The following is a 137,221-nucleotide window of genomic DNA, read 5'->3' as shown; positions in this document are numbered from 1 at the left end:
TTATCCCGATAACTACGGGCCTCTCTGGTCGCCGTCAGTGCAGCCTGTTGGCGATGTGCAGGGGCTGCTGGGTTGACGACCTTGATCTGTGGTGGGGTCGCCATCTCTCTTCTGGAGATACTGAAATACACTTATAGATACAGCAAAGCAACAAAAACAACAACAAAGACAGACGTGTTATTATTGTTGTTGTTGTTGTTGTTGTTGTTATATTATTTAAACCTGAAGAGTATGGTCTAGATCTGCTCAATGTGCCTTGAGATGACTTTGTTGTGATTTGGTGCTATACAAAGATTGATTGATTGATTGATTGAGATTGATTATTATTATAATATTATTATTGTTATTATCAATTACTAATATAACAATGAACATTGGTTACAACAGGTCATTGATACATACATACATACATACATTCATACATACATACACATAATAAATATTTATTTACACTAGGCGCTAATGCTAACATTAACGCTACGTCCCGTCTACCGATAAAGACAATGCTCAATATAAATAGTGTTACAATAAATTAATTTATGTACGTATGAGGCGCAGTGAGTAGTGAGCGAGTGTAATAACACATTAGTTTATTAATTCAGTCTTACCAATACTGTATGCTCGCCGGAGGAAAATACTAATCTGCATAGAGTAACCGAGCGTAGACTCTGGGCCAATCAGAAGCCGTAACTGTCTACGGTCAGTCACATGACGCCGGGAGACGATATGATTGGTAGTCTACGGTGAGAATTGACCAACCAGAAGGCGGAACTGTCTACGGTGACCGTAGACTTTTGCACCACCGTAGACTTGACCTCATTGTCTCCAGAGGAAACAGTGAACGGTCATCAAAAGCAGAGAGCATATGAACTAAATCAAGTCTCTCCGCCCGCTTCGCGCTCAGGAAGAAGTATCACTGACTCTTCATCGTGGTTAGCGAGACCAAACTCTTTAGAAACACATTTCTCAAGTCAGAAACTATAGAAATGATCCCTGAAAGTATAGTCTTAACGAATATCTGCTCTGCTCCAACTACTCGTACGACCAACACGCCTTTCTCGGTCACGGTGCTGATACCCAAACACCGCACCAGATCTTTAGAAAGCGGGAATTATTACCAACAACATCTAAACAGCGAACTGGTGGACTGCACCGGATAAAACCCACAATACGTACATTATATCTGTGTTTGTTAACACGATATAACGACATTTAAAAACACATTTTAATTATAATATTTTTTTCCAAACATACACTTTAACACAGTTCTGATCACAAAACAAAGCGCTACCTGTATCCGACAGCTGTTCGCACCATAAAAACCTCAATAAACTGTAAAATAATGGATAAATTAGCTTTATTTTTAATACCCACAATGCCGTGCGGTGGGCATATGCCTCTCATTGGCTGCCGCGGTGCCGCGTGTCAGCGTGTTAGCTTCAAATGCTAACAACAACAACAACAACAACAGAGGTGTAACTGTTGTTTTTAGAGCCGAGGCGTTAATCAACAACCGGACGTGTACGGTGGTCGACGGCCGCTGTCAAATAGTGTAAAATAACCGGAGGTAGAAATAATGTGACGGTGGAAAAGACGATAAAAGTTACGTTTAATGTTTAGAAAAGCTAGATGGGTAACAGTTGCAGTGTGCACCGATTTGTGGATTCCGGCGACAAATGAGGTAACACACATGGTTCCGGTGCATCGCAAAATATAAATAATAATATAATAATAAATATAAAAGAAACAACAATTGTCAAACTAAAACAAAACATTTAAACCTATGTAGATTTTTTTTGTTATAACAAAACAATTAAGTGTTAGGTGGTAACTTTAAATACTTGCTGCAGAGACACCGATACAATTTGAATTCTTATAACTGTTCCCAGATGGAAAAAGGTTATTTTATTTTAATAAACTCTGACACCTTGGTTAAAACAGTAGCTTAAAAAGACTGATCTGAACAGCATTTCTCTTCATCGCCTTCAATAATGACTTTGTGGTGTGTTTAATAATCCAACGATTGTACAATTTATTATGCATAACAGTTAATCACTTTTCATACGTTTTCATCTTGTATTCACGCAAAATGTGTAAAAGAATAAAGAAAACGGATTTTAACTCACCACCAGCAGCGTCACTAAGGTATAAAGGCATCGCGCCCCATTGCGCATGCGTAATTAATGTCAGAAGAGAAAGTTTAATGAAGTTTATAAAGTTGTATTTTATTTATAACTGATTTGTTTAACAAGTTACAGCAATAGTATATGTCGTATTGTATTGTTAGTTGTATTTTGTGGTTGTGTTTTTATTGTATTCTTATTTTAGTTTTATATACCTCCTATTGTTTTATTTATTTTAACTTGTTATTTGTAGGCTGTCCTTGTACTGTTGAGTAAATAAAGCTTTATCATATATTATAGGAGCAATACACAAATACACAAGAAGAGGAGAGTTTGTCTCTTTTTATTCTTTGGTGGTATGAAGCCGTGAACAGAAACAAACCTCTGGGATTCAATAATTGATGAATATATAGTCTCATAAGGTGTATTAAACATTAAAGTTACCTGTAATTATGGAGTTATATTGGTATTATTACACTGCCCTCTCCTGGTGTGTTAGTGGAAATGTAAACTGTCTCACTGCCAGAGACACACACACCACAAAATACCAGATACATCCTAAACGTCTGTCTGAATGGAGCTGGCTTTATTAATGGAGTCCTGAACTTACATAAACAGTCAACAGTGGAGTCCTATTGTTTATTTTTCTCTATTTATTTCTTCTTGTCTCCGCCCACCTCCTCTTTTGTTTACTCTGACGTCGTTCACATGCGACTAGGAAGTGGCACCGTTTTAGCGTGCGTTTTCTCTCTTTCTTCATCAGATATTGTCTTTAAATGTGTTACTGAGTGAATTTAAGAAAAGGGCTGTGATTTATAAAACACCTTGTGTTACGTAGATAACACAAATATGACTTATTGGCTGTTAAAGTTTGATTTACTCTCACCCGGCGGTCTTTGTTTAGCCCTCAACGACCTCAAGTAATAACATCTATATATATATTTATATATATATATATAATAAGAGGAGAACAGCAGAGTGAAATGGAAGATATTGGCTCAGGTGTGTGTGAAATGCAGCTGAAGGGAGTTTCAGATGTGATGGATCTGCTTCAGATAGACGTGGACACTGATGTGGAGGACAGACCAGGGAGACAACATGCAGCATACTCAGTGAGTTTGTTTACTTTGGCTTCATTTGAAATACTAATTATTTAAAGATATACTAAACCGATGGAGCTTTTTACTTGCTGAATGAATAAAGCAATATTTTAAGGTAGTGTCTTGTATAAATCTGTGGACATCCTGAGTTGTCCTGTGCTGTTAATTGTTGTTGTTGTTTTCTGCTTACTGAACAGAAGAATGTGTTGAGGAAGCAGCGCAACTGGGAACGACAGCTGGCAGCAAAGAAAAGCAAAAGACGAGAAGAGAAGCAGAAGAAAAAGCTCAACCGTGAGCAGGACTCAGGTAAATAAGAGACTGGTGTTGTTTTTGTAGGTGAAAGTCATTTAAATCTAAAGCTCCTATAACCTGAACACACGTCTGTCCGGTGTTACTGTCACACAGGTGCGAGCACAGGTAATCCTCAGTTTACCAAACGGGTCATGAAAGCGATCACCAAAGAGCGTTTAGCCGAGGCTCAGTCCACAGGGCTCAAACTCTGCGTTGACCTGAGTATGACAGACAGCATGTCTGATAAGGTAGGAGCCTCAACACAGCTGTTTCTCTTTCAAACAGTGAGAGACATTTGCCTGTGTCTTCATTAACTGTGTGTGTGTGTGTGTGTGTGTGTGTGTGTGTGTGTGGTGTGTGTTTGGTTCAGGAGGTGAGTCGACTGGCTGGCCAGTTGAGAAGGCTGTACGGGTCGAACAAGAAGGCGACTCGACCGTTTCACCTTTTCCTGACGGACCTGAGAGAGGACAGTCGTCTCTACAGGGAGTGCATCCGAATGAACGACGGCTTCCTCAACTACACGGTGGTTTTTCACATCCTGAATTCACTATATCACGACATTTTAAAGGAAAGATAAAGTAGGAAATCTTATTTTTTTCATAGTTTAAAGCTTTATAAATGACCCGTATTTGGTAAGTTTTTTTAGCCTAAAACAAAATAGATAAAATAAGCTGTATCCTCCAGCTGAAACAACTGAACCTGACAACAAGGCCTCAAAAATTGTTCTTTAATCTATTTTTTGGACTCACACACTACAGGACACTCACACGTTTATAGTTTCGTCACTAGTTTCACTCTCTCCCTCTGTTATCTGGACCAGAAATAGTTTGAATATTTACCAACAGACTATTTTCCATTTTTTTAGATGGACATAACAGAAGAAAGCTGTCTGGACCTTTTCCCTCCAGAGGCCGTTGTCTACCTCACACCGGATGCTGAAGAAGGTTTGATTTGTCTCAACAGCATTTATGAATAAAATGTCTATCTTAGTGCAGAGGAGATTAACTTTTCAGAGTACAATTTCATAGATACAGTGTGTATAAAAAGTTTTTAGTTGAAATGTTTCTTTTGGCCAGCAGAGGGTGTATTCTAACTATCTGATCACACAGTACTGCCACTGCAACTTGCACTACTTTATTAGTTTACACCTAGTAAAACACAAAGATAATGTAAAGTTAATAAAAAATCTTAATGAAAATACAATTTTTTTAAATTTCTTTTATTTCAGCTTTGGAGACAGTAGATGCTGACAAGGTGTACATCCTCGGTGGCCTTGTGGATGAGAGCATCCAGAAGGTATTACACATTCAAACGGATTATAACTGCAGCAACTGATTCATTATCATTGTTACGCCCCTGTCTAGGGGGAAGGAGCGCCACATAAATGTGTGATGAAAATGAACCAATAATCCTACCCCGATTCCCAAACGAACAACTAACACAGTGTTAACAATCAAGTGATGTGATTTATTTACAAACAGGTGAAACAAAGTGCAACAAAAACTAAACAACAAACTTCAGGGTGAACCAAGGCCAAAACAACAAACAAAACAGGGCTAACTTCCTTAAACAAAAATCCTTACTAATCCCTATGCAATATAAATAAAATACAGTTACTAAACCTAACTCCCTATCCTAATGAAAAACAGGAGAAAAGTAGTACAAAGAAAATGGCAGCTCACCCTTACGATACTCACTAAACACAATCATACAAAAACACTATCTACTAAGGTCGTAACAATTGGTGTGGTGCGGCGTTTTGAATCCCCGGCGGATGTTGCGGCTCCCTGGGAGAACCAACCAGCAGGCGACACTCCACCAGCCGATCCCACGGCATGGACCAGTCAGCGCTGACCTACGGGTTGCCATCAAAGATCAACAATCGACAGGCTGCACACTCCTGCACAGGAACAGGGACAAAAAAACACCAACACACACCACAGACGGAACCAATACCATAACATAATACTAATAATACGGCCAGGGCCGTAACAATCATCGATTAGTTTTCCTTTTTTAATCAGTATTCTGTTCTGCTCAAATCTTGTAGCTCTTGTACTTCTCACAATGCTATCACTGCAGCAAGGGGAGATTGTATCAGTGCACATGTGAGATGTGATATATTGGATTTCTACCAACTTTTTGAGCCTCTCCCTTTCAGAAGTTGAGCTTCACGAGAGCCAGAGAACTGAGCGTCCTCACGGCGAGGCTGCCCATAGACGAGTACATGGTGAAGAAAAACAATACCAAGAACTTCCACTCAAAGATCCTAGCTATTAATCAAGGTGAGTAATTAATTTTAATTTGCAATACAACTGTAGCTGTAGGTGTTTTATATTTAACAAGTTCTTCTCTCTGTTCACAGTGTTTGATATCTTGTTGACATTCTGCAACACTGGCAGTTGGACAGAAGCCCTGCAGGAGTGGTTCCCCCAGGGGAAGGGTTTTATTGTTGAACCGGATGAGGCCCCACCACTTCTTGTCTCTCCAGCACAAACATAACGCGGTTCCCCTTTTCTAGTTTGTACATCCTTGCCTCCTTTCCTCGCAACTCTGGTGGGAGGGACTAAGATGCGAGGAGAGACACAGAGGAGATGAGGCAACATGTGGTTAACAAAATGAGATGTTCTTGCTTCAAAGTCAACAACTGCACAGCTGTATCATCTGTCTATTTGGTTTGTTTTTTATAGACAACAGCTGTATTGTCTCTGTCAGATGAGCATAACACTGTTCATAAAAACTAACCCTAACCGACAACGTGGCATAATGTGACAAGAATGTAGTCTACGGATGTCACACATTTTTATTTTGATCACGACCACTAAAGCTGCTCTTTCACTATTGTATGTAAAAAATATTTGTTGTTCATTGTGTTCTGTACTTTCAGGGAATGTATTGCGCCAAACTCCCTTTAAGAAATATGTGTCCATAATAACACGGAACGCTAGAAACACAAGCTAAAGTGCATCATACGTCCACAGTCTGACTGTCAATTCGGCAACAATATAATCCATAAAGATAAACTTTTTAATAATTTTGTCCCCTCTACTCGCTACAGTCTCCATTGTCAGTGGGAGAAGACTGCGGGAACAAGAGGTTGTCCATTTTAATTATTATTTATTATTTCTCACTAAAATAAACTGTGCTGTCCGGTGGATTAAATATGTGCCGAAATAAACACAGACTCATAACGCTGTTGATTCTGTTTATTATTATTTGTGTTACGTTGTGGTTGAGCCAATACTATAATAACTATCTGTATGATGAAATATTCTCAAGGAATGCAGTTTGAACAATGCCTTACAAGGTCATTTTAGTAACAGGATATATGTATGACATTCACTTGCCACTGGATGTCACACTAAAGCACCAGCATCTCAGATCAAATCAATGGACAAAACGAACAGATTACCTCAATAAAACAAATATTTTTACCTAGCAGATCATTTTAAAACAGACTGCTAACTGGACTGAAACAAAATTAAACTGTCTTTGTTAGTCTTTCCAACAATTACCAGGGCTGGTTTGGACTACTCTGTTACATCTCCATTATATCTTTACATAACAAATAGTTGTTTGCTGCTATATTAATGTTTTAAATGTCACATAAATGTGTAACCTTAAAGTAGATCAATTCCTGAGGTTTTGCAATGAGAAATTACCTCTTACATCCTTGAAAAGGATTTATTTAATCAGTTTTAAAAATGAAAATAAATACAATCTTGATAGAATATATTATTATATATATAATTAACTATTTGTTAATTAAATTATTGAAAAGAGGCCGTCTGTGTTGGTAAACAGCCTTTGTGGCAACAGTTGTCTGTTATGAGAGGTTAACTTAACTTGTAGTCCTGTGAAGTTTTTTTCCGATTGGTGATTTATGCTAGAAGAACACTTCTGGCTGATTTTAGATATCTCTGTTAGACATGGTTGGAGCCGGAGAACAACCTTTATCAAAGCAGTCGTGTTTTCCTTACTGGATTAGGAATGTTTGATGGTCTGACTTCCAGTTTGCATAGCTGTTTTTTTTCTCCAACAGCTACTTATATTTCCTGAGTTGCTTCCATCACATGGCCTAATGACCTCTTCATAAGAGGTGAAAGGACCCCAGATGTTGTGAAAGAGAGATTGATTAATAACATATCATTTTATTTAATATAGAAAAACCTGTCTGCTGATATGAGGTTTACACAAGAATAAACTCAGGACAAGTGGTTTAGCTCTCTTACCCTTGTTTCATCACTGAGAAAAGCACTTTAAATGATCTTACATAATCAAGCTGTTACAAATAAGGCCTTCAACAAAGTCATCAAATAAATCCTCCCTAAAACAGACTTTAGGAAATACTCTGGCATTCAATCTCATATTACACGATAACTTGCAGCACTTTCACAACAATAACAGTCCTCTCACTTTCTTGACTCTGGTTTTTGAGATAAACGTCACTTCACAACTATTTGGAACACCAACATCCACTCTCTTGGATCTAGGTCCAACTTCTCAGTTCCAACTGGTTTATAAGCCTCATTTTCCATTTCAAACTAACATAAACTTTAGTCTCCCACAGCAGAGTCAGTAAATTTTAACCTTTACTTTTTGTGGTATTTCCTATGTATCCTCTTCTCGGCTGCTTTACTGGAAATCACACTGAACCACCGTCAATGAATTAATCAGACTTAATCTGTATATTAAAACACCCTAAGCAAATACAAATCAGTTCAATGCCAGATAAAAAAAAGTCTGGAGTTTGCTTTTAAAAGTGTCAACACTCCCTCAGGGAGGCTGTTGCAGAGACAAAGACCAAAGTGATAAAAAGATGCCTCACCCCCGGATCTTTGTTCTGACTATGACTTCTGATAAGGGCTCTAGAGGGTTCATGGTGTAAAAGCGAAACTGATAAACAAGTGGGACTAACACCATTAAGAGCTTTATAAACCAATAAAATGATCTTAAAATCAATTCTGAAGCACACAGGTAGCCAATGCAGAGGCTTTAGGATTAAACCAAAGATTACTTGTTATACTTGTTGACAGGGGTTTAATGCCAGTGCTTGCAGTTTTACATGTGTCTCTCTGAGCTTCAGTACCGATACTCTCAGTACTACTACACAACAGTTTGATATGTGTCCACAATAGATTTTATCTTAGCTTTGTACGTGCTTCATGTTTGGTTTTTCTTGTTTTAATCACTAATGAAATCTGCCCTGTCCACCCATTCAGGTGCCAGTCTTAGAGAGTATGCACTCATGTGCTACCTCCTCCTCACCCACGCAAAGAACTACGCTATGATTAAGAGTTTCAAAGAAAAATTAAGGGTGAAGTGTGTATTTCGTCTGTAACCTATGATAAGAAATCTCAATGAACTAATCCTGTACCTGTCTGAACAAGTATGCTGATCGTCTTGTCACAGTCATAAAAAAAAGAAAGGAGCTTATTTATTTTCTGTGCAGTATAGTACTCTGTTCCACATTTCACTTTTGTAGATAATTTCCTCTCGAAAATGTTTCTGATCTGATCCCCAGACTGGTGAGTACTGGTGGGCAAAGTGAAGGAGCAGTGCTGTACCCATTAACCCCAACTGCAATCTGTACAAGGAAAAGCCTGTACTCTTATCTTATCTTACATCTGAATTCAACACGTCATCAGCTAAAAATACAACACCAGAGATTAACATATCTGATATACGACTTAATGTAATCCACAGACAAGTAAATACTAGTTTAAACAATACTATTCTTCTCTATGCCACTCAGATGCTCAAATAGATTTGTCTGAAAGTGATTAATTCCTTGATGCTCTAGATATTCCATAATACAGTCCTCCCTCAAAAAAACCTTAATTTTTTATTGCAAAATTAATGCAATAAAATCAACACAAAGTGGGAAAGCATCTGGCCCAGACAGGTTTCCTGTTGAGTTTAATAAAGATTTTGCACCCAAGCTAGCACCAATCCTGAAATCTGTATATGATTGACATGATATGAAGCTGTGACTTTAAGATATTAACCAAAGTCCCTGCGCAATGCTCAGAAGCAATTATACCTTCAGTCATTAAAGAGGCTCAAACAGGCTTTATCACTTATCAACAGTCATTTTACAACATGCAGAGGCTATTTAATGTGTCATTATCTATCCACTCAACCCTACAGCCTGAAATGATCGTACCCCTTGACATTTGATAGGATCGAGTGGGTCTTCTTATTTGCAGTCCTGTGTCAAAGTTATGTGCTCAGCATCTATGGCCTCTGTTATATGAATATTTTATGCTTCACAAGGTACAAGGCAGAATGCTTTTTTTCTCTGTTCTTATTTGACATTGCCATCAGATCAGAGAGGAGAATCAAGGGTATTACTAGGGGTGGGTGGTGAATGGTTCGAAAACACTGCAATCGCGGCACCAGATGGGGACTATCAGGAAGAGAATTGTGGATCAGGAGTGCCCATTTCCAACCATATTAGCTCTTGAACCATAGCTGAACAGGGTTAGCCTGCACTACTGTATTTTAACGTTGGTTGTTATGGTGGTACTTGGAGAGCCTGACGTTTGAGAAACACTTATCTATGTTTGTATACTGATATTTATATGCACGTATACATGCGCATGCACAAATATGTACAGTATGTATAAGGGCAGGTGTATACATGTGTATGGGTACTGCATATAGATATGAATATGCATGGTATGTGTATGTTGTTTATGTTTATACTGTGGTATCCGAAGGCCTATATATTATAAAGTTACAGTTTGTTATAAGTTCAAGTGATATTTTTGGCGACATATGGAGTGTTAGTAAGACATGAGGTTCAACGTCGTAATTCTTACTATGAAATGTTTAGGTTAGGGGCCTCTTCGAAGCCCCTTGGACCTTTACCTTCTGACGTAAATATTTCAGTACATCTGATAGCTAAACCCGATGTTTCTTTACTATTTTCTTGAATAAACAATAGACCTATATAAAGCCTATGTTCGACGCAAACAGATAGAGTTGTTCATTTGGCAGGATGCTCTCCAAGCTCCCGGGGCTTGAAATGATGCTGTACCTTTTTGTAATAAACCTTTATATACAATCAAGACGGTGTCTGCGGACTTCTCTTCAACACATCTTCACATCATCGCTACTTAATATACCACAATACATTCCTGAAAAATGTAAAGCTTTGTAAAACAACTGACCTTTTAGTGGCCCACATGTATTTATACTCCAAACAAATCAAACCTCCTGATTTCAGTGTCATGTCCATCGCCAAACACTGCAAACCTATAGGTCTTCCAAAAATATAAATCCCTGTTGCATAGATTGCCATGAAATGTTGTACAGACATACATGACTCCCTAAAGATGAATCCTGATCTTCTGGCTTTCCTCTAGCTCACTGGCTCCCATCCTTTTTTCCTTAAGCGTAAACTGACAACCCTCTGATCAAGTTACATATTTCATGGATATTTCACAACATATGTAATGCCTAAGTAGTGAACACAGTAGCAGCAGTAAGTTTGTGTGAAACATGATAGTTTGGAAAGATTTTGATTGGATAATTTGTGAATAGTGCATCCAACATGAGTTTTCATGATCTCTTTAGGAACTTTTTATACAACATCTGTGTCTGTATTATGTATTTTTTCTAATTTTTCATGACCCCACAAGAGGCTTTGGCAATCCCTGTGTTAAATGTCTCATCAGTTATTGGATGGATAACAAGAACATAATTGTAGTCTTGTTTTATGTCTTCTGTGTTTCACTTGGCTGGAAAACAAATCCCCCCTTGGGGCAATAGTGTGGAGCTGAGGTGTATGACAGCTTATCAATGCAAGAAACAACACATTTTACTTTTTAAGCATATATTTATTTTTCTTTAAAGTGCATTAGATTTTCCAGTATTCTCTCTTAATTGTTGTGACTTAACAAAGGAATCAATCATTTCGTGCTACTGTTGGAGAAGCTTAACTAAAAGGAGTATTACATAAAATTGATATGTTACATATTAGAATATTACACATTTCTCTCTTCATACAGTATCTACTTTCAAAACATCATGCGAACCAAACTTTCTACACAGGGAAATGATTTACATTTTCAAGTCACAAGCACACTTAAATACCTTATGCACACAAAGCTGTTTGCTTTCTCTCAATTCATCCATTGCTCCTTCTAACACTTAAACAATATCAACCCAGAATCAATGTGTATATGTGTAAAATATGTTGTAAAAAAGAGAAATACTATTCTGAAATAAAAAGACAAAGAGGCTAAACACTAGAAAACACTAAAATGATTATTATTATTAAGTTAAATATTTTGTCATATGTTTTTTAAAGTAAAGTAAGTAAAACAGCATGGCTCATAGTTGCAGAAAGGAGTTTTCAATAGCTTTCATTGCAGCATGTTTTTAATTTGCTCCAAGATATTATGCTCGTTTCTTAGGAAGTGCTCTTCCCTGCTGATGTAATTGTTTCTCAAGAACAAAGTGGATCAGCTTCTTTACCCAGGAGGACCGAGGGTTCAGGCACACCTTCTCCCCGTTTGCTAGTCCAGCTCTGGATAATAGAAACATAGAGATCATGAGTCTAAGAGAAAACACATCTGCTCCAGGATGCCCTCCAAATCAAAAAATTATATCAAGAACTTAACCCTGCAGGCCTTGACGATAGATACAAGATGTAGTTGTTTGTGAGAAAGCACTGCCTGTGTGAATATGCTGAGCTCTGATTCTGAAGAACCCATAATCAAAAACATGATTTATTTAAAAAAAGGAGACAATTCAACATCTGAGAAGCAAAACGATGATCCCCGATTTCATTTAAAGAAGAATGTTTACAATCCTGAATGCTTCCATCTTAGCAGACTCTGGAGCTATAAAGGGAAACAAGAAGAGCAGGAAGACTCCAAGCGACTTGACTAGACTTGTGATGAAAGTGATATGGAAAATAAATGGAAGTTTGCCACTAGTTCCACTCCATATGACGTGTGGGAATATTTCTCTATCTATGTGACTCATGCAGACATGCACAATTCCATTTTAATTCACCCATGAGAGACAGATGATAAAAGGACAATAGTGAGATCATTTGAAGTACTTGGAAATATCCCAATAAGCCGAAAGGTGTGATTTTTGGCATCATCACACGCAAAATAAGCACCTCCACTGGTGGGTGTTACTGAGGAAGACTGACTCAGCAGACAAAGGCATTTTACCTTTATTTGGTAGTAGTATTTGGCACGACGAAGGTTTCCAGCATAAAACAAACCGGGGAAGTTGTGGTGATATGGGAAGATCAGGTGATATTGGAAAGAGAGTTCTGAATTGTTCAGTACACTTGTGCCCAGTGATATCCAGTTACTGTTACTGTAACAAAAGCTACTGAACTGATGGGAATGGGGGTCAAAGAGATACTGTAGATATATAAAGCTTAGTTGATTCATTTATTACTTGACTGACAGAAAATTTTATTGGCAACAATTTTGTCCAGAACCAGGATTTTTAGAAATATTGTGCAGCGGTCACTGCCTAATATGCTGATGTGGTGGACGAGTTATTGTTTTCCCTGTGTGTCCTTGAAGGTATCATCAGCAGCCAGCCAGATGGGATAAAAACGGCAGCCAGCTTTGCTCTCTCTCTCTCTCTCTCTCTCTCTCTCTCTCTCTCTCAATTGGCCTCATCCCCACCAGCAGCAGCACATTTTCAGCTTTTGTTTGACTTCTATTTTGTTTCCACTTCACAACATTTACTGCTTACACATACATATATTTACTCTTCTGATGTTACTGATCAGCACACTCCACATTTGTAGTTATTGTCTTGGTCAAGCAAGTCCAAAACAATTTTACATAATTTCCTTTTTTTAATGCACAATTAAATGTTTAATAATATATCTTTTTGTAAGTATCTGATTATCTAAATACTGTTTCTTTAGTAATTTGTAAAGAGTAATTTGTGTGAAATTGCAGAATGTAAGCTCCTCCTCCTCCACAGCCCCCTCCACACTCTCATTAAAACTTCCCAACTACCAACGTCCCACAGTCCTGGTTTTATGTCACTATAAATTCAATCTCAGTTTGTGACAGAATAAGCAGTTTGAAGATATCAGCTTGAACTCAGGGAGCTCCCTATGATATAAAATTGTGATGATCTGGTTTGCCTTTGTGTGATGACTTTGAATACACTTACATGACTTCAGTCTCCGGGCAGTGCGGCCCTTCAGGGACGAGCTTGATGCTCCTCAGGCTGTCTGGAGGGATGATCCTTGACTCCACCTGCAGGCAACGACAGTGTGTGTTGTAGTCCCTGCTGATTGGCGGCATACCTGTAATCAACATTGACATTCAGTCAGAGTACAGATTTAATCTCTTTAACCACTCAGGCTTCTCTTTCTTGGCAGAGGTTTTCTAAATTTCTTAAGAAAATAAACTTGAATTCCAAAAGCTTTATTGACTGATTTATGTGAATGGTTAGAACGTGCAGATGTTTTCAATTTGGTGTTTATTTTGCAATGCAATCAATGAATCTAAATCTAAAAAAATTGACACTATCATCTTGGCAGCATGTTGTGGGAGATTAATGCTGCGTTTATGTCAGTCCAATGATTAACTTTGCAAAGTATACGAGGTATTCCACCAGAAGTAACAAAAGAAAGAAAGAAACTTGTTTGCTTTGCCCTGCCCATTATTCTTGTGAAACCCTCTGATTAATTATAAGGCTGTGCAACCTCACCTTCCCTATTTTATTTTACCGGGAACTGGACATTGCCTTATTGTGATAGTGCTAGCATGCGTGTCAAGATCACTTTCTAAGTGACCTTCTACAAGCATTGGTATTTCGACATTCTTATAATGGGTACTTCTCCCTTTTCTCTTCCAGTCATCTTCCTGTTCCCTTAAATTTAAGGTCATGTGTGTAGTCAAGTTTGGCTGAGTTTTGGTAATATACAGTGATTGTAGCTCCAAGGAGTAAAGTGTGTCAGTGTGCACACTATGGCATAACTGAACAACTTAAATACATATTAGATAGATTACATTAGTTAGCTATGTGGCGTAATTGACAGTTTCTTCTAAAACATCTCCATAAAGACACCATCAAATTTACAATTAAATGTAGCCTTTTTTACACATTTCATCCATTAATTTCATCCTACAATCACTTTTTTATACATATGTCACATCTGTGGGTTCAATATTCATTCCTGTTTCATGGCCAAACAAACCAAAGTCCAAGTAGGTGTGGCTGAATTACAGGGAAATCATAGACTGAATTATGCGCATTTAGATTCCTTTAAACAACTGCCTTTGGTTAAACCACAGCAGACTGCAAGTCTGATTCTTTTTTGCTCTCACACATTTATGAGATGTCACAATTCACCATGTGTTTTTCACATTAGAAATACAGTCTAAAAAACTTTTCAACACAGTCACAAATTATGTTTTGCCAAAGCCAAACTTAGAGCTCAGTAAAAGGCCATTCTCCTATCAGGCTTGCCTGGAACCTCAAGGGAAATGGCTGTGAATAGTAAAACTATCTTAAGTTAGTGTATGTGAGATAATAGACATTTAATGAGGATTATTGCAGGTTTTAAATGTCTACTTGTGCATACATATTATTGTTTCTGTTTGTATCTATTAAAGAGATGTATTTATGTACGAGGACTCTTGGGAGAATAGCCCAGTTAAATAAATCAAAGTTCAAGTGCTGGACCAAGCCAGAAGTATCAATTTGTACACATTGTCTTTACTCCTACAAGCAACTACACAGTATATCTATGTTTGTGCTTTTGCTCATTTACTATTACTACATTTACTACTGTGCAAACTGATTTCTAAATTTTTTGGGGGATCTCAGTGGAACAATTTTCTTTTCAGTATACTTAACTTAAGTAAAATTTTGAGGTATTTGACTGTGCTTTAGTATTTCTATTGTATAGGCATTTATATACATCTATGTCTCAGAGGGAAATATTGTACTTTTCATTACATTTATCTTATAGTCATAGTTAGATAGGAGATTAAGATTTTACACATAAAAACTACAGATCCTTTATAAAAGGATCCGAATACATCCACCTCTGCTTACTTTCATTTGGTAACCAGAGGTGGAAGTAGTAATGTGGTAATAATGCAGGATAGACTCTTTAGATCAGCACTTACAATACAACACAACAATAAAAACAAATGTGACGTAAAAGAAGAAAGTCTCTCCACGTTTTTCATATCGAGAGAAAGGAATAGAAACAGACGGCAATCATATCATGTTTTTTTGTAGTTAACAGGCTACAACCTACGTAAAGAACGGTATGAGTCAATATTTCAGTTGAAAACATTGCAATACATTTTGAATTTTTTTTAGGAAAAATGAATGTCACCCACTGGTTTCACTAGAAAATGTCCTAGTTAACAATTATATTTATATAACAGCTGAATTTGCCTACAACAACAGACACTAAACTGCAGAGATGAGAGTAAACCCTTCGCAGGAATGTTAGTCAAACAAGTATCCCTCTAAGTTACTATGCTCTTACCATTAATGACGACAAACAGGGTCCCAAACACGAGCAGGATGCAGAGCTTCATCTTGTTTGTGCAGTTGCTTGTTAAGTTCTTCAGCTCAGAGGGATATCATACAGCTACTGCTGACTGTTTAGATGCATTCTGCATTCCAGTATTTATACATAAAGTGATCATGTGCTCTTCATAAACTTAGGTTTGGGAAATTTCAGAAAAAACCTGTATGTTGGTTTCACTTTGGTGCATTCACATGTGCAGCAGAAGGTAGTCATGGGACAGGGGACTGGGACAGACGAGAGGCCCCTTTGAGGTTAAGAGACGGCATGCTCGTAGTCGACTGCCAAAGATGTGAGTCATACAGACAAAGTGTGTCTGTCTGGACGATCTGCCCACAGCTTAATTTTTCTTCTGCTTATCATAGCTCTGCAGCAGTATTCAACTCTGTTGGCCCCCATTTGATTCTGAAAGAGGAAAAAGATAAGATCATCATCAGCTACAGTTCTGTAAACAACACAGTTTGACCTGTGGCTACTGTGCATATGACACTGTGAGATAGTGTTGTTTTTCCTGGGGGCTTCTTCTGATCCTGTACTGTATATACAGTACAATACACTTATTATGTGAAATAGCTCATCAGTTTTCATTGTTTTTTTATTTCCGTTTAGTGTTAGTTTGTGGTGTGGATGTATTTTAGTTTGGCTGTTATTCTAGGCAACTATTTATTTATTTGGGAATGAAGGGGAATATTAAAGCAGCATTACTCAATATTTTTACCTAGAATTATTGAATAAGAATGAAAATGAATGATCAGTCTTTATTTAGTTTCTTTTTTTTCTTGTGTCGTGTCATTTCTATTTTAATTGTGTTTATGTTTATTTGAATGTTCAAACTATCATATTGTTTTAACATTCACAATATTTAACACCTAGTTTTTCCTTTTTTTTGTTTTAATTTACAGTAAAACCCATAATCTCGAGTGCGACAGCTAATGTTTAATTGAGTCAAGATGAAGGTGGTAAAAACAAGGAGAACGCTCTTTAACTACATGAATACCATTGTACAAGCTGTGCTGCCATAACTGGTAACTAATTGATATGCATTGATGATATGTGAACTGATGAGATTTCAAGAAGAAACAAAAAAGCACTTGGACAACATTAAAAACCATCTATGTTGTTTTATGTTTGTTTGGAGGTTAATTCATTTTGATTACTTCTGTCTCTAAAATGCTTATTTTACCCCAGATGTAACTCCATCTGTTAACCAAATACCATTACTGACATATAATCTAATTACTGACAATATAAACTGAAATAATCTTTCTGATGACCTAGCACTTCCAGACTTGACTTGAGAAATATTACTCCCTCATGATTTAAGGCATGTGTCTTTATCAGACGTTTGGAACATAATGTGGTATAAAAGTGGGTCATCACGCAAGGCCTCAAGGCCACATGACTGTAAGAAATGAAATCATGTATTACAGTATGACTTTGCAAATTCTTTATCTTTTGAAAAACAAAACGTGAGGGGACTTTTACAGGGATTTTATATGCCACAGCACAGAATGAGAAAAGTTATATATGACAATGTGATTTCTGGTTATGAAAGGTTCTTTTTCATTTTTTTTTGCTTTGTTCAGTGGTAGAAAACTTAAATCCTTAAAATGCTGTTGTAAGCCAAAAAGAAAAAGATTAGAAGACATGAAATCATGTTTCTAGTATTTCTTTTCTAATGTACTTGGTTGTATTTGGATACTAGTACTAGTATTGACTTTGTTATTGATGTTTATTAAAGGCCAAAGTATGGAGGGATGATGTGTAGAAACCTGTTTAAGAGCAGACACATTTAATTTATTCAAATGCCATCATCGTCAAAATATAGCGACAAATCACAACAGAGGACACTTTCATCACTTTTATATACAGCCGGTCTAGACTGTATTCCTTATAAAATTATTTAGAGACCAAACAATTACCACCATGAGCAAGAATTGGGTGACAGCAAGGAAAAACTTCCTTTTAAGAGGCAGAAACCTTGAGCAGACCCTTTCCCTTGACTGTCTGATTCAAGTGGTTCTCCAGTATTTCTGTATTTACCAAACACCTACCAAACTAATGACACTCCAGTCAGCCTCAGCTGTACTTGGTGTTTAGTGCAAATCTCAAATGCTACCCTGCTAATACATAAAGACATTGAGAGAGAGCCTTGAACATGGCATTAGCATTAAGCTAAGCTTTGGGTGGCAGTAGCTTAGTCTGTAGGGACTTGGCTTGGGAACTGGAGGGTTGCCAGTTCAAGTCCAGCACAAAACCACAGTATGGACTGGCAGGTGGAGAGGTGCCAGTTCCACTTCCTGTGCACAGCTGAGGTGCCCTTGAGCGAGGCACCCAACCACCTACCTGCTCATGGAGCGCCCATGTGGCCACCCATCACTGCACCATCTCTCCACGTTTGCATGTCTATAAGCCCTGCATGCACATGATTGTATTTTGGGCCTGTTTGTAAAGTAACAGTGAAAAAAGAATTTCCCCTTGGGGATTAATAAAGTATATCTCCTTCTTCTCCTAATGCAGCCTCACAGCTGTTAGCATGGCTCTTATTCTTGTTCAGTTTCTGCCGGCGTCCTTCAGTTGAAATGTGGTTTTCTGATTATTGGACCATATTCACCTGTGCCTGTGTTAATGGGTTAGGGTGGAATATTAGGCATATATGAGGGGTGGCTGTGGCTCAGCTGTAACGCGGGACATCCCACCAATCGGAAGGTTCTTCGTTCGGCCCCCGGGGTCAAAGTGTCTTTAACCCTTAATCGGGCGAGGAACCATATATGGTAACTTCCTTTTATGTTTTTATTACACTTCTATGGCATATTTTGGTGGGTTTTTTTTATAGGTGATATACTAATAAATAAAGTAAAAAAAGAAAAATTGTCTTATTATATCCACCAATAAATCAAAGTATTTCAATGAGTGCCCTATAAAGGCAAATTACTGTGAATGTGCATAAATGAGTTTCTGTTCGACAGGCTTTGCCATCACTATGTGAAAGGGTGAATGTGGCACGTAGTGTAAAAGCAATTTGAGTGTTTGGAAGACTAGAAAAGTGCTATACAAGTAGAAGTCAATTTACCATGTTACAAAATGCACATAATTACACCTTGAAAAAGTTTAGTTATAATCAAATGCCAAGATTTATTTCAGCTCTTCATCAGGATCACACAATCAGCCTTACAACATGGTACACATACAGAATGATATATATAATATATATATATATGTATGTACATAAATATTTGTTTGCAATAGAAAAAAATCAAGACATCCTTTGAATTAGACAAACAAGCTATGTTTTAACATCAACAATAGAAAACAGTTCACATTTACCATCATTTCTTAAATGTTAATAGATTACATTACATTACTGACCTTCAAATTATCGGCTCGCCTGAATTACATCACAGAATGCTTTTACAGAAAGTTTTAAAGATGACAGTTTAATACCAGCTACAATGTGTAATAACAATGTAATGTGTAGCACAGCAATGTCGATACAGATACAATACAATTACAGTAAAAATACGCTCTTCATTCACCATGGATTCAGTCTTAGGACATTTAGGGTAAAAATACATCAGTGTCGTCAGCATACGTAAAATGCAAGACATTCCCATCCATACAAACTAAAATCTAAAAAGAAAAAGAGCACTATGTTTACCCAGATGAATATTCTGGGTAAAGGAAACTTCACAAACTTTCTCCTAAATGTGCCACTCAGTCATGGCAGTTGAAGTTAACATTTCACACTTTTACATCTTGCTGTTATTTTTGGCTGCCTAATTGCACAACTCAAAACAAGTGAAGTGAAACAAATTCACTTGTACCAGTATTGTACTGCCTGTTTCTTGTGATTAAACAAACAGGGACCACAACAAGCATGACCCCACAAGGTGTGCTGATCTTTCCTCTTACAAACTGATACCTCATTTTAATTGTGAGGATGATAAACTTAAGCAGTTTGCATTATGTTGATGATGGTACCACTGTGGCTGACGTTGAGGGTGACACTCTGGATGGCGCTGTGGTTGTCGTTGGGCTGTTCATCTTAGCAGCATTTGCCTTCTTCCTGCAAAGAAAACATATCATAATCAATCTTTTCATTTGAAATTTTACTCATCTAAACCAGTGGTGTAAAATCTTTCAAATCTGGATTGGAAGAAAGATTACCTTAAATCTGTTTCTGTTAAATTTATCCCTGATGTTGATGAGTATCCTGGCCCCTAGTTGCTCTTAACCAACAAACCCCAGTGTGCAAGAGACATGCCTTACAGTTTGGATCAAGCAATGTGCTGCTCCTTTAAACTGCTCTTTTAGTTCTGTATACGCTGCCTCTACTCAAGTAGTTGCAGGAATACATTAATTACAGCCTTCTTGCTGGCAGTGATGATGTGCAGAGCAACAGCGGGACTGCTGACCTCCACTGCTTACAGAAAAATGTTTTGCTCAATCTTCCACATCCTTTATTTGGCAAGCTTTCTCTCATCTAATTACATAAATATTAGTTCATGCTGTGTTAAACAGCAAATGAAAGCACACCATGTAAAGAAGCTTTTCTTTGGACTTACATTCGCATTCTTTGCAGAAGTGCTTGGGTGAATCTTTGTTTGGGGTCAAGACACCGTAATTTCTCATCCTTCAGGATGACACTGTAGGAGAAAGATGACATTTTAAGGTAAAACATTTTTTTAAACTACGAATTAAACAATATGAATTATTGGAAAATCAACATTTACTAATAATCGTACTTACATGACTTCTCTCCTGTCGCAATATGGACGTATTCCATACTCCTTGACATCAGCAATGAGAGAGAAGTTTACACCCTTGATTGTTTTTACACACTGGCAGTATGGATTTGCTGGAAAAATGATGACAGTGTTGTTAATAAACTATGGAATAGCTACAGTTTCACCTTTCAAAACTGATATGTCAGGCTCAACAAAAGAAACAGAGAAACACATTTTTTCCTTAAAGTTAGCTAATTTGAAGCCACATACATGCAGAAATACAGACAAAAAGCTTTTTAACAATCCAGTAAATTAACACACTTACTTTGTGAAGTGTACAATGCCGCACAGGCCAGGAAAATTATACACTGGATTACAGTCTTCATCCTTCTTTTAATCTAGTGAGTAATCTTCAAAGAGGATTTCAAGAATCTCCTCTGCTGTGTAAAGTGCTTAAGACTGTGAAGCTCATGTTCTCTGCACCTCCTATTTATACACTAGGTGGACACATTTTTCCAGAGAAAAAAAAAAGAAGCTCTTTCTCCACACTAGTTCTCAAGATTTTGTAATACATTCCCCCTTTTCCTCGGAATCAACTTGTCACCTTCCTTTCAAAGACTTCCTGTATGTCAAGCCATTGACCTAATGCTGAAATTGCCTTTGTGGGTAGTTTCTTGTTTGTTGATGCTGCAGATTTAATCTCACTTGAACTCGCTCTGCACACTCTCAAATACTACCTCTCTTTTACACATAAATCCTTATTACTGCAGAGTTGTTTTCCTTCTTGTATATGTGTAAAATCACCCAGTCTCTTGTGCATTTATTTTGCAGCAAAGCAGTGTTCACAGTGAGAAAATGAATGCATATATGAACATTCCTGACCATCTTTACTGCTATTTCTGCACCACGTCACATTTTCTTGAAGCAGCCTTTTTGAAGAGATCTATTAACTCGATAAATCACAATTCATCATCAGTAAAACAATACACATTTTAGATACTTTATAAACTAGAGACTTAAGAAAATAAACTGAATGTACCCTGACTTTATGAGACATATGAGACTTTATGATATGTGCATTTAAGAAAAGTTAACCCTGTAACGCCAAGTGTATCATATTTGATATTTGAGTTTTTGAGACTCTACATCATCAGTGGGATTTTTTGCCCCCTGAAAAACCTGATGTATACAATCAGACACATACAGTGCACGGATAATTCACCAGGGGTCAGTAATTCATGCACCAGAGGGCCTTCAATTGAGACATCCAAAATTGCTGCTGTTAATCAGTGACCCACAAGTGGTTTTTCAAGGATATTTTTGCCAATTTTGAAAAAGTTAAGGTATGAGAAACATGTAATGTAAGGTTCATCTTTACCTTAACAGGGACAGAAACTGTTTTCAGGTCAACCACAATGCAAAATAAAGAGGTTGTGAACCAAACAATTAACCAAACGAAGAAAAGTTTGTCTTCCACCAGGCCGGTTCCACTGAGGAAAAGTTTAAATGAAACTCAAAGTTTAATGAGTTAAAAGTTTTTTTTTTTTATGTTTTTGTTTGTTTAAGATAAACAAACTTTGAGCAATAGATTGCATAGAAATATCGGATGTAGCAAAAATTATAAAAATTAAAACTCATATATGCAAATTGTTATTAAATTGTTTTTTTAATTTGTCAGAAGGTGCAATAAACACTACAGTTTTTCTGGCAATTATTTCATGGTTCAGACATTACAGGGTTAAGGCTCTTGTTTTTTTACCTCTTCAGTAAAATGTACACATTTTAAATACTGAAATTATAAATGAGAAAAAATGTATATATGTGTGAGCATATCTGGCAGCTGGAGAGGTTCCAGTTCCACTTCCTGTACACTGCCGAGGTGCCCTTGAGCAAGGCACCTAACCCTTAATTGCTCCGCAGGCACTTACGGCTGCTCACTCCTCCTAATGTACAGTGGGTACGGAAAGTATTCAGACCCCTTTAAAATTTTCACTCTTTGTTTCATTGCAGCCATTTGCTAAAATCAAAAAAGTTCATTTTATTTCTCATTAATGTACACTCAGCACCCCATCTTGACAGGAAAAAAAACAGAAATGTAGAAATTCTTGCAAATTTATTAAAAAAGAAAAACTGAAATATCACATGGTCATAAGTATTCAGACCCTTTGCTGTGACACTCATATTTAACTCACATGCTGTCCATTTCTTCTGATCCTCCTTGAGATGGTTCTGCTCCTTCATTGGAGTCCAGCTGTGTTTAATTAAACTGATTGGACTTGATTAGGAAAGGCACACACCTGTCTATATAAGACCTTACAGCTCACAGTGCATGTCAGAGCAAATGAGAATCATGAGGTCGAAGGAACTGCCCAAGGAGCTCAGAGACAGAATTGTGGCAAGGCACAGATCTGGCCAAGGTTACAAAAGAATTTCTGCAGCACTCAAGGTTCCTAAGAGCACAGTGGCCTCCATAATCCTTAAATGGAAGAAGTTTGGGACGACCAGAACTCTTCCCAGACCTGGCCGTCCAGCCAAACTGAGCAATCGTGGGAGAAGAGCCTTGGTGAGAGAGGTAAAGAAGAACCCAAAGATCACTGTGGCTGAGCTCTAGAGATGCAGTAGGGAGATGGGAGAAAGTTCCACAAAGTCAACTATCACTACAGCCCTGCACCAGTCGGGGCTTTATGGCAGAGTGGCCCGACGGAAGCCTCTCCTCAGTGCAAGACATATGAAAGCCTGCATAGAGTTTGCCAAAAAACACATGAAGGACTCCCAGACTATGAGAAAGAAGATTCTCTGGTCTGATGAGACCAAGATTGAACTTTTTGGCGTTAATTCTAAGCGGTATGTGTGGAGAAAACCAGGCACTGCTCATCACCTGCCCAATACAATCCCAACAGTGAAACATGGTGGTGGCAGCATCATGCTATGGGGGTGTTTTTCAGCTGCAGGGACAGGACAACTGGTTGCAATTGAAGGAAAGATGAATGCGGCCAAGTACAGAGATATCCTGGAAGAAAACCTCTTCCAGAGTGCTCAGGACCTCAGACTGGGCTGAAGGTTCACCTTCCAACAAGACAATAACCCTAAGCACACAGCTAAAATAACAAAGGAGTGGCTTTGGAACAACTGTGACCATTCTTGACTGGCCCAGCCAGAGCCCTGACCTAAACCCAATTGAGCATCTCTGGAGAGATCTGAAAATGGCTGTCCACCAACGTTCACCATCCAACCTGACAGAACTGGAGAGGATCTGCCAGGAAGAATGGCAGAAGATCCCCAAATCCAGGTGTGAAAAACTTGTTGCATCATTCCCAAGAAGACTCATGGCTGTAGTAGCTCAAAAGGGTGCTTCTACTCAATACTGAGCAAAGGGTCTGAATACTTATGACCATGTGATATTTCAGTTTTCTTTTTTAATAAATTTGCAAAAATGTCTACATTTCTGTTTTTTTTCTGTCAAGATGGGGTGCTGAGTGTACATTAATGAGAAATAAAATGAACTTTTTTGATTTTAGCAAATGGCTGCAATGAAACAGAGTGAAAAATTTAAAGGGGTCTGAATACTTTCCGTACCCACTGTATGTAGTAAGGTATATCGGATGGGTCAAATGCAGAGGACAAATTTAGTTTCATGTATGTAAAATGCTGTAAACACTGTGTGTACTGTGAAATGACCATAAAGACTGATTTACATTTACATCTATCCGCCTGCTTTTACTCAAGCTCTGTGTCAGTGAGAGACAGCGGTAGAGATCCGACACAGCCATGATATAGAGAGGATGGAAATAAGACAGAATACAGACAGTTCATTCAGGTAAAGGCTGCACCAAATACTGGAGAGAGAATCTCCCTCCAGACAGACAAGACCAAAGAGACTACAGTGCTGCCATGGGGACACGTTTTTAAAAGTAAATACGACATGATTGCACTGCAGGCTACTTTAGCAGAGAATAAACACTATAGAGCTAATGGCCATGACTCCAGGATCCCATCCTTTTCCTTTTTTTAAATTTCACAGACCTTAAACTCTGCTCTGAAAGAACGTCTACATTATGAGTGTAAATGCAGCCTATAGCCATAAAAGTCTCCAAATATGAATTTGCCCTTTCAAAAATAAGGTTTCAGTGTTTCAACATTTTATACATAAGCTCAGTTTTCAAATCACCATTTGCAAGATTTCAATCCTGTAAAAATGTGTTGTGAAGGAAAACTCAAATACAAAATCATGTTGGCATAGATTTAATGTTTTTTTTCATCACATCAGAACATTTAGCAAACATTCTAAACTTAGTTTCACTCTTACAAAACTTTTTCTTCTCCACTTGAGAATATGACATGATATCCATCCCATGAGCCACTGGTTGACCCGCTACAGTGCTGTGACAATACAATGTAGCCCTCTAGCACTATACAGGAAGCTGCCATTACAACCAAACTATCAGCCTAAAACTAAGCTAACTAGTTATAGGCTGTAGTTGTTGTGTGAAAGGGGTGGATTATAATATAAAGAGGTAGCTACTGTACTGACAGCAGGTTGAATATATAATAAAACAGCATGTCATAGGCATGATGCTTAAAACAAAGCTACTAGATAGTAGCGTACAACAAAGTCTTGTAGGGATAGCACCACCCTGGTTCCTTCGATGAAGGCCGATGGGATTTCTCTACTGGCTTTTATTTAAGTCCAGAAAATAATGTGGCCATTGTGGTTGACATTGTCTGTGGTCTGGTGGTGTTCATCTTAGCAGTAGTTGCCTTCCTCCTGCAAAGAAAACATATAATCAACTATTTGAAATTTCACTCCTTTAAACCAGTGGTGTAAAATCTTTCAAATCAGGATCAGAGAAGCACAATTTATTTTGTATATTCATAATGCAATGCTAGTAATGCACTTAAGCTCTGACTCACAACCTTTTTGGCCTTGACCTCTTAAAAAGAAGCAATGTCTACTTGTGACCCTCCATCATCAAATGCAACCTCTTTTTCTTTATTTGATACCTAAAGTCCTAAAAAAGTAAAATGACCTGGTAGCACACCAGAAACATATATATTAGAGGAAACTATCTATCTATCCCTTAAAACAAACATTATTTCTTATTATAACCCCAGTGTGCAAGAGAAAATTCATTAAAGTTTGGATTTTTCTACTTCTGTATCAGCTGCCTTTACTCAAGTAGTTGCAGGACAACATAAACTACACGTTACATCCTTTTCCTTTTATGGACGCAGTGATGATGTGCAGAGCAACAGCGTGACTGCTGACCTCCACTGCTTACAGAGAAACTTGGAATTGCTCTTCCGGGCTTTCTCTCATCTAATTACATAAATATTAGTTCATGCTGTGTTAAACAGCAGCAAATGAAAGCGCACAATGTAAAGAGGCTTGTCTTGGACTTACGCTTGCATTCTTCTCAGGAGCACTTTGGTGGATTTTTGTTTGGGGTCAAGACACCGTGAGCTCTGATCTTTCAGGATGACACTGTAGGAGAAAGAGAAAGTTTTAATGTAAAACAATTAAACGACAAATTAAACAATACCAACTATTGGAAAATCAACATTGATCTACTAATAATCATACTTACACGACTTCTTTCTTGTTGCAATATGGACGTATGCCATACTCCTTGACATCAGCAATGAGAGAGAAGTTTACACCCTTGATTGTTTTAACACACTGGCAGTCCGCAATAACTGGAAAAGTGAAGACAAAAGAAACAGAGAGAGAAATGTCCCCTCAAAGTTAGCTCATGTCAAGACACATACATGCAGAAATACAGAAAAAACAAAAAGCTTTTTTTTTAAAAATCCATTAAATTAACACACTTACTTTGTGAAGTGTACAATGAAGCGCAGGCCAGGAGAACGAGACACTGGATTACAGTCTTCATCCTTGTCTAAATGTAGTGATTAATCTTCAAAGAGGATGAGTCTCAAGTTGAAGTAAAGCCTTGTATTGTTTTGCAGTGATTTCCTCTCCTCAGCTTTTGAAGAATCTTCTCTGCTGTGTAAAGAGCTCAAGACTGTGAAGCCCATGTTCTCTGCACCTCCTTTATATACACTCAAGTTTAGATGGAAACAATTGGCAGAAATTATGGAAAGCTGTTTACCCACGCTGATTCTCAAGATTTGGTAATCTGATCCCTTTTTCCTCAGAATCCATGTGTCACCTTTAACTGCCTTTTAAAGAATTCCTGCATGTCCTGCTGAGACAAGTTTACCTTTGTGGGCGTTTACATTCTCAAATACTATCTCTCTCTTGCACATATACCCATCAGCCATAACATTATGACCACCTGGGCACCCTGATGGTCCTAGTATTATGCAACCCCTATACGCAACAAACTGCGACTGTGTGTTCTGACCCCTTTCTATCAGAACCAGCATTAACTGTTTCAGCAGTTTGAGCTACAGTAGCTCGTCTGTTGGATCGGACCACACGGGAGAGCCTTCACTCCCCACCTACATCAGTGACCCTGCCGCTGGTTCAATGCTTTCCTTCCTTGGACCACTTTTGATAGGTACTGACCTCTGCAGACCAGGAACATCCCATAAGAGCTGCAGGTTTGGAGATGCTCTGACTCAGTCGTCTAACCACCACAATATGGCTCCTTCTCAGAGTCGCTCAAATCCTCACACTGCCCATTTTTCCTGCTTGTAACACATCAACTTAAGGACAAAATGTTCACTTGCTGCCTAATATATCCCACCCACTGACAGTTACCATGATAACCAGATAATAAGTGTTACTCATTGCACTTGTCAGTGCTCATAATGTTATGGCTGAAAGGTGTAAAGCTGTTCCTATTTGTGTGTTATTATGTGTGAAATCATCCAGTTTCGTGCGTGGTTAGTCTAATATCCAGGGCTGGTTATTACACTCTGCATCATTGTCATTGTAAATACAACATGATTGGACTGCAGGCTACTAAGAAGAATAATGAGAATAAACAATATATGCCCACAACTTTTTATTTTTTTTTGCCGACCAAAAACTCAGTTAGCATTATGAATGTTAAAGTAGCCTACCAGTTTCAGTGTTTCAGCTTTTGTTTCCCCAACATATGCTCAGATTTCAAATCACCATTTCAAACCTGGAGAATAAATCAGTGACAAATCTGAAACTGAAAATGTGTTGTGAAGGAAAACTCAAATACAAAATAATGTTTACATAGATTTAATGTTAATGTCAGAACATTACAGTGGTTCATGGGATGACATGATATTCATCCCATGAGCCACTGGTTGTCCCGCTACAATGCTGTGACATAATACAATATAACACTAGACAGCAAGTGACCCTTACAACCAAATTATTGGCCTAAAACTTAGCTAACTAGTTATTTAGGTGGCCTGGTGGTTGACTGTGTGAAAGGGGTAGGCTATAAGATAAAGAGGTAGCTACTGTACCGACAGTGGGTTGAATAAATGTTAAAACAGCATGCCATAGGCCCTCACATTGTAGGTGCTGAGGGGTTGGGGGGGTCCTAGTGGTTAATTCACGGCCCTCTGGTAGTCCGATGCCATGTGGCACTGGCCCAGCTGTACAAATATGTTGTCTTGCCTTGCTCAATGACACATACACTTCATGTCCCATTGCGCACAGATCTAAAATATTTGTATTGGCACTCGACATGGATGACCATCTGTACTCATTTCCTAAAATTGTGTTTGGAAATCTTTTTTTCTTCCTTGAAACTCAAAATATTTATAGATGGGAGGATGGGAAAGTCTGATTTTCTTGGTATATATATATATATATATATATATATATATATAGAGCTTCCTTCTTACATTTTCAAAGGCCCATCCAGGCACAAACTATTATAAAACTACATAAGGCATAATGTGGAATGAATCTATTCTACGCTTATGTATGTCCCCCTTTAAAATAAAAATAAACAAGTATTTCTATTCAAAAATATGTAAAATATGTTGTATTCTGATTGTTGGATGTGTCTTAGCCTTCTTGGCAGAGTTAAGCCATGTGGGCTATATCTAGCAATAGTTTCGTTTTATTTCAGTTTTTGGAGCTTTCAACCACATTTCATGGTCTTATTAATTCATTTTGGGTAATTACATTAAGTCAACCAATCATATTTCATTCACTACAAGTGTCACCACTTATTGATCAATACTACCAATACCATGCCTTGTTTTCACATAGATGTCAGTATTGATAGTATCTTTATGATTCTCTGTTGCTGTTGCCTGTGCATCTAATTTAGTTGAGATAATTCATACAATAAACATCTGTGATTTGATTTAATTAATCAAAATGTATTCACAAATAGGATATTAATGATGTCTTGACACATGCTTCTACATTATAGTACCTTTGACACTTTTAATAATGAAAGGTTGCAGTATTTATGTAATATTGGCAGCCTAATTCTCACCCTGGTATGACTGGAAATTTGATTGAAATCATATTCAGTGGTATCACCCTCCCCTACGCTGTGATACTCACCTGTGATCTTACGTCACAGCTTTTACAGATGTAAGAGTACAGCTGTAACACAATGATCTTGTGTTGCGCAACAAGACTTTCAGCAAGAATACCAGATTTCCAATTAATCGATGTTACAGTTGCAATTCAGCACAGATATTAATCTTATCACCTATGTTTGCTTCACAAGCCAAAAAGAATGAATGAATTATTTTCAGGCATTCAGTTGTTCACACCTTGATTGTAATCTTGATTGTAGGAGAAAAGCAGAACACACAGCAACCTTTCTACTAACAACTTAACATTAAACATTTGTCTTTTGTCATTTGTATTTTTGAAAACAGCAGCACGTCTCAACATGCAATTAGCTACAGAATCCAATCTGTGTTTACTTTTGATTTAACTCTGAGACAGAGCCTTACTTTGGGAAACTTTGCGAGGCTTGTAGGCTATGTATGTGTAACATGCTGAATCATGAATAAGTCATCCATTTCACAACCCAAATACCAAAACCCTCTCTGATGTGTGAGGAGGTTCAGTGTCTGGTGATAAACTCCTGACCCTTTGGGAAACACAGCTTGCGTTAGCCCTGGGATCGAGACAAAGACAGTTTCTGCTGCTGCCAGCTTTATCTTCCAACACTGAGTTTGCCTTTGATAGATACAACAAAAGCCTTGTTAACAAATTAATGGATTTTTTTTGCATAGAAACGCTAGAGATCTTTTAATCTGAAATGCAGGAAACCTGAGTCAGCCACTAGCGTTAGTACATAGGGGTTAACACTTTACCAGAAGAGCTACAAGGACGCATCTCATAGTGGGGAAGGGGTTATCTAACAATAACCTACTATTGTGTAGAGTTTTGCTTGCTGATCAGGACTTTAATGAATACATTTATCTAAAACAATAGAGACTGTTTTTTTTATTTATCTAAGAGCAACATGGCAATAGTAGATTCATTGTGTTTTTTGGTACGATCCCAAGACAAGATTCTACAAATAAGGACATAAATGGCAAAAGGCAATGGCTTGGGAAGATGTCATGTAGACTTGTGGGTGTATAACATTTACAGTAAAGACACACTGATATCAACTTGGAATTACTGGGAATACGAATTAAGGACAAGCATTTTCCCAAAGAAACCAACTTAGAACGTATAAATGCATGTTAAAACACAGTTCTCCACAAAAGTTCAAATTTAACAGTGCTCGGTGTGATCCTGTAGTGTCTTTTGATGTTTTTATGTCTTTTTCAGAGAAGTTATAAAGTAGCTTATCATATCAATACTCACAATACCGATCACCCATCATCTGGAACATTATCATGGAAATATGTAACATGTAAATTATGGATACTGCACCTACATTTTCAATTGAAAAATACAGTTTTATGCATAGGGAATAATAAAGGGTCTGTTCACCTTTTGTAATTTTAGTTTGTTTCATTTCATTTGTGATGCTCAAAACAAAAAATATATTGTAGGAACTTTAAAGCCATCCTCCCTCCTTTTTAGGGTCGCCACTATTCAACAGTTTTGATTTATATTAACTCACTTCAGTGTATCTCAAGATATTTCTAATCTAAAACAAGAAGAGAGGGGAGGAGAAAAAAAGCAGCTCCCAGACTCTGCTCCTGTGGGGGAGTACAGTGTGGGACTGGGAAAAAAAACCTCAGCAACATAAGCACACATGAGCACACTTTACAACATAAAAACTCAAAACAACCTGCAACGGGGGAGGTGGGAAAGAGGGGTGGAGGCGTACCAGCGCAGACGGGGAGACTGAGTGGCCCAAATGCATCAGCCCCAAATATCCCCCTCCTCTGGTTGGTCCAAGTGCTCCCCACTCGTCATCAACTTACCTCTCTAGTCTGAGTTCCCTCTGGTAAGCCACCCAAGTGCCTATTTGGGCTGCTCAATTACTCTCTGGTCAGTGTAAATATCCCCCAAGTGCCCCTCTGATCAATCCAAGAGCCCATTTGGTTAGCACAAGCGCTCCCAGAGTGCCCTTTTGATTTTCCCAAGTGACTAAGCTCAAGTAACCTCTAGCGTCCATCTGATTGACCAAAGCTCGGTCAGGTTCCCTTTGGTCAGTCCTCAAATGTAACTGATTAGGCAGTACCTCCCACCTGTTTCTAGCACGCCGCCGGTCAGTCCAGGTGTGCCTTTGGTGAGCCCCCAAGGGCCACTGTAGAGTCACAGTGAGTCTCATCGTGCTCTTTCTCCTGTGCCTCTAACACCATATAGCCTCTGCTGTCCATCGGAGTGCTGATGGACAACAGGCCTGAGTCAGCTGTAAAAACAAAGGCCTTGAATGCTTTTTTTCCCTCACTCATTCTGACGCAATGAACTCTTCTAAGAGGCTACTAAAGGAGGATAACAGGATAACCGTAACTGTTAACACTGGAAAATAAACACAATAAATACTTTCTGGCTAACCACATGAAGCAAGACACTAAACAACAACACGAAACATGATGAGCCACAGTTTCATGGGATTGTGATGGATTATCTTCTGTACAAATTTCACAGGGCTGTAAATGTCACTTTATGACGTTGTAACTGTTTATTATATTAAAGTCTCAGTAGGACATCTAGTGGTTTGCAGTGGTAATGCAGCAGGATGTCAGTTTAACATAACCTATTGTGTAGTGGTGCTTTCCTCTTTTGGTTTGTTTTTATGTGCACATGAAATTGAGGAACTACCAGAAACCTTGAAATTGAAGGGTCCAGGATGTTCAAGTCTGACCAGTGTGGTGTCAGACACTTTGGTTCTAGATAGACTTGGAGTTGTGCGGTGGTACTTCCAGGAAGAGAAGGTAAAGAAAGACAGGAGCTGGTAGAGAGTTCTTGTGAGGTCCTTATCAGGAAACAGCAAAGTGTGCACTCCCAAATTATGGCCACAGTCCCAGAATTCAACTCAAAATCAATCCCAGAAACAGCTGCATCCCCAGCTTCAGCACATCCATCATGTTTACCACCAGATGGCAATGCAACACAAGCAGCAACACAACAAATGTGACAACTCTCTCTGTCAACATAGCAACTCGGATGAGCAGGTGAGACAATCAAGCAATAGTGGAACCACTTCTTACCCCCCCAGTGATAAACAGAAAGCATTTTTCTACTGAAGTGGGAAAATGTCTAATGAGAAAAAACTGAGAAACTGTGACCTGATGAGAGGGAAGTGGGCCTTTCACCACTGGTGATGTTATGCCTCCATCTGCAGGGCTGCTCCAAGAGCTGCTTCACTGAGTGTCTGACACAGGATGAGGTCAGAGGGCGGAGCATGCTGGTAAAGTGAAATGCATGGTGGATTCATACTGATGTGTTAGGGAAAGAATCAGGCAGGGAAAAAGACATGATATAATTCAAGTCTGAGATGAAGCCTCAAACAAGGACTTTGGATTTTGTCCCCCATCTTTTACATTAGAGTCACGCTGGAAAAGGTATTTTTTCATATCCAGTATGAAGAAAAGGAATCATTAAAGCAACCATGTGGTTCAATGTGCGTATGGGCATGTGAATTAGATTAGATTAGATATTTATTAAATATGTCAACATATCCTCTCAGGTTTAACTCAACAGATGTGACCATTTTCTGCAGCCACAGCACTATTGTAAAATAAATGTACTGACTTTTAAAATTATTCTGGTGAATGTCTGATGGGTTTTGCAGGTGCTTGGCAATGGGGCTGAGACTGTGTTTGGACCTCTGTGTACAGCGGGGCTGGAGTTCAGCCAATCACCTGCCCAAAATAACCCCTGAGAGAAGCCATTCAAGTGCAGACTGACAAGATTGTTGTTGAATCAAGGATTCTGTCACCAGGCATTTGTGTCCTGTGCTGTTCAGGTTCAAAAGACAAGATGACAACCAATTATCACATCAGATTAACACGCTGTATTGCCAAATAATTATGTAGTTTTCAGTTCTATAGTTGGTTGAAATTTGTATTCACTGACTAAACAGAATGTGAACATGGTGGCTTATAACAATGACAATAACATAGAGAAATATCACCCAACTCTGCAGCTTTATGGAGCTTTTTAGCCTCTTTCTGCTCATTGTGTTTGGTTTTACAGTTTCAGTCTCAGCATTACCACATTTTTAGCAGCAGAAGGCAGCTGTTCTCTTCAAATAAGCTCTGATAGTTATATATATTAAAATTAGTAACTGATTTGTGATATATAGTTTTCTTTCCCCACTGGATTTATTTTCAAATGGTTAAAATAGACACAAAAATTCCTCACATCTACTTCATGTTGCAGGTTTGTAGGAGTGGGACGAGTAGAAAAAGCAGAAAAGATAAATTCACTCACACTGTCTAACTTGCAGTACAATTTATTTGCAACTTTTCTTTTCGGCCTTAAACCTTCATCAAGGCAAATGGTTAATGATAATTAGAAGCCATCTTAAAAAGGGAGTGGCTACACAACTGTGAACAATCATTCCCCACCTGCAGCAAGGAGGCTTTAATGATGTGGAGCTAGGAGACCACAGTGCCAACCATTGACAGTATATGGTCCGTGTATGTTTTGGTCATTGGATTTTCCTTTCAGAAACGGGTATTAAAAAACAGAAAACGAGTGGTTATTTGATTTTCGTTTTAAAATACAAAAATTAAAATTGAAATACAAGGCGTTTTTCTTTTTCATGGTCAAAAAGGGATGAGCGAAATTTAAAAAATGATTCGATTTTCATTTTCTATTTCATATAACAAAAAATAAAATCACTAGAAAACAGAAACGGAAAAAATACCTGTTTTTTCATATTCTGAGACCGGATGTTGTCATTTACAGGACGGTGCTGTGTAGAAGAAACAGTAGGCTAGTAGACTGCGGTCAATCCAGCCGTGAGTCCGATCTCCGTGGTCAAATCAGCCGCACTTAAATTTAGAGTGTACAAGTATTCTCAGCATTATGGTAAATGCGGAGAAACAGCGTATTTACTTCCGGTTTTCAAAATAAAGGTATTTAGAGCCGTAAGCTATAATTAAAATATGTTACATTAAAGTGTTGTGCCCCTGATGAATAAAAAAAAACTTTATATCAAGTATCTTTACTGCACCAGTGTGGAGAAATGCCAAAATAAAAGTCTCATATTTATGCCTCCAGAGATTGCATATTTGACCATATTTGAGGTACTGTAAAAACATATTGCTCAGTGTTTCCTGGCTACTGATGGTTTATTTGACTTTTACACATATGAGACTACAAGCATACTTAATATCAAGCATTTTTATTGTACCAATTTGGAGAAATTCAACAATAAAAGTCCCATATTTGTACCTCCATGTGGCATATTTTCATATATTTGAGCTACTGTAAAAACACTTTGCTCAATAATTCCTGGCTATGGATGGTATATTTGACTTCTACACATCTAAGACTACAAGTATACTTAATATCAAGCATTTTTACTGTACCAATTTGGAGAAATTGAAGAATAAAAGCCCCATATTTATACTGCCAGATTCCATATTTTCTTATATTTTTGAGCTACTGTAAAAACATATTGCTCAATATTTCCAGGCTATGGGTGAAGCATTTTCATTTTACTTCAATAATGCTGCAGTAATCATGACAAAATTTCACACAAATGTTTGATAACATCTTGATAATATAAACACTAAACACAAAATCCTACACAATTCTAATTTGTTTACTTTTCACACAAAATGCAATGCCAGTCCACATTCTTCTTATTTTGCTGCTCTGCTGTGTCCATTTGTAGGTAAAAGGGAAAAATAATTAGTTTTAACTTCAAAACACCATTGTACCTACTGTCTCTTCCTCACATATTATTTTTTATATCATTCAGTGTGACAGCTGTTGCAGGTGGTTCCACATACAGTTTACATTTTTACAGTAGCTCAAATATAAGAAAATATGGAATCCGGAAGTATAAATATGGGACTTTTATTCTTAAATTTCTCCACATTGGTACAGTAAAAATGCTTGATATTAAGTATGTTTGTAGTCTCATATGTGTAAAAGTCAAATATACCATCAGTAGCCAGGAAACACTGAGCAATATGTTTTTACAGTACCTCAAATATGGTCAAATATGCAATCTCTGGAAGCATAAATATGAGGCTTTTATTTTGGCATTTCTCCACACTGGTGCAGTAAAGATACTTGATATAAAGTTTTTTTTTATTCATCAGGGCCGCATGAAACACTTTAATGTAACATATTTTAATTATAGCTTACGGCTCTAAATACCTTTATTTTGAAAACCGGAAGTAAATACGCCGTTTCTCAGCATTTACCATAATGCTGAGAATACTTGTACACTCTAAATTTAAGTGCGGCTGATTTGACCACGGAGATCGGACTCACGGCTGGATTGACCGCAGTCTACTAGCCTACTGTTTCTTCTACACAGCACCGTCCTGTAAATGACAACATCCGGTCTCAGAATATGAAAAAACAGGCCTTTTTTCTGTTTCTGTTTTCTAGTGATTTTATTTTTTGTTATATGAAATAGAAAATGAAAATCGAATAATTTTTTAAATTTCGCTCATCCCTTTTGACCATGAAAAAGAAAAACGCCTTGTATTTCAATTTTAATTTTTGTATTTTAAAACGAAAATCAAATAACCACTCGTTTTCTATTTTTTAATACCTGTTTCTGAAAGGAAAATCCAATGACCAAAAGATACACGGACCGTATATGGTACCAACACAATAGTGGGCACAACCACCATAAATAAACAAAAAACCTTTATAAATAACAATGTATCACACAATTTCACTACATATTTTCAAATCAACATTATAACTGCTGGGTAGAAACACCATAAAAACATTCATCGATCTTATCTCCATCATTACATTCCTCGGATCAAAGTACTTTCGACAAAACAGGTAAGAAAAGTACCTGGGTGTGTCTATGTGCATGAGGAAGAAAGCAGAGACAACTGCGTTTACCACAAAGTGAAAGTGAAACAAAACAAGAGCTCAGCAGAGCACAGTTTTACGGACAGCTGCAGCACGTATTTAAAGTTTTCCTGTAAGTTCAGACTCGTTTGTAAAATGGACGATTACCAGCACGAGTTGTTCTTTGAAGCGAGAGATCTGTCGGACAGAGAGAAGGAGAAAGTCAGGAGACACTTTCAGAAAAGACGCGACTCTGGAGGCGGTGATTGTGGATCGATTCAAAAGTGTGGAGGCCAAACATACAGCATCTGTTTCAAGGAAAAAGAAGGTACAAATGAGTTATAGTCAGAATATATTTTGCAGTTTCAGTTTGAATTGTTGTTGGGATGTTAAACTGTAACTAAGTACATTTACTCCAGTACTGTAACTTGCCGGAAGTACGAATCTGAGGTACTTGTGGTTTAGTACTCAAGTTTTATGCATCTTCATATTTAAACGCCACTACATCTCAGAGACAAATATTTTACTCTTTAAATACTCCGTTACATTTATCTGACAGGTTTAGTTACTAGTTACTTTTTAGATTACAATTTTTCCTTCCTGTCTAGTGAAAATCATGTATGTCCAAATTTGATCATTTTGAATTTAATTTAATTTAATTTCTTCTAAACTGAAGCATTAAATGTTCCTTTATGGGTTGAAGAAATTCTCCTACTTCTCAAGCTTCTTTAAAACCCATTCTGATGATTTTATAGAACAGGGGTCTCAGATTGACTGACAGATTGACTCAGATTGACAGATTGAGTACTACAAGAAAGCACAATATTCGAGAAATATTTCCATTACTAACATCATACTTATAAAATACAAACAGCTGCTTATATTTATTTTTTATATCATTTTATGTTATCTGATCTCTTATCAAGCGTTGGCACACATTTGGGAGAACCTTTGTCCTTTGCCATTATATTGCACCACACCAAATATATGCTTTAAAATAGCAATGTGTTTATATTTATCTGTGAAGGGGTAGTTTAAAGTGAAATGAAACAGCTAGGAAGAGAATCTTGGAAATCTGAGATCCCAATATGATCATATTACATTACATATAGGAGATCAGGGCCAAAAAATATATAAAATATAAGTAGCTGTTTATGTCGTTAAATTAAGGAAACTTCACACTCTTAACAATATAATACAAGGTGTTTGCTTTTGGCTGGTGGACCACCATTTTGTTTCAGTTTTGGAGTCTTAAATAAACCCCTGCTTTAGATTAAACTACCCACCAAGATAACACGTAGTTCAAATAAACTCAACCTTAAACATCTACTTTTATTTTTGATACTTGTAAATTCTTTTTACAGATCAGGAAAGGGTTTTGCAGAGGAAGTTTCACACCATTTCGCTTCCAAGTGGGGAATTACAGTTGGTCGTGAGTCGAACCACTACGCCACAGAACGCCAATCAGCCCTCAACAAGCAGCCTATCATCACAGGTAAAATATTACTCCTATAAACCTTTACTGGCACTGTCATGGTTATGGTAAACCCCGTCGTCAGAGCTTAATGATCTGGTCCGACCAGTTTTCCAGGGCTTTCTGAGCAGTGTCAATATCTAATAATAAAGATGTTATGTGTGTGTCATAGAGCTGTTGACAGTTTTTACAATATTGTTTTAGAATTTATAGATGAACAAATGCAGTATATTATTATTAGACTTGCTATTTATTAATTAATTTGTTTGATATTGCTTTTCTTCTTTAGACATTCACAAAAACAAACACAAAAGGCCTTGAGAAGATTTTCAGGCTAGATATTTTCCTGCTGTATTACCTGAGAGACAACCCTAGGGCACTTAAAGTCTTACAGAAACAACTCTCTTCTATCAACTGCACAGTGGAGTTCGATCTAGATGAAGAGGAGGCAGTGGTTAGGGGGGATGTTGAGAAGGGGTCTGGAAGCGCCTTCAGTGCTGCAGAGAACTGGGAGATAGAAGTGGATCGCGTCCTCATCGGTCTTACTGAGCGCTACCTCTGCTATCACGTGCTTGAGCCAAAAAATTTAAAAATCCTATTGCAGGACCGCTCTTTTGTGACTGATGATATCAAAGTGTACACAGAGAGCAGTTATGCTGTGGTTGTTGGAGAGGTTGAGGTTGTAAATCAGAAGATTGCAATCCTGGAAAAGAGCCTGCCAACCAGGAAAGAGTTACCAGTTGTTGAGAAGCAACTCCAACTGATAGAAGAAGAGTTTAATCGAGAAATCCACGCACATTGCCCAGAGGTTAAAGTCCACAGAGGTAACGCCATGATCATCCTGGAGGGACCGGACAATGAGGTGCAGTCAGGAGCTACAAAACTTGATGAACTGATCAAAAAGGTACAGGAAAAGAGAGTTAAACTGCCTACAGCTCTACTTACCTTCATAACATCCAGCGGTGCCATCTCCAAGTACCAGGCTCGCTTCAAGCAGAGACTCAGAAATCCTGTTCTCCTAGAGGTGGGGTCAGATCTGGTCCTGTCCAGTTTGTCCTCTGATGCCCTTGATGAGGCTATGGCAGCACTGTCGAGAGACTTGAGCGTGGACAATGTGCAAATACAGGGAGCTGCGGCTGTACCTCCAGATCTCGACAAAGTGAAAGAAATTCTGATCAAAGCCAAGAACGAGGCAAACTGTCGAGAGCTCAGAGTGGATGTCAGCTTCATCCCAGACCCCAGCAGTACCGCAGCCATCAAGGTACGACTGGTGGGCTACAGTGAAAATGTGAACAAGCTCAAAGAGGTTCTCAATGACTACCAGATTAACCAGGTTTGGACAGAAGAAGTACTGACCCTGCCATATCCTGAACTGGTTGACTGTTTTGATAAAATCTTAAAAATGATTGGTGTGAAGGACACCAAGGTGACCATTAAAGCCTCAAATATTCCAAACCCCTGTGTGCTTGTGTCTGGCCCCCGCTGTCAGGTCCGGGAGGTCCAGGCAGACTTAAACGCAACTCTAGCCAGTCTGTTATCAGATACTTTGGTTCTAGATGGACCAGGGGCTCAGTTGTACTTCCAAGCAGAGGGTAAAATGAACAAAGATCTGATAGAGAGCTCCTGTCAGGTCCTTATCAAGGAACAGCGAGGTGTGTCCTCAAATGTGAAAACTAAAACACAAAGCATTAGGTGCCAGAGCAACCCCGTGTCTCAAAGGCCCCACCTCACTCCTTGGAGCACTACAGTCAACAAGACAAGCTTGGAGATCAAGCTCTGCAATTTGGTGGATGAGCAGGTTCGACAATTTCTGTATTTAAGTACGATAGCAGCAATGAAATACTCACGCTGATACTGATATTTTAAATTATTTCCGCAGGCGAATGTGTTGGTGGTCCCAATGCTCAACAAGCAGCTAAAGTCTACTAATATTGGTAAATGCCTGTTGAAAAAAGCAGGAAATGCAATCAAGTCAAACTTTGAGTCGGTGGCAGCGAATTGTACCATTGCTCCTGGTGATGTTCTGCAGGTGGCTGGGCCTCCATCTCTGGGCTGCACCAAGCTCTTCTTCATTGAATGCTTGCCATGGGATGGATTCAGAGGGCAGAGTGTGCAGGTAAAGTGAAACACAACTCTACAAAATTAAAATCTGCTCTCTATGCTGGTTTATTTTGCAAATTCTTTAAAACAATGTGCCGTGCAGGGGTAACTTTGAAAACACTGTGGAGATGTCTGATTTTTGTCATTTTGTAGGCACTTAGCAATGGGCTGAAGAAGTGTTTGGACCTCTGTGTACAGCAGCAAGTGTCCTCAGTGGCATTTCCAGTTATCGGACCTGGAATTGTTTTAAAATTCCCGCTGAGGGAAGCCATTCAAGTGCTGACTGAGAGAATTCATCAGTTTGGATTGTCTGCATCCTCTGGGCCTCTCTCCACCATCCACATCGTCATTAAACCAGATAATCCTGATTCCGAGGAGGTGACTGTCAACATTTGGAGAGCTGTTGCAATTGGTTTGGACGATGCATGCTTGCAAGATTTATTGATGAGTGTTTAATGCTGGTGTTTTTTTTTACAGAGCTACCATGAAATCTACAAGCACCTCAGCTCAAATATGAACCAGGGAGGCCAAGGTAAATTAGACATTTCTGTCAGCAATTCAATATTTCACTGTTTAAATTAACATTCTGAATTATCAGATTAAATATCAGATTAAATATGAAACATGCTGTGGCGTTCTTCCTCTCAGCAATCTTCAGGTCCCTCACCAGTGACCTTGATGATATCACAATGACAGTAGGAGGCGGGGTTAAACTACACCTGGTGTTTGGTGACATCACTAATGAGACTACAGATGCTGTGGTGAACACGACCGACTTCGTAAATTTCCAGAACGGTGGGTGAGAGCTGCTGTAACCGAGGATTTCCTATTGAGCAGAAGACCATGTTGTAATTGTTATTTTTAGCCATGTTAGTAGTTTTGGGACGGCAGTGTAAGTCAGTAGGTTTATGACTTTGTTTCATGCTGAAATATCTCAACAACTATCGGATGGATTGCCATGAAATTAGGCACAAATATCCAGGGTGCTCAGAGGATGAATCCTAATTACTTTGGTCAAAATAATATTGGTCCAATACTTTGGTTTATGACTAAATACTTGGAGAACTACTGCCATTCCCTGCAGTCTCAGTTGTACTAGTGCTAACGTATGCTAACATGCATGTTTATATTTGAGCATGTGATGCAGCTGATGTTAGAATTTAGGTCAAATAACCACTGTGCCTAAGTATAGCCTCTCAGAGCTGCTACCATGGCTGTAGACTCTAAGCCTGGTCCTGTTATAAATACAATCTTTACTCCGCAGATGGTGTGTGCAAAGACATCTTAACTGTAGCTGGACCAGAGGTGGAGGCCGAACTTAAAGCAGGTGAGGACAGAGGACACAATAGACATTTTCACAACACATGCTTTACAGCTTCTTACTTAAGTTGTATTTGTTGTCTTGTGTGCAGCAAAAGTAAACCAAGGGGAAGTTTTTGTATCCCAGTCTGGATCGTTCCCCTGTGAAGCCATTTTACATGTGTGTGGACAAAGGGATGCAGCTATCGTCGAAGAACTGGTGTGTAGCATCATCGAACATTGTGAATTATATGGATTCACATCCGTGGCCATTCCTGCCATCTGTGCTGGTAGGTATTCTGTAATGTCAGTTTTTCAGCTCAAATCAGTGTCAGTTTTAGTTCTGTCAGTAAAAACTCAAACAATTTGGCAGGAATGGGAGGGTTGGACCCTGGAGTCGTGGCAGCTGCCATCATCCGAGGGGTCAAGGCTGCCATATCGTCCACTCCTCTCACCAGTCTCACCGACATCCACCTTGTCCTGATCAAGATCAATGTCTTCTTGGCGTTTAAAGAGGAAGCAATGCAAATGTTTTCCACTGCTGTAATCAACAGAGGTAACAGGACATTTTCACAAACAGCCTTTTTCTTTTGTGTTTGCTTAGAAATGTGTCGCTTTTTTTTAATGGGAAAGTCATTATTTTATTGGGGATTTAACTAATTGCTATCTTTCTACCTACTTTGCAGTGACAGCGCCTCAGTTGTATCAGGTGCCACAGCAACAACCCCCTTCGTTTTTAAGCTTAGACCTAAGCAGCCATTGTATCGTCTCCACAAGTCAGAAGTCCGTCTTCCAGTTCCTGGGTCTCTCCAGAAAGGATGTTGACGATGCCAAGTCAAAGCTGAAGGATCTGTATCAGGCTCAGTGCTCCACTCAAACCTTCAAAAAGGAGGAGCTGGAAAACCTCACACAGGATGACATAAAGATTCTGGAGCAGCTGGTGGAGACTCACGGTCTGTACATGCAGAAGGACCAGACTGGCCAGGGCTGCTTAACAGTGAGTGGGTTAAAAGATGGGGTGAACCAGGTGATGCAGATGATTAATACCTGTCTGCAGGGCAACCTCAGAAGAGAGGTAAGATTAAGGGAGGAGGAGGATTTGTACAGCCGCGTGGCTTGGTGCATCCTGGGACATAACGGCAACTGGGAGAGACTCCCCAAAACAGCCAATCACAACCTGGAAAATAAAGATATAGCAAGAGGGATAGTGGACGCACAGAGTATCCAGTGGAGTGTGGATCTACAGAGGTTGGACGCCACAAGACAACTAACTGGACAGAGGGCGAAGCTGAAACGACTTGTGAATCTGCCAGGTGAGGAGATGAACATTGATGTTACAAAGTCTGACTGATACTGCAGTTTGAGACCAATACAAACCAATAAAACTATATTACTTTAGAATAATAAAAATCTAAATAACATAATGGTTCTGTGGTCTCCATTTTAGAATCATTACACAAATAAATATTAAATAAACATAAAATAAAAAACAAATAATAAAAAAGCGAATCCTTGCTCTGGAACTTTCAGTCATATCACATGATCTTCATCTTCAGATTTAGTTTGCCGGGTTTTCATGGAAATGTAGATCTTAAAATCTTTTTTGTCACAAAGTAAAAGAAAGTAAAGTAAAAATGTGCATGTATAATATTTGAATTACCATTTATTGTAAAGATAAATGCTGCCAATCCAACAGTTGTTTATGCAGCGTGCTGCTTTAGAATTTATCTTTTCAAACATACAATTTTAAACTGATGCAGTATTTCTTATCAATGTATTGATTGGGCTTCATTTAATTTGTATTTCATTTTAAGAGACTATCCCATTAAATACACACTTCAAGTAGCTCCATGAAAGATTTTCTTTATATCAAAAGTGAAAGTGCAATAGAGAAAATGGTCCCACTCTCTGTATTTTACCTTGTAGATTTACCTTACTTAATTAAACAAAATTCTGCTTCTCAAGGGAAAAATATATCAAAATACATAACAGAATTTATGCATTTTGATTTAGAAAAACAGAAAACACATTTACTTACAATATCTGTAATTTTCTATTAATTTTGACCTTCAACTCTCTCCAGACTTCACTCTCCCTCTGTATTGGGACAACATGGCTGACGGTGAAGATTTTCAGACGTTCGTGCTGCAGCATTCCTCTCCAGAGTACCGCACAGTGAAGGAGGCCTTCAAACGAACTGTCCAAAGGACTGTAATGAAGGTGAATGCAGTACTCAAAATTGTCATTTTGGCACCTTCCAGTTAAGCTCTATGATAGCTTAAAAGCTTTGATCTTCTTAACATAACGTTCTTAACGTGCAATCATCACAGTGCATTTTGTTTTGTTTTCTTGATAGATCGAGCGCTTGCAGAATGTTCATCTGCGACGTGCCTACGAAGTGCAGAAGAAACACATTTCTGATAAGAACAAACTGGAGGGCGGAGCAGGTGAAAAGCTTCTGTACCACGGGACAACCCAGGACAACTGTGACTCCATCATGAAAACTGGTTTCAACAGGCGCTTTGCTGGGCAGAACGGTAAAGATCTTTTGTGTGCAGGGTCGTAGTTAACATTGAGGACTCTGAGATCACGTTTTCTGCATTTTCTCTGGGATGTCGGGGTGACCTGGTGTTTAAATTCAACAATTGAAACGTACACATGGTTGGACTGATCATATACTTAAAGCAGCTACAAGGAACTTTCATTTTGTGTTGATTCTGGTGGCCTCTGTGGACAAAAGCGGTAGTGTTTCTACCACCTCAATTTGTCTGATATTGATGCTGATGGTCTTGTTTGTTTATGTCACGTAGAGGCTGAGACTGAGACAGAGACTGTCATAACCAGTCCTTTTAGTACGTTTAAATGTAACTAACTTCAAGCAAAAGAAGCAAAAAACGAATGGGAAATAAAAGGACAGACATTTTAATTGAATTTTCTGATGGTTACATTTTATCCTAATCCTAGTTCCTTTAACTGAGGAACTACAGATGAGAAAACACTCAAATGAACAGTCTTTTGTTTAGGTATGACGACTTTTATTGAGTTGTTAATTCTCTATTTCTCTCATTCTCAGCAACTGCGTACGGTCAAGGAACCTACTTTGCTGTAAATGCCAGCTACTCAGCCAACCCCACCTACTCCAAGCCAGCTGCTGATGGTTCTCAGTTAATGTTTGTGGCCCGAGTCCTGACTGGCATCTACACTTTGGGCCGAAGCAACATGAAGGTTCCTCCGCCACGCAATGACCAGCAGCCCCACGACCGCTGCGACAGTGTGGTGGACGCAATAGTTAACCCCAACATGTATGTTGTGTTCCACGACAACCAAGCGTACCCAGACTACCTCATCACCTTTAAGTGACTCTGAGGAGGGCACAGAAAAAAGGCATATGATGATGATGATATACGATGGACTTATTACATTAAAGAACACATTTAGGCCACAAACATGTCAACGTATACACATCACACAACAGGATCCTTAAGTCCATACCAATAGAAGTGGATACAATTGCACACAAAAATAAATAACACACACCAAGCATTCTCTAAAACCTCACACACCAAAGTCAAGTCAACACTGGAGAATCCACTGTGAGCTGGACCCAGCATGCACCTGTTGGTCATGCAACACTGTGGGTGTGTTTGATTTGAGTCACTTATTGTGCTCACTGTGTGGTTCATTAAATCGGTGCTTAATTAATGTAGAATCAGTAGGCGATTTGAAAGGGGGTGCTATCTCTATTGTAAACAAAATGCCAATAACCTGCCATCCCTTCTCTTCATCCCCTGGTACTGAGGTGTGTAATAGGTGGACCGTGGTTCCTGTTCAGACCCAGACCTGTAACCGGTACATTATTTAGAAAGTGAGTGAGATATCAGAGACATCATAAACTTGGTTGAGACCGTTAACGTGTGAAATGGAGTTAACAAAAAAATATTATTATTGTTGCACCATTCACAAACTGCCAGAACTGGGCCCAGCTACGACTGGACCTCGCACTCCACCTGCCGCTCGCCCAGTGACATTTACATTGAGAACATATATTTCTGTGTCACTTCTCTGCAGCTGCAGACTCACCAGCAGCCTTCTTCACTGCTGCAGCTGCAGATTTGCCTTCTTTGGTTTCTTTCTCATGAAATTTATCAGGAACTTTTCATGTGACTTGATTTTTTTGTAATGAAATTACAATACTTGAGGTAAAAACGACAAAAAAGTAACAATGTTACTTCTGAGAATGAAGTAAAGCTAAAATAAAAGATGAGCTTTCGATTGTTAGATAGTTAAGTTTGCTTAAAGTTGTAGTTGTATAGTTTGTGAAAGTATGTTTGAGGAAAATTTAACATAAATATAATATATAAATGGAGTGTTTGAGTGAACGAGGAAGGCGTAGTTTTGTTTTTGGCTTCTGAAGCCGTTAATGATTAAAGTCCCTCCAGTCAAAAATATGTTTTTCTTCTTGTTTCTACAGTTGGATGTTTGAGCTTCACTGTGCACAATGATTTGTGTGTGGAGTTTGACACTAGAAGGATGTTTTCACATTCATCTGCTGAAAGTGGAAAGTTTCTCTGTGCTCACTGATAGTCTGATTTTTAAGGGGCGGGGCCTATGAAGCATGATTTGTGACATCACAAATAGTTTGGAAGTCAAACTAGAAACTTGAAGCAACCATTGCACAAACACTGAAAATGGACTTTACAGTGAAGTGGGAGACATCTTGTGTCCATCAGGAAAACTGTAGAAATACATTTGTATATTAATAGATTCAGGAATATTTTGAGCATATTTAAAGATTTGAATATGGAAATTACATTTATTTATTTTTTTATGTGGAAAAAACAAATCAGACACACATTACTGTTCTAAGATACTATGTGTACATGTCTGGAGGGGATTTTGGCTTTATACCAGTCTGAGAATAAATAAAATTGGTCATATCATTGATGGTTTCACTGTGAATTATTTAGACTTTCACCACTGACTTACACAAACACACACTTACAGTATAGGGAATCTTTTATTTGGTTGATATTTATTGATATAAAGAGGTGGAAAAAGCTCTTTACAGTTCTAAAGCAGAAACATTTCAGTTTAATATATGTACTTCCATAGTGGGAGTATTTGTATAGGAAATGAAACAAAGCATCGAATGGGTCACTCCTATCTCATATTTAAAGCTCTCTTTGACTCGATGTTTACTTACTGCTTTGTTCAGTCTCGCTGCCCTTATCAAACCTGTTTCTAGCAGCTGCGGGAAGCTACTTTCAGCTCTGATAAGTCCACTAAACTACCTACCAAGCAGCAAACAGACAGAGTTAGAAACTAGCTGCTGAAGACCATTGAACATTTAGCAAATAATGACAGAGATATTTGTCTCAGGGGTTGGTGGTGACTTAAACTGAGTTAAAATGAGAGTGCACACATCAGGTCGGCAGCACACAGCTGGGTGGGTCGATAATGTTGTTCTGTCTGTTGGACTTGTGAAGGGGCCAATGTTTGCTCATACGTTAGCCCTATTGACTTCATAAACAGTACCTGACAATAATATGTCAGGACTGTGTGTCTGTCAGCTTGTTTTGGACGTAATTCTGCCTCCTGGTAGCCAAATAATTGATTTAGATTATTTTTATTGTCTCTATTTTTAATTGTTATCTACACTTGATTGTGATTCTTATGCACCGATGTCCCGAGGCAAATTCCTTGTATGTGAAAACTTACTTGGCAATAAACCTGATTCTGATATAAAATAAACAGGCTGTGTATAAAATCCCTCCATATTCACTCAATAGAGTCCTGTATTTACACTAATTTGATTTTATTTTGAAATGTATGCGTTGTGTAGTGCCCTCAAAAATGTCACAAAAAGAATATAATTGTTTTGTTTTTTAGCATAAAAAATTACTTAGTCAAATGTTTGATACGGTACAAAAATGTGTGGATTCACCTCTTCTTAAACTAGCACTTTTAGAAATGACTGTTTTCTTCGAGATCTAAGAGATCTTTGCTAATAACTAAAACTACCACCATCGTTAAATGCTGAAGCTACACTTGTTAAACTGTTGTAAACCTACAGATACATAACTATGTCATGCGCCTATATTTGAGCTGTAAGTAAGTTGAGTGACGGTGGGCGTCAGTGATCCTGCCGTGATCCTCAGGGCGCGATGGTGAGAGTCGCCTGGCCGTGGACCTGACTGAGAGCAGGACAGTCCAGAGTAGCGATCACCCTGGTGCTGCCAGCCCTCTGCGGGGTGAAAAACTCGGTCCAGGTCAGAGAGGAGCCTCTTGGGATCAGACTGAAACGAGCAGGGTTAGAGTTAGATACCAAAAGGACTGGGCTGATTAGTCAAAGACATCAAAAACAAAAAGCTGTGACATAATAAGGTAACTGGATTTCATGGAGAGGAAGATTCAGATGATAATTATTTAAAGGTTTAATCACTACGAGCGCCTCCTTTCACATTGTTTTCACTATATCTTTTGATACATTGTTATTATAAAATGTGAATTGTAGCTTCTTTAAGTAATGATAGAAAATAACATTTCTTTCTTTAATTAAGTTTAATTATAACAACACATCAAAATGTCATTCTGCAAAGGATCCATACCTTTATTACATCCATAAAAGCAACATGCATAGCATAGTAACATTTTAAACTACATTTTTCTCCCATTTTTCTCCCATAATCAAGATATTTTATATATATATATATATATATATATATATATATATATATACACATACACAAGAGCATTATACAAGATAGCTGCCATCCATATGTAAATATACATATTTGAGTGTAAATGCCACATGATGGAGTTTGAATTCTGCAGCCCTGTGAGAGTTTTATGCTACACTGACATGAATGAATAAAAGCTGTAACATAATTAAAAAATGTTGCTTTTTATGTGAAAACAAGTGATTTTCACTTCGGCTGAAGGTTTAAGTGGTTATGAGAAAGGTACCAGCTTAACTTTATAAAATAATTTCTAACATGTACAGATGGAATATCCTGGTGAACTGAAATATTTTCTTTGTTTTGTATGAAAATATTTTATTTTTCAACAGGTCTAACAGAAACATATAATATAATATAATATTAGATGAGTAAACTATGAAGATTACACTCACACAAAGACCTGTTTCTTCTGTGCTGACCTCACCTGTAATATTTGAACTTGGGCGGCATGAGCCCGGGTCCTTCCATGCGGATGTAGACGCCCTCCAGGCTGAAGTTGAAGGGGTTTGTAAACTCCACAGTAGCCATCATCTCTTCATTCACTCTGCCCCCATCGGACACCTGAAGTACACAAAAGTGTTTAGATTCAAGAAAAGGTCATTTGGTAAAAAGAAAGTAATAGAAATACATTTTAAAATCTTCTATAATGCAAAGTCTGTACCAAAACGTATAACCCGAATAAAATCAAGCAGAATTTCAGACCGTGACGATGAGTTTGGGATTGTGGAGGGTGACGACTTTCATGGCGGTGACGATCTGGCCGGTCTCCTTGACCTTCCCGGTAACAATAAAGTGGAGGTTGGCCTGTTCCACCAGACGCTTCATGTAGTTCTTTGATTCGATCACCACCACCTCCTTCACACCTGGAGAACACAAAAATTGACTCTGCATTGACATTCTCAGGCTTTATTGAGTGCCTTCTTGTGTTTAATACGAGTTGTAGTTATGTCTAATGATTTCTAACAGTTAGTCTTGGTAATGTAGTTGGTGTTGTCTGTGGTTGCTGAATCAATATGAGTGTATTTCTGTTGGCCATTGGGGTTTTATTTGATTACGATAAAGAGAAAAGGATTAACTTGCTCACTTTTTTTGGGGCCAATCGTCACTGTGGGATCCCTGAACAGGAACTCGGAGCTGGTGACTCCGGTGTAATAGACCACACTCCCGCTGATGTAAGCCTCCACAACGCGGCGCTGGTCGCTGCGGTTTATGAACTCCAGGCTCAGCTCGAAGTCGTCGCCCATGTTGATCTCCAGGGTAGGCAGGACCAGGTCCACATCAGCCTCAGGAGGGTTGGACTTCTCTCGTTTACAGCCATACTCCTCCGCTTTTTCCAGAACGGTCCGCTCCTCCTTACTGCCTGGATTGGGTGAATGAAATATATTAGTGTATTTAACCTTCCTGGTTATATTTTTACAAAGTCTGCATATTTGGACTTAAAGCAGTCTAAATCCTCGTTGGCAGATTCATGTCACATTTGTGGGACCAGAATTGGCCCAAGTATTTTGGTCCTTTTCCATGTTCCAGCTCTGGCCTAAACCAAGTCAGAATGATGCCAACTGGAGCTGTTTTCCAGACCAAAAGGATCCCAAGTCCACAACCCAAAAACCTTCGCCAAACCTGGCAACCACATAGGGACACATAGCTGGTCATCTGGTGCCAGAACACAACCGACTGTGCCAACACTCAGCCATCATCCAGAATGAACACTGTAGTAGGGTTGGGCAAGTGGACAAATATAGCTCCCGAGTCCATTTTTTGGGTGTTTTGTCATTTTATTTAACTAATTTAATGGTCTACCTGCTGTTACGTTCAGCGGCACATGTACACACACTCTGAGCCAAATTTTAACATAACACTGACTTAGAGGCTGCTTGTGTAAGATAATTCATCACAGGATAAATATATTCATGTTAGTGTGTATTTGAAGTCAGATACAGAGGCACACTTTCAGCATTTTTGTTGTGATGGTTGATCAGAAGGCTGCAGCAGAGAAACCGTTTCTGCCCACTTTTAAGACACTGTGATTTGTGTTGGATGAAGTCACTGACCTTCAGGAAACTTGTATTGATCTGTGATGTCGAGGCGGGTCATGTCTCCTGGAGCTTTGGTCAAAATCATGCGGCCTACATGAGTCTGGTTCACTTTGACTGGATCCATAGTCCCGTCTTTTCTCCGGGAATAAAACACCACATCACTGTTGACCTGAAGGGAGAGAGATTATCCAAAAATCACGAGCAAACCTAAACTGAACCGTTTTGAAGAAGAGCGCTGAGAGAGAAAATTAAACACTGTGTGAATAATACTGTCCTGTTTAAGAAATGAGGAACAAGTGAGCGACACAAGACTTGCATACAACCACTTTCTCAGCCTTTACAGACAAAATAAGACATAAAATGATACTGAAAAATGTTGTTTAAAGACTCACCTCAGCAAACACAAAGGCAGCATCAAATGGGTAGCAAGTCTGCCCATGTTTGATGGCCTGGACTGATGCAGGCCCACATCGGTACATGCCTTCATGGACAATGGAGAAGAGATTCAATGTTGACTCAAAAATTGACTCAAAAAACTGAAAACAGTGGCCCATTCATTTATTTATATACATACAGTACAACCCAACAAGAAATGTATTCACATTTGTGTGAAAATTGTGTGATAATATTATTATTTACCATCGCTGGTCTCCTGTGGTGTTGCATCCACAACCTGCCAGCCTCCAAAGCCAGTTGGGAGGTCTGGTCTGGACATGTAGCACTCATTCCAGCAGTGATAGTTCCTGACAATGACAAATATTATTTCAAATAATATTAGAGAAATTAGTCTAATAAAACTCCTGTCTGTTAAAATTGTCTCTTCTCTGCATAAACTGCTCGAGTCTGTACAGCGGATAATTTTTATTGGGGCATTTTCTACATAAAGATAAAGAAGTGTTGGTTAGACAAACTGAAGGATCAATGGTACAATACCTACAGGCCACACTACCAGCAGGTAAAAAAACAAACCAAACATTAAAATGCCAAGATCTCTGGTTTATAGCAAGCTGTCATGGAAGATGTGTTACCAGATGGAGTCTTTGGTGCGATTGCGGTCGATCCTGCCGTTGTCATCCAGGATAATGTCAGTTTTCAGGTTTCCATCATTGTCATGAGCGGAGTAGTAGTTGGTGACGACCCGCGCCGGGATGCCCAGACAGCGCAGGACTACACAGACAGGCAAAGACAGGATAGAACGTTTTCAGGTGAATGAACTGACCCAAAGTGTGTAAGTATCAGCCAGGATAAGAGATGAAAGCTTCCTTTCCTATCTCCTTGAGCCTAGGAATAAAAGGAAGTTGGGTATTTTTATCCCACAATTCCTTGTTTATCTGTCAGACACTTTCAGATTTACGTTGCACACGTTGCCTTTCCCTTTCCCATCTCCTTACAACCTCTCTTTCTCATCTTTTTCCATAACGTTATGACCTTTTCCACTAAGGTCAAGAAAAAATTTAGAAGGGGTCTGCAAAGTACTACTCACAGGTGTTGAAGACGGCGGCGTAGACCCAGCACTGAGCGTAGCAGACGGGCATCTTGCTGCTGGCATAGCTGAGCAGGATTTCTGTGCTGCCAGTCCAGGAAGTGGGTGCCACTCCGTAGGTGTAGTCACCGCTCCAGTTCCCCACCAGCACGCCGTCATCATCACGAGAGTTCAGCTGAACACAACAAAGAGCAGGTTTTTGACATTTATTGTTCTGATGCAATATAATCCTAAAATGTTCTGTTCAACAACTAGTATATTATTGAAATTCCTAGATATATAAGTAGGGGAAGATGTAAGTTACAATAATGTAAAGCCATCCTAACTTGTGGTATTAATACTGCTGGGCCAATTAGACTAAATTATACACACTGGTCCTCTAAGTGAAGTCTCATGGAAAGAAAACGGTGAGCAAATAGATTAATTTTATTCACTGTATCAACAATATTGTACATTTATGTTCTGTATGTATTGACGCATCATTTAACCGTATATGTTATGTTTCTGTTTCATATGTCTTTAGAGGATTTCTCACCATAGCAGAGGCCTTTCTGGTCACCTTGATGGGGTCTCCTCTGTTGGTGATGGGCATGTCAGACCGGTCCATGATGTACAAACAGGCATCCAGAACTCCATAGTTAAACTAGGAGAAAAAACCATTTAAGTCAAAAAAATGGTTTGAAAATCACTCTTGAAGTCCTCAATTTGTCTTTGTACTACCTGTCCATAGTTCCAGTTTCTCTCAGAGATGTCGTCGTATGCACCGTGGTAGATGATCCCCATCTCAGTCATCACACACTCCTGCCTCTGTTCCTCATCATCCAGAAACACAGCATCAGCTGAGGAAGGACAGCAGGTCATGTGGATGTTAACGGGCATGAAAGATAGACAAAGGCCAGTAACATGTTCAATAAAATGGTCATGAAGCTGAAACCGAACCTGCCGCCCAGGGATTGAAGAGAATGTAGAGGGCTCGGCTGTCGTCACGTCTGGTCCTACGGATGCCGAAGGGCGTCATTACAGCGACGTACAAGTGGTACTTCCCCACAATGCAGTTTGCCGCAGTAGTGATGCCCAAGGTGACCGTGTTTTCGGAGGTGTTTGTGATGCGGCCCTCCCAGGAGCTCTGACGCTCGCTGGTAGGGAAGACAGGAATATAGGTGCCTTTGCTGAACTGGGGGCTGGAGCCTGGGTGAACAGGGAGGCAAATTTAACACATAGTACAATCGAAGGTAACATAGTAATGAGACAGGAGGGAGCTCTCTTTAATTGAGTTAAAGCATGGATCAAGTTCTTAAGTTCTTGAGAGCAATACTGACCTCAATATTGAACTCTGCATTAGCAAAGCCAGTGGTTAAAGAGGGAAAACAAATCTGTGTCTTTTTTTCCCTCTGATCTTCTATTTCTTACTGTGTAGGATTACCTATGAAAGTGTTCAAATTATGCTGTCAAAGAAACTCACTCTCTTTGAAATCACTCTTTGATTGAATGGCTCGCAAGCAAAATGGGTTGCGATCCACTCCTCTAAGTGGCACTAAGCAAAGTTGTCATTGGCAAGAACATTTCACAATATGAAGTGGCAGTTCAAATCTTGGGAATAAAACCCACTTATATACACTCTAAAATTGGTGGTAAGAAAATACTAAAAGCCTTATACATAATGAGAGTTATTTTTCTTTTTCTCCACCATATGGGAGCCAACATCAACAAACTATGAAGACAATGTTACTCATAATTATGAGACAAAAAGCTATATTTGTATAAAAAAAAAGTACTTCAGTTTGCTGATGTGATATCTTATCTTACAAGCTTTTGATGCCTCTACAAAAATGTGACCGACTTCTAACAACCGCAGGAAGGAAAACATCACTTTTCAGATCATTAAAACTAAACACACCGATGGTAAACTCCACAGCGAACTTGTCTTCAGCAGGTTTGTAGGGACGATTGAACGTGATCTTGACCTGGAACTCTTGTCCTCGACGGACGACGAGATAGTCAGAGTTGTACGACACGGTGTGGTGTTGCATCTTGTTGATCTCATTGGGCCTCCTCATCATGTCCACATCCCAGATGTCAAGAAACTCTGAATGGAATGGAAGAAAGAGAGAGAGAGAGAGAGAGAGAGAGAGAGAGAGAGAGAGAGAGAAAGAGAGAGAGAGCAGGATGTTGCTTGTGTTCTGACTTTGTACTGTAAATGTGTATACAAAAGGCTGCAGTACTTATTTTTCATATTTAGAAATCATTAAGATTGTCTGTGCACACACTCCATACACCTAAGAGTGATGTTTCCTGCTGCAAGAGGAAGGTTTACGGTAAATAAGGTCTTTTGGTACAAGGTAAAAAAATGCTTCCAGTAAAAGTAGAGGAGATGCAAATGGTTTAGTGATTATGCAACTAACAGTATATAACATAAGTACATAAAAACAACACATGGTTTAAAACAGAGTGTATAATATAAATAAACACCCAGATAACTAATTGATTAGTCGGTCATTGTGAACACATGAGGGGGCAGCATAAATAAACACCCCTCTGCTTGATTTGGTCTGAATGCTAACTAAAGTGCCCTTTTTTAAAAGCTTATTTTAAAGAGACAGCCTTTGAAAGAAGAAATAACACAATCTCCCTTTTACAAATCAAAAGTTTAATTAATAAGAAATAAAACACACCATTGCTCCGTTCACTACACTCAAGGGTTTTGCTGCTACATCCTTACTTGGTTTGGTATGAGCAGTAGCTTATGGTGGCTAATGTTAGAAAACTTTGAATAAATAATAAATAAGATAAATATTGTTGCATATTCACTGATCTTTTGTTTTAGCATTCAGCATTATCACATAACTGTCAGTAAGGCCACAGGGGGTGCTGTTAAACATTTATATGCCACACAGGGGAACATAAGAGTCTGAAATACCCCTCTGGTTATCCAAGACGCTCATGTGGTTAGTAAATGCCACTCTCATTGGGAGTTGGGGGGAAACTGTTACCCTGTGCATATTTGCCCCTCTCACGCCACTGCCTCCTTAACAAATCACTGTTTTCTTGCCAAGCAGTAGGTTGAGAGTTGACATTAAATCCTATCAGGTGTTTGCAATCAAAAGTCAAATAAAGTGGGAAAACAAAGTTAAATTTGATTGGAGAACTGCTCAGTGGTGGAGACCATTTCTCTCAAAATGTGTCAACAGTTGTAAACTCATCTAAAACCTCAGTGAGGTGTATATAGGCTACAGTTATTTGTGACTGTTTCCTGACATCTTGTTGTTCTGCTCTAATGTACCACACACTAAATTCCAGTCACTGCATTCATAAATTCCTGTCACATCTAGATATCTCCCACTGTGCAGCTTTCTGAAAACAACACAGGGTGGAGTGTAGCGACAAGCTGCAGGAAGTGAGCAGAATTTATCTTGTTTGGACGCCATTCATGTACTGGACGTTCTGCAAAACCTACTGCAAACTGTGTGTCACTGTCGGGAAAAATACTTTATCTTCTCCAACAAAGACGCACTGTGACATCTGTCTTCTGCCCTTCAATTATTTAAAAAAATAAAATAAATAACATTCTATCTAAGTAAGATCTTTAATATGACCTTTTTCTACAGGTTGATGAGTTACAAACACAATACATTTTAAGTTGGTTCAAAGCTGCCTAAGTATATGAGTTAAAATAACTTAAGTTGAATAATAAGTAGTCTCATTAAAGTGGGTAAGAGTAAAAAATGAGTTAAACTTAATGTGTTATGTTGAATTGAGAACTGTTTAGTCATAACAAATGTGAAATCTGCTTCCTATTTCCATTTTCTCAGTTTCTAAGAGCCATTTCTTCTTTTGACATGAAGAACTGATTCTGCATTCAACATTCAAAGATGATTTCAGTTAAATTATTATTAGAAGACGGTTGGGACTGAATTCAATAACCTCCATCATGTTTTCATTTAGAAGAAACATGACTGATCTTAACTTGTGTTAAAGAGATATTGCAAGTTTCCATCAAATATTACTTCTTCTAACTACAAGAAGAAGGATCTCTGAAGGGTGCAACTGTCAAACAATGCATGGTGGGAAGTCAGGTTTCTTTAGAATGTAGTTTAATGCTCACTCAAGCAGCACTTTCAAGTCAAAAAGCTTGAAACAAACTAGAAATATTAAGTTGAATTAACTCCTCTAAACTGCTTTATGATGTTCAGTAAGTGAGTTCTCTCACCAGTCAGAGGTGGAAATCCTCTTGGGCCCGGTGCACCAAAGTACTCCAACTCAGGTATGTCGGTTGTTTCAGAGTTGGAGCTGGCGATGGGAACTGCGGAGCGTCCACGGTTCGTAATCTTGGGACGGGGTCCAGTGGGAACAGGTGGGACAGAAGAGGGAACCGGGGTGGCATCTTGATCAGACATGGTGGTGGTAGCTCAGGGTGGATGATCAGTCAACTGGAAGGGGAGAGTCAAGGGAAAACAAATATCTTGCATTAGTTTAAATATTTTGGAAATATTTAGAAGAAGTTGCAGCAACCTTCAAAACTCTGACATCAGATTCAAAATATGTCAGTTTAATTGTTCATCCATGCAGTTTCTAAAGGCTGAATTCCCATCATGCTCCATTCATTCCTGCATGGTAGGCAAGCTGTTTTCAAAACCATCTGCTTTACATCTGTGGAAAAACTGTGTCCTTGTCCCTTTTTATTCAAGAGGGGAGGATTTTCAAATTGGAATAGCTGTTAAAGCAAAATGCATGAAAAAATTCGAACTTGTGAATGATGAAACTTCCAACATGCCTGGACGAAGCACACACATGGAAGTGGTTTGCATGGTTTGTGGGTTGGGTGGAGGGGAGTACACACACAGCCTCTCCCCTTCCTGTAAGATGCTGGTTAAGAAAGACACTTTTAGTGTTTGTCGATTTATTTTCACTTCACAAATATTGTGTGTTTTTGTGGTCACGGAGAGAGAAAGTTTTAACACAGAGCATTAATCATGTTTATGAAAAGACAAGACAAATAATTGAGTCATTCGTGGTCATGGAAAGTCTTACTGTGGTCTTTGTTAGGGTGAAACCATGTAATTATGAATGTTATGAAGACATAGCAACCAGATTACACATAAAATGTACTGAAAATTTTGACATAAACACATAATAGGCTATAAATATCCACTGAGATTCTTTATGTATTACCTTATATTGCATGCAGTCAGACTGGGACCAACCACTCCTTGAAATAAAATAATTCATATAGGAGTACTGACGCTATTACTAGTGGTAGAGAAAGTAAAATTAAAATTATTACCAACAATAACAGAAGTATGAAAAGATGTAAATTACTCCTGCCCGACCTTTTTGCAGGATATGGACAAAATGTTGTGGTTTAATATGTGGTACTAAATTGAATATATTTGGGTTTTGGACCGTTTACTGAACAAAATACTTCAAAAAAATTCACCATTTTAAGCAACTAATTGATTAGTTAAATGTAAAAGTGCACATTAATGATCAGTAATGAAAATAATTGTTAGGTGCAGCCATAGAAGCATCATGGTAGTGGAGGCAGTGAGAAACTAATAGTGCTTCTACAATACAAGTAATAGTAGATGTATTAATGGGAGTTTTTCTAGTAGAAACATAAGTGCTCCAGATAAGTTATTTCTATTAATGGTTGACCAGAAATGATCTTAAAGAGTCAATAAAGGTGAAAACAATTAACCAAAACAAAACACAACTGACCACTAGCAGGCTCAAACTTAGCCCTGGGTGTAAACACATCAAATTGATGAAAACAAAGTCCCTCAGTGAATTCAGAATGACTCACAAAATCCACATGAAATAGGACTATAATTACATCAACCCTTCAGCCCACATGGGGTCTACCTAAAACCTGCTTCCAAGACCCCGAGCGGGCTGCCACTGCAGGTCAGAGAGGCATGAAGTTACAGCCACGATGATTATGTAAGTATGTGGTAAGGCGGATTCAACCATTAAATACACAACCACTGTATTTATAAGATGCTAGCAGGGTGTACAGTGTGTCAGGTTCGTGGTACAAACACCTGCCTGAGAGAGTGAGACTCACTGTTGCATAATGTGGGTGTGTGCTGGACGAGGGAGAGAGAGAGAGAGAGAGAGAGAGAGAGAGAGAGAGGCTTGGGACGACGTTTGGCTGCGTGAGTCATCGTTTAACACAGTGAACGCTCTGTTTTCACCTTAACCACCAGTGGCACCGATAGCAAGCTTACCCTCTGCAGACTGGCAGAGCGACAAGTGGGCAGACAGACAGACAGACAGACAGACAGACAGGCAGACAGGCAGACAGGCAGACAGATAGCACAGTGCTGAAGAGTAACTAAGAACAATTTACTCAAATACTGCACTCAAGTACATTTTTACATGATATATCTGTTATTCTACATTATACTTCATCTCCACTACATTTATTTGACAGCTATATTTGACATGAAAACATGATAAGCTTTTACTAATACATTTGTGGTTTCCAATCTCTTTGACTTGAGACTCCTTACAAGACTTCTCACATTAAGGTGTCTACGAGCTGTTATCGCTTCCACCAAGGAGCGATTTTCACTCTAAACTTACCAGAAAAGAGGGAAAACTCATGAATATTGAAGGCAAAGACTTGGAAAAAAACTCCAATATATCAATACAAATAGTTTAATCAGTTTAATACCACTCAGATTTATCTTAAGTATGGAGTCACATAAAATATAAAAACTCAAGTCAAAACTCAAGTCTGGGGTTTGAATAAACTCATTTAGTTTCTTCACACCACTGCGTATCGGTGACCTAAAACCTTTCCATGTCTGAGACACTTGTGACACATGTGCACACACACATGTTTAACACAACTTTGGCAAATGCTGACGCAGGAGAAAAAACAGTTTACCAGCAGAGCTGAGCCTGTTTGTGCATCAGGAGGTTTTGTGCTCACTATAAAACTCCTGTGACTACACTTTTCCTAGAAAAAACTCAAGTTAAATAGCCCAAGTTTTGCATGTATAATATACTTTTAAGAGACAGAAAATATGCATTGCAACAGCTGAGGAGGAAGATGATGACTTTTACATTTAAAATTGCTCTTTTGTTACTGTTACTACTACAGTGAATATAAGTTCAACAAGTTAATGATCCCTGATTATTAGGATGAATCAGATGATGGAGAAGCACATTTCAGATGATAGAAAAGTGCATCAGTTATTGAATAATTAAGAATTTCCAAAATCTTAGTATGTTTCACCAAAATATCCTAAAAGATTACACAACAACTGCAGCATGTTTTAAATGACTCTCAGCTGTATCATCTAATTCATTTGCATCTTCACATCTGGAAGGTATAAACAAAACACAGTTACCAACTGCTGAGGAATTACGGTGCAATAAAAGCAGAACTATTGAGTACAGATGCAACCTTCTTACCTGTAAAGTAAGTCTGAATGCAGAGTGGATGCACCGCAGATGAAGTTGGAGAGAAGCTGCTGTTGGTTGGAGTCGGTCTACTGCTGCTGCTCCGTCTTAGGAGACTTCTGCTCCTACTTATATACCCTACAGGGGGGAGGAAGCACTATCCGTGTTGTGTGTGTGTGTGTGTGTGTGTGTGTGTGTGTGTGTAAGATCTTTGCTTGTTGTGTAACTGGTCAGTCAGTAGGAACAGGATGTGGAATCTATCGTGTCTGTACAACCCACAGCTGGATGGAGCTCAGAGAGATAAAGTCACTAACTGATGTCTGAGCTCTGCAGCTGTCAGAGACATCTTTGTTTTGTTTTTCTTCCATTTTTTTTTTTTTTATATTTCTAATATAAGCCATGTCAGTGGTCCAGACTGAAATATCTCCACAGGTTTTGGATTGATTGCCCTGAAAGTTTGTACAGACATTCATGGTCCCAAAAGGATGAATCATAAAAAACTGAGATTGACTTTTAAGGTAGCGCTATCATCAGGTCAAGATTCTGACTTCTCCAGGTTATATGTTTATGAAAAACAACATATTTCCATCAACCTCAAGCTGTTTTGTGCTACATTGTGCAAATGATAGTACGCTAAACACACACACTGCACCTGCTAAACATCAGTATGTTAGCATGTTAACACTGCTGTGCCTATCTGTAAATACAGACAACATTTGATTTCTGTTGTTTGAGTTTAAGAAGTGGAAGAAAAATGATCTGTCACTTCATACAAATATGTTTTAATTTAGTGTTGCTAATAATTCATGTTTATATAATTGCATTGTTTGTTTACAGAAAAAGCTCTTTCTGATGTCTATTTTAATAGTGTTTGTTTTAGCTTATTTCAGGGTTGATTAGAATAAGAGTTTTAATTCTGTCTCTCTTGTTCCTGGTTGTGCAAGTCGTGGTTGGTCTGCTCGCTTTTGATGGTGCTATGGTTTGCGGTTGCATGTTTACTAGTGTAATGCTTTTATTTGAGGTGTTGGTTTTGGTTGGTGTTATCTTTACACAGGTCTTCCCACTGTTCCACCAGTGGCTTCCCAGCTGTGGTACGATCCTCTCCTCTTCCTCACTTTCTCAGGTTTTTAGTCTCGGCTCTAAATAAAGAGCCAGTTATGGGAGTTAAGCCACACCGACTGTTGTGGCCTCTTTACTTGAGCCGCTGTGTCTCAGTTCAATTGGTAATTCCTGGTAAACTATTTACAATTGGAGTTTCACTAATAAGTTGCCTGCTTACTGGATTTGTACATGACTGGAATAGACCAGAATAGTGCCTGACCCTAAGTTGGTCTGTGGTAAACTGAAGCTGATTCTGAACCGGAAGTGGCCCAAGTTTGAACCCCAGACTTAAAGGTGTGAAGTTTATTTTAAAATAAGCACAAGTTCATGTTCTCTGTTTCTTAGAAAGAAACGATCTGTGTGCATCATTAGTCAAGTTTCCATTCATATTAGTGCATAATTTAGACACATTTGTTTAACTCACTCTCCAGTTGAGCAGAAGCTTGATTGATGTTTAAGTCACGGGCTTCATTTACGTCATGATTTATACGTTTCCATTGCACTTTGTTGCATTGCTTAACTTTTTTGCATTAGACTTGATTATTATGTTATTCTTGTCATTATCTATAACTTCTGCAACCTCTTAAACTCATTACTGTTTAATTTCTTTAACTCTCATACTGTGGAATATGTTTACATTACATGTTGGTTTTTGTGTGCAATATTTTGAGACAAACAGTTGAAAGGAAATGCTCTTATTGAGGTCTAAATATATTCCCGTCCTCAAAGAAATTGACACCTTTTTTGTTTGCATCCATGTTCGCTTACTCACAGTCCTTTTCTTTGCTTCCTTGTTGGCACATTGCTACATTTCCATTGCCAGTTTTCTTGGCTGTCAACTGTCAAGCAGTTAAAAAAAAAAAATGTGTAAAAAAAACAGGGACCCACTTGTGAAAACATTACTCCATACTCTCCAACTCCACTGGGTACCTTTAAATACTCTAAATGGCTGGATTTTGGGGTTGTTGGCTTGCAGTTGGTCTTCTGGTGCCAGAACAGGCCTCATCAAATCAAGAGTCTTAGGATAGAAACTACGTTTGCTGGTGCTACTGTTGCTTTTTTAAAAATACTTTCATCACTTTTACTGTAAGTAACTTACAGTAAGTAACTTACAGTAAAACTACCTATTTTACTACTGTTACCAGTGACACCATTATATAATATGACCACCATTATTCCTGCTGCTGTTGCTATTACTCCTACAGTCCTTCCTCTGATACTGCTACTATACTACTAAGACCGCTTTCTGCCTTCACTCATTTTCCATACTGGCACTGATACTGTGTTGAGGGGTAATAAAGCGCAAGAAGTGAGTCCAAACAAAATAAAAGACACCACTGTTTCAGAGCGAGTCGATCCACTACATTGCTTATGCACAAGAAGTCCTTTTTTCATTCATTCGTTTAATCATCTGCTGCTACCATGAGCAAGAATTTCCATCAGTACTACCCAAAACATGATCATTAAAATACAGTTTAATTTTCTTTATAAAGCAGATAAAACCTTATAATGTTTCAAAAAAGAAACTTTATTGCAGCCTTTACTTTAAAACTGATGGCCAGGTCAGCGACAGATGTGAAAGCAAAGCTAAAAATACCAACAAGCTCCACTGCGGAATAAAATTACAGAGGAAACACTGCACTGTATGCCTCTGGGTTTCCCATTTCCACCACTAGCACTTATCTTCTTGATTGAACAGTTAATTTCAGGGGCACACTAATCAGCACATGCCAATGCAAATTTATATGTTACATTAAAAAGAACAACTGTGAGCTTCAACGTTGATGGGAGCATTTTCTGGGCTGTTTTTTATTCATGATATGGAGTCTTTTAGATGCCAGGCAGCCTCATATTTGGAGGGAAGTGCTGCTGCTGCTGTTGCTGCTGCTGTGGCTGCTGCTGCAGGGAGTCCAATAAAAAGTAATTCATTTGACATTTACAAAAAGCAGCACACATGTGAAAAGGCATCCATCATGGTAATATTCACTGAACACTTAACAGACCTCAAAACAACTCTGCTCGGGTTAATGGCACCAAATCAATACGGCTGATTCAGTCCTTTCCATAAACAGGGTTTGTTTGTATTAACCCTGACTGGTGCTGAAGGAAAGGGTGAATCATAAAGGACATGATCTAATGTGTGTGCGTGTGTTTTTCATGGGACAGACTGGACAAGACATGAAAACATGTTGTACCATATATGCAGCCAGGGACACACAGCCAAGGTGCAGTGACAGCAGGCAGGCGTGGTGAAAGGATACTGGCTCTTCACACAATACAACGACTGTTAGGGGGATTAAAAATATCTAACTTTTGCATAAAAACACAAACTCTGACATCAAACTCTGGTTAGCACTTTACTTTAAGCCCTCATTTATGTTGGTTTATAACACCGTATAAGGTAGTTATATACATAGCTATAAGGACAAACAAGTGTAACTTCTACAACTTCTCTTGGACAAATACATTAATACTTATATCCGCTACTATATATTGTATTATAACATGTTTATTAAATGTATTTATACTGCCTCTAAATGTTAATAGCAGAGGGTTAAGGTAAAGTGTTACCACCAACATAAAAAGCTGAATATTACATTGAATTATTGCACTAAATCCTTTCAAACACTTGATAATAAGAGCTATTTATGTATTTAATCATATCACATGATCTTCTCTACACATTCGCTGCCCAGTTTTTTACTTGCTACAGCCAGATACGGACATTCCCAGCCTCACCTGCAGCCACCCACCTGCAGCCACTTATCCCCTCATAATAAACAACATCCCATTTCCACCCAACTCCCTGCCAGATCGTCTATCAGGCCTTCCAAGCGGCAGCTTCCAGCCTTTTTCCTGTATGTCTGCCTTCCTTTGCTTACGACCCTTTGGAGTTGTCTGCCAGATCTGACTGCTTACCTGTAGCCTGATCTTTCCTCTAAACTCTGTTTTTACATTATCCGCTGTATCTGGGAGTCATACAAGTCTTATTGATTACAAGGAAGATCATGTTTGATTGAATGCTCTAGAACAATTGCTAAATGGATGTCGCGGTGAGATTGTGTGCAGATATATTGAAGGGATCATTGGAGGGGAATTATATGTGGTTACTGGCTTTATGTTAATGTTGAATTTAGGAACAAACTGTATATTTTGACACTTTGATAAACTTAATGAAAGATTCTCTTCCTTGCTTGTTGCTGTTACTTTCATTTTGTATCCTACGTGAGATTTTGATTACAAAATAAACCTTTATTATAAAAATGCAACGCAACCATAAATTGCTGCAGTTTTTCACATAATGTGCATTTTGTATATAGTCAACTTCTGTCTGCTGTTTTGCTCATGTTCTCCTTTAAAGTAATGCAACAACATGATTCGAGGCAGGAACTTGTTACCACAAGGCAAAGTTAGCACTGTTTTACTTGTGAGAAAAGGAAACAGACGTGCCACACATTTACCACAGGACAGCGCCTGACGGTAATGAGCTCTACAGCTCTCCTCATGACTTCCTGCACACACATGTTCTGTATGTACAAAATGTTCATACATTAATGAATCCTTGCCACTGTGTGCAGCATGCATGTATGCATTGCTGTGGGTTTTGCAAACATGTGCATGTTAACGTGTCATAAAAGCTCACTGTGCCATCTCTTGACTTCCTGTCGTCCTGGAGGAGAACACGTTAGAAAACCACAAGCAGGTCACATGACACGGCAAGTGTTCCACTGTCTGTACTCAGTTTGTGCAGCACATAGTCTCATTTTGGATCAATTACCTATCAGGGTATTTCTATCGTCTTTCACAATGATGGTGAAGAAATACTTCCTGTAAAAGACATACAGGAACTAAAAAGAGGAAGGCCAAGCGAAAGAAAGTGTACAGAGTAGTGATGGACACGTCAGATACGACCTGCAGTCCACTTATCGTCGCGAATGGTGGTGAGTTTATGGTTGAGCTCTTACATTCTTTGTTTGCTCAGGTGTTTTACATCTGAAATAAGCTTGTAAAATTAATTGACTAACACAAGTATATACTTTCTGTATATCAAATGCAGTATATTATGCATTATCATGAAATAACTAAACATTAAGTTTAATGTTTCATGATAATTAGATTAGATTAATTTGTAATTTGTAAACAATCCAATTATGTAAAAATAAGGTTTAAAATGCAGTTTTATGTATAAAAAGGAGACTAGATGACTGATTACTGTAACACTTCTGTGTTTTGTGTCATTCAGATTATCCGGTACGGTGCAGTGAGGAAGTACTTCTCCCTTTCTTCACAGATGAGAGTCTGCAGGTCGCCATGGACTCAGAACACCCTCCTGCTCTCTCAGAACTTAGACTGGTCCTTCTGGGCAGGAAAGGAGCGGGAAAGAGTGCAGCATGCAACACCATTTTGGGAGGAGGGTTTGAGAGTGGGAAGCCCACGGAGGAGTGTGTGAAAAGGCGAGCTGATGTGGCAGGGAGAAAAGTCACGGTGGTGGACACTCCAGGGTGGGAGTGGTACTACCCCCTCAACAGCACCCCGAACTGGGTGAGGAGAGAGACTTTGCGGAGTGTGTCACTTTGTCCTCCTGGACCCCACGCTGTGCTTCTGGTGGTGCGATCCTGCGCCTCAATAACAGAGGACTACATCAGCGAGATAGAGGAGCACCTGGAGCCACTGGGAAAAGAAGTTTGGGAGCACACCATGCTGCTGTTCACAAGGGGAGACGAACTAGGCCTGATGTCCATGGAGCAAAGAATCCAGTCGAGTGGGCCAGCGCTCCAGAGACTCCTCCAGAAGTGCAGGAACAGATACCATGTTGTGAATAACCGGAGCAAAGGAGATGGCACGCAGGTGAAAGAACTGATAAGAAAACTTGAGGTGATGGTGGTGAGGAAGAAGGATGGGAGCAGTCATATAGAGATGGATAATACGGTTCTGTTGGGCCTGGAAGCAGACGGGAAGAGGAGAGCGAGGGAGAGGAGGAAGAAGCAGAGGCAGATGGAGGAGCAGATGCAGAGAGGGGCCATCAAAGCTGCTCTAATGAGTAAGTTCTTCAGTCTGTTCAATTTGTAAATCTTCCTCAATACATCATATCACAATCAGGCACAGAAAAATATAAATGAATGCCTAAAGCTGCACTAATCACTAGCAACAGTAGATCATATGACTAGGTGTGGTGTGAGAGATGTGGCTCATAGTGTCAAACCCACAAAGAATTATCATCTGACTCTGCAGTTCCCTCAGCTATAAGGCGTTCGGGGTCTTTTCCGGCCCACTGCACACTAACTATTCAGCAACACACAACAGACAGGCGAGTTTAGCTGAAAACTAGCTGCTGAAGATACTGTAGTGGTGCATTTAGATACTAAAGAGCCAGATATTATTATTATTCTGTAGGATTTATATTCACCAGTTGGCCAGAAACACAATTCCAACGTTGCTCTTTGTCTGCTGGATGTGTAAAATAATCATATGCAAACACATTTGTCACATTTTTATAAGGTTGCTGATGGTGCTGTAATAATGATGTACCTAAAGCACAGTGGACTGTTTTTAAGCCCCGTCTAGTGCACTGTTTTGGTTTCTGGAGTTACTTGATGGTTGTCTGACCACTTTCAGCAACCGTAGGTATCCATTTCCAGCTTAAAGCTCTGATAAACCCACTGAATGCTACCTGCCCAACACCCATTAGCAGCTGGGAACATACTAGTGAAGGAAGTCAAATGTTTAGCAACTAATGAGCTGGATATTTCCCTGGAGAGTGGTTGGAGACCCAAATAAAGCTAAAAGGAGAGTGAATACTGGACTTACATTCACTGTTGGCAAACACAACTCCAAGTGAACTTCTTGTTTTGACTGTTTACTATTGAACTCTTTAATTAACACTATTAGCCCACTGAGTGCAATGTTTTTGGTCAAATGGCTCAAATGTTTACTGTTTCACTCATTTAGTTTACAACTTTGATAAACCCGCTGTATGCTACCTGCCGAGCACCAAATGTAAGACGGACAAAAGCGGGCAAAAAAATGAACATTTAGCAGCTAAAGACCGAGATCATTTGATCAAGACAACAGAGCTAAAAGCAATATTTGACTTGTATTAATCAATGTTTAGGTAACTTGTTCACCAATAACAACGTATGAAGCCAACAAGCTAGTAGTGGAACTTCCTTTATTTTATCAGGGATGAACTTTGTATTGTCATGCCCCGATTACAGAAAACCTTTCTCCCTTTCAGGCGATGGTGTTCAGGGTTCCGAGCTGGACGCCCACCATTCGTTCTCCAAGGTTCCCCGACGTTTACTAGAAGTCAGACTGGTTCTCCTGGGTGAGCGTGAAACAGGAAAGAGTTCTGCCGGGAACACCATTCTGGGAAAAACTGGTGCCTTCCATGCGGGGGCGGTAACAGAGGAGTGCTTCCGTCAGCAGGCTGAGGTGGCTATGCGGCTGGTGACTGTGGTGGACACTCCAGGCTGGGAGGGAGGCGTAGCGGGTGCCACGCCTGAGAGGGTGAAGAGGGAGATTGTCAATAGCGTGGCCTTGTGTCTGCCAGGGCCCCATGCGCTCCTGTTGACTCTTAGGGTGGATACACTGGTGATGGCGGGACATGTGAGGGAACATCTGGAGCTTCTGGGCGAGGGTGTATGGAGACACACGATATTGCTGTTCACCCATGGGGACCAGCTTCGACAGGGGGTGGATATTGAGCAGCACATCCAGAGTGGGGGCAGAGATCTCCAGTGGCTGCTGGAGAAGTGCAGGGGCAGGTACCATGTCATCAGCAGTGTAGATGGAGGAGGAAGAGGAAATGGAGGCTCCAGTATGGTGACAGAGCTCCTGCAGAAGGTGGAAAAGATGGCTGCAATGAACAGGTGTGAGGCTTTCTCTGGCATGGTTCACGAGGTCAGGGATCTGAGCCAGCAAAGGAACGAGAAGTTCAACCAGCGCCTGAAGGACATTGGAGATAAAATGCTTCGCCAGGAGGCAGAGTTGAAAAAAATGAGAGAGAGGGAGATGAAGAGCATCAGGTGGTTTTTTGACAGGAAGAAAAAGGTGAAATCACCTGGAAAGACTGATGTTCAAAGGGAAGAAGAGGAGGATGAGGACAGGAGGATTGGAGAAAGGAAGATTGATATTGGGGAGCTAGAGGAGAGGATGCGATGGCTGACAGAGGATAAAGAAAGAGAAATTCAGGATCTGAGCATAGAGAAAGAGAGAATACGCGTAGAACTAAACCAGAGTAAAAGAGAAAAGGAAGAGGCGATGCACAACCTGGAGCTAAAAGAGACAGAGATTGAGGAGCTGAAAGAAAGAATTGACGAGCAGCAACTGAAGCTGCTCAACCTTGAACGTGTCAGTGCAGAAAATGAACATGAAAGAAAACAGAGGGAGGATACCATTAAAGCGCGAAAACAAGAGTGGATAAGGGAGGTCAAGAAATTGGAAGAAAACACAGAGCTGCAAAAGAAAGAGAAAGAAGAGTGGATGGAAAAAGTTGACTCTTTAAAAACAGAAATGGACGAGATTAAAAGACACTATGATAATGTTCTCGAGAGAAGAGTAGAAGAAAAGAAACAGGAGATGGCAGAGCTGGAGGACAAACTAAAAACAGAGATGGAAAATAAACTCCTTGAAAAAGACAAAGAGCAGGAAGAACTGAGAAAGAAAGCAATGGAGGAAAAGCAGATAACTCTTGATAACGTAAAACAATATGAAAAACAAATGGAGGGGAAAGTGGAAGAAATGAAATCACAACATAAGAAGGAGATAGAGAGAAAAATGCTTGACAAAGAGACAGAGATACAGGGCATTAAACTGCAGCAACAGGACATGGAGAAAACTATGGAAACAATGAAAATTCAACACAAAGAAGAAATCGATCAGATGATGAAAAACTATGCAGAAGATAAAGAAAGGGTCAAACAACAGCATGACAATAAAATAAGGGACATTCAGCAAGAAAAGCAGAAAGAGATTGCAGAGCTGAAAGGGCAGTTTGCAAAAGAAGCAGAGGAACAAATGCTGGCTAAAAAGAGAGAGATAGCAGAGTTAGAACAAAGTTACCTCGTCCAAATGGAAGGGAAAATGCTAGAAAATAAAGAAGAGAGGGAAATTATTCATCTAAAGCTCAAGAAAGACATGATACAAAAGATGCAAGAGAAAGAAAAAGAGATAGAAGTGTTAAAACTGCAGCATCAGGAAGAAATGGCAAGAAAAATGAAAGAGATGGAAAAAGTAATGGAGGCGAGGAGAGCTGAACACAAGGAGGAAATAGATAGAAAAGTGAAAGAAAAAGAGGGAGATATGGAAAGGCTCCAACAAGAGTACAGTGATAAAATAAGGGACATAGAGCAAGAAAGGCAACGAGAGATTAAAGAGCTGAAACAGCAGTTTGCAGAAGACATTGAGAAACAAATGCAGGAAAGGCAAAGCGAGATAAGAGAGCTAGAGGAAACTTATGCCACCCAAATGAAAGAAAAGGTGCTGGAAAATGAAAAAGAGAAGCAATTGATAATTGAAAATCATGAAAAATACATTTTGCAAAAAGGGCAGGAGAGAGACCGACTAATAGAGGAGTTAAAACATCAGCACATCAATGAAATCAAAGAAACAATACAAGAATGTGACATGGAAAAAGAAACAATCATTATGAATCTCAAGAAAGAGAACGAGCAAAGACTGGTGGAAAAAGAAAGTGAAATAAAAGTGATTAAAGAACAGTTGCGTCAGGCAGAAGATGAAAGAGAAAGAGATAATTTAAATCATAAGAAACAGATGGAGCAAAAGCTGGAGGAGAAAGAGAAAGAGATAGAAGAGATAAAACTAAATGTCAAAGAAACAAAGGAAAAGCTGCAACAAAAGGAAGAGAAAGAAATAGACAATTTAAAGAACAAGTTAGAAATGGAGCAACAGCTCGAAGAAAAAGAGAAAGAAATAGAGGAGATGAAATTAAATGTGAAAGAGGTGAAAGAAAAGCTGCAACAAAAGGAAGAGAAAGAAATTGATCATTTAAATGATAAGAAAGACCTGGAGCAAAGACTGGATGAAAGAGAAAGAGAAATAAAAGTGATAGAAGAACACTTAAAAGAAGTTGAACAACAGTTGCAGCAGACAAAAGAGGAAGGAGAGAGAGATCATTTGTATCTCAAGAAACAGATTGAGCAAAAACTCGAAGAAAAAGAAAGACTGATAGAAAAACTGAATCAACATATAAAGGATATTGACGAAATCCTGCAAAGAAAAGAAGAAGAGAGAGGAGAAATTATTCTGAATCAAAAGAGAGAGGCTGAGCAGCGACTGCAAGACAGAGAACAGGAGATGGAGGAGATGAAACTACTGCTTTTAAATGACATGGAGGGAAAACTAAAAGAAAAGGAAACTGAGATCGAAAGTCTTAAACAACAGGCCGACTCCAGGGAGACGAGATGGAGGGAAGAGCAGAGGAAGAAGGACGAGAGAGGAGAAACTGAGATGAACCAACTGATAGAAATCATTGACAAGAAAACAAAAGAAATAAAACAAGCAGAATGTCTTCTTGCAGAGAGAGACAGCGAGATTACCGAGACAAAGAAGGCATGTGCGAGCTACTTGAAAGAAATTGAAGAGCTGAAAGAAAGCATTAAAAACCAAACCTCCAGTATCATCGAGATACAGCAGCAACACACAGAGCAGGGAAGGAAGAAAGATGCCGAAATTATGGAAAAACTTCAGGAGAAAGACGAAGAACTCGACACGCTGAGGCAGAGAGACAGAGAGAGTGAGAAAGAGCTCGTCCAACTGAGGCTAACAATCGAGCAAACAAAGTCTGAACTGAAGGGGCTCAACAGCAAGATGGAAAAGGAGATGACGAGTATGATTCAGGAGTACGAAAAGCAGATTGCGAGACAGAACAAGGACATAGAATCCATCGCAAAGGAGAAGGACTGCGCTATAAGTCGTTTGGGGGAAGAAAGTCAGCGAAGGATCTCAGACGTGACAGAGAAATATGAGGAAAGTCGGAGGAGAGTTGAAGAGCTGCAGGAGCAAAATGAGAAGATGAGAAAAGAGGCGGACAATCTTAAAATAAAGTGTGAGGAGGTGAAGAGGGAGAGTGAAGAAGAAGTTAGAAAACATCTGAAGGGATATGAAGAGCAGGTCAAGAGCATAGAAGGAGAAATCCAGAGTATTCTTAAAGAGAGAGATGTGGAGGTCAGGGGGTTAAAGGAGACGAATGACAAGCTGCAAGTCGAGATAGAAAGGATGAAAGAGAGAGAAGGTGAGGCAGAAAAGCAGATTAATGAAATGAGAGAGCACTTCCAGACACAGCTGAAGGAGAAACAAAGTGAGTTCAGAATTAAGGACGAGGAGATCGAAAAGGAATTCCTGAAAAGGGAAAAAGATGTTGTGGAAAGGAAGCAGGTTCTGAGTAGAAATGAAGAAGAGCTAAGCAAAAGAGGACATGAACTCGATGCAAAAGAGGAAGAGCTTGTTGAAAAAGAGGCAAAGTTGGAAAGTAAGGAAAAAGAACTCAGTGAATGGGAAGCGAGTCTAGAAAAACAGCAAAAAGAAAAAAATAAACACGAGCAAGAGGTAAAAACGAGAGCGCAAAATGTCGAGAAAAAGGAAAAGGAGCTAGAAAGCTTGCTTAGAGCTCTGGAAGGCAAACAGAAAGAGCTGAGCTGTCATGGCCAAGACCTTCAGAAGAAGGTTAGAGGGATAAAAGATCAGGGGAAAGAGCTGAAAGACAGGGAGTATTATCTAAGAAATGAAGAGCAGGAGTTGCTCAACTGGAAGTCAGAGTTGCAGATGCGAAAAGAGCACGTAAACTCTACAACGCAGGAGCTGGACGAGATGGGGAGAGACTTGGCTTTGCTGAAGGAGGAACTTTACAACAAAGAGAAAAAATTAAAGACGTCGCTTGAGAAATTGAAGAAATGGGAACAGAATCTTACAGAACGGGAGGAAGGGTTGCTCAAAAGAGAGACAAGAGGTTTAGAGAATGGACAGCATGAGGTTGATGACAATGGGAGAGTCCATGGGAGGGATGTTTTTGATCTGACAGTTGAGAGCTCAGAAGACGACTTGCATTTAGTGTACCAGGAAGTAAGTGAGAGAAGGGGAAAGGGCAGAGGAAGAGAGTCAGATAGAGGAGAGAACACAAAGGATGGGGAGGATCAGAGGATGAAAACAGCATTGTCAGCTGCAGAGAGCAATAACTGTCAACCTGAAACACTAAAAGGGATCAGGACGGCTGAGGAAAAGGAAGGGACGAGAAAGAAAAGAGACAGAGAGGACTTGAAAAAGGCAGAGGTCAATCAAGATTTCCAGTTTTTATCTACAAGTCAGGGTCACAGAAGCACAAACAACAAAGAGCCTCCAGGGTCAGATTTGAGGGTGATGGTGTTAGGGGAGTCCTGGTCGTCTCACTCCCCAGCCGGAGTCACCATCCTGAGTGGAGAGGCATCCAAACACGATGGGTCTAACTTCAGGCCCTGGAGAGGTCAGATAGCTGGACGACGCCTCGCCGTCGTAGAACCGCTGGGTCTGAGATGGCGGGACGGACCAGATCAGACCAACATGATGCAGAGGAAAAGCATCCATGACAGTATCTCCTGGTGTCACCCAGGACCTCACGTCGTCCTCCTGCTCATGCCGGCCTTCCTGACCTGCACACGGAAGTACAGGAGAGCCGTAGAGGAGCACATGAGTTTGTTGGGGGAAGACATTTGGCAGCGCACACTGGTGCTGTTCACATGGGGGGAAATATTAGGGGAGAGCGCAGAACAGCACATCCTGAGGAACGGGGAGCTAATGGGACTCGTAGAGAGATGCGGGGGCAGGTATCACGTACTGACCAGCAAGAAAAGCAACTCAATGATTGAGGGATTATTTGAGAAAATGGAGGATATGGTGGCTTTGAACTGCATGTAGAACCGTGATGAGAGACTGTGAATTTATCATGTAAAAAAGGTGTTTTTCATCATGTTATGTGAATATTTTTCAATAAATGTAACCAGAGGTGTGAAATCCTTTAGTTATTTTATTTAAGTCAGAGTACCAATATCACGAAATGAATATACTGCATTTTTATTAAAAGCACCTAAGATTTTTTGGGGGTCGGGCCTCTCCAAAGGGTCACATGATAAATCTGAGGGGTTGTGAGGTGATAAATGAGGCAGGAAAGAATACATTTTTTGTTTATGTTCTTAACTTTTTTACAATCTTTTCTTTTTTTTTGGTGAAATATTTGATCATTTTACCTCTTTGGGAACACTGGCTACATGAAACACTCACTCTTTTTTTATGCAAGAAGAAGGTGGTTTAATCTTGAACAGTTAGCCTACATTGTTTTTTTATAAGTGTATGTTTTTAATCTGAAAAGTTACTATGCATCTCAAAGTACAATGTCTCCTTAAAAAATGTGGCAGCAGCAAAAAATATTCCAGTAAAACTACAAAATGATACTTGAGAAAAATGCTGCTTTTCACCACTTAATTTGACATCCTGCTCAATGAAAGATTCATATGAATTTTTATTACTTATTCATTGCTTCAAAAAATCATATCCAATGTGATTTTTCAGACGAACTTTAGCTGACCTGCACATGAAATACAGAGTTTCATACTCTCTCCACAAGATGGGGACCTTGTGTCAGTGTAGAGATTACTCTCTGAGCACCGAGGTAATCAGTGTTGAAAGTCACTGATGACAAGGAGTTGATGGTGAAAGTATAGTGAAGCTAGTCAAATATTTTTCTTTTTTTCCTTTTTTTTTTAACCATGTTTTACAATTTTCTGTGTAAATGGCTACTTTTAAAAGGAAGAGCACACAAAGGCTGACTAGCAGGCCCGTGCTCCATCTTGACTGGAGGCATTTTCAGGAGAACCAAACTGTCTCGCAATTATAACCCCAGGAGGCCTCCCGCACGCTGAGAGGACTCCTGCTTTGACAAGTAAATTATGACTCTTGATGAGAGGAGTAGAGCTTTCTCAGAATGCAATTTTTGACAGCCAGGAAAAATGCGGGTGGATACGTACAACAACTTCCATCATCCGCGGAGCCAGATGCAACAGCCAAAAACACTCGTGTGCAATCATCAGGCTAAGTGTGAGTGCTGGTCTGTATCTAACGTGGCAGCAATGTTTTTTTAATCTGTCCATTCAATGTGAGCTGCCTTTAGAGGCTAGATGAGAGGGTGTTGTGTCAAGATGGATCCCTGCTTCTTTGATCATCTCTGCGGGGTGTGACTGTTTTCAAAGCGTCTGGGGAAAAATTAAGGAGAGAAAAAAAAAAGTTTGCGAAATTGCAGTTGATGCAGACATCATTTTCATACATTTGAGCATAATGTTTTAAATATATCAGGTATCCACCACAAACTCAGCCATAATATGTCATAAGCAACGTCCTTTCTGAGTTTTTAAATCCTTAGATTTATCACCACATATCTCATTTATAGTAGGCCTATCACAGCACTCGATTTATTGATTATAAGCTTGGATTGATTACAGAGTGCCTGGTGGTTTTCTGGAGAATTCAAAGACATGGTTATTAGTGGTTTAGTTAAATGGTTTTAGGCTGTTTAAAGTTTAGATCTCTGGAACACCACAAGACAAAAACTTTTTCATCATTATAAAATGCATTTTTACACAGCGATAGATAGATAGATAGATAGATAGATAGATAGATAGATAGATAGATAGATAGATATAAGAAAACCAATGCCACTCTCATATTTGTGCTAAATATGAAGCTCTGGCTGCTAGCGGTAGCGTCATATTTAGCGAACACACAGACATAAGCGTGGCATCAATCTACCCAGTAAATGTGTATCGCTTTAAATGATGTATTAGTCATTCATAATATAGTATAGGTCTCGCTTTTCATTTCATGTAAGCACCCTAAAAATACACAGTGTCTTAATGTTTGAGTTTTTTACTTGGTGTCGGCATTTTCTAGCTTCAATGAAGTAGAAGAAGAAGTTACAGGATATGTGGGTGCATAACATCGAGTTGTGTTGTCTATTTCATAAAAACACATTTCTTAACCTCGACAGAATTATGGTCTAAAGGTTGATTAACACCAACACCAGAGAGGTTTAGGCGTGAGGATTTTAAAAGTACAAACATGTAAAATCATTTTTTTTTAGTGACCTTTGATCCCAACAACCATCACACTCTTTCTTCTTTCCATTCAAGGCCATTCAGGAAACAAAAATCACCGCTATATCTGTGAGTTCAAAGGTGAATCCTTGCTCCATATCGGCATCGTCATGCTGAATGGTGCAAACAGTAAATGATGAAACCACTCGTGGGCACTCATTTCGGTTTTAGCTGGCATTAGTTCAGATTAAGGCAACACGGTAACCCTAATTTATCTTTATTTGGAGCCTTTTAAGGTCCTGAATGAGGCTTTTTGGGAAATATGGATGAGGCCACATTTACATGCTCTACAATAGGCAGGAACAGCACCGTCAATCATGTCTACAAATGTTGGAAACAAAATTACTGGGCTGTGTTAAAACAGAAGTTAATGGTTGGGATGATTTCTATTAAGGTCTGTGCACTCTCATTTGAATAATGGTCTTTCAAACAATGTTTTTTCTTTTCAGTACTTGACCCAGGAGGGAAATAAATGTGATTCCGCTTTAACACCTCCATTAATATTCAAGTGCCTTTAATACTCCAGGTTTATTTCTGACTCACCGTAATTAGCATGGCAGTCTGGTGCTAGTTTATGATAAATCATGTTCTGATTGTGCGTTTGGATTGTGCGAGTGGAAAAAAAACCCGATGGGTTTCATTATAAATAAAACACATAGCTTTTGTGAGGAAAGAATACCTAGAAGTCAGTATTTAAAAATGGATCTGTTATTAAAATACGCATTTACTTATCACTGTATTTAAGGATTCATTGTAAAAATCTTGTTTTCTCGTATGTGAGTAAAAACCAATCAAAGTGTATCTCGCTTTTAATTAAACTGTTTATTTCTTTGTAGTTCAATTTGAAAATTATTTTTCTTTTATGGTTATTTACATTAGACAACATACTCCATTGTTACTAAGCTATTTAAAATTAATTTGTTGTTACCACTTTCTGTTACAAGGGGTTTATAAGACAACAATAACAACAACCTTTGGGCTGCCAGGTTGTGGAAAATCCTTCTCCAGTATGACGCTTGCTTTGTCTTTTTAGCTATCTCTTTAACTAATCAGGAAGCCCCCCTCAAATGGACTTTATAAATTCATGTAAATAAGTTGTTAATAAATGGATTTTGGTTCAGATGTGATCCAACAGTCCATTTGAGGGGACTTCCTGATTAATTAAAGTGTTAGCTAATAAAGAAAGAACAAGTGTCGTGCTGGAGGAGGATTTCTTAGCTTCTTAACTGATCATATATCATTAGTAAATTATCCATTAACCAATAATAAAGCCATTAGTTAGCAGCTCTTTGTTTTCTCTGTGCATATTATTCAAAATTCCTAAAATATTTAGCGATGTTAACTTTATTCCGTTTCTGCAGATGTCACCACTCAGGGAGTAGCTGGCACAGGCCAAAGTGGAGACCAGCTTGGTGGACAGGTAGCATGATCGTGGCTGTAAAGGTCAACGCTGGTCCCTTGAGGGCAAGGATTTATATTGAACCTGATGGACCATGAGGAGTTCCAGATCTGACCCCCACCCTTCCCCATCTCAGCTACCTCCCAGGGCCTACATTTAGATAACGTTAGCCTTTCAGAATTAGATAGCCCCGCTCTGACCAGTTACATAAACCAGCCATGATCCCACACAGGCCCTCTGGAGTCCGTACCCAAAATAGTTGTAGCGCAGGAGGGCCACAAAAAGTACAAAATGTTCCTTCTGGGGTAAAGAGGTGGCCACATGGCTGCGAGAACAGACAGCTACCGCCAATCGTGAAACAAGCATTGACTATTGATTTGTGAATTGTGAATAGTGGTGGCAAAGCGTTAAGGGCCTCATTACAGAAATACATTATGAGGCAAAATTACCTGAAGTTTTTTGGAGGATAAAAAGATGAATTTATCCCCAAAAAGCATTTATTTAGTCTGTACCCAAAATAGCACAAGGGAGGGCAACAAAAGCACAAAATGTTCCAGCAGGGGTAAAGAGGCGTCCAGATGTCTGCGAGGACAGACACTTAAACTTCAGCCGATCTTGAAAGTAGCATCGCCTGCTCATGTGTGAAATGAGGAAATCTGCCATTTCAGATAACAGAGTGTTGAAGATTTTCAACAAATAACAAGAGAAATAAATACAGTTTTGTGTTTCTCTATGTGTTTTACTTTCTCGCCTGTCCCCTCCTTTCCTAAAAAGGGAGGGGAGGACGAGAGAGAGAGAGAGAGCGAGGAAGAGGAGACGATGCTGCAGATAAAGAAATCCCCCTCTGGACTGTATCCCTTCCAGCTGAGTGCGTCCAGTGGGCCACAGCCAGGTCCTGGAATCTAGCTAATGAGACACACCCCCCCCAGGGCCAAATGCCGTACTATTGGCTGAGAGGCTGGCGGTGCTTGAGATGATTGGCTGATGGAGTCCTGTGCAAGCAGCTGTCAGAACGTGTTGCAAATCAAACTCACGGTATTCATATCCAGCATGGCACACAGTAAAGAAGCTAAATGAGCGGAGTGAAATGTACACTCAAACTAACATTTGAAAGATCATAAAATCCACAGGTTGAATCTGAGGACGGAGTTGCAAAAAATTGTCTTTTTAATTTCATCTTTTTAACACATATTTGAAGTGACCACGTGTGTTGTGTGGACGATGAAAGATTTGGGTGATGTATTTCTCATTTATTTTTTAAAGTTTTAAAACCTCTACAGTAACATTTCTGCCCGTACTGTATCTAAAGCAATTTCACACACCACATTTAACTCTGTATATACGACAGGCTCACTGTATTTGATCTTTAATGTGTTTAGCTTTCCTCTTATGGCTGAATGAATTATGATGCCTCTACAGAGAATCATTTTTCAGGTCTGTAATCCACTTTTTTTTCAAGGTCCTATTGAAACTCATATATGAAAAAAATACTCATATAGATTTTATTTATTCAGTGCGATATCTGAGGAGGGCATTTGACAATGAAAGCGACATGCTGTGTATCTTGCAGCATAAATAAAATATTGTATTTTTTACTACGTGCAAAAGGCAGAACCTCTCATCTGGAATGTCCTACACATATTTTTAGTTGCACTTGGACTGGAATGAGCTGGCCTTAAACACCATCTTGACATTTGGTGCAAAGAGGAACATCTTCATGAGCCTTGACCGATGCTGAAAATGTATAAACATAATAGGGAAAATTAGATCTGAAATACTTTTGAAATATTTTTTGCCCTGAGGAGAAGAAGACCAAGAGGTGCAAGACAAGTTCAAGACATTAGAAAAGTACTTCAGTTCAGCAAAAGATGTGAAAAAGTTGAACCTGCTGCTTTTTCACCCAATCTTTGACATTTTGCTTCTCTGTCTCAGTGGCTTCCTTGGAGCTGTGAGGCTGAGTTCAGCTGAAGGTCAGGATACAAGACGAGGGGATGATGAACATTTCTGGTCAGAAGTGAGCGTCCTCTGATCAGCTCATGGTGGCAGACGCCAAAAGAGTGCAACAGGAGGAGGAAGAGGAAATTCAAGATGTGACTTTGGCCTGACTGAGAAGAATATGGGGTAGAAAGCATGGCTGGATCGTAAGACGACGGGTCTCCGGGCACAGACATGTAAAAGGCCCCCCAACCCCTCGCATAAAGGAGCAAGACACCCCGACTGAAAGAGATAAGAAACAGTAGGTGGCGCCAAAAACTAGAAGAAGAGGGCGCAACACAATGTCGTAATAAAAAGAGCGCAAGTCGAACCTCAAATGAAAAACAACGCAGAAAAAATGATGGAAACATGACATTTCTGGGGGGTTTTTTATGCCTGTGAGGAAGGTTACGTCAGATCTGTGTGAAGTGATCATGGATGTATTGTAGAGCCATGGGAACGATGAAGAGCGGAAACAGTCATGTGAGTTAAATGTGCACTACAATTAGAAATTATTAAGAGAAAGTGTTTCCATCTCCCTCTAAGAGTATTTGAAAATAGCAAAAACCACCTCAAGCGAGCGATGAAAACTATTTCTTTCGAATTTTGCCGCTTCCACCAAACTTTCCTATTGTGATACTTTAAAAAGAGAATCAAAATATGTTGATTTAAAGTCGTTTTCTGTCCCTTTGTTTCGCTTTGTATGTTTTTGTGGTCATCTCTTATGGGTGATTTGATTCTGATTTGGCTTCCGTGTAGTCGGTTTGCAGTCATGTGACTGACTTTCATTCACTTCAAACTGAGGCCCGTCAGTAATCCCTTCATGGTAGAGAGAGATAAAAGAGGCAAAGATCGATCCAGCACAGGACAGGATGGATGTACAGATCGACGGTCAGCTGTGAGTAACAGAAAGCTTCTGTGTATTTTAATCCAGTCAGAGCAACATGTCTTTGAATGTCAAACTGCATCGAGCAAAACGCACTTGCATCTATAACCACTGCTGTCAGCTCCTCTCTTCCTTCTCCTCCCACAATCCGATCTCTCTTTTCTCTCTTTCTCCTCTGTTTCATAGTTTGTCAATCTGCATCACTTCACCCACCCTGTTTGTTTTGCCCCTTTAATCGTCCTGCGTGGGTTTTAGCCTCATTTTGAGGGTCACAGAGTCAGTGTGTACCATCACATTCACCTAATTAATCAAAGCTAGATCACGTAATAGCTGATGTGATATTGTCTGAATGCCCAAAAGCAGGGGTCAAAAGTTCACAGAAGATGAGCACTCCCTAGTGGTGAACACAGAATCCCATCTGTACACTAGTACTCTGTGTTTTGCTCATTATTTAATATATGCAGATGTATACACTGTACAGATGCATGCATGCATGAACGTCCGCCCTTGGGTAATGTTTATTTCGGTGTATTTGCATCACACTCGGATATTTTGTCTATGTAATTTTCCTTTCTGCCCTTGTTCTGAACCAACACACACACACACACACACACACACACACATTCAAACACACACGTACACAGGGAGCCTAATCCAGCAGATCCTTGAATGACCCGTTCACCTTATCTAAGCTACATTATATAAGACTGAGAGAAAAAAAGATTCGTATAACAGACTAGCAGGGAATTACATGACTGCACAGACTTATTATGCACACTCACGCACACACACAACACACACACACACACACACACACACACACACACACACACACACACACACACACACACATACTTATGTCAACTGCCGCAACAGAACAAGAGATTTTTTTACCTCATCTAAACTACTTACTTTCTTAATCTCTTGATATAAAAAAAAAACCCAAAAATAATTTCCCACAATGTTTTAGTACAAAATGTTCAAGTTTGTGCAGGATACATTTAACCCCAAACATCAGGAAACACACACACACACACACACACACACACACACACACACACACTAGCCGCTCCCTCTGGCACCCGTAGAATATTCTATTGGAAAACACTTACGCTCGATACCATTCGACTGCCGTCCAGGTTGCACATTTGGGTGGAAGGGCTAATTCAGAGAGCCGTCTGGCACCTTGTAACAACTTAAAAACGTTTTCTCTCACCTTTCCTCTGGGATTATACAGAAGGAGCAGTTGTTCCATTTCAGGTTTATCTCGATTACCCTTATGAAAGTTTGATGTGCCGGCAGGGAGCGGGAGTCACAGCTCTGGATGGAGGTGAGGAGCAGATTAAAGATTGATTGTGTGTATGTATAATGAAGTCAATCTTCAAAGGACTATTTTTTTTATCTGTTTAGGTCAGCTGTGTGTATGTATGTGTATGCACACATTTGCGAGACAATGTTTGCAGCCTGCATGCTGTCTGGAGAAATAAATCAGGGGTAAAACAACAAACTTCTCTTGATTCTAGTGCAGCAACTTGCTTTATTCTGTCTTGCTTCGAGCTACTGACACACATTTCTAGAAAATGTTGAAATAATCTTATTGATCGGGCAGAAAAACAAGAGTTTTTGACGATTGAAAATTACTTTATAAGGCCAGGATTTTTTTGCAGAGCAAGACCAATGCCAAACTAACTTCATGATTCAACAATCAAAAGCTCACAGACTCAAATACAGTCAATGAACTGTCCTCACAAGATTAACTACAGCAGTGCCCTACCACCTCTGGGTCTCAGTATCAAAACCGTGTGTTATGAGCTATCTGGAAACAACTTCAAGGCCACAAGGATCCACAACCTCAAACACAACCTTCGCTACGTAGCAAAAACCTGAAGCATTGAGAATAATGAAGCATGATCTGATGAGTTGTTTGTCGTCATTTTATCCCACATCAAGACCTGGGTTACCTCTGCAGAGAGACAAAGGATGCCTTCAGGTCAGCTCTGCGTGGTCATAACACAGTATGGAGCCATTTTACAGCGGCCCTTATTTTCCTCGTGTTGTTACTATAGTCCAAGACTATCAGGCCATAATACATGCTGCTATACATAAACAGGATCGGATCATGAATAGAATAAACATCTTCCATGGCCTCAGCAGTCACAGTCATCACCCTTCTTGGAAAGCAACAGAATATGACACCAATTTTCTTTATCCTCATACACCAGGAGGCTTTTCTTGTAGAAGAAAGGTCCAATGTCCAACTACACACAGTTCATGACTTGAATTACAGCATTCCAAGTAGGCTTGCAGCTGTTCTGTGGGCAAAACAGTGACCTTAGTCCTTATTAAGAGGTTTATTATTCATTTATTGTTAGGATGTTTCTATTACTCTGTTGATCCTCTAATTACTTGGTAATACATACAATGCACGACTCACTTTGTATTCTACAGACAGTGTAAACCAGAGATCATCAGTTATCTTCCACTTTAAATGACATAAATGGCACCAACGGTTTTTGAGTCAATGCCACTTTTTTTCAAATAAACACAGTCTCATTTTGAATCATTCCCATTTGGACATTTACATGGCCGCTGTCAGAAAGGCAAAATAAAAGTCATATTTAACACTTCTAGTAAGGTGACCTCATGAAGAAAAAAGAAGCCTGTATTGCGTATATCACTGCTTCAGTATGCCTTTTGTTATTTATGTCCTTGCTCCTCTACGTGAGCTCAAAGAATTTAAAAACAAATCAATGAACCTCCAAGTTTAAATTGAAAAGTACATGGCCTGTCCTGTATTTAATGCTTTTCTCCGCCGGTGAGGTCGATGGGTGGGAGGAAATAATTGGCTCAGTGGCCAGGATGATGGGTCTCCCTCTGTCCGCACACCAATTCGACCTCCAACCACATAAATGCAGCATTATAAAAAATGTAGCAACTTGCTTTGGCTCAGTTTAAGCCATTTGAATTTTATACAGCTAATTAAATGGGCACAAAGACACGTCCATTAGTTGCATGGAGCAACGTTGGAAAGTGAAGAAAAACTCAGACTACATTTGGTAGTACAAAGTCCGTGATCTTTGCTGTTTGTTAATAAAAATAATAAATAAATAAAATAGTGACTCTTACAATGATGCTGCCAATTCCATCAGAGCAAAAATATATTTCAACATTAATAGACCATCCTGGTTTAAGTAAATAAAAATGTTTGTTTTCTTCAAATCAGTTGTTTATTACAGTGCAGCCTGAGGCCAGTTTTAACAATACCTCTCAACAAGTGCTCATGTCCTACATGACAGAATACAATGTTTGTTTGCTGCAAAGACATCAACATAAATGCTAAACAAAACAAGAATGTCTTGTAAGAACCGCCGGTCAAGTATGTCTTTGTGTATGTAAAGTGTCAAAGCCTGCAGCCTGCATGTTGTAGCCTGTGGAAGGCATGCAGGGGTAGGCCCTAGTGCTTATTGTGGCATTGCTGTGACTCACTTTTTGCCTGAAGCCATTAATGCATATATGCATCCTAGTCTGTCAAATTAGGTCTAGAGTTGGTTCAGCTGTGTGTTTGAGTCACATGTAGAAGGTTATTTCATTCATATGTTAGCCTGAGCTGCAGTATTTTCTTTTCAGTATAACAATTCTTGTCTAGATTCAGTTTTTTCTTGGTTGTAGAACCTGTTGCTTACAAAAGATACACCAGTGCCTATGTCATCACATATATACAGAGGTAAAGGTACAGTCTGTGATCTATAGTGTCAACATAAAGTATGTGTGTGTATTGCTGCAAAGCCCCAGAGCCCATGAGCGAAGTGAATCGTTCAACCCCTGCAAGTAAGTAGGCCTACATCATAAAAAATGCATACAGTGGCATATGGTGTGCCAAGCTGCGTTAGAGGCAATGTAGCTACAGCCCATACACTCATAAATCCATATCCATTACTGCCATTTCTCTTTTTTTTAAAGGCAGAGGTCAACAGTTCACATCTCATCACACAGGAGAAACCCCTCAACATCTGCTTGTGTTGCCATGGCAACTGGCTGCTGCTACCAATGTTGCCTGACAGATGAAGAGAGAGAGAGAGGGCTTTTTTTTTATTGCTGCAGGTGCATTTTAATGCGTTGTGATGCAAACTGGAGAGCAGTGATGCCCGCTTTTCAGGAGCACTACAGGTCTCGGACCTCAATCCTCTCACAGACCTGGAATATTAAGGGTGTTTTTCCAACACATCAGGCCACATCTTATTCACCTGTTCCTGAGGGGACGCGGTTTACAGAGGTGGCCTCTGTAAACTGATGTACAACACAGTACATTAAAGAACCACAGCAATTTAGACCAATTGATTTAGAGTACCTGTATATACCAAAGGTCAAGGAACGCATTGAATGAATTTGTTATATAGTAAGAATACTCTAGAATAGAATAGAATTTCAGTCAATTATGTTCTTGAATACTCTGGACACTTAAATAGTTGATTCTAGAATACTTTCTTTAACAGAATATCATATTGGACAACACTATTCTCAAATACCCTCTCCAATTGAGGAATTCCATTGTAGAATACTCTGGAGGTTAAACAATTCCATTCTAGAATACTCCTTGAACATTCTAGAATACAATAGAATAGTCCAGACAGTTCTATTTTGAAATACTCTATTCTATCATAGAATACTCTCCAGAATACTCTAGAATACAAGTATACACTCTAGAATTTTAAACAATTCTATTATAGAATATTCTCTAAAATTGAGTAATTCTACTCTAGAATTTAACATATTTGGGGAAATGTAAAACCCAATAACTGATATTAATACCTGTTACTTATTAATACTATTTTTTGCCGTTCATAGCTACAAAAATAGGTGGCCCTTTGAGTTTACATTAATTATTCACACATACAATACTCTTGTCAACTAGATAAGTTCTGTTTGAAATGTAATAACTATTAGATTTGCATTTAGATGATACTACAACAGCACAGCACAATTTATTTATTTATTGTAAAAAAAGAGCCAGCATGAATGAAACATAAGAAACTAGTTTGTAGTTTACCTGCGCAAGCATAAGGAAAAAGTAAACCAGTGGGCCTTTAGCATATCATAGTATCTGTTGTTACATCAATTTTATATGTACCTTCAGAGTGTATTTTGTATTTTAACAACCTTGACCTCGATTTAAACCCTGCGCACCAATGACATCAGAGAAATCTACAAGAAAGAGGAAAATACATTCAGGAAATAAATGTACTCAGTCATGAACTTAATGCGGCCTAATTATGTTTGTATTCCGCCTCAACACATGTTAACCTCCGTTTAACCGCTTCACTGTAGAACACACACTCACCTTCTGGCTGTTTTAAAGGGGAACACACACACTCACTCCACACACACACACACACACACACACACACACACACACACACACACACACACACACACACACACACACAAGGGATAATGTGTATGTGGCAACTACTGGAATGCCAATTTAATAAAAATAATGACTAATAGACATTAGATTTAGTACTATAGAGGGGATAAAAAAACAAGTTTGCTACATGCCTAATGCAACGTTTTTTCTTAAACAGAGCAGCACAAATCAGAATTTGTTTTCACTACTTTTTAATGTTTCATTTTACCCTCTGTTAAATCTCTTCTCCCCTCAGCTAGTTTGAAAAGAAATATTTGCATATCTCCACTGGCAAACAAATTGAGCTGTTACACAAATTAATACTTAAATTGGCTGGGGTTTTTTCTTCCCCTCACAAACTGTGCTCAAATTTAAAATTAATTTCCCTAAATCTGTTTTCAAATTAACAAGAGGGTTAATGCAGGGCTATTAGAAAAATATTTTTCTCACCATCACATTAATTTAATTTCATGTTTAATCGTACGCACCGGAGATGGGAATAATAACAATAATAATGATGATAATAAAAAAAAGGCACCAATTAGCGTGCGCATTTGTGGTTCTGATTGTGTGATGAATTATTCATGAAATCAGAGTTAACAAGAAGGAGAATGACGGGATCAGATTGCCCACTGAGGAGGGATTGGTATAAAGACAGGAGACACTGCTGCTTTTTCCTCGAAGACACACAGACAGTCTGCTGCTGGTTGGTGGATACAACTGCACAAATCAGGTACTTTTTACTCTTACAAATATATTCATTTGTACTGACACTATTACAATTTTTTGTATGTTTATTTAGTTGAAGAATGACATTTTTTTTAAGTCTATTTTTCATTAATATGATCATGTGTTAGGTTATAATTGCTTTTTTATGTATCTTTGATTTCAGAAAATGACATTTATAAATAAGCTGTATAACAAATAAATACTACATTTGCTTTGAAAGAATGACAAAAAATTCAAAGTCACAGTCATATATTTCATTGCATGTTACAGTTTGTTAATATTTTATTAATTGCTAAAAAATTTAACATTTTTAGAGGCTATTTAGTCGAGTGGAGTCGATTTAAAAAGATGATTTATTTAAATTTCCCTTCAAAGGCACACAATAAAGAGTAAGAAAATTAAAGGATTTTTTAAAAATTACCTTCATTATTTCTACTCTTCATTCAGAAACCTCATCATACAGGCAAAACTTAGAAATTATTTACAAGTCCCTCAGCATGGGGAGAACTTCCCTGAATGCGTCAGACTCTAGGACCCAGAAGCCTCAGCGTGGCCGGGTCCCTGCGCGCAGTGCATTCACAGTTCACAGGCATCTCGACCTAAATGCGATGTGACGGGAGAACCTTTACTGAAACAAACGGGAATATAGTATCAGGGAAGGCTGACCGAGCTGTGAACCGGGGCCCTAACACGGAGCAAATTAACATCAGCAAAAATAGCTCCACGTTTTCAGATCGCTTATGTGCCAGGCAGCAAATGCATCAAGGGCTGTCAGCTCATTTTAGCCCAGATGTCTCACCAATCAAGCCAATGTGAGAGGGCTCCTTTGGCCAGCTACCGTCCTCGAACTCTGACCACCACGCTGGACCGGCCCCCGAGGTGCTGCTGTTTTGTGTCTTGCGGGCAAACGTCCCTGAGCCTGAGCTTTCAGTCCCACTATCATCCATCATGAGCTCTCTTTCGTGATGTCTTTGGCTGAGCTGAGTGGTCTAATGATGCTATCTTTGCCACTCTGCCTAGCCAGCTGAAAACACAGAGGGGAGATGCTGCCTCCTATGAATGCAGTTCAATTCTTAAGGCCACTTAAGGGTTTCTCCCCGCATCTCGTGCTCTTGTCCACCATTTTATGGATTCTGGTTGTGCAAGGTCAACTCCTCAAACTTATGACAGTGATGTAGGCTACAGCTGTCATTTCTGACTGCACACCCAGTCCATCACAGAGTACCAGACTGGACTGGTTTATGTCAGATGCCAGTGGTGCCAGTGAAATCTATAGCAGCAACGTGGCAGAGCTGCATAAGATCACATTAAAGCTTTAGTAGACAAAACCTATGGAAAACCTCCCCCCTCTCTCTCTCTGCTGCCTCATATGCTCTTCTAAGCCCCTCCTACCAAACCAGCAGAAGGAGTTGGTTGCCCTGTAAAAACAGCTAATAGAACACCCTCTCTCTGAGATTACCTGTGATTGGCCAAAGTCTCCTGTCAGGGGCTAGATTTACAAAAGCCTGAAAAGAGAGACAGGAGGTGCAGAAGTCTAGTTTTCTCTCAGACCACTGGATCTTTTGCCCAATAACGACAAAACCTGCCTACCCTGTCTTTAACTTTTGAGTCTTAAGAGATTTAAAGGATTTAAAGGATACTGCCTGAGATCCCACAGGTAGGGAGTTCCACAGCTCGGACAGCAAGTCAAGATTTTGGAACCGTTAGTAATTAAAGAAGAAATTACTTCTAAAGAAAATATACAAAAACTAACCAATATAACCATTAATAGCGTAGAAAAGTGTACTGCTGGAATGACACCCAACTGTGGCCAAGATGACGACTGATCCAAGTGACATTACCAAAAAAGAACCCCAAACTCTTGACTGAAATTGAGGTCTATGCCACATCCTTTTTCCTTCCGTCGAACGCACAGTGTGTGCCTTTTCATTGATGTGACTACATTTTTTCAACTCTGGAGTCCAGAGGTTCTGGTTTTGATTCATCAGTCGTCAATCCATCATCAAACAATCTTGCCAGTTTGGTCTAGTTTCAGTTCAGACATTGTGTGGAATCATCAAGTCATTCTCATGATGTCAATGGGGGGAACCCAGCGTAGAACAGGAACAAAAATAACAAGTGGATGAATGAAACAGGGTTATTGAACAGATTTCCGTCTTTACGCCCTTGTCTTTATAAATTTCCCAACCTTTTCTGTTGCTTTCATTCTTTCTCTCTCACTAACTCTCCTCAGCTCTCTCCCACCATCACCCTCAGGCTGATCCCAGTTTGATTTTGAGCTCTTCAAGTGTGCAAACAGCTGGATATCTGAGCTGCAAACATTTTCCTCCACTCCAGTGTCTGTCTGTGTGTGTGAATCTTGTATTTGATTGAAACCTGCTGCAGTGCAGTAATTTTGAAATCTTTTGCCCCCTGCATCAACTGCCATGGAGGATTTGTCCCCCAAAGCTCTTGAGCTCTGAAATGACCATCTTCTTATGAACTTGGTTTGCAGGTTTTTATATTTAGACCAGTGACAATAATGAGACTAGGGGTAGCTAAATCCCAGATCTAGCACTAAAAGGAATAAACGTTTTTGTTTTCAGAGCACAAACTACAGAAATCAAACCAAAAATAGGGAAAGACAGACTTGCAGAGGAGGAAATAGGCACATAGAGGTGAGAGATAGTCAGCCTCCCCTACCTACCTCCCTCCCTTCGTTGCTTCACAGCCCATTAGGTCAGAGCAGAGCAGGGAGCACTGCTCTTAGGCTCGCGGTGTAATATTGGTGAGGACACGGCTGAGGGAAGGACCGGGGAGGTTTTTAAAAGCCTGTGATGTTGGATGTGTGGGTGAGGTGAGATGTCATTTCCTCTCACTGCCTGAGAGCACCATCGCAGTGATATAAAAGCATGTAGTTTCTCAGCAGCTGTTGAAGGGTAGAGGCACCTGCAGGGGAGCAGGTAGACAATGAAGAAGATGAGGAACTAACATCTGGGCGGACAAACAGATTATCTGAATGTGTGCAAACAGAGCTGTTATTGATAGGAACTCAGTTCACAGCAGCAACAACATTTAACATACCAGTTCTAACGCGATGGCGTCATGGTGGTGGAGTGATTTATTTCCTCTTATTTTATCAGAATCATTTTAGTGGCCAGAAAATGTTAAATTATCCATTAAGTCACAAGCAGAAAAACTACAAATAGAGGGAACGTGTAAAGAAGATTCACTGCTTTAAATTCCCCCTCCAAAAAAACCCCCACAATAATAGATATAAATACATGCTCATATTGGAGAGAGTACATAGCCTATAGTATATATTGTTTATGAGTTCTTGTCCCGTGTTAAAGGTCATTAAAGGGATGATCGCTAAGAGCTGCTTCCTGTCGCTCAGTCCGCACTGCTTGCTACAATATTATATAATATTAATATATGCCACAGTTATTTTATTTTATTCTCCACAATCATTTGGCAACCAGGTTAAGAACCACTGCTTTAGATAACTGTAGTTTGTGTGTATTGAAAATGAACTGTATAAAACTGTAAGAAAGCAAACGTCTGCATTATCATCATTATAAGTGAGGGTCAAAATCCAAAATAGGTTGAATTAATACAATAGATCAACCCTCCTACAAAGAGTGTGATCTAACAGTCTGAAGAGAGGTCTGAGGATATATATTAAATATATTTAAATATGTTTAATGATGTGCAGTTTGTGGTGCTCAAAGCTTCAAAAGGTTTATCTCAGAAATCTCAAGAGAAACTCTTTCCAAATATTACACAATTAGTTAGATGAGTAGGTGGAACTTTGGGTGGAAAATAGTTCTCAGTGATTGTGTTCAACCTTTTTCCACCGTTAGCGGTACACTTTCAAGGACTGCAACTACTTCAAAGTTACACAAATACAAACATGTATTATATTGATCTTTTCTTCTTGGTTATTGTGGTGACTTTTTTTTCAAATAACGCCCAGTTGCATTGTACGGCAGGATGCAGCTGAATTACAGCAAGACCGATTCGAGAGCAGACGTGTGTCAGTACATCGTGACATCACTGTTGGGTGTATTTACATGTGTAAAAAAAACAAAAAAACCCCACCATTAAACAAGTCCTTTTTCTTCACCTGAAGTAAACTCTGCTGTCTCTCACACTATGGCACTAAACTCCATTTTCTGTGTACGTATTTATATTTCATCTGTGGAGTTGTTTCCAGCTACACTCTACTGTACCTCTGAATGCTCTCAAGGGAATTTAACATTGCTTTTTAAAAGTTTAAACCACTGGTATTTGAGATGATAGAGAAGAGAGAGAACAATGGTACCCTTTGACTTCTTCTTTGTCCTTTGGCTTTATGAAAACAGCCTCAGAGGATCCTTTCAAATGTGTTCTCTTCTCTGCACATTAGCATTATCTGAGGTGAGAGGACACCTGAGAACCAGAGGAGCCAGACTCTGGTCGGGGGTGTGATTCAACCCTGATTTCTCTCATGCCCAGACTTTCTTTCACACTTCGATCACAATTGTGAGGGCGACCCCGGGTCAAGCATCTGCAGATATCCTCACCGGATGAGAGGCCACATTGAGCATGCTCACGGCCTCTCTTTATGGGTCATAGCTCTTTCCCTGAGGGTGTATGTACACATATTAAACACATGAAGGCCTACACACTCGAACGTCAACACTCAATGAAGACAGACAGATGTGAACACATGAGAGCATCCACACATTTTCAAATTAGATTAAATAAGATCATATAAGAGAGTACATTAAATATAATAAACACACACACACACACACACATCTAGTGACAAACAGTACATCTGACAGTATATCTGAACCATATGGCCAAACACCACATGTTGCAGCTGACCTTAATGTATATCCTACAGTATGTGTGTGACAACAGGAAAACATGGAGCTGTGTGGATGTGTTAAAAAGAAGAAGAACACATCTGGCATTGTCACGGATACAAGTACTCATACACACACATGCTGTAAGAGCATTATACACATAGCGCAGTGGGTGTCTGTATGCAGACTTGACTGAAAATGCAGAGGGAGCCCAAACATGCCAGACGGGATCAAAATCCGCTGCTCTGTGCCCTGCTGATGTCGAGACCCCCGGTAAGAGGAGCGGGACGGGAAGGGTGGTAGACCCTAGTGTCGGCACTGCGGGGGATGCCAGGGGAGGTGAGGATCACACACACACGAAGCCGACAGACACACACACCCACAGATGTATAGTATATAAAAGGGGGAAATAACAAATGAGACTCTGAAAAAGTATGTTACAACTCTTTTTCACTGAGCTGATAGCATCAATATTTTTATGTGAGATGCCAACCCACAGATAATAATCACCCAACTCAGCAGTTCCCCTCACCTCCAAGAAGCACTTTTAACTTATTGTTTTTATTTCATGGCCCACAACTTTGTTTTTCGCTACCGTTTACAGCAAAAAAGCTCTAAAACTCCCTTTACACTACCCTGCCCAGCACTAAACGGCAGACAGAGCGACTAGCTGGTGAACATGGTGGAGTATTTAGCAGCTAAAGAGCTAAATATTTCCCTCAGGGGATGGTGGAGATCAAACGGAGCTACAAGGTGAGTGAATATTGGAATTATTGCTCATTATTGCTATTGCTCAGCCCATTCCCATTCCCAGGTTGTTAAATACAGACGTGAGCGGTGTTCAGTTAGTTGCAATCTGCAGCTTCGCCACTAGATGCCAATGAATCGTACACACTGGTCTTTTTAGTATATTTTAGCTGAGGCAGTGAAGCTCGAGTGAAGATTGACTGCAGGAACATTTTTAGTGATCTGTCAAAGGCTTTTGGTGTGGCCACTTCCAGGTAATAGAAAAGTGAAAGGATCTGACTCACCAGACAAAACAATCACAAAATAAACCTTTCAGCTGCAGCAATTTGAGTCAAATGGAGCACTGAAAGCTCTGTATTTACACCCAGCAGAGGCACAGTGGGTTGATCATTTGAATTGCATCATGCTTTACATTCTTTGGGTACTTCATTTGACTTTTTGACTTTTGTTTTTAAATGGGAGAACTTTGTTTGAACTTTGTGTCCTTGTTGTTTTGCAGCCTGGATCTTTAAAAGCCATTTTACTTCAACACTAGGGATTTTTAACATCTGCTGTGAGGGGAATTCTTCGCCAACCTCTTGAACTTATGAACCCTTTTCATAATCAGCCTGATAATGTCACAAATGCTCGCTGTCAAGCTGCAACAAGGATAAATTCTTTATCCCTAAAAAGTAAAGGTTTTAATGACAACGTTTTCACCTAACACCAAGAACATTTACAATAAAGTACTTTTTAAAATACTCTGAACCTAATTAGTTTTACATCAGGATGTAACATAAACAAATCAATACAGTTAAATTATTTTTCGCGACTAATTTTACCCCCAACAACTGTATACACACACATCTTACTGATTATTGATGGTATTTATATGGGATTATTGTAATAAAGTACAGGCAATTATTTAAATAAAATTATTCAAATAATGTCTTGCGTTCTGATTTACGTGTGAATTTTGAAAAGTCTTTGGGGTTAAGTTTAGGTCTATTTCAGTGTCAGTAGAGCTTGATAAAACACTCAGCATCAATAATACAGAGATCAACATGTCATACACAAGGTATGAGGCTACATCCTTTTAGTCGTGTTGGTCCAAATGGATTTCAATGTTTCTGCATGTTGCTCCTACAATGCTGAATTATTTAAGGTGGTAATTAGGTGATTGTGGCTGCTGTACGCCTCCGGAGAGTTTAGTAACTGTCAGTTTTTCTGGAGGAGATCATCAGATCAGCTGTCTATCCATCCATCTGTTTGAAAGATAAATCCCTCCACCCCGCTCCCCTGCTTATTGTGTTGATTTTGGCCTCATTCCAGCTCCATGGCTTAACAAAATGAGCAAAATACAAGCACTTTAATTGAATAGATAAAAAAACCTCAGGCAAAAAATACCATTTACACTGGGTGCGGGCCAGTGTGTATGTGTGTGCTTTTCACTTCCTGTCGTATCATGTTTGTCGAGGCACAGTGTGTACACATTATAAAGTGGCTGACTGTCCCGAAGCTGTTGTGGTATCGCTGTCCCAATGGCATTTGCATTTTTATGTCGTGTTATCTCTACCAACACCACATTTTATAAATATAATCAGGATGCGTGTCACAGGGACAATGGGTTTTGTGGAGCTCTGCCCTGCTGATGAACCAGGATGAGCCAATGCTCTGTGACCTGGATAGAGGAGGAGAGACCGCCATGTTAGAAAGGGTCACAGTGTCAGTGGCAACACAATTGCATGTAAAGGAAAGCAATCACACACACATGCAACGCATATATGATATAAATGTAACTGCACTCTCATGCAGCATTAGCGTGTGTCGCAGTGGTTGCGTTTTAGTTCATCTCTCAAAGCTTTATGTTCATGTGCAGGTTAATAGTGCAAAGCAGAGATCACTGCAATCTCCTGACAGAAAGGCGTTGGAAAAAGAACATAAATAAATAAATTCAACCAAATTTGACCTTGTTAATGGTGTTGCTGAACGGTTGATCTTCGCAGCTTTACACACAACCAGAGTGTGAGTTCACACAGCTGAACCTGTAAACTCTGAGGTTGCGACAAAGTCCATGAGGTTCAAGGGAGGAAAGAAGGAAATATTCACTCAAAAGTGCTTTTTCTAAGTCACTGAAGCTCTGAAGATATTTTAAATAAGAATAAAGAAAGTTTGTTTATAAGATTCTCACATGGAAATGGGTTTATTGGTGAATGTTGCAGAAGCTCACAATGGTCTCATTACATATTCCATGCTTAAAACTCAAAATGGAGGCGCTTAGATGGTCTTATACATACTGTATACTGTGATTACAACGTCCCCAGCATACTCCAGTCCTCTCTTCTCCTGTCACCTCTCTTCTATACACTTACAAAGAAAGTGTGTATTTGTGTGGTGTATCACATTAGATGACCTGATGACTTTCAGCTACCTTTTAAAGATATTAATCTAACTTTAATGCAGGTTGTAAATTAGGAAAGTGCGGATGTAAAGTATAAGATGTAACTCATTACTTTGTTAATGTCAGTAAATCCTTTACTAATGCTTTAGTTTGAGCTATAATGATAACTTACTTCGAGATGACAGTCTCTCTGACAGCTGTTTATCCTCTTCCAGCTTTGTCTTTTTAGTTCTTTTGTTTATTAAGTAGACCGCTCCAATGGGCCATTTGACCCCTGACCTCCTGGAAAAGCTGCTGCAGAGCATCTGGTCCAAGATCCATTTATTAACAAATTATTTAAATTTACAATTTAAGACTTAATTGATTGTTATAAAAACCCCTTTGCTATTATACAAAATATTGGTTACTTTCTGATGTTTGCTGTTGGCTTCATAGATAGTTTTTATTGTCTTAAAGGTCCAGTGTAAGATTTAGGGGGATCTATGGGCAGAAATGGAATATAATACACATAACCATGCTTTAATTCGTTTATAATGACCTGAAAATAAGAATTCTTCTTTTTTTGTAACTTCAGAAGAGCTTTTTTTTTATATTTACAGATGTCGCCGGTCGCCTCAGAGCCTACTGGTTTACCGATGTGTGACATTCATAAGATTAATCCTTTAGATCTGGAGGTAGTAATTTGGTTCATAGCTGCTGAGCATGTAACTATATTACTATAATGCCTTTCACTCGTTAACAGAGTATCTCTACCACAATGAATCCAGAGCATCTGTTTTATTCCAACAACTGTTAAAAATTAGTGGGAAATGAGTCTAAGTAGAGTGGAGTTTGATGTCAAGGTGTACAGCCTATGGCAAGCCGGCTTGAAGGATGTGACACCCAACAGATGGACAGAGTCCCCCCTCAGGTTTGATGGAGGAGAGACGTGCTGCCTTCTTGAGAGTAATCACGACCTACACATAAATAAAACAGGACAGGTCTGCCACAAGCGAGACTGAGCTTTACTATCTCCTCCAATGAATGGACAAACTATATACACACATCATATCTATCTTCCTTTGTAGCATTGACCTTAAGGCCTCCCTCTCTCCTTTTTCTCACTATCTCATTGCTTTTATCTCTCTCTCCTTCCCTCTGGTTATTTCTGCTGAACTGTGAGGATCGAGAAGAACGTGTCCGAGGGACGTGGAAAAAAGCTCGGGATCATGTGAAGGTGTGATGACGGGGTGTCTGTTGAGACCTCAGGGATGGAGGAGAATGGCCAGACACGGAGAAAGGAGATTAGACATTAAAAAAAAGAGGATATGAACCCCCTGCAGCAGCAAGAGAAACAGCCAGGATAACCACTTCCTTTCCTCCCTCCCTCAACGATCATTGACGGAGTAACGCTTTCAATCATTGTTGAGAGAATCTCAATGTCCAGCGGCAGCAGTGGCTCAGCTGTTGTGTCATCGACAAGTGCAAAAATATTTGCTTTCTGCCATAACAGAAACCACATACATGACTCACTGAATAATCTGCTCACAGAGGCATTCGTCATGTGGCGTGATCCACATGCTACAAACTGCACACATACGCACGCACGTGTCTCAGAAATGTCTTTAGATGGGGGACTCAGGGTGCTGTACTCGCAATCCATTTATCTCACTATCATTGGATCTGATCATACCTGTCAGTGGCAGAACCCTGCTTCTTCTTCTCCTCCTCCTCTTCTCTCCGTCATCCTCCATTCACCCCCCCCACCCCACCCCCCCCACACACACCCATTGCCTCCATCCTCGCCCTGTACAGGCCCTGGTACAGCACAGTGCCTGTGTGCAGCGATACTGAGGGAGGTCGCCGTGCGGTCACTGCGCAAAGCCTGGTCGCATTGTGACTTGGAGCTGCAGAATGTGCCATGGTGCATTAGCGCGCTGCCGCCTGGCTGAGCATGAGGCACAGGGAGAGAGCGAGGGAGAGAGAGAGAGAGAGAGAGAGAGAGAGAGAGAGAGAGAGAGAGAGAGAGGGGAGGACGAGGGGGAAAAAAAGAGGGGAAGAAGGAGGAGCTAAGGGATAGAGTAAAAGGCAAAAAAGATGGGGAAGCAAAAGAGGGAGGAGGACCAGAGGAGGGAGAAGGAGGAAAGTGAGGGCATCAGGGCACTTACACAAGCAGAGTTCAGAAGCCTCAGGGGCACAGGGTCCTTGTAAGGTAGATCATTTAGTTAGTTAGTTGGACTTTATTGTCCCTAGGGGGAAATTCTTTTTCATAGCACTGTACATCACAATGAAGATCAACAAAGTACAGTGTGTGCTGTCGCAGCAGAGCATGCACCATCATCTTAGTGCTCATCAAATATGAAGGCATATTGAGGCTGTGTGTTCACTTGCCTCATCGTCTCCTTCTCTCTGTTTTGTCTTTCTTCTCTTCATTCTCACTTAATCTTTTCTGCCTCTGTTTGTTTTCTCAATCCCTTCCTTGCTCACTGCTCACTTGAAACTCTCACTTATTGATAACAACTTTTACGCAGCGTATTAGTTCAGTTTTCTTTTTCTAAAAAGGCAGCTCAATGTTTTTTTTAAATCGGCATTTTCCAAACACACAGAGCAGCAAAAAAAAAACCCTACAGTAAAGTGAAGTGAAATCCTGACAAAAATACAAACTGAGGGTGCCTCAGAGGACAATGTATCTGGTTTGTTTCTGGCCTGTGATCTTTTTTGCACGGCCCTCCTTCCTTGTCATCCCCAATACTATCCGAAACCCAATGTGAAGGGATACTATTTTATACATAGCCAAAAGAGCACGCAAGACTTCATTTCCATCCTATGTGCACTAAGACCTGATAGCCAATTGGTCTGGTGCCGCTAGCCAAGCAAAAACTTCTACTGCGCCACCAATAAAGACAGATGGCATGTGATTGGCTGATGTAACAGACCAATGGGAGAAGCCCGGCGCGAGGGCTGCTGGAACATGATCTCATTTTCACCCTCGCCCTAAGCAGGTTTAGACATCTCTGATCGGCCCGTTGATAATCTGCTCTGCACCAACTGGATGTGTGGTAGCTAATGCATGCATGCACACTCGCTGCGCTCACACACACACACACACACACACACACACACATAGATTTCATTCATCTGAATGCAATGAGCATTTCAGGGTAGGATGGAGGAACATCTTTGAACTCTCACTCACATAAACAGTTGCTCTAATCTACATTTCTTGCTAATTGAGCGACAGAATACACATGACAGAAAGCTTTTAAGGTTTTGGTGCTTTTAGGGAGCACGCACTCTTCATTCAGACTGAATATGACAGTACATGGACAATCAAACACACACAAACACACACACACACACACACACACACACACACACACACAACTGTCAGAAGAAAGAGGTCACGTCGGGTGTTGTCGTCCAGGGACTTGTGCTGAAAGTCAAACATGAAAGAGCTCTACAACGAAGGCTCCGTACAACCTCCATGACATGTGACTGAGGTCGAAGGAAGCCGCTGAGGCTGCAGCAGGGCTGTGCCGGTCTTAACCCGCATACCCTCGCATGCACACACAAGTACAGTATACACACTCGTGCACATACACTCACACACTCACGGTTTACTCACTTTCTGCCCACACACACGTGTGTCACCGAAGTAGCTGCATGGTCGTGTTGTGATAAGGGCGAAGGCTCTGGAGGGTTGGCGCTCAAAGCAGAGAGCCAAGGGTCCGTGTCCTGTCCTTGACCCTCCACTGGACTATGACAGCTTCGAGAGACAGAAAATAAAAGGGGAAGTCACAAAACTGCACAAAATCTGCCCGAGTTTTAAGCCACTTAATGTTAGTCTGGAAGAAAGTAGTAAGTGGACACTGAGTTGGTTTTCTTGTTTCACATTTGTCACATTTATTTTGGTATAAATTGGTATTTTAATATGTTCCGTGGAAAGCATCAGAAAAGGGAGCAACTGGGGGCATGCAAATGGCAAATGTATACAGTTAAGAGTTTCATGTTTCATGTAATTTTAATTTGGGTTAAATGTTTTTGGTACACATTGTGTAGTGTAGAGTCTAGGATTTACCATCTCACAGGAGATTGAAACCAAAAGACAATGACAAAGTCAGAAAAGACTTAAGGGACTGTGACATGCCTAATTTATTCAAAGTAAATACTGTAAACTGACGCTAAAGCCAAACTATAGCATCTCTGCCGTGACACACATTGTTCTTCGCAGTGCACATGCTCACAGTTCAGTCGGGGGTCAAGTGGTCAATAGCAGTGATCAGACAGGCCCCCGAAGAGCCCATCGACCCCTCAGCTCCACAGAGACATGGAGAATATAACTGTTCCCATTCATATGGGCCTTGCACGTGGCGGCAGGTCCAGGGTGCCATGGACCAAACGGATCCTGTGAGGCCTCTGCAGCATCGGCAGGATTGATCTGCTTAGTGCAAGCTGCCAATCCTAATTCACTGTCAATACTAACACACCGGAGATGTATGAAGGGAGAGCTGTGGACTACACGGGAGAGTGGAAGTATCCATTTCTGCTGTGCCTGCAGCCACTCATCTGCCTGTATCTGTGATAAGCTATTACATTGACTCAAACGTAACACATGGTAGTGAATAAGCTGTATAAGTGGGCTTTTTTTTAGTTTTATTCAAGAGATGGAATTACATGCCGATGAAGGCTGTATCAATGAAACATTTTCAATACGACTGCTGAATAAAAATTTTCTTATATCAAGTGTCTGTCCCTGCAGAATTTTCAACATTTTCTTTTCTGGTTTGAGCGTCTGCAACCTCTGGTTATTTTCAACCAAAATAAGGTAAAGTTCACTTCTTTTAAACACACTTTAAAACTGAAATTCAACTTACTATTTCAGTTTTCAGTTAAATTTAATAAAATAAAATAAAAAATAGACACAGAATAAACTGTATTTTAGATGCTGTGTGCTGTATCATGACTACAGTACAGAACCAAGACAAATAAAAAATATATTCCTATTCTCAAACAAACATAATTATTCCCTTGCATAGCCTGAAGGTTTATATCCTCATTAATTGTGTTAAATCCTGTAGCCCATAGGATACCACGCAATATAAACACGCTGGCAGACCGTACATCCCATAAAATACAGGTCAGTTCACATTATGTAATAATATATGGGGTAAAATTAATACATACCCTAAAATTAATAAACACATCTTCGTCCTCGACTGAATTGTCGTAAAATCAGGGTTCGTTTCCTGGTTACCGGGTTACCTCGTTTCCATAGCAACCATGGAACCTGTCAACAAACCCGAGAAGAGGAGACGTGAGAGGCGAAAAAATTGGTAAATATTTTTCTGTTTTAGGGTTTATACATCTTTGTTGTTGTTTTTTTTTAGCGCTTTTAGTTTGTTTATTTTGAACGTTACATTAATGTGTTCACTCACCGAAAATCCACCATTCTTTAGTTGTTGTGTTGTGGCTAATGTGGGGGTAGCTAACTTACTTATTAATGACAATGTTTAGCGTATAACCTTTTTTTTTAAGATTTAAAAGGAGTAAAGTTGTTTAACTTAAATCTTTCTTTGTGTCTAATAGCCTTTACAACCGCAGTTTTTTTTTTTTAATATGGTTTCATTTAAACGTTAGCAGGAAAGCTCCGGACGGACACACGTTCCCAGCTGTCGGACACCCGGAGAAGAAACTAGATGTCAGTGTGAACAGACAGGTTGGTTCATTTACATTATAATACTGTGAAATATATATTTTATAATGGCTGTCCACTCCTGTGATATAACCAGTATAGTGCAGAACCAATACAGATTGTGTAGTAAGTATTTTTACTTCAGTAAAAGTGGTACTAACTTACCTCAATGTAGAAATACACTGATGGTAAATCCAGCCTTCAAAATGAGGACAAAAGTAGTACTCATGCTAATTTCTGAATAATCTATATTAATTAATCATGTATATTATTGTTTGATAATTATTGATGCAGCTGGTGAAGGTGGAGCTAAATTTAATTACCTTATAATAATGATACATCATCAGTTTATTTGTATTATTAATCTGAATCTGCAAAAAAAAAGAACTACAGTTATCAAATTAATGTGCATGTAAAAAGTTCAATATTTATCAAATAAATGTGCATGTAAAAAGTTCAATATTTCCCTCAATATGTAGTTAATTACATTCCACCACTGATAAAATGTCAGCATTCACAATTTGAGTATAAAAGTATGACAGAAGTACTCAATGAGAAGAAGAGCACCTTGAAGTGAAAATTAAAATGCACTTAAAAGGATAAAACAAAATCTGTAAAGTAAAAACTGTAACTACTCCTTTCAAAGACTTATCAAGATTTTTACCTCTAAAGTGTTTTTCATTAAAAGCACACACTTTCACAAAATGGAAGTAATCAAAAGAATTGCCAGTACCTTAAAAGTTAACTTTAGAAGCACATTACCACGTGTGCTTAAACCCATACATGCATGATGGCTTCACTCCATTTAAGGGTCCCAGAGAGCCCAGAAAGCCCAGAAAGCATGCCTAACTGCACCTACATGAAATACAGTCACAGTTAATGTTATTAGTTACCTCTCTGCTTCTCCTGATATAAGTCAAAATGTCAAAAAAGGGCTGAGTTCAGGTCTTGTAGGTTGAAGCGAAGGTTATAAAAGTGGGCTAATATGTAGTAGAGAGTAATATTGGGGGGTAAACCTGTCTTTGTGTTTCATCTTTCAGGGTCTATCAGCTCTCCACGTGGCCTGTCTTTACGGCCAGCTGGCTTCCATTCAGATCCTTGTGGGGTCCAGGGTTGGGTGGATCAACAGCAGCGATCACCAGGGTCGTCGGCCTGTTCACATGGTCCTGTCCACCCGGAGCTTTCCCAACACCTCCTCGTGCCTCAGATACCTGCTGGAGCAGGGGGCCGACGTCAATGTGTAAGGATGGGGGGGCTTATTTTCTTTTATGGATATATATACTTAAATATTTTAAAAGAGAAGCTTAGAATAGAAACAGACCACAAAAGTAAAATTCAGATTAAAATGAGATGATTGTGAAAGTTTATAGCTGCTGCAAGGGATAATGATTGTAATGATGATGATTATGATGACACTGAAGATAATGATGATGAAGCTGAGGGGAGAGAGTTTTTTTTAATCATTTTAACTGTTATTTGCAGTGCCACAAAGTCAGGGACGACCCCGCTGCACCTGGCCGCCTCCGAAGGCTTCCTGGATTGCACGGAGATCCTCCTGCAGGCCGGAGCAGATGTGTCGGCCCGAGACAACGAAGGACACACTCCTCTGGATTTGGCCCGCATCTGGTGCCGCAGGAAGGTAGCAAGGTAACGGGCTGCAAGAACAATTCACACCGAAATTAAACTTCTGACACTGATTGATTTTTTTAACACTTTGTTTTCGTGTAGGTACCTGAAGAACTGCATGTGGCAGAAAGATAAGAAGAAAGAAATGCAGGAGAGGAAGCTAGTTCAGGCTTTATACGGTGATCTTGTGGATATGGCGAAGATGAATAAACTCAATAAAAAGGTTAGTTTGTTTGTTAATTTACCCCCAAAACTGTGACAGAATCAGCAAAATATTTATTTATTTATACGTCAAAACACTTGTTTTAATATTGTATTAAAGAAAACGCAGCTAAATGAAATCTTGCTTTATAAAATGTATTCTTGGACGACATTTGCAGCATTTTTCTACCATATCTAAGAAGCTAATCACATTTTCTCCGTTTTCTTTACAGACACTTATTGATGTGAAGGTGGCAGAGTGGGCGAACAAGAAAGGTCTCCCACTCCTAAAAGATTTCTCCCCTAGAGTCTCGGTGAGCCGGTACCACACCCAGTGCCTCTCACCAGATCAGAACAGTCCTAACCCAAAACATGCCAAGCACCCATTGAACTACCACCAACCGGTAGCCCCTCAAGAGAACAGGAGCACCTCCACCTATCAACCTCCAGCCTCACCCTCCAGGCCGTGGACCATCTTCATGGGCATCCAGCCAGAAAGGCCCCCTAGAGTGCCGGACCTCCGGGACAGCATCACAGTGTGGAGGGACAGCAGCAGCAGGCAGCCTCAGTACACTTCAAAGTGGGACACTACGCCTCACCCCGCCCCTGACCTGCCTCTGGATGTCATCGAGAGGGCGTTGTTCCCCAGAGCCTTCCCTTCCAGGATCGCCTCCCCTCGGTACTTTGAGCCACAGGACATCATAGAGGTCCAGCGCCTAGGATACCCCCAGGGGCGGAGCACCTCCCCCTGGACAGAGGTGGCCATGCACCTGGCTGAGGTGCTGGAGCCCGGACATTACTGATCCTCACGCTGGAAGAGCTTCATCTGAACCTGAAACTAGTAGATGTGTTTAAGAATTTATTAAAACTCATCTGGTAATCAAGTATTTGATATATTTTTACATCCAAACTTGGTTGGAATTTAACACATTTTTATAATTTTTATATCAAATGTTGGAATTTAACATGTATTGTAATTATGGGTCTAAGAAATCACGCATCTGTACAATTGTACAAGAGTATTTACAGGCAAAAAAATATCCTGCTCCCCCCCCGACTTTGGCTGAAGGTGACAGAATCAAAAACGCCACACGCTACCAGACACTGCACCTCCAAAAGCGAGGGGCAACGGAGGGGTGAGTGAAGGGTGAGAAAACCTCAGTGAACTGGGTCACCTGTCACAGATGTATCCCTGCACTTTCACTGATCCTCCCCCAGGGAACTGACTCGGGATCCAGGTGAGGGCTTGTCAACAGCATGTGTGTAACTGTGAGCTGTGGCCTGTCAGCTAAAGGTGTGTGTGTGTGTGTGTCGCGGTTTTCCCTTTACTTTGTGAAGCACTTCACACCTCAGTGGGGGTCAGAGTGCACACTAGCCTAAACCTGGTGCACCCACTGTGACCGAGCCATATGGGACTTGAATAACATAGCGCCATCCAGTTAGACAGACAGACAGTCCGACACAGACACACAGACACACACACACACACACACACACACACGGTGTGACAAGTTGGAAAAACCATTGTACTGCAAATAAAATTTAACACTGAACGAGTGAATTTATCCAATTTAATTGGAAATGACGACGATCAGTACATCTATTTTGGCCTTTTATTTCCTTGAACACCAACCTGTGAAAAGAATAATTTCATCAGCATTTTTTCATTAAAATCGCTTTTATTTTATTATACACTTGGTGTGCATACCAACCAATAAATCGCACTCAGTAATTGGTAAAAAGGAATTTCAGCCTCTTTAATAGTACTCTCATCAAACCGCTTTGAGCAGCTTTTGTCCCCGACAACTGTAAGCTTACAAGAGTCATTGCACAGGTTCGATCTTCAGAAGGGTTTCCATTTGTCTTTGATGTCGCGTTAACCGAACAATCAATGTACAAAAAAAAAAATGTCAGTTTGTTATTACTTTGAATTTTTTAAAAATTGCCCAGAAAAGACAGGCATGTTGCAGACTACAGCGCTGGTGATTAATTAAAGTGTAGATGCAAGAGATAAAAAAAAAAAGAAAAGTGCATCGTTTTTGTGGCCACGTCGGATTTAAGGGTGTTTAATTATGGAGTAATCCTTTCTAAGTGCCTTTATTAACCTCCTTTTCACCGATGTGATGCAACCGGGCAGAGTATTTGTACCACGTCAGACATTATATTTGGAACAGGACGTCTCCATAGATCACACACTGCCTCCTTACAATTAAACTTTAGACTTCCATTTCTCAATTAAAGTAATCTTAATAAGCGCTTCTGTGGTGACCGAAGGCATTTTCTCCTGCAGCTGGTTTGCCACATAAAAACACTTTTTGTTTCCTTTCAAGGATCGCTTCACACCAAAATCCAAGCTCTGACACCAGAATTTATCCAGAAAGTACCACTAAGCTGTCTGATTTATCCTCAACCCGCTTTCTTCATCTGTATTTCGTCTCCTAATGCTACTTTGTGTATTGAATCAGATGAAGTGTGAGAAACTACAACACACAAATGACAGCAGATGTCATCTCAAGAAGAAAAATGATAAGGATTTATCTGCCAAAGTCAAAATTTACAGGTATTTGGTGGTTGTTAATTTCAGACCCCTGCACGTACATACTTTAATACCAAAGCTTAAAAAATGGAGTCCAACGTGACAATTAGAAAGCACTGCGCTACAGACAAGATCCTCTCAGTGAGGTCTCTATTAGATGTTGTTGTCAGTACAGACAGACAGGAAAAAAAAAAAAATAAGAGAGGAACATGGCCTGTGTAAACTCGTGGGCTCGTCCAGCAGGAAGCTCTGTTCTGTTCATTGGTCCGTCCTCTTCGTGTGCTCTTCTTCCACTTCGGCCACTGCTTCATTTTAGTTCCATCCAGAAACAAATTTCCTTTGTCCTTCCTGCTTCCCCCTTAAATCGCCGACACATACACACACACGCACACCCCCGATGGCGAGGCTGCACCCCGAGTCTGAGCTCCTCAGTACATTTTCTGTCGGCTGGGCAGCACTGCCTCCTTGAGGAAAGAGAACACGAGAAGGATCCCGGACCTCTTCCCCCTCTTGCCCTTAGTGAAGTAATTAGACACCACGTCATCTAAAAACAAAAAAAAGAAGAGGGCAGTTGTTAATTATACCATTCATCCATCATCTATCTGGTTATCCTGTGAAGGTTTAGAGGTGGCAAAGTCTCTGTAAGTGGACTTTTATATTGAACTAGGTTGGAAACGTATTATGTGCTTTGGAAAGTGGCTGGCAGTGATGTAAAAATAATATATATATATATATATATATATAAATATAATTACTGCTTAAGATAGAAGATACTAAAGATAGAATAAACTAAACTGATCCCACAGAGGGAAAATGGGAGTGCGCCCAACGTGGGGCTCGAACCCACGACCCTGAGATTAAGAGTCTCATGCTCTACCGACTGAGCTAGCCGGGCTGATATTAGCCGTGGGACTATTGTTACCCCATGGGCTTAACCTCACATGTTCCTTGAAAGGACATAGAGATCGCTGTCACTTGATCACAGTGTACTTTCTCACATTACACTGTAAACTATGTTTCCTCAAAGAGCTTGTTGAGATATAAAGAAAGTTATCTTGATTTTGTCTCAGGGGGGGTCCCACTAGGTCAGAAATGCCACTTAGTCGCTCCGAATGCTTCAATCATAAACAACATGCTGAAGAAAAGAAAGACAAAATCTCACCTCCTTGTTGCATGGTGGACGGTAGCACATTTTCCCCCGCTGACAGTGACACAAAGAAGGCGAAGGGGATCACCCACAGGCAGATGGTGAAGTATGCCAGCACCTTTATACCAGTCAGGAACAAATCAAATATTATAAAGACAAGTATAGGAGACACGGTAATGGCAGAAATCTTTCTCCAAATCATAAAAAAAGCAGTATATCAAAGACTTTACATGGTATAGTAAATCTGAATGAATTTACCTCTGAGAATGGATAATACTCTTGTGCAAAGTACTGGAAGGCCATATAATGGTTCACCACCACCAACACTGGGAGAAACAAAGGGAAAGAAACAATGTTGGAGGAGGTCAAATACATTCATCTTTTCATTCAGTTAATCGAAAAGGAGGCTGTCTTTTTTTAGTTTTACATAAATACCAGAAAGCATCGATCCAGTGGTTCTCAGTTTTTTATTCTCTTTAGGTGATTCTGATATCGAGAACCTAATGCCAGAGTCTGTTACACTTACCACAGGAGAGGATGAAGTTCGGGGAGCTCAGCAGTATGTACGGGAAAGTCTGCAGGAGGCCAAAGTACACCAGGTTGGTGAAGAGGCCGACTCCCACCATCAACACTGGGAAGCCTTCAAAAATGTAGAGACATGCCAGCACACCTGTCGAGAACTGGACACATTCACACAAACAGTCAAAACAGACGTTTGACACAGGAGTTGACGACTGCGTATTTTCCTGCTGTAGAATATATTCTTTAAAAGACATCAACCTATATCCACTTACTCACCATTATCATGTACTTTATTATTCGACTGGTGGCTACTGTGTATTCTTCTATTAGTTCTGCCAAGTAGTACAGGCCAGCAGCTGGGTGAAGACAAAGGTGAAGTCATAAGCAGGAAAAGAGGAATAACAACAAAAAACATGAAGCAAGAATTGTTTTATCTGTGCTGGAAATCAACACAAATTACTATTTTAAAACTATTAACTCAATGTGCCACTTTTTAACTAATATTTAGGGTTCAAAAACAAAAGGATTGATTTGTTAATCTGAATAGTGTATAAGAGATGTTTGAGAATACAAGAGATATTATAAGTTTAGACCATGAATAGTGTTATCTACACTGCAGTCAACAGTAAGGCTTGGTATGGTTTTAAACTTTTTTTTTAAGTCTAGTTACGATACAATACCTGAGTTTTGGTACCCTTACCAAAATTATACTTAAGGGAAATGATCGCTCAATACCTTGTTCTGAGGAATATTAACATGCTTTTCTACAAATCTCTTGATAGCTCTCAAAATGTATATTGATGAAAATGATATTTTAAATGTTAAATGATATTTAGAGTATGAATCTGAACACAAATTCAAGGCAAACTTTCAGTACTTTACAGTTTTCTTTTCTTTATCCTAAGGCACATTTCTGCCACTACCCAATCGGTATTCAATACCTTGCCCCACCGCCAATATACAAAGCAACACAGACAGGCCAAATAATATCAGTTCAATCAAGTAGGTTAATAAAAAAACCCTGGCAACACAGACAGGCCCCACAGGAATGAAGGCGATACACCAAAAAGAGGCAGACAATGAATCAAACTAATCAAAACATGTATGCCAGGAGCTGAGAAGGATGTCAGCTCATGGAAGAGTCTGAGAGCTTCATCCAGCAAAGGCAATCCACATTTTGTAAAAAGACAGAAAAAGATTGAAGAAAAGCAACGACAGCAAACAGTTTTGCTCTTTTGACCTCCTTTTTGTCTGGTAGCAGACCACTCAACTTTGTTGCACCTCTCAGCACTGGACAGCTCACCATAAATAAATAAAATATAAACAATAAATTGGGCCATTTAAAAAAAACTAAAAAACATTGCTGCTTGTTGGATTTAACTAATGTTAAAAACACTGTTTGAAAGAAATATGGTATAAAAGAAGCAAAGTTGTGATTAAAATCAGGCAGTATTGCACAAGAAAGGGTCAACAAATGAAGCATGTGATGACAAATCTTTAGTGTTTGTCATTTCCTATTGAGGGGTGGGAAGATAATAGGAAGTAAGAAAGTAGGGGTGAGAGCAGTCATAAGTTAAAATGTCTTACTGCTGCAATGTTACAAAGCAGCTTATGAACAGGCAACAAACAGGAGGAAAGCTACTAAGTAAAAATCTCCCGCTTTCTTTTAAGGGTTAATAAATGTATTTAACTTCTAAATCATGGTTAATATCCAATACTTTGCAAATCAGTTATCATTAATAAGAGTTGCCACGTTGTGAGAAACACTTTTGGCTTTTGTTGACTCTCTTTATTTGGTGATAACACAGTAATAAAATATATGCTGTGTAGCCCTTTTTCCAGCCTGTATGTGATTGAACAGTCCATTGGAGAGGAACTAGTAAGATACTCTAGGTGCAAATATAATCCAGGGGATTTCACAACCATTAATAGTTCCCTTATTATAAAATGGTGACATCATTGAGCCGGATAACAAGATAACAAACGTGGCGAGCTGATATCCGTGTTCCTGCACGACCATAAAAGGAAACAATACATTTGTATTAAAGAAACAGGCTGACACAGCCTGTTAGTCACACCTGCCAGCTGCAGCAGGTGTTTACCTGGCCAGGTAAATAACTGATGACGTGGACAGAACAGAGCTCCTAGACGAGTTTCACATCAAAGTTTTAAAAAGGGTTAGAGTAGCTGTCTTTTGTCAACCAACCCACTGTGTTGTATGTGACGAGGCCTTTTGATTGATTAGTGTGTATCGATAAACCCTTACTGAAGAGAGAGAGAGACAGAGAGAGAGAGAGAGAGAGAAAACGCTGAATGCTAGCTACCTATTAGCAAACATTACATCCAGTAGAAGAGTTTCCGAGCACCAAATAAACGATTTAGATATAACGAGGTGCTAAAATCTCACTTTAATACACCGCTGCACTTTTAATTAAGGGTACATAAAAGTCCTATCATTGTAAAAGCTTAAAAATAAAGTATATTCTTCGTCGCCTGTAGCTCGCTGCAGTCGGAAAGCTAACAGCACTTGAACAAAGTAACACACGCTACGTATGTCCAATGGAGGCAGGGCCACTGTTTGCACTGTATCATGAACACATTGTTTAATGTTTAACACGGTCGCAGCTTCAGTGAAACCGGACTTAAATGGTCCAACTTCACCAACTTAAACTCGTTTCCGCTCGCATTAGCACGGCAGCTAGTGCGGCTAACAACCTGCAGGCACTCTCAGCCTCCACTCACCTATCGCGAGAGTGACGAAGGATATCTGGATGACCAGCGACAGCCAGCTGAGTAAATAAATAAACCACATCTCTCTGCATGTGAAACAACAAACTAATAATAAAATAATAACAGAAACACAGCTAGGTGGCTGCTAACTAGCACTGGAGCGCCGGTCAAAGTTCCTCCCCCCCCTCCTCTCTTGTGGTCTCGGTGCAGGCTGAGGAGAGCAGGAAAGAAGGGGCTTGTCTCCAGGAGGGAAAGATTTGTTGTGTCTGTAGCGCCCTCTGTGTTTGGAGGAGAAGTGGCAGTTAAAAATCTGATGTCTCAAAGCTGTAGTGTGAGTTAAATGGGGGGGGGGATGGTTGCTTTAAGTCAGACAAGGTGCTCTGAGCATCTGCAACCAATCTGGGGTTCAGTGTCTCCTCAGTGTCTCCTCGGTGTCTCCTCGGTGTCTCGAGGACAGGAGGAGCTGAGGGAATCGAACTCTACACGCTGATATATTGTAAATGCAGCAACTACCGATGATGTTGATTAAGGTTTTGATCCATTTAGTGTAGCCAACACGCACAATGGCAGCACCCTGACTGACTTATAGTATTTTTATTTTTGTCATGCATTACATTTATTTTTTTATTTTCCTGAAAGAAATAGGCTTTTATATTTCACACAGACAAAATATTTATATATAGATATAGATGTTGCACTGGGAAGGAAATAGCTGTTCCCCCTGGTGCCCCCATGTTCGGAAAAAAACCCGCTCTCTATGGCGTCCTTCCAGTGAAGAAACCTTCGTTAAGTGTCCTCTAGGGTGCTAATCCTAACCCTGACTAAGCTGTTTCACCATAAACGCATCGCAATTTTCTGTGTGCCGGTCCCCGGTTTATTTTTTTCCGCCCCTGTGCCTCAAACAGTACAGAGTACATCACTGGCGGTTCCATATCCACAGCCTATAATGTTGGGTTTGCCACTTCACATCAATATATAAAGATCAAAGTTGAACCAAGAGGTCGACTGAAAGGAATAAAACTCAGAAATAATTTACATTTCCTGTGTATAAAAAGCTTCCTAAAGTTATTAAAGGTCAAACACAAAAACATTATAGGTATACGTTTGAGTTGAGTTTCCACTTTCATGCTCAGTGTGTCCCAAACGTATTAATTTTCTTTATATGATATTATTAAAACACCACTTAACTGTCTCATTCCTGCCTCTAGTTCATTGTCAAGGAGACTTGTGCAGTCAAAGCTCTCACTGAACAACCTTTTATGAGCTCCCACGGTATTTGTATAGTCATAGCCAGCACTCTAACTAACTCAATGACTCCTCTTATAGACTTATTATATGAAATGATGTAATTTGTTTGAAGCATCTTGCTGCAGAGTGTCGTACGCCCATACATCTGCCACATCTCTGTCTTCTTTTATAAACTAAGCCGGTTTCTCTGGAACCTTTTCAGGAATCGTAGCTTTAATATGATGAGAGCACAATATTATAGCCACAGTCCACTCAGATCAAAGTAGTCTTTCATTCACGGCAGTGTGTATGATCACACCCTCATCTGTTCCATGGAGGTCAATGGAAAGCTATCAAATAAGAGAGAAGCATGTAATTCTACATTGTTGTCTCTTGTTAACACATCCTTGGTATCACTATCCTTGAATATATCACTTTCATAACCTCCTGTCTGTCGTTCATTATCTGTAAGTCTCTAGCTCTTGCTCTCTCTCGCACACACACACACACACACACACACACACACACACACACACACACACACACACACACACACACTGGCTTTCATGTGCATTGATTCAATAACACGGAGGAGGCAGAATACATTACTGCGTCTCAAAAGCTAACACCTTTGAGATTGAAGAGGCAAAAACAATAAAAAATGTATGCCGGAGAGTGAAAAGACCTAGACCTTCTAGTAAAAAGAGCTAAATGAAGTAAATATATAATGTGAAACAGTGTGAAGAAACTAAAATGGTGTCAGAGTCAAAGGTGAGAGTAACCTTATCCTCTTTTCAAATGCTTTTAACAAAGGCACATAGCGTGGTGATAGGCTATGTGTTCATTCATGCATGCAAGCGCACATATTTACAATATCTCTGTGGAGGTGAGAAAACAAAAGGCGACCTTGCGCATATAAAGATACTTTCAGGAGGAAGAGACACAGATCACCTGAGGCTCTTATCTCAACAACACCTCTGGGCTCTGGGTGTGAGAGCCTTAATGTGCCTAAATAAATGGCAGCCTCCATCTTTTCTGCTGGATCGCGCTTTAAGAGACAGACACCTTGGAAGAGAAGTGGGCAAGGGTATTCATATAACCTAAGTGGGTTTCTTTTATGGTGCAGGCTACCTTCATCTATATTGTGTAGCATAAAAAATCCTGTAACTTGCACTTAGATCATCTAAAACCGAGGCACCGAAAAAAGAACGATGATGGACATCAAACACGACTGAATGAGTTTCATTTCCTTTCACACGCAACAAGTTCTGGCTTTTTGAAGCAGATCTGGGTTAAATGGCATTTTAAATGCTTTGTTATTGTTTTTCTTTACCTGAATGTGGGATTTGATGTTTGTTTGCAATGTAGGCCTCCAGTCTGGTACTTCCAGGAGAATAAAACAGACATTAAGAACTGTTTTCTGACATTATTTGATCCTGAGGTGAATAAAGCTCAAGTTCACTGACATTTTATCATAAAGCAATGTTTTCATGTATTAATTCAACACTTATATAGTAAAATATAGTCAATATAAAGTCTAAGAAAAGTGATATTCAAAAAATCACTGACAAAAAAAAAGTATTGCAGGTGCAGTTTGCTCAACAAACTCATATTCAGTACATCCTCATACAAAACAGCAATGACACTTTGACTACAGTGAAGTTTAAAAACTGTATTTCTTCCTGTAACTTCTCTCAGTTGTCCTGGTTGATGATCAGTGCAGATGCTCTGATGCGAGAGTCTCTCTTCTCTCGGTTCTGTTTCAGCCTCCGGAGCACAGGGGCGCTGCCGCTCTCGCTTGCCCAGGGAACATCTCCTGCTGCTGGGACACACTGTGGACCTGGCTGGGGGTCTGACCAAGAGATGACCGCAACCTCAGGTTAGGCACAAATCCCAAAAAATGAAAAACTAAATGATAACAGCTGAACAAAATGATATGATAAAGCACTTTGTTCTGATTATAAATACTGAAGATAGGAGTCCAAACCAATCAGCATCCTTTGAGGAACTATACTGGCAGCTACAGCATGAGCTACAGGCGTGGTTAAACGCCAGGTGTGCGAGTGTGATAATGTGCAGGAGAAGTGACATATGACAAAATGTGCTGTCCAAGACCACAAAACAGTCGTATGTAGATTGAAATTTCTCTTTTATCAACCAAGTTCTAATTAAAATGTCTCATCATTTCTGACAGCTTTAGTATTGAAAAACTTATCACCTTTACCTTTATTATTTTACCAGGAAGTCTCACTGCTTCTCACTGGTCTCAAACACACTCTAAAGGGTATTATAGGCCCTTAAGTTTCCTAAAGTACAGCTATCTGTAATATTGTGTTATGCACAATATAGTAAACCATGATTGCGATCCTAATGTGGGTTTATTCCCTCAAGACATAAGATTTACTAATTCAGTTGTGCTGCAGCATATGGCCCAACACAGACCATTAATATAGACAATAGCCTCAGACACAGACACAGTGTAGCATCCTTGTGATCATAGAGGAGTGACAGGACAGCGTACCCTGTGTTTGTGTTGAGGAGTTCTCTCCCATCGCTCTCCTCCTCCTCTGGAGAACCTGCAGGAGCTCTGCGTCCCCGACATGTCGGCCAAATCCACTCCTGGATGGTATTCTGCGGTGAGGCTGGTGTTTTATGTTGTCCTGGTGTGCGGAATGGTTAAAGATGCTTTAAAAACTGTCATTTATCATTCAAGGTTTTGGCTTCTTGACACAAAAGCAAGTTTAAGTACATTACCAGCATCCCTTTCAACTCCAGGATGGCTGATTTTCTGTTTTCACTCCTCTGGTCCTGTGGGAACATTTAAGATTTAATCTGAAGATGGGGAATATTTGGGAATTTTATAATAAAGATAATAAGTAACAAACGAATATGAGGATAACTGACCTTCCACGAGCTGTCATCCTCCTGTGAGCAAAGGTATATATTAGTTATCACAGTTTATTATTTATTAATATTAATCTGCGAATACAATTTGCGCACCTGGATTCTCTTCATGGGCCTCAAGATGATGCCTTTCTTTATTCTCTCCATCATTTCATCCACCGCTTTCGCCTTCATGTTCAACAGGGGTGCTGGTTCTTAAAGAGTAGAAACAATGGATCAAAATATTTACTGTTTCAAACCATAAGAGCCAGGACTGAGCGAGGATCCAGGACAGATAATGTACGAGTATCAAACGAGTAAAATATGTCAATATCTGGACTCGTAAATATACTAAACTTTTATTAAAAATCCTTGTTTTGTAAATAGTTCTCTTACTCTTGTGATCAAAAACGTTGCTCTGAAGCTCCATTGTTTAAATAGTTTTCTAATAAATATAGAAACTTTTGATCAATATCAATTTCAAGCTTGAATGAACAACTTCTGCTTAATCGCACCCACTTCCAGTTTGAGCGCCACCCATCCCGAATACTAATATACGAATACAGATACTTTAGTTGGTTGAACAGTCGCAGATAATAGTGTACACGCTCATCTCATACCCACTAACATCTGGCTTTTGTTGTCAATGGGAAAATCAACATTCATTCCTTAGTCAAATGAATCTCTGGTGGACACAAATTTTAGCTAATTTCTGGTGCAATGTTGATGCAAGTTCTACGTAATTTTTGTTTTTTTCCAGTCTACAGGATGAGTGTGCAACAGTGTTTTTGTTCTTAATATTGTTTAAGATGCAACACTGGGAAGACACCGATGTGAGGGAGCTTCTCCTGATTTTGGGGGGAAGAGGAAATAAGGAGACAGGTCACTCTGAGATAAACGCACTAATGTTGAGTGTGTTAAGTCAAACAATTGCTGGTAAGAGTTTTCACCTTCCGGATAAATCTCTGCATCAGGGCGAAAAATAGGTTTCCTGTGACCTTGTTGCAGTTTTAATGAAAGTGTGAAACTCACGGTTTTGACCGGCGTCGCTGGCTCTATCTTTCCTCCTGCTTCTCAGGAAATCAGGAAAGGAACTAGAGAGAGCGAGGGAGAGAGAGAGAGAGAGAGAGAGAGAGAGAGAGAGAGAGAGAGAGAGAGAGAGAGAGTCACAAGGTTCAAATTGTCATACTTGGTGAAGAATCATTTTTTTGTTGTTGAGTGTTAAAAGCCTCTGAATCATTTTAGCTATCATTGTCTGCTGAAACTCCCCATCATTTTAATGGTAGATAGAAAGAACATACTAGGTAGTGGGAGGTGGAGGAGGTGGAGGAGGAGGAGGAGGAGGAGGAGGAAGAAGAGGAGGAGGAGGAGCAGGTGTGGATTTCTCCTCTGGTTCATCAGTTTTACTTTCCTTGGTCAGTGTATCCTGGAGCTTTTTCACTACAGAGGAAGATACAAAAACATTACTTTTGATCATCAGTACATTGTTACTTATAAAATGTACAAATAATGTTGGATTCAGAGTCAGAGGGATGAAGAAATGTCATCGATCAGCGGTGAAATGAAACGAAAGTACATTTACTGAAGTACTTGTACTTCATTTCCATGTTATGCCACTTTATACTTCTTTTCTCCACTGTCATTATCTGACTGCTCATTAATTATTTAACCATTCAATTGATATTTAATCTGACTTTGTTATCAATTAACAGTTTATACAAGAACTAGAGCTGAAAGAATTAATCAATTAGTCAATTAACAGAAAATGAATTGGCAATAATCTTGAGAATCATTGAGAATCGTAAGGCACCTCCACTTTGGCTTCAACATTCAGTTATTGCTTTTGTTAGGCATGTTTGCTAAGAAACATTTCTCCACTAGCAGCTACCTTCCTCCTGGAGCTGTGTGACAGTGCCGTTAGCCTCAGACAGCTTATCTTCTAGGGCCTTCCTCTCCTCCTCACTCTTCTCCAGCTGCTCTTTCAGGTTCTGCAGCTCAGAGAGGACGCTGCTCTCTTCCACGACGCTCTGACTCTGTTTCACCTGCACACAGGGATGAAAGAAACAGGGGACGATGATGACGAGCATGAATAGACAGTAGTAGATACCCTTTTTTAAAAATCTTTTAAACAACACACCTGGTCCTGGTAGGTGCGCTGTATATCACACAGGGCTGTGCTGATGGTGGAGATTTGCTCCAGCGCCTGCTGCAGCTGCAGGCCGGTCTCTGAGCTCGGCATCAGCAACACGCTCGGACTCTGGGCCTCTTTCTGCTGCACTATCATCTGACAAGACAAAAACCAAATCTAGCCTCACCTCCTGACATCTTAAACACATCTTCATGATCATGTGCTTCTACAAAAATGGAAAAAGAAAATACATTTGTGACAATGAACTACAATTAAGAGGAAGAATAAAGTGAGATCTGAATGGCTGCTTGTTAATTTTCTCCCCCAGGAGGTTGTCAGAAGGCAGACAAAATGTTTTCAAACCAGTGTTTGACTGAACAAAGACTTGGAAGCCTTGTTAGAATTAGTCATCGGCTTCACTGATGAATAGTAACAATGCAAACAGGATGATTTAGCTCTGAGACAAAGCATCATTTCTATAACATCGTGATAAGTGGTTTGTGTTGAAAAATGGAAAATGTCAAACTTTGCCTTGATTCACTGGTGAAATGTGATTCTTTCGTCTTTCTGGTGTGACAAATAAATACACCAGCTATTGTTAATGAGCGTGGTTTAGAGGTCATAAATGATCAGAATACGATAAACAAACCTGTTGCTCTTTGCGTGAGCTTGTGCAATGTTTAATACCTTATATGGAGTTAAAACGTGGGTATTGATCGGTTTGGAAAGTCCCTTTAGGAAGCTGCGATGTTGCGAGTGATTTGTTGTCAATTACAACAACTTTTCTGCAAATTTGACCAATCATTGTAGTTTCCCTGTAGTTTCACCAATCACAGCAGTCCGCCACGCAAAGCATCGAGCCATATGTCACCAAACTACAGTTTTATTCTCACTGGTAGAAGTAGTCTTCAATTTTTAATGAACTATACAAAATAAAATATGCAATTTTCACTTGCTCTCGCAATTTAATTGCAAAAAAGCCGGAAAATGTTGCCATATGCATCGCAATTTTTTTTTACTGCTGTGAAATCAGGCATTTTAGGCCACCACAATCCCAACAAAAAGTCTGCGAAATCCCGGAGGGACAGATTAAATCAGATTTTTATTAGTCCACAAAGGTAAACTAGTTAGATGTATCCCCCCCAATAGTAAGAAAATGTTATTTCCTATTCATTTTGAATTTATTTATATTTGTTCCTCTCTCAACCACCAGGCGTTTTTTTATATATTGACTCCAGAAAATCTGAATCAGCCATAAAAAAAAACACCAAAGGACACTCATATTGGATTCCTAAACTGTATCAGATTGTATGGGCGCTTTTTGAGAGCAGATCCGTGATCAGAGAACAGGAAGTGTGTGGAAAATAATAGTTTTCATTTCTGTGTTTTCACCGTGACGACAAACCGCAGCAGCAGGTTTGGTGAGCTCTGTATCAGCGCATGCAGCACGAGGCTCCACGCTGCAAATTACACCGCTCTAATCTCTGGTCTCCCTTAAGCAGAAAGCAATTTTCACACAGCAATTAGCACAATTATTTCATACATACAAACACAGAGATCCCAACCACACACAGCTACACAAAGAGACAAAGACACACAGCACACACACACACACACACACACACACACACAAAACCTCCAAATTGTTTCCTGTTTGAGACCCTGCATCATTATACCACCATGCATCACAGAGGAGAGGTGTGAATGGTTGGTGTTTTCAAAACACATGAAAACAGACAAATAGTAGTGCATACAAGAGGCATTCAGCGCAGGGGGGTCTTTTACCATGAATTGAGAGTAAAGGGGCTGAATTGTGTGAACAGTTGGGGGTCCTTTTCACAGGTAAGGACCCCTGCAAGGAAGCCCATTGTGCGCCTGTCCGGTAAATGGAGGACAACGTGCACAAAGGCGACAATTGCTATATGCTCGGGAAAACATAAAGGTGTCAGGCAAAGACAGGTTGTGCTTAAAGACCACTATTCTCCTTCAGCAGCAGTGATGACCACTAATTATGGGGAAGGGGGGGCTAAATGGGAAGGGAAGGGAACAGAGAGATGTTTTTTGAAAGAAAAGGCCTTCATTATAGGAGCAGCTGGGGCAGCAAAAAAACTGTGTGTGTGTGTGTGTGTGTGTGTGTATGTGTGTGTGTCTGTGTGTGTTTGGGTATGTGGATTTTAAAAGAATTGGTGTTTTCTCCCGCATGTGTACAAGTGTGTCTGCTTTTGTGTTGTGTGTGTGAACGCCTCGCCACACACAGAGAGCCCGGATTCGACCAAATTGTCATGGGTGTGAAAACAGAGAATGGAGACCCCTTCTCCTGTCCCGCCACATCAGCTGCACCCTGACAGCAAGAAGTGTGTGTGTGTGTGTGTGTGTGTGTGTGTGTGTGTGTGTGTGTCTTTCCTCCCCCCTTTCCAGAGAGTGTCCGTGTGTTCGCCGTAGCTGCCCGAAGGTCAGCGCCAACACTCCTGCTCGCTTCCTGTGGCACGACCTGTCACCCTCACTATCTATAGGTGTGAATATATGACAAAATGTTTTGTGCCGTGCAAAAAAAAATACACACGTACACACACAGACACACACACACATGCCACGTGCTCACACCTGGTGGGCGAAGACTTCAGCGTGCTGCCGGAGGCCCTGCTCCAGCTCCAGCTTCTGAGACATCTCTGTGAACTCCTCTGTGACAAGCTGGGAGACTGTGCATGTATTCATACACACAAAAACACACACACACACACAGACACAAATTAAGAGCTATTTACGATGGTATTTGTGACTTTCGTTATGTTTTTGAAGTGAAAATGAAATGTAGCACTGAAATGATTCATTGCTTAATAAATTAGTCAACCTGCAGAAGATTAAACACATTTTATGAAGCAGAAAATGTCAAATATTCACACACTCAAGTCACTTAATTATGAGAATTTGCTGCTTTTCTCTGTTTTATATGAAACTCTACAGTAACAATAAACACCTCCATTGTATTAGAGTGGCAGCAGAAATCTGCTTGTAACCTGTTTGTATGGCTGGACATCACTAGTTGTTTTGGTGTTTTTTGTAATTTAGGTGAAATTACATTTTTCACAATTTTTAACATTTCCTAGATTAAATAATGAATTAATTATTTGATTAAAAAATTGTATAGATAAAAACTAAGATAAGAGACTCATCAATAATTAAAATAATAATTATTTGTATGTGATGAGGACTCACCTCGTTTGATTTTATTAATGGTCCTGCTCTGTTTGCTTATTTTCCTCAGTATGGCCTCTTTCTCCTCGACCTCCAGAGCTAGCTGAGAGAAAAACATCTGTGATACCCTACACACACACACACACACACACACACACACACACATACAGTAATGTACCTGCTCTCTGAGTTGCACCTGTTCTTTGGTCAGATCTTCCACTTGTTTCTCCAGCTGCAGCTTCTCAGCCAGCAGACCGTCCACTGACGTCTGCAGCTCTGACACACAGACAGGAAGAGATTTATGATGAGTTATAGAAAAATAATCCATTTCCCAAAATCCCAAAGCATTAAAGCATTTTATTATGTTACCTCAGCACTTTATACATGACTCCATGATTTTTCTTTTAAGGTTATCATTGCTTCATATATTCCTTATAATGTACACTGCTGATTATTATTAGTTGTTCTTGGCTCCAGTTAGACGTCTGATTTTTAGTCTTGTGAATTCACCTGCGATCTTGGCTTGACTCTCCAGCAGCAGCGTCCCCTCATTGCTGTCCTCACCAAGATCAACCACGTCACCGTTAACCACCTGGTCACCCTCTGGGTCAAAGGTCACAGCAGACAAGTTTTCAGGCAGCTCGGGGATGAGCGGCATCAGCATCTGGCTCGTCCTCTTCAGGACTTTGTTCTCTTTGGTCACCTAGGTGAGGTGGGAGATCATTTGATGTACATACACTGCTTCTTAAGTTGACATGTCAGGAGAGGGAAGAAAAGGAAAGGAAAGGACATAAGGGAAAGGGCCACAAAAGGACATAAGGAAAGAAGAAGGAAAGGAGTGGTAAAAACACATAAGGGAAAGGGCCACAAAAGGACATAAGGAAAGAAGAAGGAAAGGAGTGGTAAAAACACATACTTTGACAGCCAGCGCCTCAGCATTCTCCCTGCAGGAACGTTCAATTTGGAACTGGATTTCCAATACATTAATCTCTTTCAGGAGCTGATTGGAGACTGAAAATGAAGGAAAGATAGTTGTTAATCATCTCACAGGAGAGGAGAGGAGACCTGAAGAGAGAGATTTGAATCAAATTTCACAGAATAAACCTGAAACTTTAATTCAGTAAGATTATTTAAACCCTTTTCTGTCTGAAATTAGTTTTATCCTTCTTTCCTTTATATTGCCTATTGATGTGACTTTGAGTGTATCTGCTCTGTGATGCATACTGGGATAATCTCCACCCCCTCTTATAATGCTGAATCGGGACAAGCTGTTAATGAAAATTAATAAAAGATTTTCACCTTCCTCCAATTCAGCCAGTCTCTGATTGGCTTCATCCCTCTGCAGCTCCAAGATCTCACACTATCAATCAGCATCAACACACAAAAAACAAGCAAAACAGGAGAAAATAGATCAATCAGGTAACAACAAATTGATGTATTTGATTTTATTTTATTCACATTTGATGCTATTATCAGCTGGCGGAGGCACCAAAATCATCATCAAAAAGTTATCCTTGTTAATGTAATCATGTTTTTTTATTTTTTCATTATTTTCTTACTTTTTACTTCAATGTAATAATCTGATTAAAATATGTTTTTTTTTCAACCAGTCTTTTCACTTCCACAAGGTGACAGTACATTAGCTTGAGTAAGATAATAAGTGTTTCCTCCCATGTTGACTGTCTTTAATGCGCATTAGAAAGTGGAATTAATTAACCAGTAATTTACAGCATGTCACTAACGGTGATACCTGAATGTCTCCCTCATCTTCGAAAGATAAATCACTCTCTCCGTCAGACTCTGTGGGGAGAAGAAAATCACTTTATCTTCACGCAACAGTTGGACTGTCAGTCAGAGTGTGGCAACAGAAAACAAAGCACGCACTCAAATGTGAGGCGAGATAATCAAAGATCCTCACATCCTGTCAGTGTGACTCACAAGAGGAACTTCACAGGCCAGTGTGAAGGAGGTTCACGAGAGAAATACAGGAAGTGAAATCACAGGAGGATCCTACAGAAACATGCTTCACTTTCTGTGGCTTCTCACAGTAGCTGGGTTCCTGCTGTGACTTCACTTTGTCCAACAAACTGAGAGCTTTGTGTTTTACTAAAACAGTAGTTTGACCTTTCGGGAAATAAGTTCATTTGCTTTCTTGCTGAGAGTAAGATGAGAACGCTGATACCATTGTTACATCCAGCCAGGAAATAGTTCAGCACATAACCCCCTATAAGACCACGTTATGTTGTTTTTACACTTCTGTATTAATGCGGATTAAACAAATGAGGTATAAACCTGTTAATTAGCGAGCTTTAGGATTTCTAGTCTAGATCTTGTTTGATTTTGTTGCCTTCGCACAGAGCAAAGCTACCTGCTTACGTCTGTTTCCTGTCTTTGTGCTAAGTTAAGCTTACTGGACGCTAGCTGTTGCTTCATTACCAGACAGACATGAACGTAGCACCGTATCGATCCATCAGTAAGAAAGTGAATTCACGAGATTTCTCCAAAGTATGGAGCCATACTTTGGATTTCTTCAAAGTATGGAGCCAGCAAGAATTTAGCATAGCTTAGCATTAAGACTGGAAACAATTAGTAGGTGTAGCGCAGCGAGGAGACCCATTAAAGGCTTTTCTCGATAAAAAAAAAAGATGCTTTCATTCTTCTCCAGACTGACTTCAGTAAGAGTTTGATTACATTATATGATCATTGATCTGATTGGTGGACGTTGCCCTCTGCCAAACAGTTTCTGATGACGACTTCTCAGATGGTTCTGTGAAACAAACCATCTGGCGCAGTCGTGTTACCAAGTAACTGCCCTGCACATAAACCCCAGTCTTTATGCTGGGCTAATCTCACTTGCTGCTGACTGCAGCTTCATGTTTAACAGAAGTGAGATTAGTATCTTCTTATGTAATTCTTGGCAGGAGCTTCATTGCAGCTAACATTTCATTCAAGCTCTGTTTTTATTTTATTTCTTAAAGCAGTTTAAATGTCACAAATCATAGTTGTGAAAAGAACATCCACTATTTAAAAAACTAACTAAACTGCTCAAAACAGAAACATTTCATGGTTGATAAAAAGGAAATCTCTAAACTTTTCATACACCAAATATTGATTTAAAACCCACATTTCTCAACTGAAACTACATAATGGTCTTACTCCACAATAAATAACATCACTTAGATACTGAAAAATCTTAGTGAAACTGCAATAATCATCAGGTGACTGAAGTAAGTATCTCAGCACCAGTTTACATCCACATTATAAAGTCTTACCTGTCGCTGCACTGTCCTCACTTTGCTCCCACATCCTGCTCTCCGCACAGTTTTCACGTTTTTAGTTCCTTGGTAAACGAAATTAAGCGTCACATTCCAGCACAAACAAAAACCTGTTTTCTGTTAGAGCAGCAGTCGCCTTATTAAGGAGGAAGCAAGTGGGAATTTCTGCTTAAACCCTCCCCCACTGCCACAATTTAAAAAAGAGGAACTTTATCCAAAAAAAAACACATCTTAATCATCACAGTTTAATGTGGGTTTACAGACTAATACAAGAGCGTTTATGTATTTCTGATCACTAATAAGATGCATTTTTTTACGTAACTTTTGATTGTGTTTGTTAAATTTTGCTTTTGATGTTACAACTAAGATGGAGGATGAGGTGTCTGAACTTTTACCCCTCTTTATACACTGAAAAGAGGAAAATGTACCCTCTGACCATGCATGTCGTCTCTAAGGGACGACACTGTCTCCCTGCTGCAAGATCAATGTCACTCAAGCAGCCGGAGCAAAGGCAAAGCTGCTTTTATTCCTCTATTAGCATCTGTGCTCAGAGTTCACGACCTCTGAAACATCAGACCTGCCATGGGAACCAAATTCTGGGTGATAATTCAGGAGATGATGTTGATGACACACATTCCTCCACTATGAATAATTGAAAAACTTTTTTTTATTTATTCACCTGCCTTTCAGGAGTTTATTTCTAGGAGCAGACTGGGTCAGGGGTTAAGTACGACTCGCATTTAGGACAGTTTCTTAAAGGATAAAATTTGTGTTATTCAGCATTTTTCAACAAATCCTGGTTCCTACTAAAGACTTTAATCTTTTAAAAAGGGCTCACAAATATAATTTACTAAAACTTAACTAAACTAGATCCACTGAGGTGGATTATGACCAGAGTTTGCATTTATGTGGTAAATTATAGGCAAACAACAATTTAAGATTATACACCTACGTTCAGTAATACATAGAATAATTTGTCTGGCATTAAATATCCTTCAAAATATATTTTCTGTTGCAAGTGAATTGAATTTAAGTGTATTTCTAGTAGAGAGGTTTGGATTTTAATAGTTTTTAAACAATGGTGGTCTAAACCACTTAAGATACACAAACTCATTGGTATAATGTTTTACGTTCTTAGGATCTTTTAATAGGATAAGTTGACAGTAAAATTAAAAAGTAGATTATTGCCTGATTTAAACTTGAACTTTAAACTGCCTTTAAATACTTTTTTTCTTCTGTAAACTAACTTCTAAGTCCTAAGAGCAATAAAAGGTAAGTTGGAAGTACTTTCCAGCAGATGCATATTAGTCACAGTTAAATCCTTTTTATAAAATATACAACCAAAATAAATAAATTAAACAAACTACAAAGAGCTTTTAATTGGTTAAGTTTAATACTGATGCCTCTATATGACCCATAAACAAATAAGACCATTAGTGAGAATATTGGCTGTTTCTATAGTTCTTCTTTATGTCTGCCACTGGGTCGGATTCAGTCAGATTCCCCTTGAAATCAATGAAACGAGGTGGTAGAAACACTACCGCTTTTGTCCACAGGGGCCGCCAGAATCACCATAAAATAAAGGTTCCTTGTAGCAGCTTTAATGGAAGAATCTAATAATGTTCCAAGGTTTTAACTTGTGGAATAACTTCACACAGATTATTAAAACGTCCATTAAAATGTCCATGGGCTGCTTTAGGTAATCTCCATAACAAATTATTCCCAGCTTTCTTGCCAATGTGTAATGACATCCTTATTGGCTACATTTTATATAATATATATATATATGTACCTGCCATGGGAACCAAAAATATAAATAAATAAATATATATATATTCTTTTTTTTTTTATATATATATATATAATTCCTGGGAAAAGAGATAATCTAAAGACCTCATACAGTTTTTGGGGGGTTTTAAATCATCTACAACATACACACAGATTGGCCTGTACAGCTGAACAGTAAAGAGCTGCAGTGACGTCCTTGTGATTTAATGAGTCTTTTCTCTCTCAGTGTGTTGCTCTCTTTACAGGCACCACCTGAGCACCAAAACCTCCTCCAGCTCGTCACCCTGACCTTTACTAATGATTCTTCACCATGTTAATAAAGGTGAAATTGTCACTTAACATTAGCCGTTGTCTGGTGTTTCTTTCAGTGGGCGACATTGTCAGAAAAAAAAAAAAAAACGTGCCTCATTAAAACTGAGTCTTTTAAATTCTGGTTAAATGGAGACAGATTAGAAAAGCCAACAGGATTCACGACACAAAGTCAACACAAAGACTAAATAAGGCTTGCTTAGCGAGCATTTGGCCTTCATGACACTCTCCAACACTAAATGGATGCTATAGTATATCTTCTGTAGTGTTATTTCTGTAATTTACTGTTTTTGATTTAATTATAATCAAACATATTCTGGCTTTTGCTATTAATATCACAATTATCTCATCTTACAGTTATAAGGCAACAACCATAGCTCCTCCTGTGGGCAACCATTGGTTGGAGGCTGGTTTATAAACAGATAATAAATGATAATACAGTAAAACACAGTAATGATAATATTAAAATGCCTTGTTGACATTATAATAACTGACAAACACTCTAAATTACACTTAAAATATCTTATAGCTGCATACAACTTCATTATAGTGTTATAAACCATTTATTACATGTTTGTATATTGCTGATGAATAAATATATTTCTTCATAATAAAAGTCTCAGATCCTAAAATACTCTGTTTTACTAAAGTGCGGAAGTTGTGAGCAGGAAGTGACTGATTACTGCAGAGCCACATGTCAACAGCATGTTTGTATTTGTGCATTTGTGCACCTTTAATTTTATGATCATGTTTTTTTCTGTATTTCATTCTGTATGTGCTGATATTCTTTACTTTAACAACTACCCTCTTGTTAATAAAAAACTTTTTTTTTTTGTGGATTATCCCAAAAAATTAAAATTAAAATAAGAGAGTAGCGGATTACGAGGTGTCCCCTGTACATTTTAATGCGTATTTTAAACAGTGCCTCGAAAAAGGTGTCTGTCAGAAGTGGGATTCGAACCCACGCCTCCAGAGGAGACTGCGACCTGAACGCAGCGCCTTAGACCGCTCGGCCATCCTGACGTGATTCACGTTGAGGTCACGTGATCCAATATTAACGATTTGATTGGCTGACAAATAGAAAAAGTATATTAAAAGTATATATTTTTGTTTGTTTGTTTTGAATATTTTTGTGATTTAACAAACGTTTATTTCATACTGTATAATAAACATTTTAATTAAAGTGTTCCACTAATGCAACATGTACCACATACCAACAAGGTCGCGGATTCGAACCCACCGGCGGTCTGGGACCTTTTAGTGGCCGGGGAGTGACGGCTGGTTTCTCACCGTGTTTCCTCCCACAGTCATGCAGGTTAACTGGTGGCTCTAAACTAGCGGTGGGTGTGAATGTGAGTGTGAATGGTTGTCTCTATGTGTTAACCCTGTGATGAACTGACTAGGGTGTACCCCGCCTCTCGCCCAATGTCAGGATGGATGGTTGATAAAAACAGACCTGCTCTCACATATATATTTATAATGGTACACATTCCTCGCTATAAAGACCTGCAGGTTCAAGGTAAAGTTCAAACTTGTCATTTAACAACATGAAAAATAAGATAAACAAGCTTTCTTTAAACTGCCACACCTTTAACAGTTTAATTGAATGTGACCTTTAAGTTCACATTGTCTGACATATATACATATTTTATGCTTGGATGCCAATAATATTCTGAATGGAAAGTTTGCCAAATGGTTCCATTGACAAGACCAAAGTGATCTGTGTGTTTTGTCGTTGTGAACTGAGCTATCATCGCAGCACGTCCAGTCTGAAATACCACTTGATGACTTGTCAAAGCCAGGCGACAATGGATGATTTTTCAATAAAAACAACATTTGCACAAAGCAAGCCGATCCACTTTTCCATGTTGATAAGAGCATTAAAATGTGAAAAAATAATGGGACAAAAAGAAATCAAGGGACATTTAGAATGGATAAAAATGTGCGATTAATCGCGATTAAATATTTTAATCGTTTGACAGCACTAATCTCAACATATTTGGTGTCTTTGGAGACATTTAAAGTGAAATTCTTTGAGGTTTTAATGAGTTGACCAGCAGCAGGAAGAGGTTGAATATTCTTAAAGAGAACATATTTATACTGCATTATTGTGAGTATTAAGGAGTCAGAGATTGGGGGTTAAAATATCACACAGCAGAGCTACAAAAATGTGCTATTAATGACTAAATTATTAAAATCACTATTGTTTTTATTTGTAATTAATCAAGCAGATTCCACTAAGATTAAAAGGGGGCGTTGCCATGGTGACAGACATACAGGACAGCATGTAACAACAATCAAGACCAAATTAAAAGGTTAAAAACGTGTTCTTCCACCTTTCAGCTTTAATTGGTCTTTACAGTCATTAAGAGTCGAGCTCTTTCCCTCCCAAACTCTGCTGCAGCTCTGGAGGGGCCGTCAAAAAACAAAAAACAAAGCAAGAGACCCTCCAGCTTCCGTCTCCTGCACTATCTCTCCGCCACCATTGGCTCGGACGCAGTGCATGCCTGTCATCCTGAAAATCTCAATCCTGGCAACACCTCCCTCATATGTGTCCACACACTCACACACACACACACACACACACACACACACACACACACACACACACACACACACACAGGCAGGGGCGGGTCCAGAGGGGTGGCACAAGGTGGCAGCTGCCAGCCCTAATAGATGCCTGGTTGCTCCAGTTTGGTGTCAAATGCTGTCAGATTGAATGTATTTATTGAGATAATTAATTTAAAGATATGTTATGGTTCACATTTTAAGCTCAAGTTCAATGAAAAATACAAATAGATGTAACAATAACTTTAGATATTTCTATTCAATTCTTTACTAATGGGACACGATAATGTTTTTGAGTTAAAATATCTTAATTTGGGGGTTTTGTCAAAGCAAATATTGTTATAAAATTCAAACATAGGAGCGTGTAGTAGCTCAACCTGCGGCCCTCTCTTTCTTACCCTCGTTTCATGTCTTTATCTGTCCTAATAAAGGCCTAAAAAGACCCAAAAGTATCTTCTTTGTGATTGTTTGTGATTAAATCCATGCCACCATCTTGACACCCCAATGAATATATCTCTATCTCCACCCCCTGCACACACGCTGGTCCACGACTCTGCTTAAAAACAAGGTTCAATGAAGCTGAAACGTACAGTGTGAGTTTCTGACAGCAGAGCAGCATCTGGCTGTTTGATACTGGAGCAGAGTTGGACGGGAGCGACAGATCGTTGGCCACTGATGTGATGTGTTTTTGTGCCTGTGACAAAGAGGGGACAGTTGTGATTATCTGCTGGGGAAAAAATCTACATGGTTTATTTGTGAAATGAGCAAAGAATAAATAATAAATCGTAGTAAAAGAGAGAGAGATTATGAGAGAGATGAGCACTCACCTCTGGTCTACTCAGCACTAATGACTGTGTGATTGGATTATCCGGGCTTTTTGCGGCACCACAGCTGCAGCTGACAGAGAAGCTATCCTGCAAAAGGTCAAGCTGGGGTCAACAAGAGGTCAGCAGGGTCGTGACCTTTGTGTAAAGACAAGGCCTTGGGCAGGACTGCAGGAGAGGTAGATTTTAAGAGGAGGGCGGGGGGGTTTACCAGAATGGTAACAGACAGGATCCTTGTTTCTGGGAATTCAGAGAGGAGGATGCTGAGGACAGTGAGAGAGAGAGGGAGAGAGAGAGAGAGAGAGAGAGAGAGAGATAGGGGAGGGGGAGGAAGGATGGAGTGTATTTGGGGGGGGAGACAGGACGCATTGTGACAGCAGAGCCTTGCAGACACTGCTGGCCTCCTGGTGACTCCACTGTACGCTGGAAACATAAACAAACCGCCACTGCCACCGCCGGCTCCATCCACTTTTTTCTCCCCCTCTCACACTTTCTCCCCCTCTCTATCATCAGCCGAGTCATTACATTTTGTCCAAACAAACACCAACGCTTCTTTTGTGTTTGCCACGAAACAGAAGGATATCATCGTCAATGACCCCCAAACTATGCTTTAACCATCTGGTCGAAAGCCAGCAGGGATTTGTTTTTTTTTATAAGCGCTTAATGGGATCTTTAATATGTGGACCACGTTTAGCACTTCATATTACATCAGCCCAGATTTAAAGTGCATTCATGCTATAGTTTATGATTCACTACTACAGTAGTGCAGACACATAAATATCAGAGGCTGCAGGTGATGAAATGAATGAGTCCAGTTGGCTGAGAATAGCAGCCTGTGAGTCAATTCCCTGCGGGGGATTTGTCTCTGCATTAGTTTAGAGCAGAGGATGATGACCGAGTCTATTAGAGCGAGTAAATGACAATATTCTCCTGCGATTAGTTCCAGCGCACATTTACACACAAAAACACAGGCAGATTCACAACCTGATCCACTGAACTGAGGGAAAATATTCACAAACGTGTCCTATTGCTACTGATCATCTCTGCAACCTGTAGGACTTTACAGGGAAGATCTTGTGTAGAAATCATAACCAAGTCAGTTCCTGAACAGAGATGAAACAAGGCATCGTGGGAAATCATTTTTATAATTAATATATCAGTTTTCTAACTAATTTTCTAGCTAATTTTACTGTGGCAGATACCAAACCTCTATACTCTCTGTCTAAAATGTGTTTCTTTTCATATTTTAATCACTATTGTGTGTTTATTATACTGCTCATCTCAAATTATTTCCCCTTCAGAGATAAATAAAGTATTTTGAATTTAATTAAAAGTGATTATTTTGATTCTAATTTATTTAGGAAAAGATTATTGTCTGACTGCTCTGCATTAATTAAACAGCAATGAATTTGAGAAGTTAGATACTGGAAAGTATTGTTTCAGTATCTCATTGGATTTTGTTTAAAAATGGTTGTATGGACGTTAAAGAGAAAACTCAGATTAGAATAAATGTACAATTACACTTTGGACTTTACTAAACAGTACGAAATGCCACACAAAGTTTGGTTTATAAAAGCCTCTCATGGGACAAGCAGACAAGCTTATGCTATAAACACCATGATTTATACTGTATAATGTGTTAATATGTACTATAACATAATCAACGTTACAGTCAGTATCCACTCTCACAGGCTGAATGAGTGCCGCTGCAGCTTGAGGTTTTTCCACCCTGAGCTCTCTAGGTGTCACTCTAACTCTGTGATCTGCCACCTGTTGCTCTGCCACATTTCTTCAGCAGTTTTCTTTTTTTTTTACTTCTGTACTGAGCTCTAAATCTTATTGCTGCAGGGGAAGAACGTTTGAACTTGTAATTTAAATATAAAAAATAAAACAAATGCCGAAAGGAAACATGTTTTTTATCGTGAAAAGCTTGAAAAGAGAAGGTATACAACGAAAGAGCAATAAAGCGTGTGCCTTGATCCCCTGCTTTATGGCAAAACATAAAATCTGCACGCTGTTTCTTTGCTCCCATAATAAAGTTTTATTTGCTTATTACTGTGGAAGTTAATAACTACTGTGGATTCTACAGTTTTTCCTTTCTTGTGCAGCACCTGAGGGCTTTTTCTGATGAACAAAAATGTGCTCACGGCAGACTAAACTCTAAGAAAAAAAAACAGCCACTGTGCGCCAAACAAAATGCCAGACACACTGTCAGTGTCCTCCGTCATTGGCTTTTGACCCGTCTCCTGTAACGGCAGCTACATCACCGTCTCACAGTGATGATGTCAGTAGGGGAAGCCGTCAGCTGAACCCGGCACAAAGTGGCACAGACGACCCGATCGCCGTCTCCAGGGTCATGACAGGAGAGGAAGCAGGGTGTCTGGTCATGGTGGGCACACAGTGGCACACTGTCTGCAGCTGAACACACACACACACACACACACACACACACACACACACACACACACACACACACACACACTGAAGTTTACACAGATACATGCATTCACACACACACACACACACACACACACACACACACACAGTCAGCAGACTCTGGCCTGGCTGGCACAGCAGCTGACTGACTGATACTGATAGAGGCGTCTGTCTGTCTGTCTATAGATGGGAATTATATTTTAAACTGCTGAACAGCATAAATTAACATAAATCTTGTTGTTGCACTGAATTATCTTATTACCTCTCGCTCTTAAATCATAACTTGCCGTTGCTTTAGTCACCTCATCTTGATTGCTGCTTATTTTCTCTTCAATAAACGTCAACACCGATTTGTTCTTATCAGTGCAGAACATCATTTGACGTCAATTACCTGATTGCTCTAAACACACTCTCATCCCTCCTAAATACTGCTTTTAAATGCAATCACATATATTTAGATCCTTTGTAGAAGTACTAATAGTGCACAGAATACGAGTGAAAGTCCTGCATTCGAAGCCGTACACATAAACGTATGTAATTATCAGCTAAATATACTAAAGATACGAAAAGTAAAAGTGCTCATTCTGCAGTATAATCAGTGTTTTACTTTTATATATGATGTTTTTGGATTAATATTACAGCTGCTTTAATGTGTTTGTTACAATTTACTGCTGTAGATGTTTATGGTCGAGTTAAACATTTCACTGCACAATGTAATTTCTGTTTCAATGACGATGATCTCAAATAGTATTTTTTTTTAGTTTGAATGAGCTACAGGATGCAAAATATTAAATTAGTTCTCAGTTAGCAGCTGATCATTAATTGGGATTTATTATTTTTAGCTGCTTTAATATTCACATGCACTGATATATATAAACACAGCTGGCTTCAAATAGATTATAAAAATATGTTTCTCTGTAAAGAAAGACAAGTAGCTGCAGACCCTCAAAGGGCAAAGGTCATGACTGTGTGCATATGCAAGCTGGAAGAAGAGGCTTATTTCATGTTTTTTCAACAAATAAATAATTAAATTTCTTTTTCTCACATTCATTTCTCTCACTCGTCCTTCAAGCTCGTTCCCACAAAGTTACACTGCCAGTACAGTACAGCCTATTCACATAAAAGAAGTTGTAAAATCTGTATTCAAACTTAAGAAATAATTAAAGTACAAGTACTCATTTTGCAGAATAGCATCTTTCAGGTTGTTATGTTACCCAAAAATTAGGCTTTAGTAAATTATTATTACTGATGCATTAATTAATAAGCAGCATTTAATTGTGGTTATTTTATCCATGAAGGTAAAATTATATTTTATAAATTCTGGTTTAACTATAAAATACACACATTTATAAGCTCATGTATTTTCTAAACATTTAAATCTGCTAAGCATAACATTGTAACTGTAGCTGAGAAATATATATAATATTTCCCTGTAGAGAAATGTAGAAGTAGAAGTATAAAGGAACGTAAAATCAAAGCACAGCACTTGATTGAATAGATGTATTCTCCACTGGTTCATCTTTATAATAAGCATCCAATCAGTCACACTGGATTCATATGACATATTTATCTGCAACAGAGGATTTCACACACTGTGCATAGACCCTCTAAAAATTAGACTTTGCATTGAGGGTTATATTATGAAAATCTTAAAGTAAAACTGGAAACACAAGATGACACCAGAGTGACGACTCAAACCGGGGGGAAAAAATCTGTTTTCATCACCAAGGCCACACCCATCTCCCCTTATCTGTCCATCCCGCCATCATACCATCACTCCTCCCTCTTATTCTCACCCCCAAACATCTTCTCATTTATTTCCTGACTTTCTTTCATCCTTACCTTCAATTTCCTGTCGCTCATCCTCTCTCTTTCCCTCTTTCTATCCATTTTTAGTCCAATATTCCTTGGTTTCTCTCTTTTTAAAAATCCTGTTTTCTTTTTTCAGCTTTCCAACTTTTCTCAACCTAAAATATGAGTATTTACGTCTCGTTCCTCCCACTCCGGCCCCTCCTCACTCCGACTTCTTCTTCTCCTCTTCCTCAGCATTTCTCCTCCTACTGTCTCCCTCCAACTCCCATATCTTCCTATCCATCCTTTTTTTGCCCACCTCAGTCTTTATTCACTCTTCATCTTAATTCCTACCTCTCCTCCCCCCTCCTCCTCCTCTTCCTCCTCCTCTCTGTGCAGCTGGTGGGGCCCTTCCATTAGTCCTGACATGCAGAGGCACTGATTCTGTAAAGGTCGTGACCTCTCGCAGCGGGCTTCGCCAGGGCTTAGTCCTGCACACTCACACATCTGCGTGCCCCGGGATGCCCACTGCATGCATAACTCACCCTTCACACAACACGCACACACACTGCGCTGCTCAGACACACACTCATATCTGCAGCAGTATATATACATAGTGACATGAAAATGCACAAACCAGGACATACACACACACACAAACACACACACACACACACACACACACACACACACACACGCACACAGCTCTGGCCTGCTTTCATCATGCTGACAAGCCTTTACCCCTCCCTCTATAGCACCAACTGACTACACAGCTGCTGTGGTTGTAAGTGTGTGTGTGTGTGTGTGTGTGTGTGTGTGTGTGTGTGTGTGTGTGTGTGTGAGTGAGTCAGATGTGTAGTAGGAGAAATCCTGCTTAATTGGACTGCTGCAGGCTTGGGAAAGACCCACAGTTACTCTCTACTCTCTCTCCTTTTCTCACCCCTCTCTACCTCTCTACCTCTTGTGTTTTCTGCAGAGCTGCTGTGGATGCAGGTGTGCTTTGGGAATCCACTCAAACGTAACGAAAAAAAAGAAATAAAAATGCTCAAAGGCAAATTACTGATCGTCATTGTCCCTCATTTACAGGCATTTTTATATTTATCCACACTCGTCAGGTGTGCAGGGAGTTGTGTGTCCTTTCAAATATCAAGGATGTGCTGCAGTTCAGCTTAAAAATCACTCCACAAAGTTTTCACATTGTGGCCTTTGTATTAAATCATCATCGAGTACGAGAAACTTTATTCAGCTCAGCTGGCAGCAGTTACAGACAGCAAAGGGTGATGCAGATAAAGTTGTTAAATTTCAGTATCATCTTGGTAAAATGTTAATAATTTGTATTCAAATTCTTAACTTTTATCTTTATGAAACCACAATTTGCATTACTTGATTACTTGAGTTTATTTCATTTAATTTAATTGTTTTGTAAATAAAGTAAGTACAGCTAACATAACGAATAAAAACTACACTATAATAATATAAAAGCAATAAAATAAAACCATGTCAGCATAGGCTTTCTTTCATCTATAATTATGTAATTTATCATAATTAATTAATTCTGTGTTGATTATTCTAAAAAGGAGATTCCACACTCTTTAGGCATTCATACCTGATTTTAAGTTACAGTAAGTCAGTGATGCTCGTGAAAAGAAAATTATAGTCGGCCTAAAGCAACACATTTATCATGTGAACCAATTTTACATTTTTACTGTATTGATGTATCTGGTCTATTTACAGCACAATTATTTCTGTTACATTCCATAAATGCATTTATTCCATTAAGTGCTTTAACAACAAGTTAGTTAATGGAGAAGTGATATTTATTTCATGTCATTTTCAAGTTATTATTTAATTTAAACTTTTAAAATCTAAAAATTACAAAACCCCTGCAATGCTGATTTTCAATTAAATGACGTTAAATTGTTGCTTGACTATTTGATGCATCTGAATCTCTTGTTGTTGCAACTACACCCAAACATTAACCTAACTAAACAGATTTGTAGCCTTTCATGGTTCTGTATCACATTTAACTATTTAATTTTTGTGTGATCAGAAAATGAATCAACTTTAAACTTTAATATTCCCACATTTAGCTTGAGAGAGTTCAGTAATTCTTTTGTATCGATAATTAACCAACAATAATCTTAATTTCTATTCCATGTGAAGTCTAATAAAAGAGGGTCTCTGGGGGTCAAACATATGTGCACCCAGCGGTCCATCTGAACCTCCTGTTTAAACCTCAACACATAAAGCTCCTGCTGTTTGTGAATGAAACCTGCAGACTCTGCACTTCCACATTGGAAACATATTTCCCTCCACACTCTCGCCTCTTCCCGCCCCCCTTTTCTCCCCTACTGGTGTATGTCTTCATCTCATTTTACCACTGTTTTCCTCCACTGAACATCTCCCCTTCCTCAGCTTTCCTCTTTCATCTCAGTCATCTCTCCCCTCCTCATTTCCTCCTCTTCCGCCTTTCTCCCTCTCCCTCTCCCCTCCATGACTCCCTCCTCCCACTCTGAGCCCATCGCTTCTCACTGTAACTGGCAACTTTGCTTCTCTCCCCTTTTGTGGTGGTGACAAAGGGGGCCGGTGCCCTCTCGCAGGCTATGTTACAGGCTGTCACATGAGGCGGACACTCTGGGACGGCCCAGCGTTATCTGCTGTGACAACTCAGATTACTTCCACAGCCTCCCATCTGATCAGCACATCCAATTCAATTAGTGGCAATTAGTCCTGGTCCTCCCCACCTCTTCCACCTCCTCCTCCTCCTCCCTGCACTGCCACCTCCCTCTTCACCCACCCGCTGTGTCTCTCCAAAAAAGCAAAACTGTTGAGCTTTGAGCAACTCGCTCAACCTGGCAGGCTGGCTGGTGAACAACTTTGGAGCGACTTGTAGCTCTCCCCCTCCTCTTCGACATCCAATTACCCCTGTTGCTTTACCCCCCCCCAACACACACACACACAATGACTCATTCACACATTCATACTCATACTCACCACCAGAGCACATATTCAATGTGACACATCAGATAGAAACCACAGTTTTCTGCACATAAACTCCCACAGATACAATTCAGTAGCAGCACAGAGGGATGTATGAATGCATGTTGAATCTGCTCCTGAATGAGTATACAAACACGTAGAATTAAAGCCACTATAATCAAGATTTTTACAATAACGTAGGATAAAATTATTACATAATGTAAAGGATCTTAGTAATGATAAAAACACAGAATTATCACCTAACTTTGTCGTTCCTCTCAGCTCTATGGAGCGTTTTAGCGTCTTTCAGCTTGTTGCCATTTTCTGGCCCACAACTTAATCGTTTTGGTTCATTTTCACTGTTTATTAGCATTATTTTTGGTGACAGCAGTCAGCGCCACTGTATGCTAGCTGACTGATACAGTTGGCAACTTGGGAACACAGAGGAGCTTTAAGCAGATTAAGAGCCAGATAGTTCCCTCAGGAGTTGGTGGAAACTAAAACGGAGCTAAAAGAGAGTGAATATTGGACTTACATTGTGTGTGACCAAAAACTCTACTTCAAATAAATGTTAATGTTGCTCCGTAACTGATGGATGTGTGAATCTGCAACCTTTTGCACACAATTTCTGCCTATCAGCTTAAATAATATGTCAGTGTTGTGTGTTTTTGGTATGCTTGAGTGGCCAAAAAGCCTGTTAATACAGGTTTACTTCACTCATATACAGTTCAGTGCAGTCACCCCCTTGAAATAAAGCCACTTGCAAACCCTTGTCATTATAAATAAATACTGGCAGTGATCATTTCAAGCACAAAGTTATTTTTAGAGGCCAAAAGAGGTAAAATAATCGAGGAATTAAAAAAAGAGGAAAGTCTGAAAAATAAACCAGAAATATGTTGTTTTTCTGCTTTAATCTGCTGTTAATCATCTTGTGACCCTCTTCCTGTTGTGAACCACTGGTTTAATTATTGAATTCACAAAATAAACACATTCAAACAACTGCTTGAGAGAATATACCCGAAAATAGTCTGCACCGATGCCCTCTGGTTTGTGGGACCCCTTTGTGTGCCGCCCACCGCTTCTTCCCCCACGCTCACCCCTTTGCTCACCCCCCTCCCTCGCCTCCCCCCTTACTGTGGGTCCGCGCACACCTGGCCTTCGCAAATTAGGGCCCTGGAAAACCAGCGAGCGGAGAGAAAAGCGGGATGCATGGTGGAACGAGGGGAAGGGAGGGGAGGGGAAGGGGCCGTTTGGTCGACGGGGTCTTTCAGCATTCCGATGGAGCAAAAAGTTAATGACGGCCCTATTGTGTTGTGAGAAAGCTGGCCGGAGGAGAAGTGTTACAGGGAATCACGGCCTGTGCCAGTGAGCAGTGACAAAAGGGGGCCGGCCATAAGCTGCATTGAGTTTTTACCTTATTTATATCGCTTACATGGTTGCTTTATGTTGGAAAAAAGTTCACGCACTCATTCTCGCTTCTGCTAACAATGTAAATTTATTTGGAGCAGCAAAGCGGCAAATAATGAGAAGACTTTGTTTGCCTGGGACAAACACAACAAGATACAAGAGGTCATCAGGAAAGGCCCTTATGAGCTCTCTATGGTTTAGATCTCAAAAAAAAAGGAAAAAGTTTTGATTTCTAAGAGATTTTTTAATCATATCCAGTCACTTTCTCGCTCCTTAACTCCCTCTCTTGCCGCTCTCTTCATAAAAGCCGCCCTAACACGCCCGCCTTCCCTGCAGGCCTTAATGCATGCTGACAGCTTCCCTCCGTAATTGGTGATCACACCCAGATGGATGGTTCCTTAATTTGCTGTTCCCAATAAAGCCAGGCAGCTCAAGGGAAAAGGGGCAGCAGGGGGAGTCATGGAGGTGGTGGTGGTGGAGGTCAGGGGGTAGGGGGGGGATCCTTGATTTGTTGGTTATAGATACAAGAGCAGTAAACACCCTAGGCTGCGGGCCCGACAGTTTGACCAGGCTTTTGTTCACACGTCCGTTGAAAAGCAGAGAGGGGCCCCCTGCTCGGCCTCAGCCCCCTCCTCTTCCTCCCTTCCTCTTCCCCAATAATCCCGTTCTGAGCCCCTGCCCTGTCTTCTCTCACTAGCTCCCTCTGTTTTTGGTCCAGCCCGGAAATGCACTGCGTGAGCACCGGAGGGCGTGTGAGTGTGTGAGTGTGTGCGTGTGTGTGGGCGTCCTGGGTTTGAGCCGAGGGCAGGACAAGGAAATGATCTCTTGTGTGCATGTGTCTTTTCCCTTTTCAGTGACTAAACGGATTGCTGGAGTCCGAGTGAATGAAGTATGAATGGAGGCAAAGAACATAGTGAAGTTCCCGAGGTTATAGGTTATGGTCCCGGTAGGAACCTCGATTCATGTGTGGTCGTTTTGGCTCTATTAGGGAGGACACAAATAGGGTGACGGACTGGGTCGAGGTGGAGACCGCCTGTTACTAATGAGGGCAACCTGCAGTGACCCCAGGGGGGCAGAGGGTTGAGCTGAGCCTGATGGGATGATCCAAGTGAAGGGTTGAAATCAAGATTTAAAGATGATTTTATATAAGACACCAGCTGCAACTACAGACTCTGCTGGTCACCTTGTTGAGCCGCCATGTTTCTACTGTAGCCCAGAATGGACAAACACTGGCTCTAGATTTCTTGTTTAATTGTGAAACATATTTCAATTTTACGTAACGTACTTATTTTAACTCAAACGATGTTTTCATAAATCTGACCAAGTGATGCCTAAAGCTAACATAACGTAAGGCTAACCAATCTGTGACCGTTTCCCAAGGTCACCTGAGTATTGTTACCATGACAACGAAGGTCACCTTACTTACTAGCTGTCCTTTCCTGCAATCTCTAACGGTGTGAAATGAAAAACTTAAAATGCGTGGGCGCATGCAAAGAGTGGATAAAAGTGGTACAGTACGTCATGCTTTTTCAAATGTGGGTGTTCGCTCATTCTGAATGGTTCTCAGGAGTGTGTGGTAATAAATAAATCAATTTCAAATGCTTAGCTATATAATGTCTGACTGTCATTTTCATTGACAAACATCTGAAAAGTAAAAACAGCCCATTTTGTAGGCCTTAGTTATCCAGTTTGTAACAGTTATGCAGTTATGATATGCATTATATTCATATTCATGAGAATCCGCAGCATGTTAAGACTCAGTTTATCATTAAAGTAACATGCAGGGATGAAAACGTGTATATCTTACGTTGAAAAGATTGTATATGTGTGTACAATAGCCGTATGATTGCTCCAATCCAATCATTGTGTTTATGTGTCCATGTGCGTAGAAGTACAAAAGGCCTTCAGATCTAAAAGCATCTTGCCTTGGATGCAGGGGTGAAAAAATGTTAGCTATGTTAAAAAAGGTCACGATGACATTGTACGTGTGTTTACTAGTTTGAAAAATACATTAGATTGGTTTGAATGCTATAAAAGTGGCTCACGATTTAAAGACCACAGGAAAATGTGGGTGCCACGGTGAGAACCGCTGCTATACAGCAAAAATCTGCCTATAGAAGAAGGGATTTAAAAAGCACACATTCATATTCTGTGCACAAAAAAAAAACATACAAAATCACACATAACGCAGCATAACGAAAGGGAGCAGATGAAATTCCTGATCAAGATGAAGCAAGGCCTCTGACTAAAGAGAGAGTGAAGGGACACAAACACCTCCAGAAAACTTAATTCATATGAGACGAGTGCGCTTAAGCTTTCAATGAGATATTTAAGAGACTCCAGTGTCGCATCAAGTGACTAACATTTAGGCATACAAGGACACACTCTATTAGGATTGTCTCATACAAAATCAAAAGTAGTCTTCGCTTTCTGCTTTCTGTCTGACTAAATGCTGCATTTGTCACCACAGACTGCACTCTGGTCATCATCACCTCACCTGTTATTTCTAAAAGCATCTCTCTTGTGCTGCTGAATACTAAATAATATATTCCTTCTCAGTGTCTCTGAAATGTAATTAGCTATTGTCAGGTTTCCTTGAATGCTTCGGCAGTTCAGTGAGTCTTGAAGTGTGTGATGATTATAAAATATAAGACGCTTTTCCGCACAAAACCTTGCATTCATTAGTCAAGGAAGCACTTTGCATTACTCCTGCTGAGTGAAGGGAGAGGAAGAAAGTGAAAGACTATAAAAGAAGATTTTGTCAAGTTTCATCTAACTCTGGTTTCAAGGTTTCAAGACTGTTTGTCGTGCTTAATGGCTAAAGATCAATGCTTCAGAGGCCCAGGCACATTGTGCTCCAGGAGACAAATGAAGGTGCCATCTTGTGTCCTTGAGGTATGATCACTTTCTACAAACCCACTGACCTAATCAAGGAAGATAAGCGCAGGAATGGCTTCTCCACAAAAGCAGCTTTATATCCAAGGCCAAATCTAGCAAGTCAATCTGCAGCTCTGTCTACTGACTTCACAGCACAAAACAAAACAGCTCTGGAATGTTCTTGATGCACTCGCTGCTTGTTTCACATAATATCACAGCCGCGCTTACCCCCGAACACAGGCCTTAGCGGCAGAAGAAGAGGTAAAGAGGCGATGCAAAAACGTGGTGTGCTCGTACGTCGGGGTGCACAGACAAAACAAGGGAAGGGGGACAGCATGCTTGAATCGCGAAACAGCAGAAAAGTGGTGATTGAAGACTTTAGGTCTTGAAAAGGAGACTTAAGGTAGCAGAGTGATAATCATCAGTGAAAAGAGGAGACTGTGGTGTCTCCTCCTGTTACACCATTGCTCTGATATATTGTGCAGAACGGCAAAATACAACATGTAACCTCAACTTTTTATGTCTTCAGCTGAGCTTCTTTTGTATGCAGAGGCAAGATTCATTCAGGGTGTTTTGGTAAGGGTGAGAAATTAAAAATGGAAAGAGTACAATGATGTGTTGTCACATTGCTGTGTGTGTGTGTGTGTGTGTGTGTGTGTGTGTGTGTGTGTGTGTGTGTGTGTGTGTGTGTGTGTGTGTGTAACACAAAATAATAAAATAAAATAGGAACTATGATGGGTCATCTGTAATTCTCTGGTCGACATGCCTGTTAGTCCACATGTTCGACCTGTGCAAGGCCTTGATTCTGGTGTTTGCAGATGGGACTGAAAACATGCTTTTGAAATGATTTCATCCT

At 39.7% G+C, this 137,221-nt stretch overlaps 10 protein-coding genes, 2 long non-coding RNA genes and 3 other non-coding genes across 19 annotated transcripts in view; 4 read left to right on the top strand and 11 right to left on the bottom strand.

Moving 5' to 3' along the window:
- Positions 1–788, bottom strand: part of LOC127349604 (uncharacterized) — a 3,663-nt gene extending 2,875 nt beyond the window's left edge. The window contains exons 1-2 of the mRNA XM_051375469.1: positions 609–788; positions 1–130 (exon numbers count right to left, since the gene is read on the bottom strand). The exon at positions 1–130 is cut by the window's left edge and continues 201 nt beyond it. Coding sequence (XP_051231429.1) covers positions 1–130; positions 609–648 — 170 coding nt within the window. The 5' untranslated portion in view covers positions 649–788. The remainder of the gene's footprint in view (positions 131–608) is intronic.
- Positions 789–798: 10 nt separating this feature from the next.
- On the bottom strand, positions 799–1,009 carry LOC127349612 (small nucleolar RNA U3). Its single transcript, XR_007880343.1, has one exon. It is a non-coding gene; the product is annotated as a small nucleolar RNA U3 (small nucleolar RNA).
- A 1,810-nt stretch (positions 1,010–2,819) lies between these two features.
- Positions 2,820–6,714, top strand: trmt10b (tRNA methyltransferase 10B). 2 transcript variants are annotated; one of them, XM_051429330.1, is made up of 8 exons: positions 2,821–3,235; positions 3,421–3,529; positions 3,629–3,762; positions 3,885–4,037; positions 4,380–4,458; positions 4,743–4,810; positions 5,676–5,799; positions 5,880–6,714. In XM_051429330.1, exons 1-8 carry the CDS (start codon positions 3,107–3,109, stop codon positions 6,014–6,016), a joined length of 933 nt encoding a protein of 310 aa, XP_051285290.1. In that variant the 5' UTR covers positions 2,821–3,106; the 3' UTR covers positions 6,017–6,714. The 2 variants fall into 2 exon arrangements, with proteins under 2 accessions (XP_051285291.1, XP_051285290.1); XM_051429331.1 differs by lacking the exons at positions 5,676–5,799; positions 5,880–6,714 and adding an exon at positions 5,246–5,669 and having other exon boundaries at positions 2,820–3,235.
- A 4,623-nt stretch (positions 6,715–11,337) lies between these two features.
- On the bottom strand, positions 11,338–16,175 carry cxcl19 (chemokine (C-X-C motif) ligand 19). Its single transcript, XM_051429222.1, has 3 exons — positions 16,023–16,175; positions 13,682–13,817; positions 11,338–12,050 (listed from the first exon to the last, which is right to left on the bottom strand). The coding sequence occupies exons 1-3, from the start codon at positions 16,072–16,074 to the stop codon at positions 11,921–11,923; spliced, it is 318 nt and encodes a 105-aa protein (XP_051285182.1). The 5' UTR covers positions 16,075–16,175; the 3' UTR covers positions 11,338–11,920.
- A 2,999-nt stretch (positions 16,176–19,174) lies between these two features.
- LOC127379527 (uncharacterized) lies at positions 19,175–21,282 on the bottom strand. Its single transcript, XR_007888322.1, has 4 exons — positions 21,117–21,282; positions 20,814–20,922; positions 20,630–20,710; positions 19,175–20,130 (listed from the first exon to the last, which is right to left on the bottom strand). It is a non-coding gene; the product is annotated as an uncharacterized LOC127379527 (long non-coding RNA).
- A 3,735-nt stretch (positions 21,283–25,017) lies between these two features.
- Positions 25,018–26,950, bottom strand: cxcl11.5 (chemokine (C-X-C motif) ligand 11, duplicate 5). Its single transcript, XM_051429221.1, has 4 exons — positions 26,622–26,950; positions 26,377–26,485; positions 26,193–26,273; positions 25,018–25,556 (listed from the first exon to the last, which is right to left on the bottom strand). Exons 1-4 carry the CDS (start codon positions 26,680–26,682, stop codon positions 25,469–25,471), a joined length of 339 nt encoding a protein of 112 aa, XP_051285181.1. The 5' UTR covers positions 26,683–26,950; the 3' UTR covers positions 25,018–25,468.
- A 9,218-nt stretch (positions 26,951–36,168) lies between these two features.
- Positions 36,169–45,934, top strand: LOC127379274 (protein mono-ADP-ribosyltransferase PARP14). The gene is made up of 14 exons (XM_051428672.1): positions 36,169–36,447; positions 37,484–37,614; positions 37,883–39,391; positions 39,473–39,709; positions 39,847–40,071; positions 40,171–40,225; positions 40,342–40,488; positions 40,958–41,020; positions 41,106–41,282; positions 41,366–41,548; positions 41,679–42,305; positions 43,076–43,212; positions 43,349–43,529; positions 44,066–45,934. The coding sequence occupies exons 1-14, from the start codon at positions 36,276–36,278 to the stop codon at positions 44,350–44,352; spliced, it is 4,131 nt and encodes a 1,376-aa protein (XP_051284632.1). The 5' UTR covers positions 36,169–36,275; the 3' UTR covers positions 44,353–45,934.
- A 56-nt stretch (positions 45,935–45,990) lies between these two features.
- Positions 45,991–58,819, bottom strand: f13a1b (coagulation factor XIII, A1 polypeptide b). Its single transcript, XM_051428673.1, has 15 exons — positions 58,671–58,819; positions 55,459–55,678; positions 53,149–53,337; positions 52,191–52,439; positions 51,972–52,090; positions 51,787–51,894; positions 51,252–51,426; positions 50,797–50,935; positions 50,408–50,511; positions 50,161–50,249; positions 49,784–49,937; positions 48,817–49,092; positions 48,435–48,595; positions 48,157–48,293; positions 45,991–47,288 (listed from the first exon to the last, which is right to left on the bottom strand). Exons 2-15 carry the CDS (start codon positions 55,643–55,645, stop codon positions 47,147–47,149), a joined length of 2,229 nt encoding a protein of 742 aa, XP_051284633.1. The 5' UTR covers positions 55,646–55,678; positions 58,671–58,819; the 3' UTR covers positions 45,991–47,146.
- A 4,664-nt stretch (positions 58,820–63,483) lies between these two features.
- On the top strand, positions 63,484–71,762 carry si:dkey-185m8.2 (trichohyalin). 2 transcript variants are annotated; one of them, XM_051428623.1, is made up of 3 exons: positions 63,484–63,700; positions 64,051–64,800; positions 65,995–71,762. In XM_051428623.1, exons 1-3 carry the CDS (start codon positions 63,652–63,654, stop codon positions 71,664–71,666), a joined length of 6,471 nt encoding a protein of 2,156 aa, XP_051284583.1. In that variant the 5' UTR covers positions 63,484–63,651; the 3' UTR covers positions 71,667–71,762. The 2 variants fall into 2 exon arrangements, with proteins under 2 accessions (XP_051284583.1, XP_051284582.1); XM_051428622.1 differs by having other exon boundaries at positions 64,003–64,800.
- Positions 71,763–72,729: 967 nt separating this feature from the next.
- On the bottom strand, positions 72,730–97,513 carry LOC127379254 (uncharacterized). The gene is made up of 3 exons (XR_007888279.1): positions 97,409–97,513; positions 95,850–95,990; positions 72,730–72,997 (listed from the first exon to the last, which is right to left on the bottom strand). It is a non-coding gene; the product is annotated as an uncharacterized LOC127379254 (long non-coding RNA).
- Positions 97,469–100,628, top strand: ankrd53 (ankyrin repeat domain 53). Of its 2 annotated transcripts, none has more exons than XM_051428626.1 (6): positions 97,469–97,557; positions 97,862–97,940; positions 98,957–99,156; positions 99,399–99,563; positions 99,645–99,765; positions 99,977–100,628. In XM_051428626.1, exons 1-6 carry the CDS (start codon positions 97,505–97,507, stop codon positions 100,544–100,546), a joined length of 1,188 nt encoding a protein of 395 aa, XP_051284586.1. In that variant the 5' UTR covers positions 97,469–97,504; the 3' UTR covers positions 100,547–100,628. The 2 variants fall into 2 exon arrangements, with proteins under 2 accessions (XP_051284586.1, XP_051284587.1); XM_051428627.1 differs by having other exon boundaries at positions 97,477–97,557; positions 97,865–97,940.
- Positions 100,629–101,342: 714 nt separating this feature from the next.
- On the bottom strand, positions 101,343–106,907 carry tex261 (testis expressed 261). Its single transcript, XM_051428628.1, has 6 exons — positions 106,691–106,907; positions 104,225–104,304; positions 103,953–104,106; positions 103,685–103,752; positions 103,442–103,544; positions 101,343–102,823 (listed from the first exon to the last, which is right to left on the bottom strand). Exons 1-6 carry the CDS (start codon positions 106,758–106,760, stop codon positions 102,708–102,710), a joined length of 591 nt encoding a protein of 196 aa, XP_051284588.1. The 5' UTR covers positions 106,761–106,907; the 3' UTR covers positions 101,343–102,707.
- trnak-cuu (transfer RNA lysine (anticodon CUU)) lies at positions 103,102–103,174 on the bottom strand. The gene has a single exon. It is a non-coding gene; the product is annotated as a tRNA-Lys (tRNA).
- A 2,465-nt stretch (positions 106,908–109,372) lies between the features above and the next one.
- Positions 109,373–119,549, bottom strand: shtn2 (shootin 2). 2 transcript variants are annotated; one of them, XM_051428624.1, is made up of 17 exons: positions 119,384–119,549; positions 117,862–117,911; positions 117,411–117,471; positions 117,028–117,122; positions 116,622–116,814; positions 116,290–116,387; positions 116,133–116,214; positions 115,521–115,615; positions 112,926–113,072; positions 112,677–112,830; positions 112,090–112,228; positions 111,821–111,882; positions 110,906–111,003; positions 110,810–110,830; positions 110,660–110,713; positions 110,427–110,565; positions 109,373–109,757 (listed from the first exon to the last, which is right to left on the bottom strand). In XM_051428624.1, the coding sequence occupies exons 1-17, from the start codon at positions 119,415–119,417 to the stop codon at positions 109,600–109,602; spliced, it is 1,680 nt and encodes a 559-aa protein (XP_051284584.1). In that variant the 5' UTR covers positions 119,418–119,549; the 3' UTR covers positions 109,373–109,599. The 2 variants fall into 2 exon arrangements, with proteins under 2 accessions (XP_051284584.1, XP_051284585.1); XM_051428625.1 differs by having other exon boundaries at positions 116,308–116,387.
- A 2,874-nt stretch (positions 119,550–122,423) lies between these two features.
- Positions 122,424–122,506, bottom strand: trnal-cag (transfer RNA leucine (anticodon CAG)). Its single transcript has one exon. It is a non-coding gene; the product is annotated as a tRNA-Leu (tRNA).
- Positions 122,507–137,221: the final 14,715 nt, after the last annotated feature.

This window comes from Dicentrarchus labrax, unplaced genomic scaffold (assembly GCF_905237075.1).
Source record: "Dicentrarchus labrax unplaced genomic scaffold, dlabrax2021, whole genome shotgun sequence".
Classification (NCBI taxonomy): domain Eukaryota; kingdom Metazoa; phylum Chordata; class Actinopteri; family Moronidae; genus Dicentrarchus; species Dicentrarchus labrax.
Note: the sequence above shows the minus strand (reverse complement) of the source record. Positions and strands in the feature narration are given on the sequence as shown.

Bases quoted from the DNA above. Each gene is read 5' to 3' on its own strand.
- trmt10b (XM_051429330.1), top strand. From the start codon at position 3,107: ATGGAAGATATTGGCTCAGGTGTGTGTGAAATGCAGCTGAAGGGAGTT. The intron at 3,236-3,420 runs GTGAGTTTGTTT...CTTACTGAACAG, and splicing joins GACAACATGCAGCATACTCA to AAGAATGTGTTGAGGAAGCA. The intron at 3,530-3,628 runs GTAAATAAGAGA...ACTGTCACACAG, and splicing joins CAACCGTGAGCAGGACTCAG to GTGCGAGCACAGGTAATCCT.
- cxcl19 (XM_051429222.1), bottom strand. From the start codon at position 16,074: ATGAAGCTCTGCATCCTGCTCGTGTTTGGGACCCTGTTTGTCGTCATT. The intron at 13,818-16,022 runs GTAAGAGCATAG...TGTTGATTACAG, and splicing joins CCTGTTTGTCGTCATTAATG to GTATGCCGCCAATCAGCAGG. The intron at 12,051-13,681 runs GTAAGTGTATTC...TCTATTATCCAG, and splicing joins TGCCCGGAGACTGAAGTCAT to AGCTGGACTAGCAAACGGGG.
- cxcl11.5 (XM_051429221.1), bottom strand. From the start codon at position 26,682: ATGAAGACTGTAATCCAGTGTCTCGTTCTCCTGGCCTGCGCTTCATTG. The intron at 26,486-26,621 runs GTAAGTGTGTTA...TCACTTTTCCAG, and splicing joins TTCATTGTACACTTCACAAA to TTATTGCGGACTGCCAGTGT. The intron at 25,557-26,192 runs GTAAGTCCAAGA...TTTTCTTTGCAG, and splicing joins CTCCTGAGAAGAATGCAAGC to GAGGAAGGCAACTACTGCTA.
- LOC127379274 (XM_051428672.1), top strand. From the start codon at position 36,276: ATGGACGATTACCAGCACGAGTTGTTCTTTGAAGCGAGAGATCTGTCG. The intron at 41,021-41,105 runs GTGAGGACAGAG...TCTTGTGTGCAG, and splicing joins GGAGGCCGAACTTAAAGCAG to CAAAAGTAAACCAAGGGGAA. The intron at 41,283-41,365 runs GTAGGTATTCTG...ACAATTTGGCAG, and splicing joins CATTCCTGCCATCTGTGCTG to GAATGGGAGGGTTGGACCCT.
- f13a1b (XM_051428673.1), bottom strand. From the start codon at position 55,645: ATGTCTGATCAAGATGCCACCCCGGTTCCCTCTTCTGTCCCACCTGTT. The intron at 52,091-52,190 runs GTTCGGTTTCAG...GTCCTTCCTCAG, and splicing joins CTTCAATCCCTGGGCGGCAG to CTGATGCTGTGTTTCTGGAT. The intron at 50,512-50,796 runs GTAACACATCTT...TGTCATTGTCAG, and splicing joins CGCACCAAAGACTCCATCTG to GAACTATCACTGCTGGAATG.
- si:dkey-185m8.2 (XM_051428622.1), top strand. From the start codon at position 63,652: ATGGACACGTCAGATACGACCTGCAGTCCACTTATCGTCGCGAATGGT. The intron at 63,701-64,002 runs GTGAGTTTATGG...TGTGTCATTCAG, and splicing joins ACTTATCGTCGCGAATGGTG to ATTATCCGGTACGGTGCAGT. The intron at 64,801-65,994 runs GTAAGTTCTTCA...TCTCCCTTTCAG, and splicing joins CATCAAAGCTGCTCTAATGA to GCGATGGTGTTCAGGGTTCC.
- ankrd53 (XM_051428626.1), top strand. From the start codon at position 97,505: ATGGAACCTGTCAACAAACCCGAGAAGAGGAGACGTGAGAGGCGAAAA. The intron at 97,558-97,861 runs GTAAATATTTTT...TTTAAACGTTAG, and splicing joins CGTGAGAGGCGAAAAAATTG to CAGGAAAGCTCCGGACGGAC. The intron at 99,157-99,398 runs GTAAGGATGGGG...TGTTATTTGCAG, and splicing joins CAGGGGGCCGACGTCAATGT to TGCCACAAAGTCAGGGACGA.
- tex261 (XM_051428628.1), bottom strand. From the start codon at position 106,760: ATGTGGTTTATTTATTTACTCAGCTGGCTGTCGCTGGTCATCCAGATA. The intron at 104,305-106,690 runs GTGAGTGGAGGC...GTCTTCACCCAG, and splicing joins CTTCGTCACTCTCGCGATAG to CTGCTGGCCTGTACTACTTG. The intron at 102,824-103,441 runs GTGAGATTTTGT...TTTTGTTTTTAG, and splicing joins GTCCACCATGCAACAAGGAG to ATGACGTGGTGTCTAATTAC.
- shtn2 (XM_051428624.1), bottom strand. From the start codon at position 119,417: ATGTGGGAGCAAAGTGAGGACAGTGCAGCGACAG. The intron at 117,123-117,410 runs GTGAAAATCTTT...CTTCATTTTCAG, and splicing joins ACTGGCTGAATTGGAGGAAG to TCTCCAATCAGCTCCTGAAA. The intron at 112,229-112,676 runs GTAGCTGCTAGT...CTTCCTCTGTAG, and splicing joins CACACAGCTCCAGGAGGAAG to TGAAAAAGCTCCAGGATACA.